This window comes from Salmo salar, chromosome 17, assembly GCF_965601325.2.
Source record: "Salmo salar chromosome 17, fSalSal1, whole genome shotgun sequence".
Lineage (NCBI taxonomy): Eukaryota > Metazoa > Chordata > Actinopteri > Salmoniformes > Salmonidae > Salmo > Salmo salar.
This window is the reverse complement of record NC_138307.1, coordinates 3712545-3835602: the sequence shown is the minus strand read 5'-3', so window position 1 is coordinate 3835602 and position 123058 is coordinate 3712545. Positions and strand designations below refer to the sequence as shown.

The 123058-nt window shown below is 42.6% G+C and overlaps 2 protein-coding genes across 6 annotated transcripts; both read right to left on the bottom strand.

Annotated features, from left to right (window-relative positions):
* Positions 1 to 2999: 2999 nt before the first annotated feature.
* Positions 3000 to 28679, bottom strand: adamts5 (ADAM metallopeptidase with thrombospondin type 1 motif, 5 (aggrecanase-2)). Its single transcript, XM_014151324.3, has 8 exons — positions 27213 to 28679; positions 19169 to 19301; positions 18353 to 18520; positions 17712 to 17995; positions 10704 to 10887; positions 10277 to 10452; positions 8121 to 8296; positions 3000 to 6337 (listed from the first exon to the last, which is right to left on the bottom strand). Exons 1-8 carry the CDS (start codon positions 28305 to 28307, stop codon positions 5683 to 5685), a joined length of 2871 nt encoding a protein of 956 aa, XP_014006799.1. The 5' UTR covers positions 28308 to 28679; the 3' UTR covers positions 3000 to 5682.
* A 14600-nt stretch (positions 28680 to 43279) lies between these two features.
* On the bottom strand, positions 43280 to 97533 carry LOC106575119 (sodium- and chloride-dependent GABA transporter 2). 5 transcript variants are annotated; one of them, XM_014151327.3, is made up of 15 exons: positions 97236 to 97533; positions 92687 to 92925; positions 89588 to 89722; positions 84429 to 84569; positions 79965 to 80052; positions 79475 to 79607; positions 72891 to 73025; positions 59755 to 59858; positions 58646 to 58770; positions 51168 to 51280; positions 50764 to 50901; positions 49935 to 50037; positions 46649 to 46749; positions 44600 to 44770; positions 43280 to 44240 (listed from the first exon to the last, which is right to left on the bottom strand). In XM_014151327.3, exons 1-15 carry the CDS (start codon positions 97370 to 97372, stop codon positions 44112 to 44114), a joined length of 1992 nt encoding a protein of 663 aa, XP_014006802.1. In that variant the 5' UTR covers positions 97373 to 97533; the 3' UTR covers positions 43280 to 44111. The 5 variants fall into 5 exon arrangements, 3 of the variants coding, with proteins under 3 accessions (XP_014006802.1, XP_014006801.1, XP_014006804.1); XM_014151326.3 differs by having other exon boundaries at positions 97230 to 97474; XM_014151329.3 differs by lacking the exon at positions 97236 to 97533 and adding an exon at positions 93149 to 93321.
* Between the last annotated feature and the right edge of the window lie 25525 nt (positions 97534 to 123058).

Here is a 123058-nt window from a genome sequence, read left to right as displayed (position 1 = left end):
GAAGATCATTTATTGGTGACAAAAGCCCTATAGCCTGCAGATGGCAGCACAACATCACATTTGACCTCAGTGTTCTCAGACTTCAGTACCACCGGACTGGAACTTCCATCAATTCATACACTCTACAGGCCACATAGGGACTTACAGTGTCTCCACAGCATTCTTACAAGTTCCTAGAAAGGAGCAATACACTAGAACATATCAATCTGGGATTGCTACATACATTTTACAACTTTTAAATGAGTGATCACTGAACCCCATATTGCCTCTGTAAAGGGAGCCAGGGCTATTATATAATGTCATATGCAGCTACACTCTGATTCTTGTACACATATCAGTTTCTTAAGGGAGTAACAGTTATTACGCTATCTTAGTGGACATGTCATAGGGAGAGATGGAGTCTACTATACCAGATTTAGCACACATATTCATTTATATGAGGGCGTGAAGGTTAATAAGTACACTCCATCCCCATTGGCTATAAAAAGGAGTGAATGTGACTACATTCTAGAGTGTGTGTGGGTGTGTGTAGGCGTGTGTGTGTGTGTCTAATGTGACGTCTGCACTTTGGCATATCACACTCCATCCGTCCCTTCTCATCATGGAGTAGTTCATACAGTATGCCCTATGCCCTTTTGATGTCTTTTTAAATAGCAACAGGGAAAACGCACGCCAGCACTGCACACACGCACACACTTCTACTGTCATCTGACCTGGGATTGTGGTAAAATGATCTATCATCATCGTCATCAATCTTGTAGTGAAAGACAACACCTTAGTAAATGCAGGTACAGGGGGAAGAAAAAGTATGTGAACCCTTTAGAATTACCTGGATTTCTGCATAAATTGGTCATAACATTTTATCTGATCTTCATCTAAGTCACAACAATAGACAAACACAGTCTGCTTAAACTAATAACACACAAACAATTCTAATTTTGTATGTCTTTATTGAACACACCGTGTAAACAATCACAGTGTAGGGTGGGAAAAGTATGTGAACACTTGGATTTAATAGCTGGTTGACCCTCCTTTGGCAGCAATAACCTCAACCAAACGTTTTCGTCAGGAAGAATTTTGGACCATTCATCTTTACAAAACTGCTTCAGTTCCACAATATTGTTGGGATGTCTGGTGTGAACTGCTCTCGAGGTCATGCCACAGCATCTCAATCGGGTTGAGGTCAGGACTGACTGGGTCACTCCAGAAGGCGTATTTTCTTCTGTTCAAGCCATTCTGTTGATGATTTAATTCTGTCCTTTGGGTCGTGGTCCTGTTGCATCACCTAACTTCTGTTGAGCTTCAATTGGCAGACAGATAGCCTTACATTCTCCTGCAAAATGCCTTGATAAACTTGGGAATTCATTTTTCCGTCGATGATAGCAAGCTGAGGCATCAAAGCAGCCCGTTGAGATGAGGTTTTGATGTTGGTGTGCTGTGCCTTTTTTTCTCCACACATAGTGTTGTGTGTTCCTTCCAAACAACTCAACTTTAGTTTAATCTGTCCACAGAATATTTTGCCAGAAGCGCCGTGGAACATCCAGGTGCTCTTTTGCGAACTTCAGAATGTTTTTTTTGGACAGCAGTGGCTTCTTCCGTGGTATCCTCCCGTGAACACCGTTCTTATTTAGTGTTTTACATATTGTAGACTCGTCAACAGAGATGTTAGAATCTTCCAGAGATTTCTGTAAATCTTTAGCTGAGACTCTAGGATTATTCTTAACTTCAATGAGCATTCTGCGCTGTGCTCTTGCAGTCATCTTTGCAGGACGGACACTCCTAGGGAGAATAGCAACAGTGCTGAAATTTATAGACAATTTGACTTACCATGGACTGACTTTTAGAGATACTTTTGTAACCCTTTCCAGCTTTATGCAAGGCAACAATTCTCAATCTTAGGTCTTCTGAGATCTCTTTTGTTCGAGGCATGGTTCACATCAGGCAATGCTTCTTGTGAATAGCAAACCAACATTTTGTGAGTGTTTTTTATAGGGCAGGGCAGCTCTAACCAAAATCTCCAATCTCGTCTCATTGATTCGACTCCAGGTTAGTTCTCTTGACTTCAATTAGCTTCTGGAGAAGTCATTAGACTAGGGGTTCACATACTTTTCCTAACCTACACTGTGAATGTTTAAATTATGTATTCAATATAGACAAGAAAAATACAATAATTTGTGTTATTAGTTTAAGCACACTGTGTTTGTCTAGTGTTGTGACTTAGATGAAGATCAGATCAAATTTATATCAAATTTATGCAGAAATCCAGGTAATTCCAAAGGGTTCACAGACCTTTTCTTGCCACTGTATATGCGGTCCAGCCATTGAATAAAGAGAAGGGAAGCGCAAGTGTATGGTCTTCCTTAAACTCCATGAGGAGAGGGTGACACTAAACAGCAGCCAACTAGGTTTTTATGTTGCCTTTCTTAACTGTGACTTATGCTGTGATTTATAATGGTTATACATTCATCACTTATCAGTTGTTTTCACTCTTCTTCATAAAGAGTGGAAATGGTCTTTGCGTTCTTCTCTCCTAGCTGTTATACTGTTGTAGATCGGCGTAGTCTGGCTGTCCGTCTCCATCGCGCTCTAAATTCCGATTCCCAAAATGTAGAACGCCATTCATTGTCAATAATGTTTTTTTAATGATTGAACTTGGGATTTTAAAATCAGTCCATGAAGGGACTGATCACCGTGCGTTCCATTTGACCTGAGTACATTGTCACGTGATCCAACAGGAGTAGTTCTGATCACATTGTGATGGGGCACAACTTTCACTGTAACCTCTGTATGCATGGTTGCATGACCATAGGCCATAATCTAACAAGATCTGGGAACAAGGCTTTAACCTCTTGTATGTAAGGTGAAAAGTCTGAATGAGAGCGAGAGAGAGGATACTTTGCTACTTTAGTTCAAGTCGCCCTTTCAAAAGAGGTCTTTCCGAGTAAAATCTAAAAAAAGTTCTGAATACATCCAATAAATGAATGAAACCGACACAGAGCTTTTAAATATATACATTTTATGTACATATATTCATGTAGATGACTAGAAAACACAATCTTCTTCATAATGAATTATTCTGCACAGCCATATTCTTAGTTAAATAGTAAATATGATACAACATTACCATAATAATAAATAAATTCATCACATGGTTTTTTCCACATACCAGTTGTACAAACAATAAATTACAAGTTCAGTGCTGTGTTTCTGCCGTTCAACGAAAGGGTCTTTTCCCATGGGAAGAGTCAAACAGTAATACATATACAGTATATTGGTGTGTGTGTGTGTGTGGTTTAATTTTCTTTACATATTTATGTGTGTGCAAAATGTATTCTGTACATATGTGATACTGGTGTTTCTATCTAAATGTGTATTGTAGTGTGCGAGTTAAAATGTGTGTATACATATGTGTGTATTATGCGTTAATGTGGGCCTAATACAGTGAAAATACTCTTAATTAAGTCATTTGGGGGTGTTGTGTATTCTTTATGTGAATGTGTGTCTGTGCCTGTGTATGACAAATAGTGAGTTGTGCCTATGTTGCAAGATCCCATATGTATCCAGTATATTGCATGTCTATCACCACCCTTCAAAAGGTGTGTGGTTTAGCATTACAAGCTCATGAGGGATAGAGGGATGACAGAGAATGGATGGTAGTGGATGTCAGAGTGAGAGAAAGACTGCGTGTGAGAAATGGATAGCTTAAACAAGAACGTGTCAATATGATGAATGAGAGATGGAGAGGGAGGGAGAGGGTGAGCGAGTGAGAGAGAGAGAGAGATGGAGAGAGAGAAAGAGCGAGTGAGCTGTAGAAGTGTATTTGGTCAGGTATGACTGGGTTAGTTTCCCTCTTGCTGTATTTGCGAGTATCCAGTGCACACATTGTCATACTAGCAAGAATTGCTTTTTTCCTAATCAGACAAACAGACAGAAAGACAGACAAACAGACGTGGAGAGCCAAATAAACAGTGACAAAATGGTAGCGACCCTCTAGCACCCGCATAGTGATACAAATGGAACTGAGGGTAAAAGTCCATTAAACGAGTTTAGGACACTGAGTATGACAAAAACACTATATGTTCACACTTGTATGTTCACAATATAGACAAACACACACACACCACACACACAAAGACAAACATTCAAATGTCAATCTTAGCCTCACACATTATGTAATCCTATATAATTACAACCTTTAACCTCCACAAAGGTCAGAGTTGAATGGTCACCATGGTCTCTTGGCCCAGTGTCACTCTATAGGGGTCACTGGGAATTGGCAGTTGGTAGTGCTGAGCGATTAGTGCTTTTTGAGGTCGGTTCGGTTTCGGTTTGATTATTCAAATCTAATCATGGTTTTCCATTTCAATCATTTTTGAAAACGTTAAATGCACTATGCATTATGTGGGTTGAATGCTGTAACAACACTGAATAAAACAAGGAATAATGGTAGTGACTGCCCATTACTGCTTATCACTTACTAACCATCATTTATTCACATTACTTAAAAAAAATATTTCAGTTGTGTATATTACATTTGTTTTCATTTGATGATTTAATTCCAAGGCATTTCTATAGAGCTGCTGCCTATGGGGTCTGACAAAATCAGTATTTTAGTAGTTCTTCAAAGTAAATAAGGCATACCTTTATGACTGCTGAACTGTCAACCACTTAGACTATGCATTTTCAGGTAGAGATACTCGGCAAAGTAACTGCTCTCTATTCCTCTCGAGCGCGCATTCTTCTGTACTAACCTGATGTAGCAGGAATAAAAGAAACACACAGACCGGACAAGGATGCACGCAATCTACTATGATCGTTGTAGTTAATTAACATGTTTTCTGCACTAAACTATTTAGAATATTGGACTGATGTAAACTGCAACTCCCAACTACCTCGCACAGTTAGGGCTTGATCTGATTTATTTCCAGAGAAACTGCCCAATGAGAGCATTGAGTTCACAGAAATAAAACATAACTACATGGAATCCAAATAATTGAAACAAAGTCTGTCAATTAGTTGTTTAAAAACCAAAATAATAAACAAAATGTAGGTTAATCGCTCAGCACTAGCTGTTGGGCACAACTCTGCCCTAATTCAGTCTATCACTGTATGTCCATTTTCTGACCTGGGATGTTTGCAGTGCGGTTCAACCCCATTTCTGAACTGTTTACAGTACGGATCGTTTGCTCTTGGTTGTGCCCCCAGCCTATTTCCTGGTCCGCAATCCAAACAGGAAGTTGGATAGACCAAACGTATGTGGAGAATTGGCCGTGGGGGGAGCAAGAAGAAAAAAGGGGACCCCGAAGGGAAGTGGAGAAAAAGTGCCCCGCAACAGACTAGTACGGAGGCCCATGGTCCGGAGGTGTGCAGTCACACAAGACAAAGAGACAAACCCATAGTAGCAAGAACATACAGAAAAGCAAACGCAAAACATGTCATTAACAGAGGAATACAAACAAAACCTTCAGATAGAGGAGGGATTTGACAAGTGGGTGGTTGTTGATTGGGCGGCTGCACTATTCGGAAGTGTCCACATGTATCCGTCGTATGTCTGTAGCTGTGCCAAGCAGGGCCTGGCATAGTAGGGCGGGGGGTAAGGAAGAGGAGGGGTTGACTGTCAATAGCCAGTGTCTCTGTCTGTGTGTACCTCCTACTTTCAGGGGAGTCTAGTATCTGGTCCTCTCAACACTTTTTCACTAGGCAATGTTTGAAGATGGAGGGGCGGTCACCCAGAGGGCAACCCTTGGCCAGCTTGGCCTGCGGGTCCTTGCACTGCACTGTGCGGCCCTGCCAGCCCGTGTCACAAGTCCTGGAGCAGATCATCCAGGGGCCAGTCACCCACTGGGGCCCAGAGGCCGCCGTCGATACCCCTGGGGCTGTAGAGAGAGCCAGGGCCGAAAACTGTGCCGATGTGGTTCTACTGCTTGATCTAGCAGAGGTGGTAGTAGTAGTAGTAGTGGTGGAGGTGTGCGGGCGAGGTGGCGGTGGTGGAGCCGAAACACGACGAGGCATGAAGAAGCTGTAGCGGATATCCAGGGGCCTCTTGGCGTCCGTGGCCAGAATCTGAACTGTAAGGGCCTCTCTGAGGGCCCCAGGGCCCATGCTGTGTAGCCACTCGTCCCGCTGGCTCCAGCCACTGTAGTTGAGCACCGAGCCGTTGAGGGGGATGACTGTCTCTGAGGTAGAGATCATAAACTTGCCGTTGAGAAGGTAGTCACCACTGGGACGACGCAGGGCCAGGTAGGCTGTGTAACGGGGCTGGTCCTTGGGCTTGTGCTGGCGGACCTTGATGTGGGTGGAGCCCGCTGGAATCTTCACGACGTCTGTGTAGCCCTTACTGCATGGGGGAGGGAGAGAGGGGAGAAAGCAGTTACATGACCAAAAGTATGTGGACACCTGCCTGTCAAACATCTCATTCCAAAATCATGGGCATTAATATGGAGTTGGTCTCCCCTTTGCTGCTATAACAGCCTCCACTCTTTTGTGAAAGCTTTCCACTAGATGTTGGAACATTGCTGCGTGATATTGCTTCCATTAAGTCACAAGAGCATTAGTGAGGTCGGGCACTGATGTTGGGCGATTAGGCCTGGCTTGCAATCGGCGTTCCAATTCATCCCAAAGGTGTTAGATGGGTTTGAGGTCAGGGCTCTTTGCAGGCCAGTCAAGTTCTTCCACACCAATCCCGACAAACCATTTCTGTATGGACCTCACTTTGCGCACGGGGAATTATCATGCTGAAACAGGAAAGGGCCTTCACCAAACTTGTTGGAAGCACAGAATTGTCTAGAATGTCATTGTATGCTGTAGTGTTAAGACTTCCATTCACTGGAACTAAGGGGCTTAGCCCGAACCATGAAAAACAGCCCCAGACCATGATTCTTCCTCCACCAAACTTTACAGTTGGCACTATGCATTGGGGCAGGTAGTGTTCTCCTGGCATCTGCCAAACCAAGATTTGTCCATCAGACTGCCAGATGGTGAAGCGTGATTCATCACTCTAGAGAACGCGTTTCCACTGCTCCAGAGTCCAATGGCAGCGAGCTTTACACCACTCCAGCCAACGCTTGACATTGCACATGGTGATCTTAGGCTTGTGTGCGGCTGCTCGGCCATAGAAACCCATTTCATGAAGCTCCCGACGAACAGTTCTTGTGCTGACGTTGCTTCCAGAGACAGTTTGGAACTCGGTGGTGAGTGTTGCAACCGAAGACAGACAATTTTTGCGTACTACGCACTTCAGCACTCGGCCGTCCCGTTCTGTGAGCTTGTGTGGACTACCACTTCGTGGCTGAGCTGTCGTTGCTCCTAGACGTTTCCACTTCACAATAACAGAACTTACAGTTGACCGGGGCAGCTCTAACAGGGGAGAAATTTGGCAAACTGACTTGTTGGAAAGGTGGCATCCTATGACAGTGCCACATTGAAAGTCACTGAACTCTTCAGTAAGGCCATTCTACAGCCAATGTTTGTCTATGGAGATTGCATGGCTGTGTGCTTGATTTGATACTTTTGTCAGCAACGGGTGTGGTTGAAATAGCAGAATCCAGTCATTTGAAGGGATGTATGTCTATCTTCACCATTATAAGGTGTGATTTAGAATTACAAACTCATGATGTATAGAGAGATGAGGGAGAAGGGTGGATGTTAGAAAGAGTGAAAGAGTGAGTGTGAGAAATTGATATCTTAAAGAAGAATGTGTCAATGTGTTGAATGAAAGATGGAGACGAAGACAATCTATAGACCATTCCTTCAAATGTACTCAAGATGTACAGATACGTGAAAATACAGCTTACTCGCACCCTTTCACTTTACAATCGAGTGCAACAGAGCAGCAGGTTCTGTTTTCATTTTTCAAAATAGTTTGAACGGCTATTTTTTCCATTTGGCACCTGCAACTACTACACGTGAGATAAATTACACAATAAACAAGAATCAGCCTCCAACCAAATATTTAGAATTTTTTATAATTAAGTGAAGACCATTTTTTGACTTTGAAGTGAAAAATCTCAATTTCAGTTTTGATTTGTCTTTTCTTGGTACTGTGCATCAGACAAATACACATGTAAACGCCAAATGTTTTTTCAATTTCAGTGTGTATATGTGTATGTGGGTTCCCTTACCTCTTCTTGGTGAAGTTGCCAATCACCCTGATGCAGCCAGTGCTGTCCCCTCCACAGATGCCACACTTGTCAAACTGCAGCTTGGAGCCAATGATGCCGTCACATCCGGTGCGCACACACTTGCCCTTCACACACACTGAGCTGCTGTACGGCCGACATTCTGTCCCGTCCACCACCTGGAGAAGGAGACATAAGGAGATATTATCATCTTTGTTGTTGTTGTAGTCTTCACCATCCTCAACATAGAGGCTATGCCTCGTAGGAGATTGTTGCTGATTACTGCCGAGGTGTGGTGGTCTCCCAGGCGCTTATAGCTGCAGAAGCATTACCCAGGTGGGTGCTACAGATTCGGTGGTAGATGTTCTGGCCTACCTACAAAGGAGAAGTAGCTGTGAACTTCAAAGACAGAGGTCCCTGATGAAGAGCTGACTGACTGCCTGACTGTCTGACTGTTATTTTTCCCTCGCTGGCTGTATGATGAACTATCGACGGCACCTGCACTCAACTCTACTTTACTGAACTGCATCATTATTTATCTGTGGAAGACCATCTCCCCGAAATATATATTTTTCAAGTGAATGTGAGATTCTGTATGAATAGCGGTATATAAACTAAATCTAATCATCATCATCATCCGTATTCTCACAGTCATCATGGGTATATTATCATGTACAGTGCCTTCAGAAAGTAGTCACACCGCTTGACTTTTTCAATTCTTTGTGTTACAGCCTGATCTACACACAATACCCCATAATGTCAAAGTGGAATTTTGTTTGTAGAAAATTTTAGAAATTAATAAAAAATAAAAGCTGAAATGTCTTGAGTCAATAAGTATTCAACCCCTTTTTTTATGGCATGCTTAAATAAGTTCAGGAGTAAACATTTGCTTAAAACACACAAGTTGCATGGACTCACTCTGTGTGCAATAATAGTGGTTAACATGATTTTTGAATGACTACCTCATCTCTGTACCCCACACATACAATTATCTGTTAAGGACCCTCAATCGAGTAATGAATTTCAAGCAAAAGAAAGGCACCGATTGGTAGATGTGTAACAAAACAAAAAAAAACAGATGTTGAATAGCCTTTTGAGCATGGTGAAGTTATTAATTACACTTTGGATGGTGTATCAATACACCCAGTCACTACAAACATACAGGCATCCTTCCTAACTCAGTTGTCCGGAGAGGAAGGATTTCACCATGCCTGTACATCAAGCATGTACAGAATAAAAAATATTCCAAAACATTCATCCTGTTTGTAACAAGGCACTTAAGTAAAACTGCAAAAAATGTGGCAAAGAAATGTACTTTTTGTCCTGAATACAAAGCGTTATGTATGGGGTAAATCCAACACAACACATCACTTAGTACCACTCTTCATATTTTCAAGCATGGTGGTGGCTGCATCATGTTATGGGTATGCTTGTAATCATTAAGGACTGGGGAGCTTTTGGGGGGATAAAAATAAACAGAATACAGCTAAGCACAGGCAAAATCCTAGAGGAAAACCTGGTTCAGTCTTCTTTCCAACAGACACTGGGAGACGAAGTCACAATTGAGCAGGACAATAACCTAAAACACAAGGTCAAATCTACACTGGAGTTGATTTCCAAGACAACATTGAATGTTCCTGTGCGGCCTACTGACAGAATAAGAAAAATTGGCAAATATTGTACAATTCAGGTGTGCAAAGCTCTTAGAGACTTACCCAAAAAGACTCACAGCTGTAAATGCGGCCAAAGGTGTTTCTAACATGTTTTGTCTCAAGGGGGTGAATACTTATCTAATCAAGATATATTAGTGTTTTTGTTTTATTGTTATATTTTATACATGCTCAAATTTTTCTTCCACTTTAACATTACTGACTATTTTGACTAAAAATTACAATTTAATCCATTTGAATCCCACTTTGTAACACAACAACATGTGGGAAAAGTCAAGGGGCGTGAATACTTTCTGAAGGCACTGTATATATCATTATCATGGGTATATCAATATCATCATCTTTATCATTATCATACTAGCAGAACGGACACTACAAGTCGTTCTAACCGAAGGTAGTGGACGAGTGGTAGTGGAAGACAGCACTCCAAAGTACTGTACCCTCACTCACACTCTTTCACTCCCCAGTGCCCTTCTCTTATTCACTCACCCTCTGTGAGAACACTACATAGTAGCCTGTGCCCTTGGCCCGGCAGGTCAGCTTGCACACATCTTTAGGTAGCACTCCTGCGAACTTGGGTACCCACTCCACAAAGGTCTTCACCCCCTTAGGGTCTGTCTGGGGGCCGTTCCGCACCTCACACTGCTCCTGGCGGAAACTCTTACCTAGAGGAGGAAAGTTCCACCACATGTTAGAGTGGGAACATTAGAATTTCAGACTGTGTGAGAGTGAGAGTGTGAGAGAGAGAGAGAGAGAGAGAGAGAGAAAGAGAGAGAGAGAGTGAGAGAGAGAGAAAGAGCGAGAGAGAGAGTCTGTGTATTTGCATGAGCAAATGTATACTTGTGTGTGCTTATGTGTGTCTATAGCACTATGTGATCACACGCATCAGCCAGTCAATCTGCAGTACTACACTCACTGGTTGAGGGGCACGGGGTGACACTGCAGGACTTGTAGATGGCTCTCTTGCCGGTGCAGTAGCGCCCATTGTTTCGGGGCGGTGGGTTGTTACACAGACGCTGGGCGAACTGCACCCCTCCACCACACGTCCTGGAACATGCCCCCCACGGACCCCACGAACTCCAACTACCATGGTTAGATGCCTTGGAGAGGAGAATGAGGAGAGGAGAGCGGGAAGATGAAAGAGAAAGAGGAGATAGGAGAGAGGGAGGCGATATGAAAGAGATTGAGAGAGAGATAGAGAGATAGAGAGAAGAGATCAGAGAAGGAGAGGGAGAGAGGAAGGGGAGAGATAAGAGAGTACTGTTAAAGTTGCCTAGTGAGCACGTTAAAAGTTGGATTGGCCGGCAGCCAAGCCACGTGTAAAATGTGTGTGTGTGTCTGTGTGTATTATTCATTTGTCTGTGCGTGTGTGATGCATGTGTTTATGTGTGTTTGATCAATTTGTGTATCTGCATGCACGTGATTGTCTGTGCAAGTGGAATACATTGCGAGGGGTGTGGGGCGGCATGATGATAGAAATGAAAGTAATGTTCAAAGGTGACCCAGTACATTAAGGCAAAGTTAAACTCTAGCAATGTCCTATGCTAGCTCACATGCTAGCCTACAACAAGTTGCCCCTAGATGCTGATCTTGGGTCATTTTAGCATTTTCCCAACTAATGGTTAAGGTTAGGATTGGGGGAGAGAAAGCTGATCTGAACTGTCTTGATTTTTTATGTATTGTCTCTATTCTTCTTTGTTTATTTGTTCTGTGTTTTTTTATTTTATATTTGTATTAATAGTTCCTCTTAATTACTGGGCCTACAAACATTATAGAGGCCACAGATGTTGATATCATTATTACATCATTTAGAATGTTGATATTTGCAATTCCAGAACTGTGATGACATCACAAAGATACATCTATCCTGATTTACCTCTATGACATGCCCATTTACCATGGCAACGGATGGTGTAAACATTCCAATGTTACGCCATCCAGGCACAAATCAGATTCCATTTATTTTTGGACTGCTACCAACACTATCTGCTACTAGCTGTAAACACCGGCGAAATATTGAACCTACTATTTAGCCTACTCTATTTCTATTTTATTGTACTCTATTTTTTGTACATTATATATTTCCTCATATTATTTGTTTTATTTGTTGCTTTGACTTTGTTGATTTCTTTCTTATTTCTATATATTGTTGGTATAGTATCTTGTATTGTTTTTGGTCTTGACGATGAAGGGGAGGTCACGGAGGCTGGCAGTCTCTAAAGTGAGTGTCAAGTTTCTGTATTTTACTTCATGTATTTTATGTACTTTGTGTATTTGACCGTTTATAAACATCCATGATATTATTAGACTAATGGTAACAAGTTCCTCATCATGGAAAGGTATAATGTTGTTTGTAGATCTGGGTTCAAATAGGCCTAGTATTTGAAATCTTCAAAGAAAATATATAACACTGAGTGTTTGCTTAAGCCTGTCTGAGGTGCCGGATGGGCAGGGTTCACACTTTTGGGAGTATTCCATTGGGTCCAATGCGCCAGGCATGCTCAATCATGCACAGATTTTAAACTCAGGTCTAGTTGTTAGATAGAATAAGAATGATTCATTCATTCTACAGGTTCTCTTCATTCTAATTCTGAATTATATCTTACTACAGCTATCAACCCATAGAATTAGAATGATTCATTCTATGGGTTCTATTCATTCTAATTCTATAACACTACAACTAACAACCTATATAACTACAATAATTCATTCTAATTCTATATTCTATCACACTACACTTCATTCTCTTGGTTTAATCTATGGGTTCTATTCATTCTAATTCTATAACACTACAACTAACAACCTATATAACTACAATAATTCATTCTAATTCTATATTCTATCACACTACACTTCATTCTCTTGGTTTATTCTATGGGTTCTACTCATTCTAAATCTATGGGTTGTTAGTTGCAGTGGGTTCAGACCTGGGTTCAGGACCTTGTGCTCGATTGAGCTTTCCTGGCTCAATAGACCAATAGAATAGTCCCAAAACGGTAAACCCAACCCATCTGGCACTCCAAGCAATATAGAGCAACACTCAAGGTATTTGAAAGATTTCAAATAGTATTTGAACTCAGGTCTGAGTGGGTCATCATGACCAGCGACTGACTGTTGGGCTGAGATAGGCTGTAAAATGAACATGTACTCTCTTACTGACTTACGGAGTGTCATTCTTACAGACTGTCCTTCAGCTCAAAGCCATGGAGGAGGATAAGAAGAGGGCGGAGTCCAACCAGAAGAAGGAGGAGGAGTTAAGGCGGATGGAGGAGGAGTTTAAGAGGAGGGAGGAGGTAATGGAGAAGAGGGAGGAGCAGGTGGAGAGGAAGGAGGTGGAGGTGGAGAAGAGGGAGCTGCAGGTGGAGAAGAAAGAGGAGCAGGTGTTGGTGGAAAGGAGGGAGGTAGCGGAGGAGAAAAAGGGGATGCTGGAGGAGAGGAAGAAGGTGGCGGAGGAGAGGAAGGAGGTGGCGGAGGAGAGGAAGGAGGTGGTGGAGGAGAGGAAGGAGGTGGAGGTGGCAAGGAGGGAAGTGGAGAAGAGGGAGATGCAGGTGGAGAAGATGGAGAAGACTGCAGGGAGAGAAGGGAAGATTCTGAGAAGAGAGAGGCGGCAGATCGTTCTGAAAAGCGAGTGGCTGATGGAAGAGAGGATGGCTGTCAGGGAGGAGAAGGAGAATGTTCAGAACTGGGCAGATGAAGTGAAGGTGAAGGTGGAGGAGGTGGAGGTGAAGGGAGAGGAGGTGGAGAGGGTGAGAGCGCAGCTGGCAAAAGAGAAAGAATTGACAGAGGGAAAGATAAGGAAGATGGAGAAGGAGAAGGAGAGGCTGAGGAAGGCGAGGAAAGAGGTGGAAAGAAACAGAGTGTGGATGGAGAGAGAGAGGATGGAAATTAATAGACTGGGGCAGGAGTCAATGTTGAAGAGATGGAGAGACGAGGACTCTCTGGCAAATCAAGCCAAACTCCTGGACATAAAGAACAGAGAGATAGAGAAGAGAGAAAAGGCCATTGCAGACAAGGAGTGGATGAGGAAGGAGTTGGAGAGGAGGAAGGAGGAGCGAGAGGCATTGGTGAATGAGAGACAGAGGCTGGTGAGTAGGATGGTCGAGAATGAAAGAGAGATGAAATCCTACAGGGGAAGTTGCTATGTAGCATTACGGTGAGGAGTAGAACATTGTATAGCCCTAACCCAACACATAACCAATAAACTAACAATGGATTGTAACCCCTCACCTTTGATCCTAGGATTAACCTAACCCCCTTATGTCTTGTTTTTATTTTGTTGCAGCTCTCAATGGGTCGTTGTACCCCCCTCCTCTTCACCTTTAGGCCCCCTAGGGGGACCCCCCTCCAGCAGGTGTGAAACCTCCTGTCCTCTCCTATGCTCTCCTCACCTATCCTCCCATCCCCTCCCCTCTCCTCCCATCCCCTCCCCTCTCCTCTTCCCATCCAAAATAAACATGCATATTTTCATTGAACATTTTGTTTGCGATTACTTTGAAATAGATTGTTGGTCTAGATAGATCTACTGTATATTGTAGTTAGATGTCTAGTAAGTTGGTCTAGATATACAATATAGACAGTGTTTGGGAATATATAGTTTACCAAGCCACCAAATACTGCACACTGGAATAAGTTAAGCTACCCTAAATCTACCCTTAATAAAAATATAGTTTACTTAACTCAAGTTACTAAATCTGAAATTGCAAGAACAGATCACTCTGGAGTCATACTTTAACAGGGTGTGTAATTTAGCCTATTAAACACAAAAACTATGTTTCAAGTGAGAATTAGGCAGGTCCGCTGCTGAAAAAAAAAAAAAAATCTTGCCAACAACCATATATTTTTTTAAGTAGAGTATATTTCCAGTAGTTAGCAACACCACTACATGGCAAAAAAAGTAATTAACTACTGAAAACACTAACAAGCTACTTTAAAGTGTGGTTAAATTACTAGTTGCACTACATGTAGTTCACTACTCCCCAACACTGAATATAGATGTCTAGTTGGTGTAGAACTATATTCTAGTTAGGTGACTATAGCCTGAAATATCATTTGTGTCAATAGCCACAAGTCAAAATATGAATAACCAAAACATATACAGTAGGCTTTGTATATTCTGTTGAGAGTGATTCTGGTGGGATGTCTCTTTTAATAACTCAAAAGTAAGTGACACTCTTACACTGTAACTCTAATAGAACAAACTTTTTTTTTTGTACGTAATGCTTCGACACAAAGACAACCGAAATGGTGGTGACGATTAAAGTATAGTGAGTTCTGTGACTGAAACAAAAGAGTTGAAAAGACTCAAACAGAAACAGCCTGTTAAGAGAACAGTCTGAGAGGAGGGTAAACACACAGGCACGCCCACATACAAAAGAAATATTCTTTCCCTCCATCTCCGACCTGCCAATAATACACACAGACACTCCTCTAGTAATCTTGTTTCGAATCCATTTCAATGGAATTAGAGTAATTGAGAGTTCTTTCCAACTCTCTCCTACCCTCCCTCTACCTCTACACGGAGTATACAAAACGTTAAGGACACCTTGTATATGTAAAGAAAATATTAAATCAAGAATAGTCTGATGAGTGACAATATTAGCCTACCACTATTATCACTTGTGAATGATGCCCAGCTTAAGGCAAGAAACAGTGCCTTCCTTTTATTTGCGACTTTTTAAAATCATAGTCACACACCTCATGTAGCCTAGACCATAGGCCTATATGTTTTGATAAGGTTTGTATCAAGACACTAAAGTGGCCAAATAACTTGTTAAAATGAAGCACATTAATCTGCTTTACAACGGGTGTAGAGCCTAACTTTTGTACTATGGGGGATAGTAGATTGACATAGGCTAGTGCTTTGCTGTTCATTAGGCATAATCATCTTGTTGGCTGACGAAAAGTAAATGTGGACAGGTCTTCCAATATCTTCAATATGCTCCTCGGAATTAGATAAGGATGTGTGCAGTTGCATCCTCGATGTGTCTGTCTTCACTTGTAGCCTGTGAGAAAGACACAATCACGTGACGGAGTGCCATGTAAGTAAGAGGTGCTTCGGCACGCAGCCGGGAGAAGGGAATTATGATTATTATATTCAGCCCAAGGGCACAATGGTCACTGGCCACAAAAGGCATTGACTTTTTTAGGGGGCATTACGGCCACACAAAAGGGATGCAGCTGGGAAATTCGGGGCACTATCAAGTGCTTGTTATATTGTGAATGAGAGACTGATGAAGTGTGTACAGCCTGCCCTAAAAAACAAAGCAGAGCTCATGCCTTTCATGCAACTTTTTTCAAATCATCATTAGAGTTGAATCATGAAGCCTTAGAATGTATTAAAAATCAAAACATATAGCCCAACATTTGTATCACAACTAAAGTTACATTAATAACTCTAAATTTAGCATATAGGAGTACCCGTTTCTTTGTTAACCACTCAACACAGAATAGCCGCATGTGCGCACTCCCTCAAATCTTTCGGGGGAGAAATATAATTTATATTTTATTCAGGTATTTTCAATTCTATTCTTCATACTATAAAAAGATATAAAATAATGCCACGGAATTCTAAGCAAATCTTGTCTACTAAATGAACTAGTGTAGCCCACAGCCATATGGCATAGACAGATCAGGGCCTAACATAAGGACAACTCAGAGTATGCTATTCTGTTCTTCTGAAATAGAAAACATTTTCTTCAAATCATGTTTCTTTAGACCTGTCTAAAATAAATAATGGATTTATTGTGATGGTGTAGGCTATATTACATGGATTTATTATACTTAAAATGTAGATGTTCCAAAGGTCTGCATCAGTGGCTTTTAGGCTGTGTGTGGAAGCTAGGAGATGCTAAATGTGGTAATTAACGGTCAATTACCATGAGACCGGCAGTTATTTGCTTGACAATTACCGGCTGACAAAATTTCATGACCACCACAGCCCTATGTCTGGCCAATACTAACATACCCCGTTCAAAGGCACTTAAATCTTTCGTCTTGCCCATTCACCCTCTGAATGACACATGTACACAATCCATGTCTCAATTGTCTCAAGGCTTAAAAATCCTCCTTTAACCTGTATCCTACTCTTCATCTACACTGATTGAAGTGGATTTAACAAGTGACATCAATAAGGGATCATAGCTTTCAACTGGATTCACCTGGTCAATCTATGTAATTGAAAGAGCAGGTGTCCTTAATGTTTTGTACACTCAGTATATATCTCCTGTGGCCCTTGTCCACACCTTCACCCAACTCCATCCCTGCCTCCCATTCTCTCTGTCCCTCTCTCTACACTCCCTCCCTCATTCCTTCTCTCCTTGTTTTATAGTGTCTCTCATTGCTGTTGTTGGCACTCTCACCCTACTCACCCTACTCCACAGTCCACCCGCCCCCCTCTACTACCTCTCTCCCACCATTCCTCTCACCAAGTAGTATAATTTGAGAGACTTTTCTATGTTGTCACCCTATTGGGCAGGAGGTAGCCTAGTGGTTATAGCGTTGGGTGAGTAATCGAAAGGTCGCTGGTTTGAGTACCTGAGCCGACAAAGTGAAAATCTGTCGATGTGCCCTTGAGCAAGCTACTTAACCCTAATGTGCTCCAGGGGTGCAGTACTACTATGGCTGAACACATTTCACTGCACCTATCCTGTGTTTGTGACAACACATTTTATTAATATTTATTGCATTGAGCCTCCCATTCCCTCTCTCAACACTCTTCCTCACCTTCCCATCCCCTCCTTTCCTCCCTCCTTCCCTCACTAGAGAATACATAATAATAATAATAAAGTAGCACTCTGTTCTTTCACTACCTTCCACTCTGTCTATGCTGTCAGCCTATTGCGTTGTTGCTTCCCCTCCCTCCCTCCCCTCCCTCCCTCCCTCCCTCCCTCCCTCCCTCCCCTCCCTCCCTCCGCCCTTTCCTTACCGAGTAGTGTCTCTTGCGGGTCTTGTCCACACACTTGCCCTGGAGGCAGATGCGACCCTTGCCACACGGCGTGCCCTCCACGGCGGGCAGCTTCTTGGTCAGGCACACCATCTGCCCCTGGCGTATCACTGCGCACCACAGGCGGGCGCACACGTCCATGCCTGGGCAGACCGTGTACTCAGGTCCAAACGCCAGGCGGCATTGGCGCACAGCGTCGTAGCTCTGGCCGGGCAGCTCCTCTGAGCCGAGCAGGGGCTGGCGAGGGGGGTCCAGGAGACACTCGGCTGTAGAGGGGTAGAGGGGTGGACATGGTCCAATGCCAAAGGCTGTTTGTCTGTCTGGTTTGTCAATCCTCCGATCATTCTAATCTGCCACTCGATAGGTGTGAAGGGACATTGGATTAAATTTATCAAAGACAACAGCACATTAACTATGTACAGTAGGTGAGCCCAACCCTCATTATTTAACCAAGTAAGTCATTGAGGTATTCTCCTGACTTTTACAATAAAGACTTGGTTACCTCCCTTACCGTTAGTTCAGGGCTAGTCAACTCCTCTCCGCTCTCCTCTTCTCATCCCCCTCTATCCTATCCTGACATTCTTCCCTGCTCTCCTCCCCTCATCCCCCTCTTCATTTCTTACCATTGCCATCGTCAAAGAAGTCAGTGATGGTAGCTGAGGTGCAGCGGCTCCAGGGTTTGGAGGCGTCGATGGAGGTCAGGATGGACGACATGAGACGCTTGTCCGCGCTGGCGCCAAAACGCTCTTCACAGAACTTGGAGTCGTCGTGGGACAGGCCCAGCAAGTGACCTTTGGTTCACAGACAGAAAGACGGACAGGCAGACAGAAATACAAATCATTTTTGGGGGGTGTTACACACTGAGCATTGTGTTCTTGAGAGTGTATATTTTGTATTTATGAAGAATCCCCATGAGCTGCTGCCAAGGCAGTAGCTACTCTTCCTGGAGTCCAAAAAGAAATAGAACAGTACAACACATTATTACACCACTACTCTACCACTACATATCTACAATACAAAACGTATAATACCACAATACAACAATATTACAACATTACAATGTACGCGTGTTAGCCCGTGTCTGCATTATGCGTGTGTGTCTCTGTTTGTGTCTCTTCAGTCAGCTTCGTTCCATAACCTGTAGTTGTATCTATTTTAAATCTGATTTTACTGCTTGCTTGAGTTACTTGATCTGGAATAGAGTTCCATGTAGTCATGGGTGGTATGTAGTACTGTGCGTTTTCCAGAGTCTGCTCTGGATTTGGGGACTATGAAGAGACCTCAGGTGACAGTGATAGCAATAGAGTTTGTATGTGTGTTTGCATGTGCTTACGTACATAAAACGAATGTGTGAGAATGTGAGTGTGTATGCATGTATTGGCAGGTAATTGAGTGTGTGTGTGTGTATGTTTGTAGGCAGGTGTGTGAACGGTGCCAACCTATCTCGTGTGCCACGGTGAAGGCAGCATGGAGTCCGTCGTCCTCTATGACGGCACAGCTCCTCTCTGGTGAACAGATGGTGCCAACGTCGGCCATGCCCAGTGTGTCACACGAGTGGTGCCCACACAGGTCCTATACAGGGGGCCCAAGCAAATGGGTTGGTGGAAAGGGTGAAATGACATAAAAAAAATACCTGCCTGCACTTTATAAATATTGCTTTACTTTGTCCATAGGGCACACACATATACTGTAGGAATCACACATACACACCAAAACACAGACAATGCAAGGACAAGCCGGATAGATTACAGATGAGAAATGAGAGATCAGATGTCAATAGACCTTATTTGACCCATACTTTGTTGATGCTATTGAGTTCTCTATTTCTGCTCTTTCTTTCCTCTGTTCTCTTTCTCTCTCCAATCCCTGTTTTCTCTCTCTCTCTCTCTCTCTCTCTCATCCCTGTTTTCTCTCTCTCTCTCTCTCTCATCCCTGTTTTCTCTCTCTCTCTCTCTCTCTCTCTCTCATCCCTGTTTTCTCTCTCTCTCTCTCTCTCTCTCTCTCTCATCCCTGTTTTCTCTCTCTCTCTCTCTCTCTCTCATCCCTGTTTTCTCTCTCTCTCTCTCTCTCTCTTCTCTCTCTCTCTCTCTCTCTCTCTCTCTCTCTCTCTCTCTCTCTCTCTCTCTCTCTCTCTCTCTCTCTCATCCCTGTTCTCTCTCTCTCTCTCTCTCTCATCCCTGTTCTCTCTCTCTCTCTCTCTCTCATCCCTGTTCTCTCTCTCTCTCTCTCTCTCATCCCTGTTTTCTCTCTCTCTCTCTCTCTCTCTCTCTCTCTCTCTCTCTCTCTCTCTCTCTCTCTCTCTCTCTCTCTCTCTCTCATCCCTGTTTTCTCTCTCTCTCTCTCTCTCATCCCTGTTTTCTCTCTCTCTCTCTCTCTCTCTCTCTCTCTCTCTCTCTCTCTCTCTCTCTCTCTCTCTCTCTCTCTCTCTCTCTCTCTCTCTCTCTCTCTCTCTCTCTCTCTCTCTCTCTCTCTCTCTCTCTCTCTCTCTCTCTCTCTCTCTCTCTCTCTGTGTGTGTGTGTGTGTGTGTGATAGGGCACTGTGTATTGACCAGTGTTCCAGCTCCCACACAGATCTATACAGATGATGCCCAGAGGGCTTGAAGCTACTCTGCTGTGTAGAGGAATCAATCAGTCAACCAAACACTGTGTCCCTATGCCATCGACTGTCTCGTTCTCCGAAACACACACACGGAGACACAAGCATGCATGCACACACAAACACACACACTCTCACAGTATACATACAGTGTGTACATTACTAACTGTAAAAGTGCACGCGTCATCTATGAATGAGATAAGGGCACATACACACACACTCCTCTCCACTCCACCCACCACCCCAGGCTCCCCTCCCACACACACCCTGGGGACAAGATGAATTCCCTGTTAAGTGATGTTGACAGGCCCACTGTGCCGTGTGTGAGAGACTCTCTGGGGTGTGTATTTACTCGTCTCGGATGAAACACTTTAGGAACAAACCCGTCTATGTTCTGGGCTCTCCAACACATGACCAACAGGGGGGAACGCCTCCTAGACTTACTCTAGACACAAACTCTGGCAATGTCCGAAATGACACCTTATTCCCTACATAGTGCACTACTTTTGACCAGGGTCCATAGGGCCATCAGTGCCATTTCGGCCGTAGCCCTAGTGTGGTACCCTATTTATCCTAATCCCTATATAGTGAACTGCTTAGGGCTCTGGTAAAAAGTAATGCACTATGTAGGGAATAGGGTGACATTTTGGACACACTTTTTAGACAGAGACTCTTCAAAAAGAAAGTCCCCTACATACTAAAGGAGAGATAAAAACTAAGTCAAATACAGTCCAGTCTGATTCCATTCCACTAAATGCGTTGTGTTTGTCATTGTTCAGATGTTGCCCACTGATGTGTGTGTAGATGGAGAGAATAGACATGACATGTTTTGAACTCCTTGTTGTCGCTATCAGATGAACTTGCCAATCGGGAGGGACATTGAAGAAAGGGTTCATCTCCCTAGCCAATCGGGAGGGACATTGTAGAAACCAACATGTTCACCATAGATGTGTTGGTTTTCCTATTTCTTACTTACTAGCTGTCCCTGTCTCTCTTTCTCTCTCACTTTCACTCTCTTTTGTTCACTTGAACGTGTTGTCCCTAACTCTCTCTGCCTCCCACTGCCCTTACACTCTGTCCCTGTCTCTCTCATGTCCCCTCTGTGTCTCTCTCACTTTCACTCTCTGTCTGTCTCTCTTTTTTCTCCTCTCCCTCCCGCTCTCCAGTGTGTTTCCAGCTTGGTATTTTCCTTTTATCCCAAGGGGCTTTCACAGACATATGAGAGGGTGAGCGAGAGAGAGAAAGAGGGCGGGTGAGAAAGAGGGAGCAAGAGAAATACAGTTATGGAATCAGACACCTGGGGAAAGGGATGGGAGGATGGAGGAAATGAAAAGAGAGGAGGAAAGAATGGAGGGAATGGGCCGTTATGGAAACGTTGAGAAAAACAACCTCAGCGCCGGTGGTAAGGTATTTAGGTCAGTAGACGATCATATAAGAAGACTGAGTGTGTGTGTGTGTCTGTGTGTGAGAAAGAGAGCCAGGGTGTGTGTGTGTGTGTGTTTGCGTGTACATGTACATGTGTACGTGTGTTTGTGTGTGAGTCTCGGGTCAACCGGGGAACACACCCTAGCTGCGTTGGAAAAACACACTGCCACTCTGAGTAAAGGAGAGCGTCAATCACAGACACGCACACACTGTCACTATGTGGCATTAGCGCGCATGCACACACACACACCCAAACACCGCTAATACTGTATCGTGGAGAGAATCCAGAGAGTCTAACCACAACACCTTGTCACTCAAAAATCAGTGTCAACAATGTAAGTGTCAACGAACCGTGAAATGAATGGCCTGCCAATCATCGGTGAGAGTGACATTAGCCTATTAAATGGCAATCGTACTAGGCTAGAGCCCACCCCTAAAAGTTTTCCTGGTCAGGCCCTGACAAAACTCCTGGCCCAGTGACCTATTTCACACATCTAAGAGGCTACCTTCATCCAATAACCTGGTAGTATCCTTCATATTCAACCACATCAGCTTATCAGAGAGACTGTGATCGTCATTCCAGAGGTAGGATTTAAAAAGGTTTAATCCTAGAGCAGCAATTCTACTCTGAGCTGCTTGGTGAATATCATCCCAGACCTTAACTGCTAGCTGATCATTTCAGTTCATGGCGTTGTTTTGTCTACTAAACGAATCAGACAGCAACAGACAGACCCCCTTCCAAAACGTCCATACTCTATCATTCCAACTCCAGTGCACATGTGCACATTCTATTGTGTGCCGTGTACAACTGAGTATGTACGCACATGTATTATTTGACTTGAACAGAGTATGTCGTATGTGCCCTCCTGTCGCTTCTTCTCCTCGCTCATGTTTGTTGTGTGAGTGTGTGTTTACAGTATGTGTGCGTGCGTGTCTGCTTACAGTGTGTGTGTGCTTTTCGATTGTGTGTGTGTACGGTGTGTGTCTGCTTAAAGAGTGTGTGTGTGTGTGTATGCATGTGTGCGAACATGCGCGCATGTGTTTAAGGTGTGTGTTTCCCGGTCCTCTCCTCCCATAGGTAGGCCTAATATCTCCTCTATTTGTTATAAGACTGGGGTATTTCACAGGTCCTATATTTCATGCCTATATAAACTCTGCCATTCAACTTTCGACCCATCACTCAGTCCACGTGACTGGTAAGGAACATCTTGTTACATGCCATAGCTGCCTAGTAAGAGTGTGTGATAGGCTATTCTGCCTCACAGATTATGAATTCACTTTTCAGACCCGGCAACTGCATAAGGTGATTGTGTGTTTTGTGTCTAAAAGTGACAATGACCGAGGTGTTATTGGTTTGAGCAAAGCCACTGGGCTGCGCACCACTGGGGTGACATGTCTGTTTGTCTGGTGAGACTAACAGGGACATCTGCAGGGTACTGTACTTTAACATAGAGACAACAATAATTGAACTTCTCATTATGAAAAAGAGGGACGGATCTGATCCTAGATCAGTAGTCCTACTTTGGGACGTTTGGCGAATACGTGCCCTTAACCTTCAACAGATACGGAGACCTAGTTTAACGTTTCTGCGCTTTCATTGCTCTCTGCAGTCACACTCTCTCGTTCTCAGAGTCCTCGCTCCGTCCCCCCCTCTCTCCCCGTCTCTTTCTCAGAGTAAACACACGCTCTTTGCTCCCTCTCTCTTTATGTCCTCTATCACTCTACCCCCCTCTATCTTTCTGTCTCTACCTCTCTCTCTGGCAACAAGAAAACCTTAAACACGTATGTCCTAGTGCATGAGAGAACGATCAAAGTAAGAGACTACAATGAACATGATCAACTCGAGGATGTAATATTTATGGTGAATATTTCCATGCTGCATATTCATGTAATTAATGATGTTTTCTTGGCTATTTCAAGTTGATTATTTCTGGGCTCTTTCTGTCAGGGTTCCTTAACTGGCGGCCCACGGGACAATTTATTCGGCCTCCCAAGTTTTCTGAGCAAAAAACTTGTTTGTTTTTAAATTACTTTTGTTATTGTATTCTCACACATAATAGAGAGATATATGTGATCGTTTACAAACGTAAGCAAGGTTTGAAATGATTATGTTTTAGTCAAATATTATATCTGTTTGGGCTTCTGGCGGTTAATTTGCAGTCTACAAATGATTTGTAATTATGTCCCGGCCCCCTGAACATCCGCTCCAGAAGAAAATAGGCCCGCGGCTGAAGCTAGTCGATGATCCCTGCTCTAGGTTCTGTCAGTAGAGAGCTCTTCTCCTCACAGTGAGGCTTTGTTTAATGTCCCGGTCCCTGGCGAGAGCAGTCATGCGTCCGGTCACACTGTGACGTAACACCTAATAATCACACACAGGCACGCACATACACAAGCGCATGCACGCACTCACAACTGCACACACATACAAATAACAAATGCATACACACACTGAGTCCCCTCAATGTGTCTCTTGTTCTGTCGCGGTGCGGCATGCACAGAGCCCGGTGACACTGGCACAAGGGTCTGCTCACTCAGGACACGGGGGTGTTGGGACCGGAGTAATTGGACCCATGCATGAATAACCCCATGTTCCAATAAACTCCCCCCCTCTACATCGCCAAAGAATGGATGGGTCTCGTCTCTGACTGTGAGAATGCAGTCTGCTGAGGGATTTGACTTCCACTTAATGAGTGTGACTCACCCAAGCTACGACATTAACTTCTTTGATGACAAGCTACAGCAATAAGAGACAAATGAATGGAAGGGTTGCGTTTTAAAGATACAGTGATCTGACACTACAGCCAATCATGGAATCAGAGTTCAAATCCTATCGGCTGAGGGGGTTCACTGACCTTTGACCTTTTGATAAGTCATGACCCACTCCAAACACCTTTCAGGTGTTATCATGTTGCTATGCTATGGAGTTGTTACCGTTGTTATGACCGGTCACTTGCCCCTGGGTAGTGCCAGCGCCAGGTATCTCCGTGCCCATTTTGCCAGCCACTGTGCCAACCACGCCACCCTACCCCCTGCAGGTGACACAGAGGGAATGCACTGCCAAGTGGGTGGGAAGTCCATGTCCATGCAGGTGGTGGTGGTAATAGTTGGCACACAGTTGCTCTGCCAACCTACCAAGCCCAGGTATGCTCACGTGGCACTGCCAACAGGATCCACCCGGGCGCCGGGGCCCAAAAAAAGTTACCTCGGTATTCCCTGGTATTGGGAGCCGTCTCCAGCACAAAAAAAACCTTGCATGACTTAGTTACACGCAGCCCAATCCTGAGGCAAGAATGATACCTGACACCTCAACCACAGCCGACGGACCAAGAAACCCCACCAGAGGGATGAAAAATGCAGAGATGTTAGTGGGATTGAGATGCGTGTGTGTGTTAAACGCAGGCAGATCACTCAAGATTGACTTAGAAATTGGAGGGCTGTCCATGTCCTGAGGACATCCGGAAATACCTTCACAACTGGCCACTAGGGGCAACATCATAATCCCATGATTTGGATCCGTAGGTCATATATTCAATCCCTGTGGTAGACACTAATGTTTTAATGTTTTATTTAATTTACTTTTAACCCTTAACCATTCAGAATAAAGGCCTAAACTTTATGTTGTAACCCTATCGAAAACCTTAACCCTTAACTTCAAATGTAATGTTTGCAGAAATGAAAAGATGCTGAGCAGGAGGAGTCAACACTGTGTGACAAAAACAATTCGAAATTTGACATTTGGAGCAACTTCGAAATGTGATGTTTGGAGAAATGTGAATATAGGTCAGAATCTGAAGTCAATTTGGCAAAACCATGAGATCTTGTATAAACGAGTGTGGTCTTGGTCAATGTAGGCTATTGGTTTTCAGAGGGGTAACATAAAATGTCGAGAAGATGGCGCCGCAGAAGATGGCTGACGTTTTACATTCTCCTAACCGATTATGTTTTTATGTTTGTTTTTTTGTGTTGTTTGTAACTTGTTTTTTTAAACTTATTTTGTACATAATGTTGCTGCAACCGTCTCATATGATCGAAAATAACTTCTGGACATCAGAACAGCAATTACTCACCACAAACTTTTTTTTCCCTTTAACGAGTCCGACGAGCCTGACGTGAGGTTGGGCTGCCTTCTGAGAATTCGTAGGTGATCGAATAAACACCCCCCTGCCTTCCGTTCTACTAGCTAAAGTGCAATCATTGGAAAATAAAATCGACAACCTACAAGGAAGATTAAACTCCCAACGGGACATTAAAAACTGTAATATCTTATGCTTCACGGAGTCGTGGCTGAACGACGACATTATAGAAAGTTCTTTGTTTCTGGACATTTGGAGCCTGTAATCGAAACCCACAAATGCTGATGCTCCAGATACTCAACTAGTCTAAAGAAGGACAGTTTTATTGCTTCTTTAACAGAACCACAGTTTTCAGCTGTGCTAACATAATTGCAAAATGGATTTCTAATGATCAATTAGCCTTTTAAAATGATAAACTTGGATTAGCTAACACAACGTGCCATTGGAACACAGGAGTGATGGTTGCTGATAATGGGCCTCTGTACGCCTATGTAGATATTCCATAAAAAAAATCTGCCATTTCCAGCTACAATAGTCATTTACAACATTAACAATGTCTGCAATGTATTTCTGATCAATTTGATGTTATTTGAATGGGCAAAAAAATGTGTTTTTCTTTAAAAAACAAGGACATTTCTAAGTGACCCCAAACTTTTGAATGGTAGTGTATGTGTTTGCTTTTTTGACAGTCCCAGCTCTGCTCAGAGAAAAAAAATGTAGGAGGAAAAAAGAAAAAGAAAACTGGAAGGAAAAAATGAAGGGAACATTTTTTTACGGCTGAAGGCTGGCTGCGGTTTCTGGTTGAGAGTAACATTCTGAACTCTAACCAGCAGCTGATTTCAACTACATCCCTTCAACCGTGGAAGAATGTGCGTGCGCAGCGTGTGCGATAGATCACACGGGCTCGAGACGTTGGTTGTCAGGGGACTGGGAGAGTCAGACAGAAGAGGCTGCCCATAAAAACACAAGCGGAGGAAACGCTCTTTTTTAGGGTTGATATAAGACACGCGCGAGAGCCCACACAGAGGAGGGAGGCTGTGCAAGACAGACAGAGAGAAATATAGAGAGAGTGACGCACAATCACTCAAATTGGAAACACTAAACCGAAGCAGATTTCTGCTTGATAACAACAATGTAATAAACATATTTAAGGCCAAATGACTCCCCCGAATAACAGGTACGAGCACAGAACCGGTCTGTCACGCAAGCAGTTCCATAACAACAACAAACACTGACGTCATGCTTGGCGTAACATCTCAGTGTAAAATGCGCTCTAGTCCAGTGAGTGGGAAGGGATGGACCTGGCGCGCAGTGGTATGTGTTTTGTCCGCCAGGTGATGGGGGTGGGGGGGTGAGAGTCGGACTCTGTGGTTTTGTTTATTTGTTTACCTGCCTGGTGAAGAGGATGGCGGCGTCGTGGTGGTGCTGGTTGTCGTCGTCCAGTGGGTTCTGCTGGTTCTGCCACTTGCAGAAGCTCTTGAGGGTGGTGGCTGCGTTCTTGGACACCTCCAGCCCCTTCTCCTTCTCCGTGACCATGGTCACCTTCACAACGGACAGACGGATGGGGTTCTCGATGCTGGCATGGCCGTACAACTTGGAAGCGATGGAGGCCAGCGTGAGCAGGTAGTGGTGCAGGTCCTTGCCATACTTCTTGGACATGGACTCATCTGCGACCAGCAGGAGCTCCACGTGCCTAGCGCGCGAAACCGACCTCTTGCGCCGACTTCCCAGTGAGGGTGGAGAGGCAGGTTTGGACAACTGTGTCCACAATCCTCTGCCATGCGCTCTGCTGCGCTCCTCGCCCCTGTCAAGGGTGACACCATGCCGGTCGCGTTTCCCGTTCCCTCGACCCTTACGCCGGTGTTTCCTCGATGCATCCATGCGCCCGCGCCCTTCCTTGGTCCCACAGCTCTCGCTCACAGGCATGGCTTCGAAGCTGAAGCTCTCCCGCGTGAAGTAGTGGAGCGCGCTCTCCGCATCCTTGTCATCCAGCGAACGCATGTCGTTATCGTGTCCCTTGGTTCGGATGAGAAGTGTGATTGTGTAGCGTGCGTGTTTCAAAGCAAAAAAACCCTGTAGACCCCCACCACAGACGCTGAACACCGCCAGGGACTCGGGGTTGGAGTCCACGGTTCCCCGGTAAACACACTCCCGGTGCAGAGGCGCGGCGTCTTCTCCCGCCCCCATCAGGGCCATCACATATTTCGGACTGAAGTGATGTGACAAAATTGACTCATCCCTCTCCATATCTAACTGAAACCTTCTCCCATCCATGTAGAGTAGGTAACCAACCTTCCCACCCCCATGGTAAATCCGATCGACGGTCCGCACAACACCCTCTTGTGCAGGTGGATCGAAAGCCCTGAAAGTGGTGAGACCGGCGGCGAGCACGGCATCGCAGCCAGTATGCAACTCCACGATGCACAGCAAAAGAATGCGAAACACCAACATGACTCCAGCAAAAGCACAAAAGACACGGGTCATCTTTACCCCAAAACAAGCAGTGCACGGCGAAACATTTATATTCCAACTAAAACAGTAATGGAAACGAAGAACAAACCATTTTCAGAACAAGTCCCGTTTGAATGCGCATGATCTCGATATCCAGAATTGCAATGAAAAGTGTAAAAACGCAGAAAAATGAAGGCATCGGAGCAAATGGAAGAAAATAGCGAAGATGAAAGAAAAGAGCAGCGGAGAACACGGCTTGAGGACCGAGCTGAACTTGGAGAACAAAACACAAAAGTTTCCTCTTAATAGAGGAGAGCGAAAAAGTCCTGCCCCTTTGCACTCACTCACTCGCCACTCCACCCCCCTCGTCTCTCTCCCTGCTGCGTTCTCGTGTCTGCCGAAATCAAAGCAAAGTCAAGTGCTGGAGGCTTCCGAGTCTGCCGCCCCACCCAACTCCACTTTTTGGTCCTATCCCCGGCGCCGAGACGCAAACAGGAGAGTAAAGGAGGACTAGAACAATGCATTTTTCAATAAAGTCACCCATATATTCAGCATTCCCACTAGTTGGGACAGAAAGAGCGTGGCAGTCTGCCTGTGCGCGTTAAGCGCGCGAGCGTGTGTGTAGTCTAAATATGAGCGCGCGCAAGGGTTCAATTCGAAGGGGTCATCCCTCAAAATATTCTTCCTTTGTGAGATAAAAAAAAAAAGACACTCGTGTTTTGGAAGGAGATATAACAAAACGCGGCGTCATTTACTGTCACGTGGAGTGCTATGTCATCTGCAGTCACTCTTATGGACTGTTATGGAAAACCAGCGCTGTGCTACAACGCTCCAGCTACCCCAGTCGCCCGCGGGTTTAGCCTACTCTACAGAATCACGGCTATTGTGTGATGGGAGCCGGGGCATTCACTCTGGTGATGTGTGGCTCTATTGGAGCTCATTTCACTCAAGCGTGACATCATCACTACTAGCAGCCACACAATGTCAACAATAACAACAACACCAGCCACCAACACAACTCATAAGCTTCCGCTCTTGTTATAGTTAAATCTAGTTTTTAATATAATTTTTATAGTAGGACAAATAGAAAACAGCACTCTTTATCTCAGCATTCGAATGGGTGTATTTAACGCTTGTCTGTTATTTTTAAACTTCCTAAGTGTGGCTCTTTCAATAATTGAAGGGGCAACTGTAACAGTGGGCTGGAGAGTGTCTGAAGTCTTAATTGTACATATGTAGAGATGGATAATTTATGGCATTTTCAGAATAGAAGTTCTCACAGTTCAATTGTCTCAAAAAGCGTGTGTGGTATGTCCTATATTCACAGTGCTGAGAACACGTCTTTCTCTTTGTGTGCGGGAGGAATTTCTTCAGCATCCTGATGTTGAATAGTCGCTGTCGTGTCTTCTTCACCACGGTGTCCATGTGGCTTGACCATTTCCACTCCTCTGAGATGTGTACACTGAGGAACTTGACGTTTTTGACCGCCTCCACGGCAGCCCCGTTGATGAGGATGGGGGCGTGCCCAACTTGATTCCTCAGTCCACAATCTGTTCGTTTGTTTTACTGATGTTGAGGGAGAGGTGCTTTACCTGGCACCACGCCATCAAAATGCTTACCTCCTCCCTGTAGGCCGTCTTGACGTTTTTGTTAATCTCTCGTGTCATCAGCGAACTTGATAATGGAGTGGGAACTGTGTGAGGCCACGCAGTTGTGTGTATACAAGGAGTACAGGAGGGGACTGAAGATGCACTCTTGCGGGGCACCCTTGTTGAGAATCAGAGTCCAAATCAAATCAAATGTTATTGGACACATACACGTGTTTAGCAGATGTTATTGCGGGTGTAGCGAAATGCTTGTGCTTCTAGTTCTGACAGTGTAGCAATATCTAACATGTAATATCTAGCAATTTCACAACATATACCCTATACACAAACAAATCTAAATGTAAGTAAAGGAATGGAATTAAGAATACATAAATATATGGACAGTAGACTAGTATAGAATACAGTATATACATATGAGATGAGTAATGCAAAATATGTAAACATTATTAAAGTGAAATTATTAAAGTGACTAGTGTTCCATTTATTAAAGTGTCCAGTGATTTCAAGTCTGTATATAGACAGCAGTCTCTCTGTGCTAGTGATGGCTGTTTAACAGTCTGATGGCCTTGAGAAGCTGTTTTTCAGTCTCTCGGGCCCAGCTTTGACGCACCTGTACTGACCTCGCCTTCTGAATGATAGCTGGGTGAACAGGCAGTGGCTCGGGTGGTTGTTGTCCTTGATGATCTTTTTGGCCTTCCTGTGACATCGGGTGCTGTAGATGTCATGGAGGGCAAGTAGTTTGCCCCCGGTGATGTGTTGTGCAGACCGCACCACCCTCTGGAGAGCCCTGCGGTTGCGGGCGGTGCAGTTGCCGTACCAGACAGTGATACAGCTCGACAGGATGCTCTCAATTGTGCATCTGTAAAAGTTTGTGAGGGTTTTAGATAATAAGCCAAATTTCTTCAACCTCCTGAGGTTGAAGACGGGCTGTTGTGCCTTCTTCACCACGCTGTCTGTGTGGGTGGACCATTTCAGTTTGTCAGTGATGTGTACACTGAGGAACTAAAACTTTCCACCTTCTCCACTGCTGTCCCAATGATGTGGATCGGGGGGGTGCTCCCTCTGCTGTTTCCTGAAGTCCACGATCATTTCCTTTGTTTTGTTGACGTTGAGTCAGAGGTTATTTTCCTGGCACCACACCCCCTGAGCCCTCACCTCCTCCCTGTGGGCTGTCTCGTCGTTGTTGGTAATCAAGTCTACTACTGTTGTGTCATCTGCAAACTTGATGATTGAGTTGGAGATGTGCGTGGCCACGCAGTCATGGGTGAACAGGGAGTACAGGAGGGGGCTGAGCACACACCCTTGTGGGGCCCAGGGGTTGAGGATCAGCGAAGTGGAGGTGTTGTTTCCTACCTTCACCATCTGGGGGCGGCACGTCAGGAAGTCCAGGACCCAGTTGCACAGGGCGGAGTTCAAACCCAGGGCCTCGAGCTTAATGATGAGCTTGGAGGGTACTATGGTGTTGAATGCTGAGCTACAGTTAATAAACAGCATCCTTACATAGGTATTCCTCTTGTCCAAATAGGATAGGGCAGTGTGATGGCGATTGCATCGTCTGTGGACCTATTGGTGCGGTAACCGAATTGAAGTGGGTCTAGGCCTGACAGGTAAGGAAAGGTTGAAGAGGTTATGTTGCTTACCTTCACCACCTGGGAGCGGCCCCTCTAGGACCCAGTTGCATAGGGAGGAGTTCAGTCCCAGGTCCGTGAGGAGGGACTGTTTTGGGACTGTCAAGTGTGTGTGTCTTGGCAATTGATTGTGTCTTCAGGGAAGTGTGTGTGCCAGGGGTGTCATGCCTGTGTGTTTGTAGAGAGCTGAGGCATACATAGCAGTCTAGGGCCAAACTCTCAAAGGGGAAGTGTGACTCTTCATGCGTCTCCAGCACTGTGTTTATTTGCTAGTTTACTGGTGGCTGAGTCACAGAACAGTGTTTTCCCATAGGAGCCATCAAAATACACATAGAGGGAGGGAGATATGGAAACTTCCTTCTGTTTAGCTGTAAACACCCACGCAAGCACGCACCCATACACACACACAGTGTTGTACAACTAACCTTGTGGGGACACACAATTCAGTCCCATTCAAAATCCTATTTCCCCTAACTCCTAACTGTAAACTTAAACTTAACCCTAACCTTAACCCTAATCCTAACCCTAGCTCCTGACCCTAAAATTAATGCTAGCTCCTAACACTGAACCTAATTCTAAAGTTAACATTAATTCTAACCTTAACCCTAAACCCCCTAGAAATAGCATTTGACCTTGTGGGCATTGGTGGAAAAAGTACTGGTTCAATAGGGTCTGGTTCGGCGGATGATTGGATGGCTTTTAAACGTCTTTGAAATATGGGAGTGATCCGGGCTATGAAATATGGACTTGATCCGAAAATTGAAATCTACTTCGGATAATTTAAATAATCCTTCCAAATTTTGGTAAGTAGTGAAAGGTTTGGAGTGCAAAGAAGATACACAGCTTCCCAAACAATTGTTGGTAGACACACAGATTGTAACTGAGAGAACCTCCATTCTGAAAGCCTTGAACCAGCATTTTAGATGCAGGCAGATCATTTGAAAAGGTCAAAGGTATAAATGAACCCCCTATGAATTTACCTGACACCCCTGTGCACTCATTCGCCAGGTTCTCCTGTTCAACCTTCTCTGTTTCAGAAGTGCTTAAAGCCCTGAAAGAAATGTATAGAAAAAAATCTCCTGGCCCTGATGAACTAGACCCCTGCTTCCTACACCTAGCTGCAGACATCATTGCTCCCCCCCGTAACATGTATTTTTAACCTTACGCTTGACGTTAAGGAAATCCACCAATTTATTGAAATCTGCTTTTGTACTGCCTCTCCTGAAAGGTGGAGATCCCTCGCTACTTGACAACTATTGTCCCATATCAAAATTGTCTGTACTATCAAAAGGTACTGTAGTCCTTAGATAGTTCGCAGCTGAAGGCCTACCTCCACGAAAACAACATCTTAAATGGAATTCAATCAGGCTTTAGGTCTGGCCACAGCACTGTTTCAGCAACATTGAATGTTTTAAATGTGTCTGTCTTTATTGATTTGTCGAAGGCATTTGACACCGTGGACCATGCTGTGTTGCTGCAAAGGTTAAAATGTTGTGGAATTACTCGTCATGCTCTAGATTGTGTTCGATTCAATAGGTCATTTATAAACCAATGTGTAATGGCGGATAGTTGGAAATCTGAGTCCATAGAGTTGTGCTCAGGTGTTCCGCAAGTTTTTATTTTGGGCCCACTGTTGTTCATTTTGTTTAACAACAACATTAGGGATCATATTGAAACAGTGGATGTTCATTTTTATGCAGATGATACTGTTCTTTATTCAAGTGGTAGTAGTTTATCTTTAGCTTTTGAAAATTCCCAAAGAGCATGTAACATCATACAACAGAATCTGTATGATTTGAAGCTGGTTCTGAATTTGGGTAAAATAAAATGCATGGTATTTTCAAATGCCAGGTATGTTACTAATCATGTCATTGCTACATTGGCTGGACATACTATAGAGCAAGTTAAAGTGTACACATATTTGGGTGTCAAGCTGAGCTTCACTGTTCATGTGGAGAACTTGATAAGGAAGCTCAAGCTGAGAATAGGTTTTTATTACCGGCATAAGGCTTGTTTTTCTCTGGAGGCCAGGAAGAAGCTGGTACGACGTACATTACTGGCAGTTTTAGATCTTAGTGATGTTATATACAGTTGAAGTCTGAAGTTTACACACACCTTAGCCAAATACATTTAAACTCAGTTTTTCACAATTCCTGACATTTAATCCTAGTAAAAATTCCCTGTCTTAGGTCAGTTAGGATCACTACTTTATTTTAATGTGAAATGTCAGAATATTAGTAGAGCAAATTATTTATTTCAGCTTTTATTTCCTTCATCACATTCCCAGTGGGTCAGAAGTTTACATACACTCAATTAGTATTTGGTAGAATTGCCCTTAATGGGGCTAGGTGGGACGCTAGCGTGCCACCCGTGGTGCACTCCATCAACAGCAGGTGCATTTCAAGAGCGGCAAATTTGAATCCAAATAAATGTCAAAATTCAAATTTTTCAAAAATACAACTATTTTACACCATTTGAAAGATAAACATCTCCTTAATCTAACCACGTTTTACGATTTCAAAAAGGTTTTACGGCGAAAGCATAAATTTAGAGTATGTTAGGACAGTACATTTACAAGAGTTGTGTGTAATGTTTTGTCAAGTCAAAGACAGGGTCACCAAAACCATAAAACCAGCTAAAATGATGCACTAACCTTTTACAATCTCCATCAGATGACACTCCTAGGACATTATGTTAGACAATGCATGCATTTTTAGTTCTATCAAGTTCATATTTATATCCAAAAACAGCGTTTTACTATGGCATTGATGTTGAGGAAATCGTTTCCCTCCAATAACCGGCAGTCAAGTCAGCGTCACAAATTAAATAATTAAAATTAGAAAACATTGGTAAAATATTATATTGTCATTTAAAGAATTATAGATTTACATCTCTTCAACTCAATCAACTTGCCAGATTTAAAAATAACCTTACTGGGAAATCACACTTTGCAATAATCTGAGCACTGCGCCCAGAAAAATACGCGTTGCGATACAGACTAGACGTCATGTTGGGGAGATCTAAAATCGAAAATACTATGTAAATAATCCATTACCTTTGATTCTCTTCATCAGATGTCACTTCCAGGTATCACAGGTCCATAACGAATGTAGTTTTGTTCAAAAAAGCTCATCATTTATGTCCAAAAATCTCCGTCTCGTTAGCACATGATGTAAGCCAGCCGGACTTCTCGTCATGAACGAGGGGAAAAAATATATTTCCGTTCGTTCAAACATGTCAAACGTTGTATAGCATAAATCATTAGGGCCTTTTTTAACCAGAACATGAATAATATTCAAGGTGGACGAATGCATACTCTTTTATAACGTATTGGAACGAGGGTACCCAACATGAACTCGCGCGCCAGGTGTCTAATGGGACATCATCGTTCCATGGCTCTTGTTCGGTCAGATCTCCCTCCAGAAGACTCAAAACACTTTGTAAAGGCTGGTGACATCTAGTGGAAGCAATAGGAAGTGCCAAAATATTCCTAAGCCCCTGTGTTTTTCAATGGGATAGGTTTAAAGTCAATACAACACATCAGGTATCCACTTCCTGTCAGAAAATGTCTCAGGGTTTTGCCTGCCAAATGAGTTCTGTTATACTCACAGACACCATTCAAACAGTTTTAGAAACTTTAGAGTGTTTTCTATCCATATATAATAAGTATATGCATATTCTAGTTACTGGGTAGGATTAGTAACCAGATTAAATCGGGTACATTTTTTTTATCCAGACGTGCAAATGCTGCCCCCTAGACCCAACAGGTTAAATTGTTTGACTTGGGTCAAACGTTTCGGGTAGCCTTCCACAAGCTTCCCACAATAAGTTGGGTGAATTTTGGCCCATTCCTCCTGACAGAGCTGGTGTAACTGTGTCAGGTTTGTAGGCCTCCTTGCTCGCACACACTTTTCCAGTTCTGCCCACAAATGTTCGAAATGATTGAAGTCAGGGCTTTGTGATGGCCACTCCAATACCTTGACCTTGTTGTCCTTAAGCCATTTTGCTACAACTTTGGAAGTATGCTTGGGGTCATTGTCCATTTGGAAGACCCATTTGCAACCAAGCTTTAACTTTCTGACTGGTGTCTTGAGATGTTGCTTCAATATATCCACATAATTTCCCTCCCTCATGATGTCATTTATTTTGTGAAGTGCACCAGCCCCTCCTGCAGCAAAGCACCCACACAACATGATGCTGCCACCCCTGAGCTTCACGGTTGTGATGGTGTTCTTCGGCTTGCAAGCCTCCCCCTTTTTCCTCCAAACATAACGATGGTCATTATGGCCAAACAGTTCTATTTTTGTTTCATCAGACCAGAGGGCATTTCCAAAAAGTGTGATCTTTGTCCCCATTTGCCGTTGCAAACCATAGTCTGGCTTTTTATGGCGGTTTTGGAGCGGTGGCTTCTTCCTTGCTGAGCGGCCTTTCAGGTTATGTTATATAGGACTCGTTTTACTGTGGATATAGATACTTTTGCGGATTCCTCCAGCATCTTCACAAGGTCCTTTGCTGTTGTTCTGGGATTGATTTGCACTTTTTGCACCAAAGTCCGTTCATCTCTAGAAGACAGAATGCGTCTCCTTCTTGAGCGGTATGACGGCTGCGTGGTCCCATGGTGTTTATACTTGCGTACTATTGTTTGTACAGATGAAAGTGGTACCTTCAGGCATTTGGAAATTCCCCCAAGGATGAACCAGACTTGTGGAGGTCTACAATTTTTTTTCTGAGATCTTGGCTGATTTCTTTTGATTTTCCCATGATGTCAAGCAAAGAGGGACTGAGTTTGAAGGTAGGTCTTGAAATACATCCACAGGTACACCTCCAATGGACTCAGGCTAATTGACATCATTTGTCAGAAGCTTCTAAAGCCATGACATAATTTTCAGGAATTTTCCAAGCTGTTTAAAGGCACAGTCAACTTAGTGTATTGAAATTTCTGACCCACTGGAATTATGATTCAGTGAATTATAAGTTAAATAATCTGTCTGTAAACAATTGCTAGAAAAATTACTTGTGTCATGTACAAAGTATATGTCCTAACCAACTTGCCAAAACTATAGTTTGTTAACAAGAAATTTGTGGAGTGGTTGAAAAACGAGTTTTAATGACTCCAACCTAAGTGTAGGTAAACTTCCGACTTCAACTATATATGCAGGCCTCAACCACTACCCCGAGAGCACTTGATTCAGTATATCACGAGGCCCTCCAATTCATTACCAATCAAAAATGTCTTTACAGCGCCGTTGGCTGGTCGTCATTGACCTTGTGTAGGCATACAACAAACACTGGTATACACTGATTTATAAGGCCATATTGGGTAAAATGCCACTCTTATTTACCAACCTGATTAAAAAAATATAAATTACGGTCCCATTCTCATTTGTTTTTAACAGTCACAAGAATTAGAACAGGTCATGTTAGAAATAGTTTTAGTTACTCAGCTCCGTGGTCCTGGATTTCTCTGCTGAACATTTACAAATTTGATGATCTCGTCACGATGGAGTTTAAACACTTAATCTATGTAAATATCATAGAAGAGTGTAATTGTCTTTAGGACAGCTGTTTTTTAGTCGTGACGTTCATGTTTTTTTTTTACGTAATATGTAATTGTTGTACTGTATGTGTGTTTATAGTTGTGTTTAATGTTGTGTTAGTGTATATAAATGTTTTGCCTGAAACGTTGTTCCCTCTGCTGCTATTGGACCAAGTCTCTCTTGAAAAACAGAGGTTATCTTAATGATAAAAAAAAAAAAAAAAAATTGTCATACTTGAGTAAAAGTAAAGATACCTTAATAATAGAAAATGACTCAAGTAAAAATGAAAGTCACCCAGTAAAATACTACTTGAGTAAAAGTCTAAAAGTATTTGGTTTTCAATATACTTAAGTATCAAAATTAAGTTAAATTGCTAAAATGTACTTAAGTATCGAAAGTAAAAGTATAAACCATTTCAAATTCCTTATATTAAAACAACCAGATGGCATAATTTTATTTTTGCCAGGGGCACACTCCAACACTCAGACATAATTTACAAACGAAGCATTTGTGTTAATTGAGTCCGCCAGATCAGAGGCAGTAGGGATGACCAGGGATGACCAGGGATGTTCTCTGTTTAGTGAGTGTACAGATCAGAGGCAGTAGGGATGACCAGGGATGTTCTCTGTTTAGTGAGTGTACAGATCAGAGGCAGTAGGGATGACCAGGGATGTTCTCTGTTTAGTGAGTGTACAGATCAGAGGCAGTAGGGATGACCAGGGATGTTCTCTGTTTAGTGAGTGTACAGATCAGAGGCAGTAGGGATGACCAGGGATGTTCTCTGTTTAGTGAGTGTACAGATCAGAGGCAGTAGGGATGACTAGGGATGTTCTCTTGATAAGTGTCTGAATTGGACCATTTTCCTGTCAAAACGTAACGAGTACTTTTGGGTGTCGGGGAAAATGTATGGAGTAAAAAGTACATTCTTTTCTTTAGGAACGTAATGAAGTAAAAGTAAAAGTTGGAAAAATAGAAATAGTAAAGTACAGATACCCCCCAAAACTACTTAAGTAGTACTTTAAAGTATTTTTACTTAAGTACTTTACACCACTGCTTATGGAGGCCAACAAAATATCCCGTTGGTCAAATTGTTGTTTGTCTCCTATTCTTGTGTGGACTTTTGTTCCCCACAAGTATAGTTAAACACGTCCACACACACACGCACACAACCACCCTCCTTCCAACCCATCAGTCCCCTTGAGAAATGCCTACCTAAAACATTAGGTTATCGATAAATGTGCATTTTTGTGTGGGTGAACCCTGCTCTCCTCTACCGAGCGCCCATCCTCCCCCTCTAAAATCCTGAGATGTCCCTTGTTGTAATAATCCAGTAATACTGTGGCCTAGTACGAGAGAGAGGGAGAGAGAGAGCGCGAAAGAGGGTGTGTGTGGGTGGACTTCTTAGCATGGCCAAAACATTAAACAGAACACCATGTGCTGATTGCCACCCTAAGACTCTCCACCCTCTCACAGCTCCACATGCATGACCCACACAACCAATGCCCCCCAAATTACAGCAGGTTAGTGGTTTTTCCTCATGAATATTGTTCTAGAGGCAGCTCTGCAGTGGTCACTAGCTGGCACAGTCACAAAGTCATACAATCTGATTTTAAACCTAACCCTAACCTTAACCACACTGCTAACCCTAATGCATAACCCTAACCTTAAATAAAAAGAAATTGTTTTCATGAATTTCTACAATTTAGCCAATTTTGACTTTGCAGCTGGCCCATCTAGTGGAAATTGCTCAGTTCTGCCTCAAGGTCAAGACCAATAAACGTCTACCTGCCACATTACACGGAAAATTAAAGGGTCCATTGTTTCATGATGCCCCCCTCGATGATAAGGTCACTTTTTTTTATATGAATTTGAATTCTATGAACAATACATTTCCTGAGTTAAACTTTCACCTCCCCTGATAGCTGAGGTTTGTGTCAGACCGAATGTGTACAAACCCTGGATTGCAGCAGGTACTCTAGCGGTTAAGAGCGTTGGGCAAGTAACATCGAAAGGTTGTTGGTTTGAATCCCAGAGCCGAGTAGGTGAAAAATCTGCCGATGTGCCCATCTGCCGATGTGCCCTTTCCCTAATTGCTCACTCTGGATAAGAGTGTCTGCTAAATGACTAAAATATTTCTGCCAATTTCACAAGCTACACATTTGACAAATGAATAAAAAAAAAGTATAAATACATTGTAAACCACTGAGGTGAATTCAGAATACATGTAAACCACTGAGGTGAATTCAGAATACATGTAAACCACTGAGGTGAATTCAGAAAACATTGTAAACCACTGAGGTGAATTCAGAATACATGCAAACCAACGACAGTCAACGCTACAGCCGGTAGTTTTTGTGTTTGCTTACACCAAATCATGCGATTTGCTACACAAAGAACAACTTATAAAGCAATTGATGATGGCAAAAATAACTATATGGAAGGGGAGAGAGGGTATGAAAGGGATAGAAAGAGTAGCCTAGATGGCATAGAAAGAGGAAAAGGAGGTGGGTGGGTTACAGACAACCTAAACAACTCTTGGGCATGGACAAACTGCATCTGCCACACATCCTCCAATATGTTTCTGTCTTTCATTCCCCGTATCTCTCACACACACACTGGATAATTTCTAATCCTGATCAGCTGAAACAGAGGGTGTATGCCAGGGAACCATATGGGCCTGAACTAACCACCCCCTCATCTCCACACACACACACACACACACACACACACACACACAGTACAATGATAGATCGCACGTTCTGCACAGGAGTCCCATATCTAAAATACTCAGACACGTGTGGAGACACAGACACGTGTGGAGCAGGGACAACCAACTTCTATAGTCACCTGCTGTGGGGGAATCCAATACAGCTAATTGACACCGTACCCTTTTACACAACCAACTGGCTAAGTGATGGTGGATGATTCCAGAATTCATCTCGATGACTTTCGGTCTATGTCCCAAATGGCACCCTATTCCCTATATAGTGCACTATGTAGGGAATAGGTCACCATTTGGGATGCACACACTCTCTTTTACTCACATGCTCTCCCTTTCTCATCCATAATAGGCTACTAATGCCCGCTGGGATAGAAATACATCCGATAAAGAAAGTTGGTATAAGAATGAGAATCACAACATTTGTTCTCGAGTGATGGATGACAAGTTGGCTTTGATCCTTTATAAAGGAGCCCCTCCCACTCTTCATCCATTGTCCGGACCTCTGGCAGTCTCTATGGGTGTGCCCCAGGGTTCAATTCTCGGGCCGACTCTTTTCTCTGTATACATCAATGATGTTGCTCTTGCTGCTGGTGATTCTCTGATCCACCTCTACGCAGACGACACCATTCTGTATACTTCTGGCCCCTCTTTGGACACTGTGTTAACTAACCTCCAGACAAGCTTCAATGCCATACAACTCTCCTTCCGTGGCCTCCAACTGCTCTTAAACGCAAGTAAAACTAAATGCATGCTATTCAATCGATCACTGCCCGCACCTGCTCGCCCATCCAGCATCACTACTCTGGACGGCTCTGACTTAGAATACGTGGACAACTACAAATACCTGGGTGTCTGGTTAGACTCTAAACTCTCCTTCCAGACTCACATTAAGCATCTCCAATCCAAAATTAAATCTAGAATCTTTCACAGTGCCATCCGTTTCGTCACCAAAGCCCCATACACTACCCACCATTGCGACCTGTGCGCTCTCGTTGGTTGGCCCTCGCTTCATACTCGTCGCCAAACCCACTGGCTACAGGTTATCTTCAAGTCTCTGCTAGGTAAAGCCCCGCCTTATCTCAGCTCACTGGTCACCATAGCAGCACCCACTCGTAGCACGCGGTCCAGCAGGTATATCTCACTGGTCACCCCCAAAGCCAATTCCTCCTTTGGTCGTCTTTCCTTCCAGTTCTCTGCTGCCAATGACTGGAACAAACTGCAAAAATCACTGAAGCTGGAGACTCATATCTCCCTCACTAACTTTAAGCACCAGCTGTCAGAGCAGCTCACAGATCACTGCACCTGTACATAGCCCATCTGTAAACAGCCCATCTAGCTACCTACCTCATCCCCATACTTTATTTATTTATCTTGCTCCTTTGCACCCCAGTATCTCTACTTGCACATTCATCTTCTGCACATCTACCATTCCATGGTTTAATTGCTATATTGTAATTACTCCACCACCATGGCCTATTTATTGCCTTACCTCCCTTATCTTACCTCATTTGCACTCACTGTATATAGACTTTTTGTTTTCTTTTGTTCTACTGTATTATTGACTGTATGTTTTGTTTATTCCATGTGTAACTCTGTGTTGTTGTATGTGTCGAATTGCTATGCTTTGTCTTGGCCAGGTCGCAGTTGCAAATGAGAACTTGTTCTCAACTAGCCTACCTGGTTAATTAAAGGAGAAATAAAAAAATAAAAAAATCCCTTCTCCATCCATCTCTATCTCTTGCTCTAAAGTGTGGTGTGCCTGTTCAGAGGCGCTCTCTCTTCTGTCATCCGTTGCCGTGGCAGCCAGGGGGGTAGGTAACAAGTACAGGGTGTCCCCTAGGACCTAGGTCACAGAGGTAACGTACCTACGTCAGTTAAATAGGACTCACTGGTGCCCTTGCTCACTGCCATCCAGGACCTCTATATCAGGTGGTGAGAACGGAAGGCCTGGAAAATCGTTAAAGACTCCAGCCACCCAAGCCATAGACAGTTCTCTCTGCTTCCGCATGGCAAGTGGAACCGGTGCATCAAGTCTGACACCAAGTCTTCTGAACAGCTTCTATCTCTCCATAACACTGCTAAATAGCTAACAAAATAATTACACACACTGAGTTGACCCTTTTTTGCAGTCTCTATACAAACTCACAGGGCCCTACACACTCACCGACACTCCAACACACACTTCATAATTTGCTCTTACACACACACACAATCATCATATACTCTGTTTATCATATCCTGATGCCTAGTCAACTGCTTATGGCAGCCTCCCGCACCTCTGATTCAGAGGGGTTGGGTTAAATGCGAAAGAGACATTTCAGTTGAATGCATTCAGTTGTACAACTGACTAGGTATCCCCCTTTCTCTTTCCCTATACATATCTACCCCTCCAGTATCCCTACACATTGTACAACACGTTACTGAAATATAAAAGAGTTATATCCATGGCTCACAATTTGTAAACCGAGATGACAGTGTACATTTCCAGCAGCTTTGAGAAGTAAAATAGAACACATTGGATCATGATTAGCCACAGTTGTCACATACTATAGAACAAGAAAATAGTTACAGGGATTTTCACATGATTGAAGACCTTACATTATGCCATTCGATTATATAAAGTAGAACCTCAAAGATACGAGCCTCAGAGTTACGGATTGACCAGTCAACCGAAAGGCCAATATGAAACTGGGAACTTCTGTAAAATGTAAATGTTGTTTACATGGTCTAAATAACTAATCAGATATTATTAAAGTATCTGGATAAATGATTAGAAAACACATGTAAAACATTAAGTTCCTACTATACACAGAGTACAAAACACCTTCCTAATATTGAGTTGCACCCCCTTTTCAACCCAGAACAGTCTCAATTCCTCAGGGCATGGACTCTACAAGGTGTCGAAAGCAGTCGGCTGGATGTCCTTTGGGTGGTGGACCATTCTTGATACACTCGAGAAACTATTGAGTGTGAAAAATCCAGCAGCGTTGCAGCTCTTGACAGACTCAAACCGGTGTGCCTGGCACCTACTACTACCCTACCCAGTACAAAGGCACTTAAATATTTTGTCTTGCCCACTCACCTTCTGAATGGCACAAATACACAATCCATGTCTCAATTGTCTCAAGGCTTAAAAATCCTTCTTTAACCTGTCTCCTCTCCTTCATCTACACTGACTGACGTGGATTTTTTGTTATTATTATACCTTTATTTCAACAAGGAACACAGACTGAGACCAAGGTCTCTTTTACAGCTGGGCCCTGCGTATACATGTTTACACATACAGTTTAGGTAAAATGACTTAACAAGTGACATCAATAAGGGAGCATAGCATTCACCTGGATTCACCTGGTCAGTCTATGTCATGGAAAGAGCAGGTGTTCCTAACGTTTCGTACACTCAGTGTATACTATGTCTCTCTGATTATTACTTATGTTTTCAACATGGTACTACTGCATTCCTTTTACTTGATTCATTATTCAACACAATAAATAGCAAAAAGGAGAAAATATATTTTACAGTATGATTTATTTCACTACTTCCACTTCAGATGAGATTTCTCATTTTCTGTAAACAGTTTCACTTAATGCCTTAACTCAATTAGCCAATTACAGACTCTGAAATGGCACAATATTTCCTACATAGTGCACTACTTTTGACCAGAGCCCTAGCGGCCCTGGTTAAAAGTAATAGTGTACTACATAGGGAGGGAATAGGGTACCATTTCAGACCCAATCAGTCTGATCAAAATAGTCCAGTCAGAAACCATTGGCTAGTCTGACTGAAATGATGAGGTAATGATCTGGGTCACACAGCAGCTCAGTAATGTCAGTCTCATGAGTGCAATATAAAAGTGTCTGTCTCGCTCTACTCTTCCCTCCCTCCCATCCCTACACAGTCAGCCAGTCCCAATTCGATCCCTAAACTTCCCATTGGCCCCAACGTTTGCAGATGTGTAAGGTGGAAGCAATATGGGGGAAGCTTTATTACTACACTGCTCACACCTATCCAGACCCTTCAGATGAGGGGTTAGGGCCAAGGTGGGGGGAATAGGGAGTGATTTGGGACTGGCTGAGTCTCTTTTATCCCTCCCTCCCTTTCCCCCTCTTTCACCCCTCCTTCATTCACAAAAATACACACAGATAGGGGCATGTCACTAAGCCCAGTCCACATATCCCAGGCTGGATTCCATCACAACTTAAACCACCATCCTGTCTCCATTTACTAGTGAGAACACAACAGAGGGGCAGAGGCCTTCCCATCTCCATAGAAACATCCCTTGACCCCCGATTCTGATCTGTCCCATTGGTGCGCAGAAACCGTATCATTGGCTAAACCCAAGATCAAGTCCGCGATTGGCTCATTGGATTTCCGGCAGTGAGAGCCAGACAGGGTTCAAAGGTGATAGAGGTGGTCCGGTGGTCCATGGCCAAATTGGAGTCGGGGGCAGGACGACACAGCCAGTGGAAACGCTAGGGGTCAACAGGAGAGATGGACGAGATGTTAGTCACACACACAACATATGCCTTAATGCACTGTACAGTATGTCTTATATGCTTAGTACAGTCTTGTGCACTGAATTACTGGCCAACCTATTCACTATAGCATGATGGGAAGGTACAAGTTATTTTCAAGACACACTAACGAATGTCTTGTGTAATCATGAGGGTAAGTCACAGGGGAGATGGAGGTAATTAAGTGTAGAGTCAGTCCACATAGTGCAGTGTTGGACGGTAGGGGCAAGAGTAACAGTTAATGTGGGAGTCAGGGTTATGGTAGGGCCAAGTGTAGTAGTTGGCTGTTGGTGTAAAAATGTTACTGTGTGACTGACCTGTGTTAGGCTGCCGGGGGTGGTGGCAAGGGCGTAAAGTGCACAGAGGGGCAGCAGGGAGACAGAGGAGAGGGTGAGGAGCCATCCCAGAGCTGTGGCCCACCCCGGGGCTACTATGCCCTTCCCCAGGGAAAGAGGGGACCAGCACACCAAGGAGAACACAAACGTCGCCTGGTGAGAGAGAGAGAAAGAGAGTTGCACACACACATTGCTTGTCTGAATATGACACACTGGTCCAAGACGAATCCATTGGGTCAGTCTGATCCATGTGTAGGGTAAGAAATGTACAGAGAAAAGTCACAACAACTAGATTCTGCAAAAAAGTTAACCAAATAATTCACACAATTACTCAAATGTGTACACAGATATACAATGACAGACACAATTGGGATGTACATTGAGGGAAAAAAAGTATTTGATCCCCTGCTGATTTTGTACATTTGCCCACTGACAAAGAAAGGATCAGTCTATCATTTTAACAGTAGGTTTATTTGAACAGTGAGAGACAGAAGAACAACAAAAAAATCCAGAAAACGCACGTCAAAAATGTTATAAAATGATTTGCATTTTAATGAGGGAAATAAGTATTTGACCCCTCTGCAAAACATGACTTAGTACTTGGTGACAAAACCCTTGTTGGCAATCACAGAGGTCAGACGTTTCTTGTAGTTGGCCACCAGGTTTGCACACATCTCAGGAGGGATTTTGTCCCACTCCTCTTTGCAGATCTTCTCCAAGTCATTAAGGTTTCGAGGCTGACGTATGGCAACTCGAACCTTCAGCTCCCTCCACAGATTTTCTATGGGATTAATGTCTGGAGACTGGCTAGGCCACTCCAGGACCTTAATGTGCGTCTTCCTGAGCCACTCCTTTGTTGCCTTGGCTGTGTGTTTTGGGTCATTGTCATGCTGGAATACCCATCCGCGACCCATTTTCAATGCCCTGGCTGAGGGAAGGAGGTTCTCACCCAAGATTTGACGGTACATGTCCCCATCCATCTTCCCTTTGATGCGGTGAAGTTGTCCTGTCCCCTTAGCAGAAAAACACCCCCAAAGCATAATGTTTCCACCTCCATTTTTGACGGTGGGGATGGTATTCTTGGGGTCATAGGCAGCATTCCTCCGCCTCCAAACACGGCAAGTTGAGTTGATGCCAAAGAGCTCCATTTTGGTCTCATCTGACCAGAACACTTTCACCAGTTGTCCTCTGAGTCATTCAGATGTTCATTGGCAAACTTCAGACGGGCATGTATATGTATTCTTGAGCAGGGGGACCTTGCGGGCGATGCAGGATTTCAGTCCTTCACGGCGTAGTGTTACCAATTGTTTTTTTGGTGACTATGGTCCCAGCTGCCTTGAGATCATTGACAAGATCCTCCCGTGTAGTTCTGGGCTGATTCCTCACCGTTCTCATGATCATTGCAACTCCACGAGGTGAGATCTTGCATGGAGCCCCAGGCCGAGGGATATTGACAGTTCTTTTGTGTTTCTTCCATTTGCGAATAATTGCACCAAATGTTGTCACCTTCTCACCAAGCTGCTTGGCGATGGTCTTGTAGCCCATTCCAGCCTTGTGTAGGTCTACAATCTTGTCCCTGACATCCTTGGAGAGCTCTTTGGTCTTGGCCATGGAGAGTTTGGAATCTGATTGATTGATTGCTTCTGTGGACAGGTGTCTTTTTTACAGGTAACAAGCTGCGGTTAGGAGCACTCCCTTTAAGAGTGTGCTCCTAATCTCAGCTCGTTACCTGTATGAAAGACACCTGGGAGCCAGAAGTCTTTCTGATTGAGAGGGGGTCAAATACTTATTTCCCTCATTAAAATGCCAATCAATTTATAACATTTTTGACATGCGTTTTTCTGGATATTTTTGTTGTTATTCTGTCTCTCACTGTTCAAATAAACCTACCATTAAAATGATAGACTGATCATTTCTTTGTCAGTGGGCAAACGTACAACATCAGCAGGGGATCAAATACTTTTTCCCTCACTGTATGAAGTTCACAGGACTCTTCCCACACACAGGGGTCAAGGGTTAAAGGTCACTCACTGTGCACATGGCTGGCGTCAGGTAGCGCCAGCACAGCTTGAAGAAGGGCAGCGGGCTGTAGCCAATCATGTGCTTAATGTTGTCATTGAACCTGTCAGGCCCTAAGGAACAGGGTGAGGGGTTATTACATGGTTCTGTGGTCAAGGCTGGGTTCTGACAACAACAGTGGTTTAACCATGGTTCTGAATTGTAAGGACCAAACAATGTCAATCTGAAGTCCAGGCACAATCGTAAAGACCAGTAATTGAAAACTAGAAAATGGTCCTAGAGGCCCCAGACCACTTAAATTGGAGACCCATATAAGACGGTAGAGCTATAGTACAGGATATTGTCCAAGGTCCTGAATAGACCACCTTTAAATCCCACGGTCGTAATGCCCATAGAAGAACTACTGAAGACCTGACCGCAGTCTAAACGACCATGGACAAATGCCATTTCCACAGCTCTCCACGAGGATGCTCAGAAAGTAGTAAAGCATGGCTACCTCAACTCTCCCAAGTGTATTCGGAAAGTATTCAGACCCCTTCCCCTTTTCCACATTTTGTTACATTACAGCCTAATTTTAAAATTGATTGACTTAACTTTGTTCCTCAATCTAAACACATTACACCATAACGACAAAGCAAAAACAGGTTCTTAGAAATGTTTGTACATTTACATAAGTATTCAGATCCTTTGCTATGAGACTCGAAATTGAGCTCAGTTGCATCCTGTTTCCATTGATCATCCTTGAGATGTTTCAACAACTTGATTGGAGCCCACCTGTGGTAAATTCAATTGATTGGACATGATTTGGAACAGCACACACCTGTCTATATAAGGTCCTACAGTTGACGGTGCATGTCAGAGCAAAAACCAAGCCATGAGGTCGAAGGAAATGTCCGTAGCGCTCAGAGACAGGATTGTGTCGAGGCACAGATCTGGGGAAGGGTACCAAAAAATGTCTGCAGCATTGAAGGTCCCCAAGAACACATTGGCCTCCATCATTCTTAAATGGAAGAAGCTTGGAACCACCAAGACTCTTCCTAGAGCTGGCCGCCCGGCCAAACTGAGCAATTGGGGGAGAAGGGCTTTGGTCAGGGAGGTGACCAACAACCCGATGGTCACTCTGACAGAGCTCCAGAGTTTGTCTGTAGAGATGGGAGAACCTTCTAGAAGGACAACCATCTCCGTAGCACTCCACCAATCAGGCCTTTATGGTAGAGTGGCCAGACGGAAGCCACTCCTCAGTAAAAAGGCACATGACAGCTCGCTTGGAGATTGCCAAAAGGCACCTAAAAGACTCTCAGACCATGAGAAACAAGATTCTTTGGTCTGATGAAACCAAGATTGAACTCTTTGGCCTGAATGCCAAGCTTCACGTCTGGAGGAAACCTGGCACCATCCCTACGGTGAAGCATGGTGGAGGCTGCATCATGCTGTAGGGATGTTTTTCAGCGGCAGGGACTGGAAGACTGGTCAGGATCAAGGGAAAGATGAACAGAGCAAAGTAGAGAGAGGTCCTTGATGAAAACCTGCTCCAGAACACTCAGGACCACAGACTAGGGTGAAGGTTCACCTTCCAACAGGACAACAACCCTAAGCACACAGCCAAGGCAACTCAGGAGTGGCTTCGGGACAAGTCGCTGAATGTCCTTGAGTGGCCCAGCCAGAGCCCGGACTTGAACCCCATCGAACACCTCTGGAGAGACCAGGCTCCCGAGTGTCACAGCGGTCTAACGCACTGCATTTCAGTGCTAGAGGCGTCACTACAGACCCTGGTTCGATCCTGGGCTGTATCACATCAGGCCGTGATTGGGAGTCCCATAGGGTGCTGCACAATTGGCCCAGCGTCGTCAGGGTTTGGCCGGGGTAGGCCGTCATTGTATGTAAGAATTTGTTCTTAATTGACTTGCCTACTTAAATAAAGGTTAAATAAAAATAAAATGTAAAATACCTGAAAATAGCTGTGCAGCGACGCTCCCCATCCAACCTGACAGAGCTTGAGAGGATCTGCAGAGAAGAATAGGAGAAACTCCCCAAATACAGGTGTGCCAAGCTTGTAGCGTCATACCCAAGAAGGCTCAAGGCTGTAATCACTGCCAAACAAAGTACTGAGTAAAGGGTCTGAATACTTAAATGTAATATTTCAGTTTAAAATGTTTTATACATTAGCAAAATGTTCTAAAAACCTGTTTTTACTTCGTCACTATGTGGTATTGTGTGGAGATAGATGTGGGATTTTTTTTTTTGGAATCCATTTTAGAATAAGGCTGTAACGTAACAAAAATAGTGAAGGGGTCTGAATACTTTCCGAATGCACTGTAAACACACATGTATGAAGCAAAATGCACACACACACACACACACACACACACTTCTGACTGCTTAGGAATCCACCAGAGCAGAGAGGTTGCCACCTCACACAGACTGCTCCAGTCCCCATCATGCTTCCTATCTACAGCCCGTGTCTCTACCTTCTGGCTAGGGCTCTTATCCTAAAACAACAATCCTCTCTTACACTCTCAACTTACATGAAAACAAATTAAAGTAGATCACCCAAAATCCCTCTAAAGTTCCACTGTAGACTCTGTAGATTTTCACTCTGGCTTTTCTGTGTCTGAGCTTGTCTATGTTAGAGACTTAGTGTGAGCATTTGAGGCAGATCTATGCCCAGGCTTTTCTGTGTCTGGAACTTTTGGGATGTTAGCGTTAGAATGTTAGCGTTCGAAGAAGATTTATGTTCAGATTTTTCTATCACCGGAGTTTTTCTGTGTTAGCGTTAGCATGTTATCATCTAAGGGAGATTCATGCCTGAGATTTTCTTTGCCTATGCTTTTTGTGTGTTAGTATCTGAGGCAGCTACTGTGGGTTCCCCAGGGCCCCATGGCTGAGACTGTGTGGCGACACATTTAGCGGGAAGATTTAGGGTCTGGGGAGACAGTGATTCATCAATAGATCTTGCGCTGGCTCGGTCTCCACTACACTACAGCTCACACGGAATGTCTTCTGCCCGCAATAGACTACTCCAGATTCATATACTGTTGACCTGAATAGGAATGTGGAAGGTAAGGGAAGAGGACATACACAAGACTTGTGCATAGTTAACACCACCGTTAGCTCACTTTGTGTGTGTTTGCACAATTGAGAGATATCTATATATCTTGCTATGGCTAACAGAAAGAAAGTACTGTGTTTTGAGGCACACGTGTGTTCAGTACAGGTGTACAGTGTAAAGTCTACATTAGGTTGAAAGATGTGTTAAGGTTGTGATAAGGTATTTATTGTACACAACCCCTGGACTCACCGTAAACCCAGCCCACGGCCACCGACTGGAAGATGGACAGGAGCAACAGACTGGCCCCACTACAGGAGTAGTGGTCATAGATCTGGAACACATAGAGACCACCCTATCCAAAGAGATTGAGAGAACTTTACATCACAGATGTATCACCAATTCATAGATCTGCACAATTGAAAAGATAGAGGGAGATAATTTAATTGGGAGAAGGCATTTGGATAATGTACTAATTGTAACAGTGTCTAGCAGTAAGTGGATATGTCAACTAGTCGGACATTAGTTCAAATAGACAGACAAACAGACAACCAATCATGTAGACAGACAGGCAAGCAGACTGAGACAGACAGACAGTCAGCTAGCCAGCCAGCCAGCCAGCCAGCCAGCCACATAACCAGTCACGTAGACAGCCCCCCAAGCTAACCAGCCAGTCATGTGGCCAGTAAAACAGACAACCATCCATCCACCTAGCCTGACAACTCACACTAAATTCTTCTGCTGCTCTGTGGTTCGCTACAGACTTTAGGGGCACTTTATAAAACAAAGTAATCAGCGATTGGATCATCTCTAACCAATCGGAGTATCAAAGCCAAAGATGAACTTTCAAACTGCCGCTTTACCCACGTGTGCTTTGGCTGTGGCCCAACCCATCAGTTTCTTGACCAATTAGACGGCCCTGAATGTGTTCGCATTTGGTGAAGGGTTGGGGAGGTACTCAAGATTCAGACTTCCAGAGAAGAAGCTAACGTCCAAGGGCGTGGGGGTAGCGCTTGACCGGAGCAAGGAGTCCGAGTAGCCAAGAAATCATCTACCCATGCATCCATCCAACCAGACTCACCGGGGTGACCATGACCAGGCCAACCAGGAAGCAGACGACACACACCATCAGCAGCAGCAGCTCTCGTCGATAACCCCGCCGGATCACCGTAGGGTAGAGGTCAGTCACAGAGGTCATCAGGGCCTCCAGGCTCACAAACTGGACAGGGGGTGGAAGGGGAACGGTTGGTGTGTGTAAGATGGCTGTTACATTGCAATGCTTGTCTGTTGCATACTGTGTGTGTGTGTGCATGTGGATTCGATGCTTGTTACATTGTAATTCTTATTTGTTATACACTGGATGCATGTGTGGAAGAGACCCTGTGTGTTTGTGCCACACACACACACACACACACACACACACACACACACACACACACACACACACACACACACACACACACACACACACACACACACACACACCTGTGTGTCCAGCCCCAGCATGATGATCATGAGGAAGAAGCACACAGCCCACAGCTGAGGGAAAGGCATCATGGCTACAGCCCGAGGGTACGCTATAAAGGCCAGCCCAGGGCCTGGAGAGAAACACACACAGTCAGACATACAGTCAGACAAACAAACACAACCGTACAACACCGAGTCAGACATATATAGAAAGTATTCACACCCCTCAACTTTTTTCACATTTTGTTCTTGTCACGATCACGGTCTTCAAACTCCCTGTCATAAAATGAGCCAAGGCGCAGCGTGCATGTAATTCCACATCTTAAATGGAAGTGAAACCTTTCACAAAAACCAGGTAAAACAGAAATCAAACGTGACGCAACTGCGGCGCACACAAACACTCACAGAAAATAATAATTACCCACAAACACAGGTGGGAAAACGGCTGCCTAAGTATGATCCCCAATCAGAGACAATGATAAACAGCTGCCTCTGATTGGGAACCATACTAGGCCAACAAAGAAATAGAAAAATAGATATGCCCACCCAAGTCACACCCTGACCTAACCAAATAGAGAATAAAAAAGTCTCTCTTAGGTCAGGGCGTGACAGTTCTGTTACAAAGTGGGATAAAAATGGATTTAATGGTACTTTTTGTCACAAAAATACTCTGTAATGTTAAAGTGGAAGAATTTAAAAAAACATTATAAAAAAAATATTAAAAATAAAACACTAATATATCTTGATTAGATAAGTATTCAACCCCCTGAGTCAATACATGTTAGAAACACCTTTGGTACAGCTGTGAGTCTTTCTGGGTAAGTCTCTAAGAGCTTTGCACACCTGGATTATACAATATTTGCCCATTATTCTTTTTAAAATGCTTCATGCTCTGTCAAGTTGGTTGTTGATCATTGCTAACCTGTTGGGTCTAGGGGGCAGCATTTGCACGTCTGGATAAAAAAAATGTACCCGATTTAATCTGGTTACTAATCCTACCCAGTAACTAGAATATGCATATACTTATTATATATGGATAGAAAACACTCTAAAGTTTCTAAAACTGTTTGAATGGTGTCTGTGAGTATAACAGAACTCATTTGGCAGGCAAAACCCTGAGACATTTTCTGACAGGAAGTGGATACCTGATGTGTTGTATTGACTTTAAACCTATCCCATTGAAAAACACAGGGGCTTAGGAATATTTTGGCACTTCCTATTGCTTCCACTAGATGTCACCAGCCTTTACAAAGTGTTTTGAGTCTTCTGGAGGGAGATCTGACCGAACAAGAGCCATGGAACGATGATGTCCCATTAGACACCTGGCGCGTGAGTTCATGTTGGGTACCCTCGTTCCAATACGTTATAAAAGAGTATGCATTCGTCCACCTTGAATATTATTCATGTTCTGGTTAAAAAAGGCCCTAATGATTTATGCTATACAACGTTTGACATGTTTGAACGAACGGAAATATATTTTTTCCCCTCGTTCATGACGAGAAGTCCGGCTGGCTTACATCATGTGCTAACGAGACGGAGATTTTTGGACATAAATGATGAGCTTTTTTGAACAAAACTACATTCGTTATGGACCTGTGATACCTGGAAGTGACATCTGATGAAGAGAATCAAAGGTAATGGATTATTTACATAGTATTTTCGATTTTAGATCTCCCCAACATGACGTCTAGTCTGTATCGCAACGCGTATTTTTCTGGGCGCAGTGCTCAGATTATTGCAAAGTGTGATTTCCCAGTAAGGTTATTTTTAAATCTGGCAAGTTGATTGCGTTCAAGAGATGTTAATCTATAATTCTTTAAATGACAATATAATATTTTACCAATGTTTTCTAATTTTAATTATTTAATTTGTGACGCTGACTTGACTGCCGGTTATTGGAGGGAAACGATTTCCTCAACATCAATGCCATAGTAAAATGCTGTTTTTGGATATAAATATGAACTTGATAGAACTAAAAATGCATGCATTGTCTAACATAATGTCCTAGGAGTGTCATCTGATGGAGATTGTAAAAGGTTAGTGCATCATTTTAGCTAGTTTTATGGTTTTGGTGACCCTGTCTTTGACTTGACAAAACATTACACACAACTCTTGTAAATGTACTGTCCTAACATACTCTAAATTTATGCTTTCGCCGTAAAACCTTTTTGAAATCGTAAAACGTGGTTAGATTAAGGAGATGTTTATCTTTCAAATGGTGTAAAATAGTTGTATTTTTGAAAAATTTGAATTTTGACATTTATTTGGATTCAAATTTGCCGCTCTTGAAATGCACCTGCTGTTGATGGAGTGCACCACGGGTGGCACGCTAGCGTCCCACCTAGCCCCAAGAGGCTAAACAACCACTTTCAAGTCTTGCAAAATATTTTCAAGCCGATTTAAGTCAAAACTGTAACTCGGCCACTCAGGAACATTCAATGTGATCTTGGTTAGCAACTCCAGTGAAAATTTGGTCTTGTGATTTAGGTTATTCTCCTGCTGAAAGGTGAAGTAATCTCCCAGTGTCTGTTGGAAATCAGAAAGAAACAGGTTTTCCTATAGGATTTTGCCTGTGCTTAGCTGTACTCCATTTCTTTTTATCCTAAAAAACTCCTTAGTCCTTGCCCATGACATGCATACCCATAACATGATGCAGCCACCACCACGCTTGCAAATTTGAAGAGTGGTACTCAGTGATGTTTTGGATTTTCCCCAAACATAATGCTTTGTATTCAGGACAAAAAGTTAATTTCTTTGCCACATTTTTTGCATTATTACTTAAGCGCCTTGTTGCAAACAGGATGCGTTCTTTGGAATATTTGTTATTCTGTACAGGCCTCCTTCACCCACACTGCCATTTAGGTTAGTATTGTGGGATAACTACAATGTTGTTGAACCATCCACAATTCTCATATCACAACTAGGGATGTTGAGGCGACTGTATTATCGCCCCACCGAAGGTCACGAGTCATGAAGGCAGTCAAATTCCACATGATCGTTTAGTCATGGTATTTACGCTTCTCCAAGCTCTGATGCTGCTGATGGTCATTAGTAGCCTACCAAACTTGCTAACTGTCTGGTACTCAGCACTCTATTGTCCCTCTAATCACTCTGACATCAACGCAAATGTAAATCGGAAATGTAGTCAAACACATCATGAGAGCCCATGAGCTCATGTTGCGCAACATTTCAATAGGCTAGGCAATTGCGGGAGAAAACAGAGTGATAGCCGCTAACAAAAAGAGGAGGATCCCATCATCTTTCTAATGGTTAGGCCTACTATTTATTTCTCAACTTTCCTAATATTAAGCACATTGCTTATATTTAAAGAAGGAGTATAGCCTACTTGGCTGGCATAAAAATAAACCACGGAGAAAAGCATCCTCCATTCGCTATTTAAGTGCACAGATCACATGTATTTTTTCCCCTGCCCCTGTTTCGAGACAGGTGCATGATAGTGGTCCGTTCTAAATCAAAACAAATTTCACACATTATTTAGTATACGGAAAGACAAGATTAAATCAAGAATAGTCTGATGGGTGAAAATATTAGCCTATCACTTGTGAATGATCCCCAGCATAAAAAACAGCCTTTCTTGTGACTTTTTCTTATCATAGTCTCACACCTCATGTAGCCTATCCCATAGGCCTATATATTTTAACCTCTCTTGGGTAGGGGGCAGTATTTTCACGGATGGACAAAAAAACGTACCCAAATTAAACGGCCTACTACTCGGGCCCAGGAACTAGAATATGCATATTATTAGTAGATTTGGATAGAAAACACTCCGAAGTTTCTAAAACTGTTTGAATGATGTCTGAGTATAACAGAACTCATATGGCAGGCAAAAACCTGAGAAAAATCTAACCAGGAAGTGGGAAATCTGGTGCTTGTAGTCCTTTCAAGTCATTGCCTATCAAACACACAGTGACTTAGGGTTCATTTTGCACTTCCTAAGGCTTCCACTAGATGTCAACAGTCTTTAGAAAGTTGTTTGAGGCGTCTATGGTGAACAGAGAGCGAACAGAGGAAGTTGGAATTTGTTGACTCAGGAACGCACATGAGTTCATTGGCGCGCATTCACGTGAGGGGTAGCTGTGTTCCAAAACGTTTTTCAAGACATTGGAATCATCCGGTTGTAATATTATTGAAGTTCTAAGTTAAAAAGGCCCTAAAGATTGATGCTATACAAGGTTTGACACGTTTGAACGAACGTAACTAGAACATTATTTGACTTTTCGTCGTGACATTTTGGCCGCGCTTCCTACACTTGGAGTAGCTTACTGAACGCGCAAACAATAAGGAGCTATTTGGACATAAATTATGGACTTTATCAAACAAAACAACATTTATTTTGGACCTGGGATTCCTGGAAGTGCCTTCTGATGAAGATCATCAAAGGTAAGTGAATATTTCTAATGCTATTTATGATTTTAGATGACTCCAAAATGGCGGGTATCTGTATTGCTTGATGTCTTTTTCTGAGCGCAGTACTCAGATTATTGCAAAGTGTGCTTTCCCCGTGACGCTAGCGTCCCACCTCCCCAAGAGAGGTTAATAAGGTTTGTATCACAACTAAAGAGGCCAAATAACTTCTTAAAATTAAGCACATTAACCCTTTACAAGGGGTGTAGAGCTTAACTGTCATATACAGTTGAAGTCGGAAGTTTACATACACTTAGGTTGGAATCATTGAAACTCGTTTTTCAACCACTCCACAAATTTCTTGTTAACAAACTATAGTTTTGGCAAGTCGGTTAGGACATCTACTTTGTGCATGACACAAGTAATTTTTCCAACAATTGTTTACAGACAGATACAGTGAATTATGAGTCAAATTATCACAATTCCAGTGGGTCAGAAGTTTACATACACTAAGTTGACTGTGCCTTTAATTCCAGAAAATGATGTCATGGCTTTAGAAGCTTCTGATAGGCTAATGGACATCATTTGAGTCAATTGGAGGTGTGCCTGTGGATGTATTTCAAGGCCTAACTTCAAACTCAATGCCTCTTTGCTTGACATCATGGAAAAATCTAAAGAAATCAGCCAAGAACTCAGATTTTTTTTGTAGACCTCCACAACTCTGGTTCATCCTTGGGAGCAATTTTCAAACGCCTGAAGGTACCACGTTCATGTGGACAAACAATAGTACGCAAGTATAAACACCATGGGACCATGCAGCCGTCATACCGCTCAAGAAGGAGATGCATTCTGTTTCCTAGAGATGAACGTACTTTGGTGCGAAAAGTGCAAATCAATCCCAGAACAACAGCAAAGGACCTTGTGAAGATGCTGGAGGAAACAGGTACAAAAGTATCTATATCCACAGTAAAATGAGTCCTATATCGACATAACCTGAAAGGCCGCTCAGCAAGGAAGAAGCCACTGCTCCAAAACTGCCATAAAAAAGCCAGACTACGATTTGCAATTGCACATGGGGACAAAGATCGTACTTTCTGAAGAAATGTCCAATGGTCTGATGAAACAAAAATAGAACTGTTTGGACATAATGGGTCTTAATAATCGTTATGTTTGGAGGAAAAAGGGGGAGGCTTGCAAGCCGAAGAACACTATCCCAACAGTGAAGCACAGGGGTGGCAGCATCATGTTGTGGGGGTGGATTGCTGCAGGAGGGACTGGTGCCCTTCACAAAATAAATGGCATCATGAGGGAGGAAAATGATGTGGATATATTGAAGCAACATCTCAAGACATCAGTCTGGAAGTTAAAGCTTTATCGCAAATGGGTCTTCCATTTGACAATGACCCCAAGCATACTTCCAAAGTTCTGGCAAAATGGCTTAAGGACAACAAAGTCAAGGTATTGGAGTGGCCATCACAAAGCCCTGACCTCAATCATATAGAACATTTGTGGGCAGAACTGAAAAAGCGTGTGCGAGCATGGAGGCCTACAAACCTGACTCAGTTACACCAGCTCTGTCAGAAGGAATGGGCCAAAATTCACCCAACTTATTGTGGGAAGCTTGTGGAAGGCTACCCGAAATGTTTGACCCAAGTTAAACAATTTAAAGGCAATGCTACTAAATAATATTTGAGTGTATGTAAACTTCTGACCCACTGGGAATGTGATGAAAGAAATAAAAGCTGAAATAAATCATTCTCTACTATTATTCTGACATTTCACATTCTAAAAATAAAGTGGTGATCCTAACTGACCTAAGACAGGGAATGTTTACTAGGATTAAAATGTCAGGAATTGTGAAAATGTTAGCCCAATGTTTGTAGAACAACTAAACTTACATGAATAACTCTAAATTAAGCATATAGGAGTACCTGTTTCTTTGTTAACCACTCAACACAGAATAGCCGCATGTGCGCACTCCCTCAAATCGTTTGGAGAAAATATCCTTTCTATTTTATTCAGCTGAGTTCAGTTGTATTCTTCATACTATAAAATAATATAAAATAATGCCATGGTATAATAAGAAAATCTTGCCTGCTAAATGAACTAGTGTAGCCCACAGCCATTTGGCATAGCCACATCAGGACAACTCAGAGTATGCTATTCTGTTCTTCTGAAATAGAAAACATTTTCTTCATATTATGTTTCTTTAGACCTGTCTAAAATAAATAATGGATTTATTGTGAAGGTGTAGGCTATATTACATGGATGTATTAGATGTTTTAAAATGGAAGCAAAGAGATGCTAAATGTGTTTATGCTAATTAACGGTCAATTACCGTGACACCGACAGTTATTTCGTGACCGCCACAGCCCTAATCACAACCATTAAACTCGGAAACTGTTTTCACCATCGATCTCATGGTGAAATCCCAGAGCGGTTTCCTTCCTCTCCAGCAACTGAGTCATGAAAGACGCCTGTATCTTTGTAGTGACTGGGCTCATTGATACACCATCCAAAGTGTAATTAATAACTTCACCATGCTCAAAGGGATATTCAGCATTTGCTTTTTTTTTTATATATTCTTTTACACATCTACCAATCGGTGTCCTTCTTTGCAAGGCATTGGAAAACCTCCCTGGTCTTTACGGTTGACTCTGTGCTTGAAATTCATTACTCGATTGAGGGACCTTACACATAATTGTATGTGTGGGGTACAGAGATGTGGCAGTCATTAAAAATCATGTTAACCACTATTATTGAACACAGAATGAGTCCATGCAACTTATGTAATTCGTTGAGCACATTTTTACTCCTGAACTTATTTAAGCTTGCATAACAAAAGTGTTGAATACGTATTGATTCAAGATCTCTTAGCTTTTCAGTTTTAATTAATTTGTGAAAAATTTCAAAAATCAAAATTCCACTGACATTATGGGGTATTGTGTGTAAATCAGTGGCAAAAAAAAATCTTAATTTAATACATTTTAAATTCAGGCTGTAACAACAGAATGTGGAAAAAGTAAAGAGGTGTGAATAATTTCTGAAGCCGCTATCTATACAACTGTACATGTTACACAGTCAGCAACATAGACACAAATACGTTTAAATAGTCAAAACCCGTAATGTACCTGACTGGGCCACATCTGCGATGTCCATGCCCTGCTCCTGAGCCATGAAGCCTAGCACAGTGAAGATGGCAAACCCTGCCAGGAAGCTGGTGCCACTGTTCAGCAGGCACAGGAAATAACAGTCCCTGGCAAACAGCACAGACAATCAATCACTGAGTAAATATAAGGAGCAGAATCTCAATGAATCACTGACTTCTAACTATGAACAAAAAATAACAATTAATCAATAAAACAATCAATAAATGAAACACAATCAGTCAGTTAATCAATGAATGAAATATCTGATCTGCTAAATAAATCGATAAATTGATTAACGAGACAATTTTAAAAAGCACACAATGGCAAGAAGACAGTCAGTCAATACATCTGAATAAATGTAATCTTTCGCAGCCCCATACAATTGATCAATCCAATCAATCAATGCAATCAAGACAGATCAATCAAAACAAGACGAATCATTCCATAGTGGCATAAAAAGAAGGGATCATGTTCAAAAGAGTAATCAATTATCTTTATGGTCCGGCGTCAGCTTCAACTTTCAAAGAGCTGTCCAGCTACAAAAGAAGCCTGGGTCATGTTTATTGTGCACCAAACAACCCCCCCCCCCCCCCCCCCACCCCACCCCCCCAAAAAAAGACAAACAGGGAGGTACTACCGGGACCTGTCCAATAAGAAACGCACACTTTTGTTTTTCCGTTGCAAAGTGCTTTAAAACGTTTTCCATTATGTTCCCTAATGAACACGGCCCTGGGTTTGTAATTGCCAGGACCTGCATGTCAGTGTGGGAAACAGACAGTGTGGGATTTTGTTCTAGGTGGGGTATGGTGTCAGTGTTTTCCCTGTCATTCCAAGCATTCCCTATTACCTATTCCCCGGGTCAAAAGTAGTGCACTACATAGGGAATTGGGTGCCATTTGGAACAAAGGCAGGGAGTACCTTCAAAAGCAAAAGTTCTACAGATAAATCTGTCAATTCATGAGTTGAAAATTGAAAGGTGAAATTATTCCTTTGCTTTATTTGTCTTGGTGAGCTAAGTTGATGAAATTAGTACCACTTTGTTTGTATTTGCTTTCTATCATCTACTGTGCGTGTGCATGTGTGAGGCTCACTTATTGCAGTCATTGTTGTATTTGTTGTAGCTTCCCAGGGCGGTAAGGCTCCCCAGACAGATGCCATAAGAGAAGAAGATCTGAGTCCCCGCATCCATCCATACCTTAACAAATAGAGATGGACGGAAGGAAGGATGGAAAGAGAAAAAGTACAAATATATGAGAGAGCGAGAGAGACAAAAGACAGAGATAGAGAGAGCATGGCTGCATAGATATATGCATAGACTAGGGTGTCGAATCAAAAATGCATATTTTTACCAATGGGTAATATGTTATTTCATTATTTAGGGAGAAGAGCAACTTTAATATTGCAGATAGATTGTAGCTTCCATAAATGTAATTGTCTGCATCATTTCCAATCCCCCATATATACTTTTTGTATACATACATATTTAGAAAAAGTGTGTGTGTCCCTCCTGAGATGTGTGCAAATCCCTGAGATGTGTCCCTCCTGAGATGTGTGCAAATCCCTCCTGAGATGTGTGCAAACCTGGTGGCCAACTACAAGAAACGTTTGACCTCTGTGATTGCCAACAAGGGTTTTGCCACCAAGTACTAAGTCATGTTTTGCAGGGGATCAAATACTCCCCCCCCCCCCACACACAGGCATTTTTTTCCCCCCTTGGCATTTTTCCTATTTTGTTGCCTTACAACCTGGAATTAATTTATTTTTGGGGGGGGGTTTTGTATCATTTGATTTACACAACATGCCTACCACTTTGAAGATGCAAAATATTTTTTATGGTGAAAAAAACAAGAAATAAGACTAAAAAACTTGAGCGTGCATAACTATTCACCACCCTCAAAGTCAATACAATGTAGAGCCACCTTTTGCAGCTGTAAGTCTATTCGGGTATGTCTCTATAAGCTTCGCACATCTAGCCACTGGGATTTCTTCCCATTCTTCAAGGCAAAACTGCTTCAGCTCCTTCAAGTTGGATGGGTTCTGCTGGTGTACAGCAATCTTTAAGTCATAGCACAGATTCTCAATTGGATTGAGGTCTGGGCTTTGACTAGGCCATTCCAAGATATTTAAATGTTTCCTCTTAAACCACTCGAGTGTTGCTTTAGCAGTATGCTTAGGGTCGTTGTCCTGCTGGAAGGTGAACCTCCGTCCCAGTCTCAAATCTCTGGAAGACTGAAACAGGTTTCCCCTCAAGAATTTCCCTGTATTTAGTGACATCCATCATTCCTTCAATTCTGACCAGTCTCCCAGTCCCTGCCGATGAAAACATCCCCACAGCATGATACTGCCACCATGCTTTACTGTGGGGATGGTGTTCTCAGGGTGATGAGAGGTGTTGGGTTTGCACCAGACATAGCATTTTCCTTGATGGCCAAAAAGCTCAATTTTAGTCTCATCTGACCAGAGTACCTTCTTCCATATGTTTGGAGAGTCTCCCACATGCCTTCTGGCGAACACCAAACACATTTGCTTATTTTATTCTGGCCACTCTTCCGTAAAGCCCAGCTCTGTGGAGTGTACGGCTTAAAGTGGTCTTATGGACAGCTCCATCAGGGTTATCTTTGGTCTCTTTGTTGCCTCTCTGATTAATGCCCTCTTTGCCTGGTCCATGAGTTTTGGTGGGCGGTTTGTTGTGGTGCCATATTCTTTACATTTTTTAGAATGGATTTAATGGTGCTCCGTGGGATGTTCAAAGTTACAGATCTTTTTTTATAACCCAACCTTGATCTGTACTTCTCCACAACTTTGTCCCTGACCTGTTTGGAGAGCTCCTTGGTCTTCGTAGTGCAGTTTGCTTGGTGGTGCCCCTTGCTTAGTGGTGTTGCAGACTCTGGGGCCTTTCAGAAAAGGTGTATATATATACACTGAGATCATGTGACAGATCATGTTTCCTGTTTCCGGTCACAACTTGCAGACTTGTTTACGCTGCTGATCTTACTTTGATACCTGACGGTTTTTTACTTTTTCATTACCATATATTTTTACTTTTTCCCTCACTCAACTTTTTTCATTCAACTTTTTCACCCCGGAGGTTTTATCTGGACATGGTTCGTCAGGACTTCAAACAGCCGAAGCTAAGTAACATTAACATGATGCCTTCTAATTGCAGTCGTTGTACTTATAATATACAGGAGAACGATCGCCTTACGGCAAGGATAGCTGTGCTGCAAGCCCAGCTTCAGACGCGATCGTTAGGCAAGGGTAATTTCAGTGTAGGAAAGGATGAAACAGCGTCTGTGCCACCAGTAAGTACAGATAGTAACGTTAGTATAAACCCCCTCGCACGGTCCCCGCAGCCGGACATCTTTCTCATGGCTTCTGGAGGGAAACGCTGTAGGAATGCTCAACCGGTGTCGCTTATTCAGCCGACAGAAACTTTCAACCGGTTCTCCCCATTAAGCGAGTCGGAGTCGGAGGCCGAGACTTCTCTGGTCTCTACTCCTCCCGTTGTGGGGTCTGAGACGCCGACGGCTCCCACCATTAGCTCTGACAAATTGAAAACCCTAGTCATTGGCGACTCCATTACCCGCGACTCCATTAGACTTAAAACTAATCATCCAGCGATCATACACTGTTTACCAGGGGGCAGGGCTACCGACGTTAAGGCTAATCTAAAGACGGTGCTGGCTAAAGCTAAAACTGGCGAGTGTAGAGAGTATAGAGATATTGTTATCCACATCGGCACCAACGATGTTAGGATGAAACAGTCAGAGGTCACCAAGCGCAACATAGCTTCAGCGTGTAAATCAGCTAGAAAGATGTGTCGGCATCGATTAATTGTCTCTGGCCCCCTCCCAGTTAGGGGGAGTGATGAGCTCTACAGCAGAGTCTCACAACTCAATCGCTGGTTGAAAACTGTTTTCTGCCCCTCCCAAAAGATAGAATTTGTAGATAATTGGCCCTCTTTCTGGGACTCACCCACAAACAGGACCAAGCCTGGCCTGTTGAGGAGTGACGGACTCCATCCTAGCTGGAGGGGTGCTCTCATCTTATCTACGAACATAGACAGGGCTCTAACTCCTCTAGCTCCACAATGAAATAGGGTGCAGGCCAGGCAGCAGGCTGTTAGCCAGCCTGCCAGCTTAGTGGAGTCTGCCACTAGCACAGTCAGCGTAGTCAGCTCAGCTTTCCCCATTGAGACCGTGTCTGTGCCTCGATCTAGGTTGGGCAAAATTAAAAATGGCGGTGTTCGCTTTAGCAATCTCACTAGTATAAAGACCTCCTCCATTCCTGCCATTATTGAAAGAGATTGTGATACCTCACATCTCAAAATTGGGTTACTTAATGTTAGATCCCTCACTTCCAAGGCAGTTATAGTCAATGAACTAATCACTGATAATAATCTTGATGTGATTGGCCTGACTGAAACATGGCTTAAGCCTGATGAATTTACTGTGTTAAATGAGGCCTCACCCCCTGGTTACATTAGTGACCATACCCCCCGTGCATCCGGCAAAGGCGGAGGTGTTGCTAACATTTACGATAGCAAATTTCAATTTACAAAAAAAAAAACAACAATGACGTTTTCGTCTTTTGAGCTTCTAGTCATGAAATCTATGCAGCCTACTCACTCACTTTTTATAGCTACTGTTTATAGGCCTCCTGGGCCATATGCAGTGTTCCTCACTGAGTTCCCTGAATTCCTATCGGATCTTGTAGTCATAGCAGATAATATTCAAATTTTTGGTGACTTTAACATTCACATGGAAAAGTCCACAGACCCACTCCAAAAGGCTTTCGGAGCCATCATCGACTCAGTGGGTTTTGTCCAACATGTCTCTGGACATACTCACTGCCACAGTCATACTCTGGACCTAGTTTTGTCCCATGGAATAAATGTTGTGGATCTAAATGTTTTTCGTCATAATCCTGGACTATCGGACCACCATTTTATTACGTTTGCAATTGCAACAAATAATCTGCTCAGACCCCAACCAAGGAGCATTAAAAGTCGTGCTATAAATTCTCAGACAACCCAAAGATTCCTTGATGCCCTTCCAGACTGCCTCTGCCTACCCAAGGACGTCAGAGGACAAAAATCAGTTAACCACCTAACCGAGGAACTCAATTTAACCTTGCGCAATACCCTAGATGCAGTTGCACCCCTAAAAACATCTGTCATAAGAAACTAGCTCCCTGGTATACAGAAAATACACGAGCTCTGAAGCAAGCTTCCAGAAAATTGGAACGGAAATGGCGCCACACCAAACTGGAAGTCTTCCGACTAGCTTGGAAAGACAGTACCGTACCGTGCAGTATCGAAGAGCCCTTACTGCTGCTCGATCATCCTATTTTTCCAACTTAATTGAGGAAAATAAGAACAATCCGAAATTTCTTTTTGATACTGTCGCAAAGCTAACTAAAAAGCAGCCTTCGCAAATGGAGGATGGCTTTCACTTCAGCAGTAATACATTTATGAACTTCTTTGAGGAAAAGATCATGATCATTAGAAAGCAAATTACAGACTCCTCTTTAAATCTGGGTATTCCTCCAAAGCTCCATTGTCCTGAGTCTGCACAACTCTGCCAGGACCTAGGATCAAGGGAGATACTAAAGTGTTTTAGTACTATATCTCTTGACGCAATGATGAAAATAATCATGGCCTCCAAACCCTCAAGCTGCATACTGGACCCTATTCCAACTAAACTACTGAAAGAGCTGCTTCCTGTGCTTGGCCCTCCTATGTTGAACATAATAAACGGCTCTCTATCCACCGGATGTGTACCAAGCTCACTAAAAGTGGCAGTAATAAAGCCTCTCTTGAAAAAGCCGAATCTTGATCCAGAAATTATAAAAAACTATCGGCCTATATCGAATCTTCCATTCCTCTCAAAAATTGTAGAAAAAGCTGTTGCACAGCAACTCACTGCCTTCCTGAAGACAAACAATGTATACGAAACGCTTCAGTCTGGTTTTAGACCCCATCATAGCACTGAGACTGCACTTGTGAAGGTGGTAAATTACCTTTTAATGACGTCAGACCGAGGCTCTGCATCTGTCCTCGTGCTCCTAGATCTTAGTGCCGCTTTTGATACCATCGATCACCACATTCTTTTGGAGAGATTGGAAACCCAAATTGGTCTACATGGACAAGTTCTGGCCTGGTTTAGATCTTATCTGTCGGAAAGATATCAGTTTGTCTCTGTGAATGGTTTGTCCTCTGACAAATCAATTGTACATTTCGGTGTTCCTCAAGGTTCCGTTTTAGGACCACTATTGTTTTCACTATATATTTTACCTCTTGGGGATGTCATTCGAAAACATAATGTTAAATTTCACTGCTATGCGGACGACACACAGCTGTACATTTCAATGAAACATGGTGAAGCCCCAAAATTGCCCTCGCTAGAAGCCTGTGTTTCAGACATAAAGAAGTGGATGGCTGCAAACTTTCTACTTTTAAACTCGGACAAAACAGAGATGCTTGTTCTAGGTCCCAAGAAACAAAGAGATCTTCTGTTGAATCTGACAATTAATCTGGATGGTTGTACAGTCGTCTCAAATAAAACTGTGAAGGACCTCGGTGTTACTCTGGACCCTGATCTCTCTTTTGAAGAACATATCAAGACTGTTTCAAGGACAGCTTTTTTCCATCTACGTAACATTGCAAAAATCAGAAATTTTCTGTCCAAAAATGACGCAGAAAAATTAATCCATGCTTTTGTTACTTCTAGGCTGGACTACTGCAATGCTCTACTTTCCGGCTACCCGGATAAAGCACTAAATAAACTTCAGTTAGTGCTAAATACGGCTGCTAGAATCCTGACTAGAACCAAAAAATTTGATCATATTACTCCAGTGCTAGCCTCCCTACACTGGCTTCCTGTTAAGGCAAGGGCTGATTTCAAGGTTTTACTGCTAACCTACAAAGCATTACATGGGCTTGCTCCTACCTATCTTTCCGATTTGGTCCTGCCGTACATACCTACACGTACGCTACGGTCACAGGAGTGTGAAGGTGAACGGAAAGGCTGGAGCAACGAACCGCCCTTGCTGTCTCTGCCTTGCCGGTTCCCCTCTTTCCACTGGGATTCTCTGCCTCTAACCCTTTTACAGGGGCTGAGTCACTGGCCTACTGATGTTCTTCCATGCCGTCCATGGGAGGGGTGCGTCACTTGAGTGGGTTGAGTCACTGACGGGGTCTTCCTGTCTGGGTTGGCGCCCCCCCCTTGGGTTGTGCCATGGCAGAGATCGTTGTGGGCTATACTTGGCCTTGTCTTAGGACGGTAAGTTGGTGGCTGGAGGCATCCCTCTAGTGGTGTGGGGGCTGTGCTTTGGCAAAGTGGGTGGGGTTATATCCTGCCTGTTTGGCCCTGTCCGGGGGTATCATCGGATGGGGCCACAGTGTCTTCTGATCCCTCCTGTCTCAGCCTCCAGTATTTATGCTGCAGTAGTTTATGTGTCGGGGGGCTAGGGTCAGTCTGTTACATCTGGAGTATTTCTCTTGTCTTATCCGGTGTCCTGTGTGTATTTAAATATGCTCTCTCTAATTCTCTCTTTCTGTCTTTCTCTCGGAGGACCTGAGCCCTAGGACCATGCCTCAGGACTACCTGGTATGATGACTCCTTGCTGTCCCCAGTCCACCTGGCCGTGCTCCTCCTCCAGTTTCAACTGTTCTGCCTGCGTCTATGGAACCCTGACCTGTTCACCGGACGTGCTTGTTGCACCCTCGACAACTACTATGATTATTATTATTTGACCATGCTGGTCATTTATGAACATTTTAACATTTTGACCATGTTCTGTTATAATATCCACCCTGCACAGCCAGAAGAGGACTGGCCACCCCTCATAGCCTGGTTCCTCTCTAGGTTTCTTCCTAGGTTTTTGGCCTTTCTAGGGAGTTTTTCCTAGGGAGTTTTTCCTAGCCACCGTGCTTCTTTCACATGCTTTGCTTGCTGTTTGGGGTTTTAGGCTGGGTTTCTGTACAGCACTTTGAGAATATCAGCTGATGTACGAAGGGCTATATAAATAAATTTGATTTGATTTTGATTTGATGTGACACAGCGTTCACACAGGTGGACTTTAACTAAATTATGTGACTTCTGAAGATAATTGGTTGCACCAGATCTTATTTAGGGGCTTATTTAAGGACAACAAAGTCAAGGTATTGGAGTGGCAATCACAAAGCCCTGACCTCAATCCTATAGAAAATGTGTGGGCAGAACTGAAAAAGCGTGTGCGAGCAAGGAGACTGTAACGATCATCTGAAAGAGGGGACCAAGATGCAGCGTGGTGAGTGTTCATATTGAATTTTAATAATACAAAACACTTGAACATAAGACAAACGAACACCAACAGTTCTGTCGGGGCAAACCACACAACAGAAACAACTACCCACAAAACCCCAAAGGAAAACAGGCTGCCTAAGTATGATTCCTAATCAGAGACAACGATAGACAGCTGCCTCTGATTAGGAACCCTACTCGGCCCAAAACAAAGAAATACAAAAACATAGAAAAAGGAACATAGAACGCCCACCCAATGTAACACCCTGGCCTAACCAAAATAAAGAACAAAAAACCCCTCTCTATGGCCAGGGCGTTACAGAGACCTACAAACCTGACTCAGTTATAGGAATGGTTATCTGTCAGGAGGAATGAGCCAAAATTCCCCCAACTTATTGTGGGAAGCTTGTGGAAGGCTACCCGAAACATTTGACCCAAGTTAAACAATTTAAAGGCAATGCTACCAAATACTAATTTAGTGTATGTAAACGTCTGACCCACTGGGAATGTGATGAAATAAATCAATCATTCTGACATTTCACATTCTTAAAATAAAGTGGTGATCCTAACTGACCTAAGACAGGGAATTTTTACTGGGATAAACATTTCAGGAATTGTGAAAAACTGAGTTTAAATGTATTTGGCTAAGGTGTATGTAAACTTCCGACTTCAACTGTATAGTACTAGTCAAAAGTTTGGACACACCTACTCATTCCAGGGTTTTTCTTTATTTTAACTATGTTCTACATTGTAGAATAATAGGGAAGACATCAAAACTATGAAATAACATATATGGAATCATGTAGTAAAAAAGTGTTAACCTGTTGGGGCTAGGGGGCAGTATTTTCACTGGTTACTAATCCTACCCAGTAACTAGAATATGCATATACTTATTATATATGGATAGAAAACACCCAAAAGTTTCTAAAACTGTTTGAATGGTGTCTGTGAGTATAACAGAACTCATTTGGCAGGCAAAACCCTGAGACAGATTCTGACAGGAAGTGGATACCTGATGTGTTGAATTACCTTTAAGCCTATGCCATTGAAACACACAGGGGCTTATTAATGTTTTGGCACTTCCTATTGCTTCCACTAGATGTCACCAGCCTTTACAAAGTGTTTTGAGTCTTCTACTGTGAGATCTGACCGAACAAGAGCCTTGGAACGGTGATGGCCGATTAGACTCTGGCGCGCGAGGTCATGTTGGGTACCCTCGTTCCAATACGTTTTAAAAGAGAATGCATTCGTCCACCTTGAATATTATTCATGTTCTGGTTAAAAAAGGCACTAATGATTTATGCTATACAACGTTTGACATGTTTGAACGAACGGAAATATATTTTTTCCCCTCGTTCATGAAGTGAAGTTCGGCGGGCTTAGATCATGTGCTAACAACACAGAGCTTTTTGGACATAAATGATGAGCTTTTTTGAACAAAACTACATTCGTTATGGACCTGGGATTCCTGGAAGTGACATCTGATGAAGAGAATCAAAGGTAATGGATTATTTACATAGTATTTTCGATTTTAGATCTCTCCAACATGGCGGTTAGTCTGTATCGCAAAGCGTATTTTTCTGGGCGCAGTGCTCAGATTATTGCAAAGTGTGATTTCCCAGTAAGGTTATTTTTAAATCTGGCAAGTCGATTGCGTTCAAGAGATGTAAATCTATAATTCTTTAAATGACAATATAATATTTTACCAATGTTTTGTAATATTAATTATTTAATTTGTTGTGCTGACTTGACTGCCGGTTATTGGAGGGAAACGATTTCCTGAACATCAACGCCATAGTAAAACGCTGTTTTTGGATATAAATATGAACTTGATAGAACTAAAAATGCATGTATTGTCTAACATAATGTCCTAGGAGTGTCATCTGATGGAGATTGTCAAAGGTTAGTGCATAACTTTAGCTGATTTTATGGTTTTGGTGACGCCTGTCTTTGAATTGACAAAACATTACACACAGCTATTGTCAATGTACTCTCCTAACATAATCTAACTTTATGCTTTCGCCGTAAAACCTTTTTGAAATCGGACAACGTGGTTAGATTAAGGAGATGTTTATCTTTCAAAGGGTGTAAGATAGTTGTATGTTTGAAAAATTTGAATTTTGACATTTATTTGGTTTCAAATTTGCCGCTCTTGAAATGCACCTGCTGTTGATAGGGTGCACCACGGGTGGCACGCTAGCGTCCCACATAGCCCCAAGAGGTTAAACAAATGAACATACACTATCGTTCAAAAGTTTGGGGTCACTTAGAAATGTCCTTGTTTTTTAAATTAAAGCACATTCTTTGTCCATTAAAATAACATCAAATTGATCAGAAATACAGTGTAGACATTGTTAATGTAGTAAATGACTATTGTAGCTGGAAACGGCATATTTTTTATGGAATACCTACATTGGTGCCAATTATCATCAACCATCACTCCTGTGCTCCAATGGCAGGTTGTGTTAGCTAATCAAAGTTTATGATCTTAAAATGCTAATTGATCATTAGAAAACCCTTTTGCAATAATGTTACCACAGCTGAAAACTGTTGTCTGATTAAAGAAGCAATAAAACTGTCCTTCTTTAGACTAGTTGAGTATCTGGAGTATCAGCATTTGTGGGTTTGATTACAGGCTCAAAATGGCCAGTAACAAAGACCTTTCTTGTGAAACTCGTCAGTCTATTCTTGTTCTGAGAAATGAAGGCTATTCCATTCGAGAAATTGCCAGGAAACTGAAGATCTCGTACAATGCTGTGTACTACTCCCTTCACAGAACATCGCAAACTGGCATTAACCAGAATAGAAAGAGGAGTGGGAGGCCCTGAGCAAGAGGACAAGTACAAGAGTTTCTAGTTTGAGAATCAGACGCCTCACAAGTCTTCAACTGGCAGCTTCATTAAATAGTACCCACAAAACACCAGTCTCAACGTCAGCAGTGAAGAGGCGACTCCGGGATGCTGGCCTTCTAGAGTTGCAAAGAAAAAGCTACATCTCAGACTGGCTAATAATTTTTTTTTTTTAATAAGGGTGGCAAAACAACAGACACTGGACAGACAAACTGGAAGATTGGAAAAAAGTGTTATGGACAGAAATCTAAGTTTGAGGTGTTCTGATCACAAGAAGAACATTTGTGAGACGCAGAAAAAATTAAAAGATGCTGGAGGAGTGCTTGACGCCATCTGTCAAGCATGGTGGAGGCAAAGTGATGGTCTGGGGTGCTTTGGTGGTGGTAAAGTGGGAGATTTGTACAGGGTAAAAGGGATCTTGAAGAAGTAAGGCTATCACTCCATTTTGCAACGCCATACCCCATGGACGGCACTTATTTGGATCCAATTTCCTCCTACAACAGGACAATGACCCAAAGCACAGATCCAAACTATGCAAGAACTATTTACGGAAGAAGCAGGTAGCTGGTATTCTGTATTTAATGAAATGGCTAGCACAAACCTACTGAGCTGTTGTGGGAGCAGCTTGACCGTATGGTACATAAGTGCCCATCAAGCCAATCCAACTTGTGGGAGGTGCTTCAGGAAGCATGGGGTGAAATCTCTTCAGATTACCTCAACAAATTGACAACTAGAATGCCTAAGGTCTGCAAGGCTGTAATTGCTGCAAATGGAGGATTCTTTGACGAAAGCAAAGTTTGAAGGACACAATTATTATTTCAATTAAAAATCATTATTTATAACCTCGTCAACATCTTGACTATATTTCCTATTCATTTTGCAACTAATTTCATGTATGCTTTCATGGAAAACAAGGACATTTCTAAGTGACCCCAAACTTTTGAATGGTAGTGTATGTCTTCACTACTTTTCTACAATGTAGAAAATAATACAAATAAAGAAAACTCTTGAATGAGTAGGTGTGTCCAAACTTTTGACTGGTACTGTATATATATATATATATATATATATATATATATATATATATATATATATATATATATATATATACACACACACACACACACATATCTTTTTAAAACATATTTTCCTTTATTATATTCCCCTAACCCTTACACCCCTCCCCTAATTGGAGTAAAATAATGGACAACACTACTTCCAGCTTATACATTCTATATGAATTTTACGGACACAATATATTTTACAATAGTTATTTGGTTTAATCCCATCCTTCAGCTACCCTCAACCCCTCCCATCTATCTCTTAACAGTCAATTACCGTGAGACCGACAATTAGTTTCTTGACATTCACCGGCTGACGAAATTTCGTGACCGCCACATCCATAATTATGACGACTTCCAGAGGACGTCCTTCAACTTATCAGAGCTCTTGCAGCATAAACTGACATGTTGTCCATCCACTTAAAGGATCAGAGAATGAATCTAGTACCGAAAGCATAAACTATAGCTAGCTCACACTGCCGTACATAGTGTGAGGTGAGTAGTTGACTCAAAGAGAACAACAATATTTTTACAGTTTTGAACAAACACATTTTTTCAAAATTTAAAGGAGAAGCAGCAGAAGGAGAGCTAGCTATATTTGTTGTATTGTTTTCTTCTGCTTAGTTTACCTTTCACTTACTTAGCTAGCTAATTTAGCATACTCAACAACCTGAATCAAACACTGAGACGAATGCAATTTATGTTAGCTAGCTGGCTAAGGCAATCCAACACTGCAACTCTTCCAAGTGAAAGTAAGCTTTTAGTCATATTAATTTATTGCCAACGGGGCTGGCCGGTGTAACTGCTAAACAGCTTGCTGTACACTGTACTGCGTGATTGTACATATGGATTGGATTGTGGGTTTACTAATGAGTCAGTTCTAGTAGCTATGTTGACTATGATGTTAGATAATATGGTGACAACGATGTCGGCAGTGTAGTGGTTAATGGTTATGGTATGAAGGTTTGGCTTGGAGAGGTTTTTTCAATTGGTCACAGATAGCTGTTGTGTTGTGCACTGAAGTCTACAAGCAAAGGGAAAAAGTGAGAGGAGGAGAGCGCATAGATGTCAGAGAAGGATTTATACAATGAGGAAAGTGATGATGCTGTATGTGGCTGCTAAGAAAGTGAACTGTTTGCGCGGGTGATCATGGGTATACCTATTCTGCAGATTCTGTTGCAAAATGTTTCCTAAATGGAAGCAAACGCAATGAAACAGGGATGAACTGAGCTGAATTTGTTTTAGTTGCAAAACGGAAGGTTTTGCAACTGTTTGGACAAATGATTACACACCAGATCAGCTAGATGCAGGCAAGAGGGTGCAAGATGGTATTGAATGTGTCACTGTCTGTCACCTTGATTACTCCAATTACTCTCGACCTGTGCACCTACGTTATAAACTTTCCCTTGTAGGCTAGGTTGTAGCAACCTTATGATGGTTATAGCGCAAATTTAAGTATCATGTAGTAGCCTAAACCTATGAAACATTGAGCTGGGTAAAAGGAATATCAGTCATCCAATATACTGTAATAGAAATAAGGCCATGCTCAAAGAAAACAAAATCGTCCTCCCTAATCTTAAACGGCACCGACCGCCACTGGTATTATATGGTATGTCGCCCAAGCCAAATAATCATATTTGTCTTCATAAAATGTGTTTATAACATAAGGAAGAGAAATGTCAACACCAAAGTGGTTTTCAACCACTCTGGGCAGAGTGGGTGGACACAATAGACTGATTCAGACTAGACCAACTCCAATAGAGGGGTGCTTGGGACTGGCTAAAAAGCAGCCAGTCAAATCAGTATCCTCTCAGAAATTAGGCATGTTTACCAGGGTCGTGTTTATTAGGGCACACATTGAAAAACGTTCTAAAAGGTTTCACAATGTAAGCGTTTCTTATTGGACAAGTTCTGGTAGTCTCTCCCTGTTTCAGTCAGTTTTCTTCAGTTTTGTGCCTAATGAAAAAAGACCCAGCATGTTGGGGGGTATGGTCGTGGGTAGTGGGCGGGTATGAGGGTGGGTCGCAGGTACCTGTGGGTCTGCCAAGCGGGTGATGTTGGGATTGAGGTAGTAGACGATGCCCTGGGCAGCTCCAGGCAGGGTGATGCCACGTACCAGCAGGATGGCCAGCATCACGTAGGGGAACGTGGCAGTAAGGTAGACCACCTGGAACAACAGTAGGATAGCTTCTAGATCAATAATATCTCAAATCCAACTGAAAATGGCATCTAGATTCTATATCAATCACATATGTAACTGTACATCTATGATACCTTCTATGTCAACCACATCTATACTGTACATCTCAAATCCATTCGAAAATGCTATAATACCTTCTAAACTCAGCAAAAAAAAGAAATGTCCCTTTTTCAGGACCCTGTCTTTCAAAGATAATTCGTAAAAATCTAAATAACTTCACAGATTTTCATTGTAAAGGGTTTAAACACCGTTTCCCAATGAACCATAAACAATTAATGAACATGCACCTGTGGAACGGTCATTAAGACACTAACAATTTAGACGGTAGGCAATTAAGGTAACACTTATGAAAACTTAGGACACTAAAAGAGGCCTTTCTACTGACTCTGAAAAACACCAAAAGAAAGACGCCCAGGGTCCCTGCTCATCTGCGTGAACGTGCCTTAGGCATGCTGCAAGGAGGCATGAGGACTGCAGACGTGGCCAGGGCAATAAATTGCATTGTCTGTACTGTGAGACGCCTAAGATAGGCTGGACAGCTGATCATCCTTGCAGTGGCAGACCACGTGTAACAACACCTGCACAGGATCGGTACATCCGAACATCACACCAGCGGGACAGGTACAGGATGGCAACAACTGCCTGAGTTACACCAGGAACGCACAATCCCTCCATCAGTGCTCATACTGTCTGCAATAGGCTGAGAGAGGCTGGACTAAGGGCTTGTAGGCCTGTTGTAAGGCAGGTCCTCACCAGACATCACTGGCAACAATGTCGCCTATGGGCACAAACCCACCGTCGCTGGACCAGACAGGACTGGCAAAAAATGCTCTTCACTGACGAGTCGTGGATTTGTCTCACCGGGGTGATGGCCAGATTCGTGTTTATCGTTGAAGGAATGAGCGTTACACCGAGGCCTGTACTGTGGAGCGGGATCGATTTGGAGGTGGAGGGTCTGTCATGATCTGGGGCGGTGTGTCACAGCATCATCGGACTGAGCTTGTTGTCATTGCAGGCAATCTCAACGCTGTGCGTTACAGGGAAGACATGCTCCTCCCTCTTGTGGTACCCTTCCTGCAGGCTCATCCTGACATGACCCTCCAGCATGACAATGCCACCAGCCATACTGCTCGTTCTGTGCGTGATTTCCTGCAAGACAGGAAGGTCAGTGTTCTGCCATGGCCAGCGAAGAGCCCAGAACTCAACCCCATTGAGCACATCTGGGACCTGTTGGATCGGAGGGTGAGGGCTAGGGCCATTCCCCTCAGAAATATCCGGGAACTTGCAGGTAGGTGCCTTGGTGGAAGAGTGGGGTAACATCTCACAGCAAGAACTGACAAATCTGGTGCAGTCCATGAGGAGATGCACTGCAGTTGGTGGCCACACCAGATACTGACTGTTACTTTTAATTTTGACCCCCCCCTTTGTTCAGGGACACATTATTCCATTTCTGTTAGTCACATGTCTGTGGAAGTTGTTCAGTTTATGTCTCAGTTGTTGAATCTTGTTATGTTCATACAAATATTAACACATGTTAAGTTTGCTGAAAATAAATGCAGTTGACAGTGAGAGGACATTTCTTTTTGACAGTGAGAGTTCATATTCTATATCAGGTATTCCCAAACTGGGGTACCCCCAGGGGTATGCACAATGCCGTCGGGGGTACGCCAAATATAAAATGTGAATCACATTTTTATAGAGATTTTTTCTTCTTCACATTTTCAAACAGTACATTTTTTCCAACGGGGCTATACATTTGGGAGAGGATTTTTTTCTCGCCTGAGTAGCCTCGTTGCACTGCCAAATATAAAATTAAACCATCTAGTGTTCAGCAAAATACCAACACAATGTCAAATACAGGTAGCCTAGTCAAATAATTAACATCCAATCACATTAACCATTACTCTCTCAAGGGAAACCTTCACTCTTGCGAAGACATTTAGAAATGAAACATGACAATTTTAAAAATAAGCCACGGGAGTTTTTTGAGCGAGAATAAAGACGACTTTCGAGTAGTAAGACATGTATAAAAGCAATAGATACCATTAATAAGAAGGGGCTAGAAGAGTCTTATAATGTTGAGCTAACGAGTGGCTAGGACAGGCAAGCCCTTTTGTGGAGGACTTAATTCTCTTCCTGCCGCGCGGATATGGCTGGGACAATGCTGCTATGAAAAGGGCAAAAAAAAATTATACAGACAATGACTTCATCAAACACTTTTTCACAACGCATCAGTAACATGGCAGGAGATGTTTTGAAAGAATTATTGCTTTGCATACAAGCCAGTGAATTCTATGCATTACAGCTGGATGAGTCAACAGACGTGGCGGGCCTGGCACAGATCCTGGTATATGTCCGTTACGTTTATGGGGGGTCAATTAAGGAAGACATCCTCTTCTGCAAACCACTGGAAACCAGGACAACAGAGGATATTTCTAAGTACTGGACAGCTTTGTGACATCAAATGGACTTCAGTGGTCAAGATATGTTGGTATCTGTACTGATGGCGCAAAAGCCATGACAGGGAGACATAGTGGAGTGGTAATGAGCATGCAAGCAGTTGCTCCCGACGCCACTTGGGTACACTGCAGCATCCACAAGAGGGTCTTGCTGCCAAGGGAATGCCTGACAGCTTGAAAGATGTTTTGGACACTACAGTAAAAATGTTTAACTTTGTTAAAGCAAGGCCCCTGAACTCTCGTGTATTTTCTGCATTATGCAATGATATGGGCAGCGACCATGTAATGCTTTTACAACATACAGAAGTGTGCTGGTTATCAAGGGGCAAAGTATTGACAAGTTTTTTTTAATTGAGAGACGAGCTTAAAGTTCTCTTTACTGACCATAATTTTCACTTGTCTGACTGCTTGCATGATGAGTTTCTCACACGACTGGCCTATCTGGGTGATGTTTTTTCTCGCCTGAATGATCTGAATCTAGGATCACATGGTCTCTCCGCAACTATATTCAAAATTGAGGCTATGATTAAGAAGTTGGAGCTCTTTTCTGTCTGCATTAACATGGACAATACACAGGTCTTTCCATCATTGTATGATTTTTTTGCATGCAAATTAACTCAGGCTTACGGACAATGTCAAATGTGATGTAGCGAAGCACCTGAGTGAGCTGGGTGTGCAATTACGCAGGTACTTTCCCGAAACGGACGACACAAACAACTGGATTCCTTATCCTTTTCATGCCCTGCCTCCAGTACACTTACCGATATCTGAACATGAGAGACTCATACAAATTGCAACAAGCAGTTCTGTGAAAATGTAATTTAATCAAAAGCCACTGCCAGATTTCTGGATAGGGCTGCGCTCAGAGTTTCTTGCCTTGGTAAATCACGCTGTTAAGACACTGATGCCCTTTGCAACCACGTACCTATGTGAGAGTGGATTCTAGGCCCTCACTAGCATGAAAACTAAATACAATCACAGACTGTGTGTGGAAAATGATTTAAGACAGACTCTCTCCAATACAACATTGTAGAGTTATGTGCATCCTTTCAAACACACCCTTCTCATTAACCTGTGGTGAGTTATTCACCATTTTTTATGAACAAATAAGGTTTTATATGTAAAATGGCTAAATAAAGACCAAAATTATTGATTATTATTATTTGTGCTCTGGTCCTTTAAGAGCTCTGTCACTTCCCACGAGCCGGGTTGTGACAAAAACTCACACTCATTCTTATGTTTAATGAATGTATTGTATAGTATAGTGTGTGTGCGGCAGACTTCAAATGATGGCAAAAAACTACATTTGAGAGTGCGCTGACCCTGGTGCTAGAGGGGGTATGCAACTGGAAGTTGAATGTTTGAAGGGGTACGGGACTATAAAAAGTTTGGGAACCACTGTTCTATATCAATCACATCTGTTCAACTGTACATCTATGATACCTTCTATATCAACCATATCTATACTGTCCATCTCCGATCCATTGGCCCTGAAGGTTTAAGTGGAATCCTTCATGTACAGTACTCCCACAGCAAAGGAGGTATGATTGCTGTTGGTTGATAGCAGGGTTGTTCAATTTCGGTCCTGGAGGGCTGAAACACTTCTAATTTTGGTTTCTACCTGGTAGTTAATTGCAATCACCAGGTGTTCCAGGTCTGAATCAGTCCCTGATTAGAAGGAGTGGATGAAAACCATACGATTTAGCCAGAATGGGTGTTGTGTGTGATGGCTTTAGGTCAAGCTCATTGGTGAGTGTTTTCTTGAGGTGGTTGCTGAAAATCAGATTGGTCAAGCCTTTCTATGTGTGGTATCTGAGTCTGGAATTGCTCAGGGGCATATGTATGTATGTATGTATGTATGCATGCATGCATGTATGTATGTATGTATATATTACAGTACCAGTCAAGTTTGGACACACCTACTCATTCAAGGGTTTTTCTTTATTTGTACTATTTTCTACACTGTAGAATAATAGTTAAGACGTCAAAACTATGAAATAACACACATAGAATCATGTAGTAACCAAAAAAAGTGTTAAACAAATCAAAATATATTTTATATTTGAGATTCTTCAAAGTAGCCACCTTTTGCCTTGATTATAGCTTTGCACAGTCTTGGCATTCTCTCAACCAGCTTTATGAGGTAGTCACCTGGAATGCATTTTAATTAACAGGTGTGCCTTCTTAAAAGTTAATTTGTGGAATTTCTTTCCTTCTTAATGCATTTGAGCCAATCAGTTGTGTTGTGACAAGGTAGGGGTGGTATACAGACGATAGCCCTATTTGGTAAAAGACCAAGTCCATATTATGGCAAGAACAGCTCCAAATAAGAAAAGAGAAGCGACAGTCCATCATTACTTTAAGACATGAAGGTCAGTCTATCCGGAAAATTTCAAGAACTTTGAAAGTTTCTTCAAGTGCAGTCACAAAAACCATCAAGCGCTATGATGAAGCTGGCTCTCATGAGGACCGCCACAGGAAATGAAGACCCAGAGTTACCTCTGCTGCAGAGGATAAGTTCATTAGAGTTAACTGCAGATTGCAGCCCAAATAAATGCTTCACAGAGTTCAAGTAACAGACACATCTTAACATCAACTGTTCAGAGGAGACTGCGTGAATCAGGCCTTCATGGTTGAATTGCTGCAAAGAAACCACTACTAAAGGACAGCAAAAAGAAGAAGAGACTTGCTTGGCCCAAGAAACACGAGCAATGGACATTAGACCGGTGGAAATCAGTCCTTTCGTCTGATGAGTCCAAATTTGAGATTTTTGGTTCCAACCGCTGTGTCTTTGTGAGTCACAGAGTAGTTGAACGGATGATCTCCGCATGTGTGGTTTCCACCGTGAAGCATGGAGGAGCAGGTGCGATGGTGTGGGGGTGCTTTGTTGGTGACACTGTCATTCATTTATTTTGAATTCAAGGGACACTTAACCAGCATGGCTACCACAGCATTCTGCAGCGATACGCCTTCCCATCTGGTTAACGCTTAGTAGGACTATCATTCCTTTTCAACAGGACAATGACCCAACACACCTCCAGGCTGTGTAAGGGCTATTTAACCAAGAAGGGAGAGTGATGGAGTGCTGCACAATCACCCAACCTCAACCCAATTGAGATGTTTAGGAATGAGTTGGACCACAGAGTGAAGGAAAAGCAGCCAACAAGTGCTCAGCATATGTGGGAACTCCTTCAAGACTGTTGGAATAGCAATCCAGGTCAAGCTGGTTGAGAGAATGCTAAGAGTGTGCAAAGCTGTCATCAAGGCAAAGGGTGGCTACTTTGAAGAATCTCAAATATATAATAAAACCCTTTTTGGGTTACTACATGATTCCATATGTGTTATTTCATAGTTTTGATGTCTTCACTATTATTCTACAATGAAGAAAATAGTACAAATAAAGAAAAACCCTTAAATGAGTAGGTGTGTCCAAACTTTTGACTGGTACTGTATATATAAGCACACATCAAGCACACATCAAAATCCACAAAGAAATGGTTCATTGACCACAAAATTAACATTTTGCCTTGGTCTCCGGACTTGAACACCATTGAAAACCTGTGGTTTCAATGGAAGATGGCAGTCAATAAGCACACAAAAAGGATATCAAAGATCTGGAAAGATTCTGTATGGAGGAATGGTCTAAGATTCCTCCCAATGTGTTCTCCATTCTCATAAAACATTTTAGAAAAAGGCCCAGTGGCATTATCCTCGCCAGGTGAGGTAGTGAAAGGTTTTGAAAGCAGGGGTTTCAATTTTGACCCCTACCTTTGAGGATTTTTTTTTTTTCTCTCAGCAATTGTATTAGTATAAAATAATATAATTTCCCCCCCCCAAAATGTAATACAATATAGCTCAGTATTTGAATTATTTATTCTATACAGCATTTTTTGCTAATCTCTGTCAAGGGTGTCAATAATTTCAGACCCCACTGTATGTATGTGTATTTGTGCTCACCTTGCCAGTGGATTTGACCCCCTTCCACACACAGAAGTAGCAGGCGACCCAGACTAGCAGCAGACACAGAGCCAGCCTCCAGCTGACTGGCCCCAGCTCATCTGGTCCACTGGACAGCTGCAGGACCTCCCGCCTGGACGGATGGACACACAGACACAATTAATAATACCCCCAATAGACACAAGACTAAGCATGAACCTGTTTAAAGCCACTGTAATGCCAAAGATAGACTATGATCACTCTACTCTTGGTAAAACTGAACCCCCTAAAACCAAACCCCTGTTGGAAATGTGACCCTACTTCGTCTACAATGTCCTTCTCTCCAGTCTTCTCTATGTCCCCTAATACGTACTTTGGCAAGTCACGGACACACCATTGTTAATACCTCACATTTTAAAATGCCAGCCCAAAGCTGCATATAATGCCCCTTTACTTAATTTCTAAGAAAACAAAATGCAGTAGTGTTGTAAGGAATGTGGGTGAGACTCACTCCCAGAACTCGATGACAGGTGAGGTGGCGTTCTCTGGTAGGCTGGTCCCAGAGGTTAGGTTCTGAGAGTCAAACAACACACAGGTATCTACAAGACAGACAGAACTTCAACACATGATCACCTTAACTAAACTCACCTTAGCTCAACTCAACATCCATAACATCCCATACCTCTTTCTCTTCCAAAGAAAAAAAAAAAAGTGGTTTACAGTTTCCCAATTGTTTACACACTAAAACTGGCCCATGAGGCACAACAACCCAAACATGTAACTAATTTAGCAGAACCATACACCAAATCTGCAATACTACTGGCACATGTTTTGCTTTACACTCAGATTGCAATTCTATAACAAACATCTGGCAAAACACACACACAATTCACTACCTTTGGCACAACCTTCACAACTAAAATCTTGTGTGCAAATGAAAAGCAACACTATTCAACAAGCTAAGCTCAATTACCAATTGATCACTTTCACTCTTCATATGTGCAAACACTAATTGAGTAAATGTTCACTTTGCAATCAGACTTTTGGTATGGATAAAAAGGCTACATGTGAGTACTTTGTTTGGAGAACAATGGAAGCAAACTTGTCAGGAAGAGGTAGAGATGGAGGAGGACAAGAACAAGGATAGTTCTCTCTGAAAGTCTGGCGACTGATGGACCATGTGGTCAACCATGCCTTGACCTTGAGAGAGGCTGTGCAGAGAGTGCTGCCCGAGCTGAACCGCTTCACCGTAACATCCATCATCCGGACGTTCCAAAATGAGAATAGGTACGTACTTGGACCTATCTACTACTTGACAGCAGTACAACAAAGCACAGTAAAGAATGTAGATTCCAGTACATACTGTAAGGGGAAACAAAGTAAATGTTTTATGTATTATTGTATGTATGAAATTGGGAGCTATACTACTTTGTAACATGTTTATCTTGTATACTGTACTACTAGTAGCTATTACTGTAGCGTTTACGGTACTGTATGCATTTTGTTTTTGTAGAACTGAAAGACGACCACCACGTGGTGGTAGAATCTGTCTATTTACAGACCAACAGGAGGCTGCCATTGCAAAATCCAACAACAGATTATTGAAAACACTGCCATCTTCCATAACATCAGAGTGAGCTTATCAACCATCTTTAAGAAACACCGTTGATGAAGCAGATCTACAGAGACCCATTTGAAAGGAATTCCCAAAGACTGAAGGATAAACGGTATGATATGTGCAAGTAGGTAATGTTCTAGTATTACACTCTTGAAACATTAGAAACTCATTGATGTTGCCAGTGAATTTTACTATACAGCAATTACACTATTTACTGTCATTTCAGAAAAGCATTGAGTTGAATGAAAGTCTCATCCCCTAGGAACTCATATGAGGCTGGATTCAATTTAGCGAAGACGAAGAGGAAAGGAAGGAACAACATCATTGGTCAACGCGCCATGATTGATGTACCTGGCCAGGGCAGGGGAAATGCCACCATATGCGCAGCTATGAGCCACAATGGGGTCCTCCACCGCCATGCCACCCATGGACCATACAACACTGCCCATCTCCTTCATTTCCTGAACACCTTTACATGACAATCATTTTCAGCCAGAGCAGAGAGGGCCAGGTGATCCTGAGCAGCAAATGCATGTTTTAATTTGGGACAACGTGACATTCCATCGGGCTGCCCAGGTCCGCAACAGGTTCCATGACCATCCCAGGTTTACAATTCTCTATCTCCCACCATATTCCCCATTTCTCAACCCCATTGAGGAGTTGTTTTTAGCATGGCGGTGGAAGGTGTATGATCACAAACCCCATGAACGTATGGCCCTTCTCCAGGCAATGGCCTGTGATGACATTCCAGCAGAGTCCTGTCAGGGGTGGATGCGTCATGCCAGAAGACATTTCCCCCGCTGTCTGACCAAGGAGAATATTGCCTGTAATGTTAATGAAAAACTGTGGCTGGACCAAAACAACAGACATGACAGATTGTTTTCGCAATGGAGTATTTGTTTCTTGATTTTACTGTATTTCGACAGTTTCTTTATCTATTCCGTACAATTGATCTAACATACAGTATTGGCCTATTTTTCTGCCTTTGCATATGCAAAATACAGTTGAAGTCGGAAGTTTACATACACGTAGGTTGGAGTCATAAAAGCTCGTTTTTCAACCACTCCTCAAATTTCTTGTTAACAAATTATAGGTTTGGCAAGTCGGTTAGGACATCTACTTTGTGCATGACACAAGTAATGTTTCCAACAATTGTTTACAGAGAGATTATTTCAATTATAATTCACTGTATCACAATTCCAGTGGGTCAGAAGTTTACATACACTAAGTTGACTGTGCCTTTAAACAGCTTGGAAAATTCCAGAAAATTACGTCATGGCTTTAGAAGCTTCTGATAGACTAATTGACATGATTTGAGTCATTTGGAGGTGTACCTGTGGATGTATTTCAAGGCCTACCTTCAAACTCAGTGCTTATTTGCTTGATGTCATGGGGAAATTAAAAGAAATTAGCTAAGATCTCAGAATTTTTTTTTGCTGACCTCCACAAGTCTGGTTCATCCTTGGGAGAAATTTCCAAACGCCTGAAGGTACCACCTTCATCTTTACAAACAATAGTACGCAAATAAACACCATGGAACCATGAATGTACTTTGGTGCAAAAAGTGCAAATGAATCCCAGAACAACAGCAAAGGACTTTGTGAAGATGCTGGAGGAAGCAGGTACAAAAGTATCTATATCCACAGTAAAACGAGTCCTATGGCGACATAACCTGACAGGCCGCTCAGCAAGGAAGAAGCTACTGCTCCAAAACCGCCATAAAAAAGCCAGACTACGGTTGGCAACTGCACATGGGGACAAAGACCGCACTTTTTGGAGAAATGTCCTCTGGTCTGATGAAACAAAAATAGAACTGTTTGGCCATAATGACCATTGTTATGATTGGAGGAAAAGGGGGAGGCTTGCAGCATCATCTTGTGGAGGTGCTTTGCTGCCCTTCACAAAATAGATGGCATCATGAGGACGGAAACTTGTGTGGATATATTGAAGCAACATCTCAAGACATCAGTCAGGAAGTTAAAGCTTGGTCGCAAATGGGGCTTCCAAATGGACAATGACCCCAAGCATACTTCCAAAGTTCTGGCAAAATGGCTGAAGGACAACAAAGTCAAGGTATTGGAGTGGCCATCACAAAGCCCTGACCTCAATCCTATAGAACATTTGTGGGCAGAACTGAAAAAGCGTGTGCGAGCAAGGAGGCCTACAAACATGACTCAGTTACACCAGCTCTGTCAGGAGGAATGGGCCAAAATTCACCCAACTTATTGTGGAAAGCTTGTGGAATGCTACCCGAAACATTTTACCCAAGTTAAACAATTTAAAGGCAATGCTACCAAATACTAATTGAGTGTATGCAAACTTCTGACCCACTGGGAATGTGATGAAAAAAATAAAAGCTGAAATAAATCCTTCTCTGCTATTATTCTGACATTTTACATTCTTAAAATAAAGTGGTGATCCTAACTGACCTAAAACAGGGGATTTTTACTCGGATTAAATGTCAGGAATTGTGAAAAACTCAGTTTAAATTTATTTGGCTAAGGTGCATGTAAACTTCCGACTTCAACTGTATATTTACTGTATTTTGCATATTTACTGTGTGCTTACAGTATGCTGTTTGACATGTATTGAGTCATGTTGAAATATAAAAACTTCAATTTTTGCATTTGTGTTCCTTTCTTGTTTGAGTACACACAAACAATATATAAACAAAATCTTAGTCTTTAGACTGAAATAGTTTCTGATTGTAGTGTTTTGAATATTAGTGTGATCTTGGTTGTTAGTTTCATTTGATGTGTATCTCATTTGTATTCAGAGTTTCATTTTGAGCAGGGAGTACATGATTTTGACATGAGTTTCATTTTGCAAGATGTCTGTGGTTTTTGGGGAAATTGGCTAACTGTTTTGTGTTTAGAGTTGAGTACCTACCTAGTTTCAGCAAACGTGTGTTAACAATTGGGAAAAACTGCAATAGCAACTGCCGAAAAATGCATGTAAACTGCATTTGGAAGATAAAGAGAAATATGTGAAATATTTCACAGACCTGGGTCAAATAGGTACATAGGCACCTGTAGGTCAAATACTTTCAAATACTTGGACCGGATAATTGAGCTGCACTTGATTTCGTTTTTCTGGTACAATGGAACCATTGGAATAGTCCCAAAAATGCAAACTCCTACCTAATCAAGCACACCTCCAATGCTTTCAAATATTTGACAGTAGTTGACATATGTAGGCCTATTTGATATTACCTCTTTGAAAATAAGATAACCCATCAATATCCCCAACTTCCAGTACAGTTCCAGCAAATACTTTGGATGCATAAACAGGCCAGCCAAGTACAGCTTGGCTCAGTTTGACTCAGTAGTGTGAAAATGGTATCAGTACATGGTGTACCTGTGTTCCAGGTGTTGTTGCAGTGGGCCCAGGGCAGCTCTGACTGGAAGCTGTGGACCAGGTAGAAGAGAGCCCAGGCCAGGACCACAATGTAATACACACACCCATGGAGGATCATCACCTGACTGGCAAAGCCCAGACCTGTGGAAACACATTCCAAATACTTTATTTAAATCGACAAATCACATTCCAGGTGCAGGTCTCTTTGAAACTAACCTGGTTAAATAAAGGTTAAATACAAAAATGAAACATTACAATCAAGGATTAAAACTTTTTTTTTTAAAGTCACATGGACTCTCATGGATACAAAAGTACCAAAAAAAGTGGCTAAAACTTTGTCAGACCTTTACTGCATGAAAAACTTTAGTTACACACCCACACACACACACTAAGACAACACACACACGCACGTGCGCGCATTTACACAAACACAGGCACAGACAAAACCCACACTCAAACACAGGCAGAGGCACACAGACAACAAACACGCAGGCACAGGGAAAAAAAAAAATACTGATACATTCTCATGGATACACAGCTATAATTCAAATAAAACAGTTAGTGTGCATTTCCTGTGCTATTTCGTGAACAATACACAGGTTGGCTTTTAACCCATCAACTTGAGTGGTCGTTACTAACCGTTTGATAAAAACGCTAAACAGACACACCCACAAACAAACTTGAACTCCCATGTAAATCATGGATTAACAAGGGTACAGTAAATGTGCACACACATTTGCATAGCTTTTAAGATACGATTTCACCCTTAAAACTTAGGACACACTAAAGAGCATGCACACGTGCACAGACAGACACGTCTAAAAATTACATTTTACATTTTAGTCATTTAGCAGACGCTCTTATCCAGAGCGACTTACAGTAGTGAATACAGTTCATACATTTAATTTCATACATTTTTTTTCTCCATACTGGCCCCCCGTGGGAATCGAACCCACAACCCTGGCGTTGCAAACACCATGCGTTGCAAACACCATGCTCTACCAACTGAGCTACAGGGAAGGCTAATCTACTAGTACTAAATGTACCAAAACACAGATGCAGCAGCAGTGTTTGTCCATCTGCTAACACATGGCTCTGTTGGCCATCACACAACTCGCTGTAAACATTCCACGCCTGCTGTCTTATCTGGGCTCTGTGTGTGTCTGTGCGAGCGTGTACAGTGCATTCGGAAAGTATTCAGACCCCATGACTTTTTCCACATTTTGTTACATTACAGCCTTATTCTAAAATTTGATTAACTGTTTTTTTCCCCCTCAATCTAAACACAAAACCCCAAAGCAGGTTTTAGCAAATGTATAATTTAAAACAAATATTACATTTACATAAGTATTTCGACCCTTTACTCAGTACTTTGTTGAAGCACCTTTGGCAGCGATTACAGCCTTGAGTCTTCTTGGGTCTGACGCCACAAACTTGGCATGGAGAGCATCACTGCACAGCATCTGGTTCTTGGTCACCTCCCTGACCAAGGCCCTTCTCCCCCGATTGTTCAGTTTGGCCAGGCGGCCAGCTCTAGGAAGAGTCTTGGTGGTTCCAAACTTCTACCATTTAAGAATGATGAAGGCCACGGTGTTCTTGGGGACCTTCAATGCTGCAGAAATGTTTTGGTACCCTTCCCCAGATCTTTTCCTTGACACAATCCTGTCTCTGAGCGCTACGGACAGTTGCTTCGACATCATGGCTTGGGTTTTGCTCTGACATGCACTGTCAACTGTGGGACCTTATATAGACAGGTGTGTGCCTTTCCAAATCATGTCCATTCAAATGTACCACAGGTGGACTCCAATCAAGTTGTAGAAACATCTCAAGGATGATCAATGGAAACAGGATGCACCTGGGCTCAATTTCGAGTCTCATAGCAAAGGGTCTGAATACTTTTGTAAATAAAGTATTCTTTTTTTTATACATTAGTAAAAATGTCTAAAAACCTGTTTTCGCTTCGTCATTACGAGGTATTGTGTGTAGATTGATGAGGATTTTTATTTAATACATTTTACAATAAGGCTGTAACGTAACAAAATGTGGAAAAAGGGAAGGGGTCTGAAAACTTTCCAAACGCACTGTATGTGTGTGTACGAGCATGTAAGTGTGTCTGTGCAGCTGTTGGCCATACGGACAGAGAACAGCAGCTGTCTGTATGAGGGGGAGAGGAGGAGGAGGAAGAGGCATGTTTACGTGAAACGGAAAGCTATCCAGAGGCAGAGAGTTGTAACACCAGCTTGTTTACAAGATAGACAACGTTTACAATGTGTCGACCAGGTGGCTTTGCTAAGGAGCTAGTCATCTGGCTGCACCTGTAGAAAGTACCACACCCAGGTTGTGTTCAGCAGGCAGAGCTGGGGTACCAGTCTATTTGAGCCATCATGCCACTCCTTGTCATGCCAAACATGTTTGGCATGACAAGGAGTGGCATGATGGCACAAACGGACTAGTACCCAGGTTATGAAATGGGACAGAACGGCACAAAAACAGAAAACGAGGCAATATCTGAACTTAATAAGATATGCTTGTTTTTGTTTTCTGTTGTAAAATGTTTCACTATGGTGTTCCCTCATGAACATGTCCCAGGTTGAACAGTTTAGACCAGTGTTAGTCACTAATATTTTAGAGGGAACAATTTCTGTAAAACAAAATCACTTGGTGAGCCGCCATACCCACTGGAGAACAGGGGTTGGAGGGGGTCACAAACTAAAATGTATTAATTGATGATATTAAATGAATTTATACATAATACTTACATTTATTAACATGGACCTATTTGATTACCTGATTCTCTACTTTACGACATTTGGGGATATCAGAAACAAATGTGATGAATTGTTAGAATTTGACCTTATTGCCATTATCTCAATAATATTATCTAGCACACGATATGTTAAATCAGGTAATGGCAAATTTCAGTCTGAAGGAAGCAGGCCTTGGAATGATTGAAATGCATCAGAAAGGTATTGTAATGTTCAGGAAAACATCAGGGATGGTCATCAAACAATCTTATATATCCTCGTTTATGGAGAATCAATTCATTTCCTTCAGTTATCCTGTGCAAGTTCATCACTCTCCCTTCTAAAAAGTCCTGCACAGCTTGTGTCTTAGATGGAAACAGAAGACACATACTTGTTCCTGAAAGTCTTAGCTTTCAGGGATGGTAATATCTCCAACCGTTGAAAATCTAGAGCCAAATTCGTAGGAAGAAAACTATTTCAAAATCCATTGGATTGCTTGAAATGAGTAACGCAATCTGATCATTTGTGGATTACTTCATTGGTTAGCCAGATGTAGACTATTCAAAGTTTGCAAAAACACGTGGATATTTCTGCAAAGATTTGAGAGTGCTTTTTCCCGCTGAAACAAACTTAGCGGAGTAAATTGATGACTTGTTATGTGTGTCATCCCAGTGCTTAGGAAGTGAACAGGAAGGAGCTGTGTTGACAAATCAAAAAACCTTTTGAAACAATGATCCTGATGAAATTTGGGATGATTCAAGTCTCATTAAGTAGGGGTCTGACTTCAGTTTTTTGGTTAAAAAGGTTTCTGACTGAAATGGAGTGAATAGAATGTTATCAAACACATGGAAACCACGTGTTTGATGTATTCCATACCATTCCATTTACTTCGTTCTATGAGCCAGTTCTCCCCAATTACAGTGCCACCGGCCGCCTGTGATTGCCACTGAAAGGTAAATACGATTAGCCAATGATCTTTATCACAGGCAACAAGTGAAGACGGACACATCGAGCTAATCCAATTCCGAGGCGCATATTGGAAGAACTGTCCATATTTACTTTTTGTCAGCCAACAAGATGAGTAGGCCTAACAAACAGCAAAAGCACTAGCCTATGTCAATCTACTATCCCCCATAGTACAAAAGTTGACCTTTCCTATTCTGTGCCAGAAACAAATATTCCAAACATAGTCTGGGACAGTTGTAAGCAATGAGGTTGACGCAACAGCAAAACATTTAGTAAGCAATGAGGTTGACGCAACAGATCAGAACGTTTAGCTTAAATTGTTGGTAAACTATTAGGCTATTTCTTCACATTATAAGCGCAGCAATGCGCACACAGCAGTAGGATATCAGCATGAATGTTCCAACATGCAATCAATTAGCTGGAAAACACCATTCTCAAAAATGCCCGCAAATGTGATTATGCATGTAATGCTTTTATTATAAAAAGGTGCATTTTTATGGTGAAAATTATCTTCCCCAAACTTGAAACTCACACGCTGCATACGTATGCCAGTTAGGCACTACACCCCTTGTAAATCGCATTAATGTGCTTAAATTGTAAGAAGTTATTTGGCCACTTTAGTTGTGATACAAACCTTATTAAAATATATAGGCCTATGGCATAGGCTACATGAGGTGTGCGACTATGATTTGAACAAAACGTCACAAAAAAAAGGAATGCGCCGTTTCTTGCCTCACTGCACACAAGCTGGGATTCATTCACAGGTGATAATACAGTATATCATTCACAAGTGATAGGCTAATATTGTCACCCATCAGACTATTCCTGATTTAATCTTGTCTTTACATATACTAAATAATATACGTTCTTTTATTTAGAATGCACCATTATCATGCACCGGTCTTGAAACAGGGGCAGGGGAAAAAAATACATGTGATCTATGCACTTAAATAGCGAATGGAGGATGCTTTTCCCATGGTTCATTTTTATGCCAGCCAAGTAGGCTATACTCCTGTTGTGAAGAGAAGCAATGTGCTCTATATTAGGAAAGTTGAGAAATAAATATAGTAGGCCTAGCGATTAGAAAGATGATGGGATCCTCTTTTTAATAGAGGTCGTCACTCTGTTTTCTCATGCAATTGCATAGCCTATTGAAATGCTGTGCAACATGAGCTCACATGAAGTATTTTATTCGATTTTAAATTACATTTGTCAGAGTGATTAGAGGGACAGTAGAGTGCTGAGTACCAGACAGTTAGCAAGTTTGGTAGGCTACTAATGACCATCAGCAGCATCATAGCTTGGAGAAACCTAATTATGGTGACTAAAAGGTCACGTGGAATTTGACTGCCGTCATGACTCGTGACCACCGGTGTGGCGGTAATACAGTCACCCTAACATTTGTGCGTGGATGTATACCTTGGGGGGTGTGCGTGTGTGCGTGTGTACCTCCGAACAGTGGGCAGATGCTACTCCAGGCGCTGACCCCTCCCAGGCTGGTATACTGACCCAGAGAGGTCTCCATCAGGAAGAGAGGAACACCACACAGAACCAGAAACAACAGGTAGGGCACAAAGAACACACCTGGGAGAGCGATAGAGAGATGGATGAACACAGATAAAGAGAGAAAGAGACATAAGTACAATATAGCACTTCAGCACTTTGACTTTGTCTCTTATTTATAGCCCAGAAACTATGCATGTATGTACTGTTTTTCCCCATGGGGATAATACTGCTATAGCTGTCTTTAAGCGATAGGAATCTGTTGTCCACAATCAGGTGTGTTAGAGCTGAGGGTGGACAGAGAGAGAAAGAGCGAGAAAGAGAGATAAAAAGAGAGAGAGAGAGAAGTAGACATACTGACAGAGAAAGAGAGACACACACAAAGATTGAGTTTGAATATCTACTACCCCCTATATCAACTCAGCTTCCTTTCTCAATGTACAGTGGGTGTTCACCCCCCTTGGATTTCCTCTCATGTTATTGTTCCAAACTGGGATTAAAATGGATTTCATTGTCATTGTGCAATATTTGCCCCCAATCCTTCAAGCTCTGTCAAGATATTGGGGGATCATGGCTAGACATCAATTTTCAAGTCTTGCCATAGATTTTCAATCAGACTTTCACTGTCTTGTTGGTAAGAAACTCCCAGTGTAGATTTGGCCTTGTGTTGTAGGTTATTGTCCTGCTAAAAGGTGAATTCCTCTTCCAGTGTCTGGTGTAAAGCAGACTGAAGCAGGATTTCCTCTCATTTCTTTTTATCCTGAAAAACTACCCAGTCTTTGTCGATGTCAAGCATACCCTACAAGGCTTCTTCTGGATCAAAATGGGGCTTAGGTGGTAGGCGTGGTGGGAGTGTGGCCATGACCAATGGTACAGTAACTGACTGAACATTTTAGAGGCCCTCTAAAGCAAATATTCTGCAATTCTACACATCTTTCCATGGGGCTAAAAGAAAATTTGCAGTTTTAAAGCTAATTTCATGGAATTCTACACATTTTGCCATTGCTAATGCTATCGGAGAGATTGGAACAGTATAACAATGACAAAACTACACCTGCATGCATACGTTTAGATTCTCTCTGCCTGTCTAGCTTTTATTTTGGTGATTGATAGTTCTCAAAGATTATCTTATTTAAAAATATATAGGTCCATTATCTTTTCTAAAAACTTTATATCTAGTTTTAGTCATTTAACTTTACACTAAAAACGTTTTTTTTACATCCCGAAAAGTATTTCCCAAAATAATGTTTTTGTGTTTGTTTGGAGGTAGGAGGTCCGAAAAAAAACAAAAACACCCAAGACTTTTCTACACAGAAGAAAACCTGCCATACCATGATACAGCCTCCACCATGCTTGAAAATAAGGAAGCAGTCACTCAGTGATGTGTTGAGTTGGATTTGCCCCAAGCATAAGGCTTTGTATTTAGGCTTAAAAGTGTATTCCTTTGCCCTGTTTTTTTTAGTATTACTTTAGTGCCTTGTATTCTATATATTGTTATTGTTCTTTTCACTCTGTCATTTACACTCTTAGAAAAAAAGGGTTATTTGGCTGTCCCCATAGGAGAACCCTTTTTGGTTCCATGCAGAACCCTCTATGGAAAAGGTTCAAACATTGAACCCAAAAGGGTTCTACCTGGAACCAAAAAGCGTTCTTCAAAGGGTTCTTCTATGGGGACAGCTGAATAACCCTTTTAAGGTTGTAGATATAACCTTTTTTCTAAGTGTAGGTCATTATTGTGGAGTTACTACAATGTTGTTGATCCACCCTCATTTTTCTCCCATCACTGCCATTGAACTCCGTAGCTATTTTATTAAAATCACCAATGGCCTGATGGTGACATCTCTGAGCAGTTTCCTTTCTTCTCCCCCGTCCTGCAGCTCAGAAGGACACCTGTATCTTTGATGTGTCTGTGTGGTTTCATACATTATCCACAGCATTATTATTATTAACTTGACCGTGCTTGAAGAGATATTCAATGTCTGATTTGTTATTGATACCCATCTACCAATCACTACCCTTCTTTATAAACCATTCTGTAGCGGCTGTCTGTGGAAGTAGACCAAGGTGCAGCGGAGTTAGTGTTCATCTTTGAATTTTAATAAACGTAAGAACACTATACACACAAAACAAGAAAACCGACAGCCAAACAGTCCTGTCAGGTGCTAAACACTAAACAGAAACAATCCCCCACAAAACCCAAAGGAAAAACAGGCTCCTTGTGTGTGACTCCCAATCAGCAACAACGAACTACAGCTGTGCCTGATTGGGAGCCACACACGGCCAAACCAAAGAAACAAACCAACATAGAAAAAAGAACATAGAACGCCCACCCATGTAACACCCTGGCCTAACCAAAATAGAGAACAAAAAAAAACCTCTCTCTGACCAGGGCGTTACACATTCAAAAAGCTCCCAGATCTGTGTAGTTCAATCTGTGCTTGAAATTCAATACTTGACTGAGGGGCCTTACATATGTTGTATATATGGGGGACAGAGGAACGGGTAGTCATAAAAACATCATGTGAACACCTATTATTTCACACAGAATGAGTCCATGTAACTTATTATGTGATTTCTTAAGCCAAATTCTACTCCTGAACTAATTTAGGCCTGCCTAAACAAAAGAGGGTGAATACTTATGCAACAACTATATTTTAGTTATTTAATTAGTATTCATTTGTAAAAAAATCGATGGAATTTTATTTTCACTAACATTGTGGAATATTTTGTGTAGATCAATTGCAAAAAATAAATCACAATGAAATCTATTTCCTTCCCACTTTGTGTCGCAACATAATGTGGGCCTACTTTAGTCTCGTGACAGACTCGTACCATAACATTTAATTCTGGGTTCCAAGATAAGGCCTACATATTGTTATGTCTGTACAGTTGGAAGTCATGTGAGATGTTATTCTTACAGTGGTTGACCCTAGGGTTATTTTACGGCGCCCACTTTCTGTATTGTTCCATTGATGTTATGATTAAAAAAGTACAGTTAGCTCTGACATCTGTGGTAGAGTCTTTCCTTCAAACTTAGTTTCTCACCTCCTCCATTCTTGTAGCACAGGTAGGGGAATCTCCACACGTTTCCCAGGCCTATGATCTGTCCCGCCACAGCCAGCAGGAACTCTGCCTTGCTGGCCCACTGGCCCCGGGCCTGCAGGCCTTCCACTTTCCCGGCCTCCAGCCTCTTCATGTGCAGGCCACTGATCAGCAACACACCTCCCTGCTCCGGAGCAGGCTGGGTCGACATGACGGGATCCGGTAGAGATACACACACACTCCTACAGATAGAGAGGGGATGGATGAGAACAAGGCAGCCATATGGGAAAAATATGAATTAGGCTAGAGTTAGTGAGATAGAGAGAGAGAGATGGCAGGGAGCTTGCATCTCTGTAACAGCGAAGATGAATGACCACTGAGGAGCCATTAGTGGGAAAAACAAAGGAAAAATACAAATTTGGCTACAGAATGGGAGAGAGAGAGCGAGTTTACATGAGTGCTTACATCTCTGCCGCCTGCGATGGAGTGACCAACAACCTTAGTAGGGTGCTTCTCTGACGGTTGGCCTGCCTGCGTAACATTTCTGTACCTCCCTTCTCATGGCCAGCCCTGTGTCGGGTGTGTCTGCTATCTGACTTCCTCAGGATACACAAGGTCTACGTTCCAAATGGCACCCTATTCAAAAGTAGTGCACTATGTAGGAAATAAGGTACCATTTGGGACGCAGCAAAGGTCTAGAAGGTGTTTGTATATGCGTGTTTGGTGTTTCGGGGGATGTCAACAACTAACTGTAAATCGTGATTTAAATACAAGTACAAGTCGTAGACTGGCACCACATATGCTCCTGTGCCACGCATCAATTCTGCAGTCTGTTTGTATGTAAACGTGAGCAACTTCATTCCTAAACCCCCCCTCCTCCTATCACATCCCACACCATAGAGCTCACCAGCTTGTAGTCCAAAAATGATTCAGCCATTTCTATGGGCAAAATGAATGGGGAAAGTAAAAGACACACAGAGACTGAATTTGAATATCTACTAACCCCTATAGCAACTCAGCTCAGCTTCCTTTCTCAATGTACAGTGGGTATCATAAGTACTCACCCCCCTTGGACCTGAAACCCAAAAATAAGTTGAGGTCCTTTGTAGCTCAGTTGGTAGAGTACAATGCTTGTAACGCTAGGGTAGTGGGTTTGATTCCTGGGATCACCCATGCATAAAATGTATGCACCTATGACTGTAAGTCCCTTTTTTGATAAAAGCGTCTGCTAAATGGCAAATAGTATAATATTAACACAGGCCTATAAGTTCTTATACGTTTTGCTCTATGAGAAAATATCAGTCAGAACATGATCTTTAATAATTATATAGCCTTTGTGCATTGTTTTTTTTATTACGTAAATGCTTCAAAATTCACAAAAAGTTGTTAGCTGATGAAGATAATCTCATAGAGCAAAATGTACACTGCTCAAAAAAATAAAGGGAACACTTAAACAACACAATGTAACTCCAAGTCAATCACACTTCTGTGAAATCAAACTGTCCACTTAGGAAGCAACACTGATTGACAATAAATTTCACATGCTGTTGTGCAAATGGAATAGACAACAGGTGGAAATTATAGGCAATTAGCAAGACACCCCCAATAAAGGAGTGGTTCTGCAGGTGGGGACCACAGACCACTTCTCAGTTCCTATGCTTCCTGGCTGATGTTTTGGTCACTTTTGAATGCTGGCGGTGCTTTCAATCTAGTGGTAGCATGAGACGGAGTCTACAACCCACACAAGTGGCTCAGGTAGTGCAGCTCATCCAGGATGGCACATCAATGCGAGCTGTTGCAAGAAGGTTTGCTGTGTCTGTCAGCGTAGTGTCCAGAGCATGGAGGCGCACCCAGGAGACAGGCCAGTACATCAGGAGACGTGGAGGAGGCCGTAGGAGGGCAACAACCCAGCAGCAGGACCGCTACATCCGCCTTTGTGCAAGGAGGAGCAGGAGAAGCACTGCCAGAGCCCTGCAAAATGACCTCCAGCAGGCCACAAATGTGCATGTGTCTGCTCAAACGGTCAGAAACAGACTCCATGAGGGTGGTATGAGGGCCTGACATCCACAGGTGGGGGTTGTGCTTACAGCCCAACACCGTGCAGGACGTTTGGCATTTGCCAGAGATTGGAAAATTCGCCACTGGCGCCCTGTGCTCTTCACAGATGAAAGCAGGTTCACACTGAGCATGTGACAGGCGTGACAGAGTCTGGAGACACCGTGGAGAACGTTCTGCTGCCTGCAACATCCTCCAGCATGACCGGTTTGGCGGTGGGTCAGTCATGGTGTGGGGTGGCATTTCTTTGAGGGGCCGCACAGCCCTCCATGTGCTCGCCAGAGGTAGCCTGACTGCCATTAGGTACCGAGATGAGACCCTCAGACCCCTTGTGAGACCATATGCTGGTGCGGTTGGCCCTGGGTTCCTCCTAATGCAAGACAATGCTAGACCTCATGTGGCTGGAGTGTGTCAGCAGTTCCTGCAAGAGGAAGGCATTGATGCTATGGACTGGCCCGCCCGTTCCCCAGACCTGAATCCAATTGAGCACATCTGGGACATCATGTCTCGCTCCATCCACCAACGCCACGTTGCACCACAGACTGTCCAGGAGTTGGCGGATGCTTTAGTCCAGGTCTGGGAGGAGATCCCTCAGGAGACCATCCGTCACCTCATCAGGAGCATGCCCAGATGTTGTAGGGAGGTCATACAGGCACGTGGAGGCCACACACACTACTGAGCCTCATTTTGACTTGTTTTAAGGACATTACATCAAAGTTGGATCAGCCTGTAGTGTGGTTTTCCACTTTAATTTTGAGTGTGACTCCAAATCCAGACCTCCATGGGTTGATAAATTGGATTTCCATTGATTATTTGTGTGATTTTGTTGTCAGCACATTCAACTATGTAAAGAAAAAAGTATTTAATACGATTATTTCTTTCATTCAGATCTAGGATGTGTTGTTTAAGTGTTCCCTTTATTTTTTTGAGCAGTATATATAATCTCCTAACCTGTGTTTACCACAGACCTTATTTTCTGCATTTATCCAAAAACCTTACAAAAACGCCATTCATTTTCCAATAGGCTTTGTCTAACGAACCATGGCATGCTTTTAAAAAAAATATTTATTTAACTAGGCAAGCCAGTTAAGAACAAATTATTATTTACAATGACAGCCTACTGGGGAACAGTGGGTTAACTGCCTTGTCCAGGGGCAGAACGACAGATTTGTACCTTGTCAGCAGTGTTGCCAACTTAGCGACTTTGTCGCTATATTTAGCGTGTATTCAGACTCCTCTAGTGACACATTTTCAAAAAAGCGACTAGCGACAAATCTAGCGACTTTTTTCTGGTGTTATTGGAGACTCTGACGTGAAAGCACATATAGTTCTTACTCTTCTCAACGAGCAGCGGGTGCTACCGTGGGCCCCACCCCAGTCCCAAAGGGCACCAGCCCTCCCAGCTGCAGTCAGAGCAGGAGATGTTCACCCCTCCACGTCCAGACCGCAAATGAATCGCGCATGCGGGAAGCCGCCGCTTGCTGATCCAGCCCTGGCTTACATTCAGGGCGGGATGTAAATGTAAAAAACTAAACTAAGAAACAAAAAAATGTAATAAAAAACGAAGTAACTCCGCCAGAGTGTCTCTTTTGGGTCACTTTTGCCGGTCCCAAGCCCGGATAATGGAGGAGGGTTGAAATTGTGACATAAAAAAACAAAACAAGAATCGACAGAAGAAAGTTCATTTGTAGTTCTAAACACATTTAGGGTGTTGTCTCTCCCACAATGACGTTATTCCTCTCTCCTACAGCATCCATCACAATTACACGCACATGGCCAATTATGCAAATTAGGCGATGACGTCATTTAGCGACTTCTAGCGACTTTTAGGACAGCCAATAGCTACTTTCCTTACTGTGGAGTTGGAAACACTGCTTGTCAGCTCGGGGATTCGATCCACTAGGCTATCTGCCGCCCCTATTTACTGCCTAGACTTAGTGCCTAGGAAAGACACCATTACTGTTGCTTTCTTTTGTCAGCTGGGTTACTCAAACTGCAACTGTCATGTGACTACTATGTTGTTACCACAGTCTTTGGTTTTACACGTGTCTAGTGAGATAGTGATGTCAGTCAAGTGCACCTATATAACCCTGCCTTTTACGGTCTCTGATATAACCTCTCCAGGATCCATATAGATTGAGGGACAGAGATAGCAAAAACACATGTTCAATCAACACTAGGAGGAATTTCACAGTTTAAAACGGATATGCAGTAGCCTAGTCAGAAGACAAAGGTCCCATTTTTGCATCCTTTTACAATCAAGACGCAGGACTAGATAGAGGCGTAGCTTGCAATGATTTTGGGCTGGTGTAGCCGCTGTAGCTACACAATTAGGCTAGAGGCGTAGTTTGCAATGATTTTGGACTACAGTGTGGCCGCTATTGCTACACTATCTGTAACAGTTCGCATTTGGCCATTAACGATACACAACGATGACATTTGCTTAGCTTTCCTATCAAGTGCAAAAGTAGTTAGTGGAAAGAAAACGTACCTGTACCTGGTATGATAGCCTACAATGAATGTAGAGACGGATCTCCACAACATGCCTTCCTTGTGCCTTTTATAACACACCTCACTGGCAACACAAATAGTTATGTGAGCATATGTGAACTTTGGAATTACTGGGTTAAACATTTATAATAATCAGGTTTCATTTGGTACGGTAAGCGAAAAGTTTTATACGGCATACAACAGAGCACAGCGCAAATGAAACCACACAAATAAATAGCCTAGAAACAATGCGTTTTTCATGGACAACATTTAGCATTTCACAAGGATTACGACAGGTGTAAAGTCCCCTTCGCCAAGTGTTCATGTATAACAACCGCGGTCATTTTAGCCTACCTAATTCCGAAGAGTACATTTGCCGTGTTCATGTGCTATTCGGAACTAGGAAACACTTAAATGTCCGACTTGCTAACTGGTTGTAGTTATACGCGTGCCGTGTTCAACCAGTAACAAGTCGGGGTTTGTCTGAGTTTTCAGGTTTCCGACTAGCACTTGAACGCAGCATTAGAAGCTGAAAGGCGTTCACGAGTAGCGGGTCCTACAGCACTTAGACCTCTGTCACAAAGAACAGTGGCCAATGCCCTTCAAGGCGATAGGCATGAGTGTTACACAAGGAATAATGCGTCTTGCTGGGGGTCCTTTTGCCTGCTATATTCCCGATGACGGTGCACAGCAGACATTTTAAATTCTCCCCTAAAAGAAAAAATCTTGTAGTTATGAAGTTACAGTAACAGAATATGACTACAGTATTATTGCAGTCTAACTGCAAAAATAACCACAGTTGACTTGCAAACGTACTGCAGTAGACAGCACAGGTGATCTTCTATGGACCATAAGTGAATACACAATGAGTCCGATACTATTATTGTAGACATTAACACACACACACACACACACACACACACACACACAATTAATAATACCCCCATTAGATACAAGACTAAGCATGAACCTGTTTAAAGCCACTGTAATGCCAAGAGTAGATTATGATCACTCTACTCTTGGTAAAACTGAACACAATACTATTGCAGGTATGGTTCTATTGTCTAAGAATTAAGATTATACATGCTTTGTATTAAGGACTGGTTATTATTTTATAAAATCAAACCCCTGTTGGAACTGGGACTCTACCTCTTCTTTAATGTCCTTCTCGTCTCCAGTCTTCTCTAAGTCCCCTAATATGTACTTGCAATTCACGATCCTCTTCGCAATCCAAATGAGGCATTGTTCCGTGAAAGAAGGGACTTGTATAGGGTATTGTTTTCCTAACTTTTCCCCCAAAAAATTACAGGGAAGAGGCAGGTAGCCTAGTGGTTAAAAGTATTCGGCCAGTAATCAAAATGAAAAAAAAAAATAACCAAATATTATTTTCAAATTTTCCCCCTTTTTTCTAGTTGTCATGCAATTGTCAATAGTGTTCACACTGCACTTAGCCCAGGGCTTAGCCCTCCTTAGCCCTTGACTAAGAGAGCTTTTAGCCCAGGGCTAAGCGACTGATTACACTTGCACATATTAAATGTAGGATAGCGCCAACCTTAACCCAGGGTGAGCCAATCACAGTCCCCTAATTTGAATATTCTACTCCAGAAAAGTGACAGTCGGTTTCAGTTAGCCCTGCTTATGTGAACACATGCTAAGCTAGCCCAGGGTCAGTCTTAGCCAAGGGCTAAGGCAAGCCAGGGGCTAAGAACAATGCAGTGTGAAAAGGCCTGAATAACTTTTCTGTATTTGCACTCCCTCCTCATTGCCCAAGCATGCAAAGCTTATAGCCTTGCAGGCTCTAAAATGCTTTGACCAGTTCATTGCCTACCCATATTATTCATCCAAGATGAAGATCTTGAATGGAATACTTAGTTTCTTGACTCAAAGTCCACATGTAATCTAGTGTGTTTATTCAATATTAAAGTAACCGTATATGACAACCTTTCTAATAATTCAGAATAAATCATCGCCAACCCAAAAGCCATCAAAAAAGTACAAGATTGTTGGTGGATGGATGTAGGTTGAGCAACAGCTGAACGAAGTGTTAAGGCTCAAAGGAAGTGAGGTCGCTGCCACCTGTAGCTTTATCCCATTTTTGCCACTTTGGGCACCTGCATAGGAAATGAACATAAGGTTCTGACTAGACTATAGTGTTGTAGGTTAGCTAGTGCGTCGACATTTTTAGTGTCAACGGCATTCCTCCAGGTGTCCCCAGTCTTGTGTAAGACACCCATTACCCATTTGAGTAGAACAAACAACTTTGTTTTTAACAACATAAATATCTGCCTTTCCAAGTTTACATTCATACATTCTCTACTGAATTTGTCAAGTGGTATTGGCTGATGATGATTCTAAGCTGAGTCATGTCTGGTGTTCAGTATACTAGCTTCAGTGTGATCTTACATTCCATCCCTAGTGCACCTAGCATAACATGCCACAGCTACATACAGGTGACCTTAGCGGCCTAGCTGCCACGGCCTCCTGCTACCGCCATTCCCAATGTCAACACTGGCCTTCTTCCTCCTGGGACTGAAAGAACATAAGAGAGAGTGAGAACCAATGTACCAAAATGCACTTCCATTTTCGACTGCAGTTGTTATTTCCATGTCAGTTGGTTTTGTTTTGGAAAAGCACACATAGCTTCATAAATTCCATCTGCCTGCTCTTACAAAGCGCAGGCCTGTGGACTTGCTTGTACTGTGAGGGTAGACTTGGTTGTAAACCACGCATGCACACACACGTACACATGCACCCACAGACAAGACACTGACCACCTTAGATGTGTTACACCGTCATTCTGTCATTAATGCATCACTATTCTGATCTGTCATCGGCTTCTTGGTACAAGTCTGTCATCTACTCTTTAATACTCGGTTAGATCATTGGCTGTTTACAACAGTGATCTGTCATATGGGACCCTCAACATTCTGAGCTGTTATCGTCTCACCATCCCAAGCTTTCAGTTTGCCTGGGATGCTAATTGCTTGCCTCAAGTGTTAAAACTGTCTCTATTCCTATTTATTTATGTATTTTTATTTAACTGGGCAAGTCAGTTATGAACAAATTCTTATTTACAATGATGGCCTACCCCAGCCAAACACTAACCTGGACGACGCTGGGCCGATTGTGCGCCGCCCTATGGGACTCCCAATCACGGCCGGTTGTTTGATACAGTCTGGAATCGAACCAGGGTATGTAGAGACACCTCTAGCACTAAGATGCAGTGCCTTAGACCGCTGCGCCACTCGGGAGCCCCAAAATTAACTTAAATTATTAAAAAGCAAAATAATAGGACAGGAGAGAAGTCAAATTGATGAGCGAGGAACACCATCTCCAATCTGATGGGTTGAGAATAAAGAGTCATCCATCTGTGAAGACAAAGCTAGCTATAAACTAACTATATATTGAGAAATTCTTAATAAGTTGCTCTTAGTTTTGGCTATTGTGGAGCCTGTCGTTCTATAAATGGCGTCTTTGCCATTTAGGCCATCCCAGGCAATTCTCAACAAGGTAACAAGCTGTGTCATTGTCTGTGCTCATTCAGCTTGCTTTTTATAGGCACTGTAAAACCAAGACTCCCGCCCATAATCTGCTCCAAGTCTCCAATCAGAAAATGACATTCCTGAGGTTGAGCTGGGCCAGGTTAGTTTACACTACATTCTTAGAAAAAAATCCTTGTAGAACCAGAAAGGGTTCTATCACTTGCAACTAGAGCAGTAAAAATTGTTTTGTCATACCCGTGATACGATCCAATATGCCACGGCTTTCAGCCAATCAGCATTCAGGGCTCAACCTACCCAGTTTTTAAAATGTCATCTTGGTAAGCAACTCTAGTGTAGATTTGGCCTTGTGTTTAAGGTTATTGTCCTGCTGAAAGGTGAATTTATCTCCCAGTGTCTGGTGGAAAGCAAACCGAAATAGGTTTTCCTCTAGAATTTTGCCCATGCTTAGCTTCATTCCATTTCTTTTTATCCCGAGAAACTCCCCAGTCCTTAACGATTACAAGCATGTCCATAACATGATGTTTGCAAAATATGCAGAGTGGTAGTGAGTAATGTGTTGTATTGGATTTGCCCCAAACATAACACCTTGTATTCAGGACAAAAAGTGAATTGCTTTGACAATTTTTTGCAGTGTTACTTTAGTATCTAGTTGCAACCAGGATGCATGTTTTGGAATATTTTTAAGGGGTTGAATACTCATTGACTCAAGACATTTCCACTTTTCATTTTTTATTGAAATTAGAAACAAATTAGAAAACCGTAATTCCACTTTGACGTTATTGGGTATTGTGTGTAGGCCAGTGACAAACCAATCTCAATTGAATCAATTTTAAGTTCAAGCTGTGACACAACAAAATGTGGGGCGGTGTGAATACTTTCTGAAGGCACTTTCTGATTAAAAAACCCCTCTTTTCTAAGAAGGTCGGTACAGTGCCTTCAGAAAGTATTCACACCCCTTGACTTTTTCTACATTTTGTTGCGTTACAGACTGAATTTAAAATGGATTAAATTGAAATATTGTGTCACTGGCCTACACACAATACCCCATATTGTCAAAGTGGAATTATATTAAAAAAACATTTTTACAAATTCATTCAAAATGAAAAGCTGAAATGCCTTGAGTCAATAAATATTCAACCCTTTTGTTATGGCAAGCCTAAATAAGCTCAGGAGTAAAAATGTGCTTAACAAGTCACATAAGAAAATGCATGGACTCACTCTGTGTGCAATAATAGTGTTTAACATGATGATGGAACGACTACCTCATCTCTGTATCCCACACACACAAATATCTGTAAGTTCCTTAAGTCGAGCAGTGAATTACAAAGACAGGTTCAACCACAAAGACCAGGGAGGTTTTCCAATGCCTTGCAAAGTAGGACACCTATTTGTAGATGGGTAAAAAAAAGCAGACATTGAATATCCCTTTGAGCATGGTGAAGTTATTAATTACACTTTGGATGGTGTATCAATACACCCAGTCACTACAACTCAGTTGCCGAAGAGGAAGGAAACCACTCAGGGATTTCATCATGAGGCCAATAGTGACTTTAAAACAGTTACAGAGTTTGATGGCTGTGATAGGCGAAAACGGAGGCTGGATCAACAACATTGTAGTTACTCCACAATACTAACCTAAATGACAGAGTGAAAAGAAGGAAGCTTGTACAGAATAAAAATATTCCAAAACATGCATCCTGTTTGCAACAAGGCACTAAAGTAAAACTGCAAAAAATATGGCAAAGAAATTAACTTTATTTCCTGAATACAAAGCGTTATGTTTGTGGCAAATCTAACACAAAATAAACGGAATAGAGCTCAGCACAGGCAAAATCCTAGAGGAAAACATGGCTCAGTCTGCTTTCCAACACACACTGGGAGACAAATTCACCTTTCAGCAGGACAATAACCTAAATCACAAGGCCAAATATACACTGGAGCTGCTTACCAAGACGACATTGAATGTTCCTGAGTTGCCTTTTTCTAGTTTTTACTTAAATCGGCTTGAAAATATATGTCAATACAGGAAAATGGCTGTCTCGCAATGATCAACAACGAACTTGACAGAGCTTGAAGAATTTTAAAAAATAATAATTGTACAATGCAGGTATGCAAAGCTCTTAGAGACTCACCCAGAAAGACTCACAGCTGTAATCCCTGGCAAAGGTTATTCTAACATGTATTGACTCAGGGGTGTGAATACTTATGTAAATGAGACCTTTCTGTATTTCATTTTCAATAAATTGTCAAAATTTTCACTTTGTCATTTTTGTGTCTTAGATAAAAATAAATAATTGAATCAATTTTAAATTCAGGTTGTAACAACAAAACTAGGGATAAGTCAAGGGGTATGAATACTTTCTGAAGGCATTGTAGATGCCTAAATCATGACCTAATACATGCAAAATCAAGAAAGAACATGAATGTCGTATATTACTGGTGCAAGAGCAAACACACATAGGGTGGCAAAATTCCTGGAATTTTCATAAAATTCCCTGGTTTTCACAAAATCGCGGCTGGATGTTTCCCGGAATCAGGAGGGAATAAGCAGGAAATCTGGAATCCTCAAACCTGTGCAGGATTTATTTTTGCCTGATATACAGTGCATTCGGAAAGTATCCAGATCTCTCCCTTTTTCCACATTTTGTTACGTTAGAGCCTTATAATAAAATGGATAAACCATTTTCCTCATAAATCTATACACAATACCCTATAATGACAAAGCAAAAACAGAAATACCTTATTTACATAAGTATTCAGACCCTTTGCTATGAGACTCGAAATTGAGCTCAGGTGCATGCTGTTTCCATTGATCATCCTTGAGATGTTTCTACAACTTGATTGGAGTCCACTTGTGGTAAATTCAATTGTTTGGACATGATTTGGAATGGCACACACCTGTCTATATAAGGTCTGACAGTTGACAGTGCATGTCAGAGCAAATACCAAGCCATGAGGTCGAAGGAATTGTCCGTAGAGCTCTGAGACAGGATTTTGTCGAGTCACAGATCTGGGGAAGGATACCAAAAAATGTCTGCAGCCTTGAAGGTCCCCAAGAACACAGTGGCCTCCATCATTCTTAAATGGAAGTTTGGAACCACCAAGACTCTAAACTGAGCAATCAAGGGAGAAGGGCCTTGGTCAGGGAGGTGACCAACAACCCGATGATCACTCTGACAGAGCTCCAGAGTTCATCTGTGGAGATGGGAGAACCTTCTAGAATGACTACCTTCTAGGCATTACTCCCCCAATCAGGCCTTTATGGTAGAGTGGCCAGATAGAAGCCACTCCTCAGTAGAAGGCACATGACAGCCCGCTTGGAGTTTGCCAAAAGGCCCCTAAAGGACTCTCAGACCATGAGAAACAATATTCTCTGGTCTGATGAAAGCAAGATTGAACTATTTGCCTGAATGTCAAGCGTCACGTCTGGAGGAAACCTGGCACCATCCCTACTGTGAAGCATGGTGGTGGCAGCATTATGCTGTAGGGAGGTTTTTCAGCGGCAGGGACTGGGAGACTAGTCAATATCGAGGGAAAGATGAACAGAGCAAAGTACAGAGAGATCCTTGATGAAAACTTGTTCCAGAGCGCTCAGAACCTCAGACTGGGGTGACGATTCACCTTCCAACAGGACAACGACCCTAAGCACTCAGCCAAGACAATGCAGGAGTGACTTCGGGACAAGTCTCTGAATGTCCTTGAGTGGCCCAGCCAGAGCCGGACTTGAACCTGATCAAACATCTCTGGAGAGATCTGAAAATAGCTGTGCAGCAATGCTCCCCATCCAACCTGACAGAGCTTGAGAGGATCTGCAGAGAAGAATGGGAGAAAATCCCCAAATACCAGTGTGTCAAGCGTGTAGTGTCATACCAAAGAAGACTCAAGGCTGTAAGTACCGATTAAAGGGTCTGAATACTTATGTAAATGTGATATTTAAGTTCAACTTTTTTATACATTTGCCCAAATTTCTAAAACCTGTTTTTGCTTTGTCATTTGATGAGCAAAAAACCACAATATAATACATTTTAGAATAAGGCTGTAACGTAACAAAATGTTGAAAAAGTCAAGGGGTCTGAATGCTTTAGAGAGACTATGTTTCTGCTTATAATTTCCAACATTTTGGTCGCTTATTTGTTAGTCAACTTGTCTATAATTAGATACATGCAGCTTTTCTCTTGTCATTACTGTATTTTCTGTGGTTGAAATAATATCAGCTTTTTTTCAGTGCAGTCTTTGATGTTATTGATCATAATTTGTTATTGAAAAAAATGAACATGTTATGATTTTACATCACCTGCCATCACATGGTTGCAGAGTTACTTATCCAATAGAACTCAGAGAGGATTCTTCAATGGAAGCTTCTCTACCATCAGATATGTACACTGCGGGATCCCTCAGGGCAGTTTCCTTGGGCCGTTACTTTTCTCTATTTTTACAAATGATTTGCACCTTGTCTTACAATAAGCTAAAATCACTATGTATGCTGATGATTGCACACTCTACACATCAGCACCTACAGCCACCGAGTCTTAGAAAAGACTTGGTTCAAAACATTCTCTTAGACCTAAACCTCAACTGGAAGTTTTGCATAAAGGGTGTGACCATTGAATGATTTGAAGAAACTGAACTCGTAGGATTATGATTGGATGGTCAGTTATCATGGTCAAGTCATTTTGAAAAAGTTATTGTGAAGATGGGGAGAGGTTTTTCTGTTATAAAAAGATCTTCTGCATTTTTTACACAAAAATGTTACTAAATGTTCAGGCTTTGATATTGTCTCATCTTGATTACTGTCCGGTAATATGGTCAGGTGCAGGAAAGAAAGACCTAGCAAAGCTGCAGCTGGCTCAAAACAGAGCAGCGCGCCTTACCGTTAACTGCACACACAGAACTAACATCAACAACATGCACGATAGTCTTTCATGGTTGAGGGTTGAGGAAAAATTCCCTACTTCTCTTCTAGTCTTTTTAAGAAACATTTGTGTGTTAAAAATGCCTAACCACTTGTATAATCTATTTGCATACACTTCAAACAGACATACATACCACACCAGACACACCACTATGGGTTTCTTCAGGGTACCCAAACCAAAAATAGATTCAATGCGTCGCTCAGTTATTTATACAGTCATGTCATGGTGGAATGCTCTGCCACCAGAGGTTACTCAGTCAAAAAGCAAGTTCAGCTTTAAAAAACATCTTGTATCGCAGAATCTCTCCTCTTTCTAAAGATACAATTTTACTGTACTGGATATAAGAATATGAATATGTATATATGAATAGTGTGTCAATAGTATTTTTGTTGTGTCTTAGTGTCTTTCCCATATACATACAACATTTGAATTTAATGTTATATCTTATGTTGTTCTTATCTATTACTGTTCTATACTTTGTCATATATTTGTACGTTTTATGTGGAACCCAGAAAGAGTAGCTGCTGCATGTGCAGTAGCTAACGGGGCTCCTAATAAACTAAACTAACATATTAGGCACTGTTATCATCCTCTTATTACCTCTTCACCAAATATTACTTTTCAGGCTCTTCTATCTCTTTATTTTCAACTCCATTTGGCAGCTTTTCTCTTATTGAACTCAACTTTGACAGTGTCCTTTTTGCCTCCATGGATACATTTTTCTGCCTGTTCCCCAAAGCATTTGGCGATCGCCGTGTAGGCTATTTGGTGCATGTACAGTTAGGCCCTGAAGCTTAGACTTATGCACTAATGCCAGATAGCTTAAAATAATGAAATAAAAACTTCAATGTAGCCTATAGATATAAATTGTACAAGAATTATACATTTATTTATTTTTATTGAGCCTTTATTTAACTAGGCAAGTCAGTTAAGAACAAATTCTTATTTACAAGACTTTGTAAGGTATTGTTTTCTCTTTATTCAACCCACCCGCCCTTCATCCCCACAATATTTAATGATCCTAAACCTGCCCGCTCCACAGATATAACGGTGGCGACTGCAGGTTGTGAGTCAACCCGCAAATCACAACAACACGTACTACCATAACACGACTCAGTGGTAATGCCATTCATCCACAGCAAAGCTAACTACTGACCTACACAGGCTGGTCTGCACTGGGCTGGTCACTGAGGGTCAAGAGTAAGGAAGTCTAAAAAAGAACACACACATGTTGGCAATTCAAGATCCTCTTCAGACTCCGTTGGTGAGTGAAAGAAGGGACTATGTATCATTTTTGTTAATAGTTGTGTACCTGTTAAACATTTTTGTTAGACAGAAAGACAAAACACACACACACACAGAACCCCCCCCCCCCCCCCAACAGACCTCACCCCACACACTTTTTCATATCCACATTCCAAACCCAACTCCAGACTCCATCCAGCTACTTGGGACAAATCAAATACCAGCGTAAGAGTCTTTTCACACAGTGGCCATTGTTCTGTGCAGAACAGACCTGGAGTCCCTGTAAATTAGTGGCAGAATTCAGCCCTGGCCCAATCGTAGGCCTCTACTAACATCCCACTGGGCAGAAACTGGTTGAATCAACGTTGTTTCCAAGTTATTTCAACCAATATACTCAATGTGATGATGTTGAATCAACGTGGAAAACTAATTGGATTTGCAAAAAGTTAACAAAGGAATGTTCTCTTTTTTTTCACACTGTTAACCTAAATCCAATGACATGATGAATTTATTTGTTGATTTTATGTTGAATTCACATTAGTTGACAACTCAACCAAATGTAAATCAAAATAGACGTTGAACTGACATCGGTGTCCAGTAGCATGCTTTATGGTGCCTTGAACTGATGTCTGGCAGGCAGGGCACTGGTTCACACATCACTCACTTATACACCACACACCACTCGCCTGGATTCAGCCCTATCACCACAGAGGTCTAGACATTGGGGTATTGCGGTATTTTGTGGTTGTTAGGGGTAGCTGTATGAGGGATTTTTGTGTTAATACTAGACCTGAAAAAATGTATCTGAAATCTTTGCGCGAACTGTAGCTGTGCTTGATTGAGTTTGCTTGGATGAATTGAACCAATGGAATAGTCCTAAAAGTGCAAAGCCTGCCCATCTGGTACTCCAGGCAGACTCAAGCAAACAAACAAAGTATAATAACAACAACAAAAATACTGAATACAGTTGGTCACAGCTGGACATAGTGTATTTGCTCTTTGTTGGTCCCGATTCAACATGTGATGCTAGCACTATGTTCTGTCCAACCCACTGAGCCACTGTATCTACTTAAGTTACGTTTGCTACATACAGTGCATACGGAACCTCTTGACTTTTTCCACATTCTATGTTACAGCCTAATACTAAAACATATTAAATTGTTTTTTTCCCCCTCGTCAATCTACACACAATACCCCATAATGACAGTGCAAAAAACATATTTTTTGCTAATTTATTGAAGCACCTTTGACAGTGATTATAGCCTCGAGGCTTCTTGGGTATGACGCAACAAGCTTGGCACACCTGTATTTGGGGAGTTTCTCCCATTCTTCTCTGCAGATCGTCTCAAGCTCTGTACGGTTGGATGGGGAGCGTTGCTGCACAGCTATTTTCAGGTCTCTCTAGAGATGTTCGATCGGGTTCAAATCCGAGCTCGGCTGGGCCACTCAAGGACATTCAGAGACTTGTACCGCAGCCACTCCTGCGTTGTCATGGCTGTGTCCTTAGGGTCGTTGTCCTGTTGGAAGGTGAACCTTCGCTCTGGAGCAGGTTTTCATCAAGGATCTCTCTGTACTTTGCTCCGTTAATCTTTCCCTCGATCCTGACTAGTCTCCTGGTCCCTGCCGCTGAAAAACATCCCCACAGCATATAGGCCTATGATCAATCCATAAATAATCTAGACCTACATGCAAAAGTATCTCCTGCACTTTTGACAATGATTTCACATTAGGCCCATTTCACATGATATACATGAATACATATAACCACTAGGTTAATAAATAAAAACATTTTTCTTTTGATGATTTAATTATCATGTTATTTGAAGTTATCCATTTGGAGCGCAACATCACGTTGTTAAAAACGATGTCTAAATTGGGCATGCCTATAAATTGGACAATTAAAAGGCATCTAGGGCTTATGTTAACTTTGATTGTGTTAAAATTATAGACCTTTCAACATAGCTGCAGGAAGATGTTTGGGGGTGGGGCTGATGCGATTTTTTTCACCGACAGGGTGAGGGCAACAAAAACTTTTTTTTCACGGGCCCAGTGCACTACCTTTGTGAAACAATAAAATATTTCAATATATTTTATTTTTTCAGATTTTTCAAGTGATGCTGCAGCACCCATGCTTCCCGCGGCTATGCCTTTCAAACATTGTATGCAAGGTTGTATGCAACATTATCGGCAAGTGACTTGATGCCTACTGTGTCAAAGCGATTTAGAGTTGTTAAAACGGGCGAGACGAGTGTGTCTAAATAATGATGATTATTGTAATAAAAGTGACATTCACCGTGGTTGTTTGAAGCGTGCTATAGAGTTCACAGCTGACGATGCTAGCTGGTTTATCCTCAATTTGCAACAATGTCAATGAGCGTCATCACTATCTTTCCTTTGCAGTATCTCAAACTGTTTTGATTACCAGCTGAGATAAACTATTATGAGTTGATTTCACTCCTGGCTCAGAGTTTGTCTGGGCAGTGTCTTAACATCACCCTAAAACATACTCGAGCTGGGAGTGTTTATAGTCTTAAAACAGGATTCCTAAGACCTTTTCTGAAATGCTTTGTGGATACAGGCCTGTGCTCTTCCCCTCACCACTGCTCCCCTGTCTACAACCCCTTCACACATTTCCTCTTTCTCGGATGTGGCCAGTACGGCTTACCCTCAACCCCTCTGCCCTCCATGTCAAACACACCAGGGGGAAAGCACTAATCTAATATTCCCTTCCAGCATTTTGCCCTAAAAGTTTGCCTTTGGGCAGGGCTCCCCTGAGGCGATCGAGGGAGGCCATTTAGTGTTGTATTTATTGTGAATGGCACTTTAATGCTAATAATCCTTCCTGGGGATTTTATGTGCTCTGGGCTGAGAAGGAGGGGGAATGACTACTATTCCCAGTCTGGAGTTCTTCTGAAACAATGGTCTCTCTCTCTCTCCTTGAATTAGAGTGGACAAACCCACTCCCACACCCCATCCTCCATCCAAGAGGGCTAATTGGGGTTAGGAGCTAGTTTAATGAGGTCAGACTAAGCAGGCTGGCCTATAGGCTGGAGACATGTGAGTAGGAAATAATGATGCAGTCTCTCTCTATGGAAGTACATAGGGTAGGGACAGAGAGATGACCAGATGTTAACTTAAAAAAAATCTGTGTGCATTATTCAAATGTCCATGCAAATCTTCCAATGACAAAAAAAGCATGATTTACAGTCTGAGTTATGAGTGTTGATCTCAAGTTAGGAGTTACAGGTGTTGATCTCAAGTTAGGAGTTATGGGTGTTGATCTCAAGTTAGGAGTTATGGGTGTTGATCTCAAGTTAGGAGTTATGGGTGTTGATCTCAAGTTAGGAGTTATGGGTGTTGATCTCAAGTTAGGAGTTATGGGTGTTGATCTCAAGTTAGGAGTTATGGGTGTTGATCTGAAGTTAGGAGTTATGGGTGTTGATCTGAAGTTAGGAGTTATGGGTGTTGATCTGAAGTTAGGAGTTATGGGTGTTGATCTCAAGTTAGGAGTTATGGGTGTTGATCTCAAGTTAGGAGTTATGGGTGTTGATCTCAAGTTAGGAGTTATGGGTGTTGATCTCAAGTTAGGAGTTATGGGTGTTGATCTCAAGTTAGGAGTTATGGGTGTTGATCTCAAGTTAGGAGTTATGGGTGTTGATCTCTTAGGTTCCAGTTGCTTCTAAGAGTCAAAGTAAGACCATGGTTCTTCTCAAGGAGTACAGTCCTGTCAACATCTCTTCTCATCTCTGCCACTCTCTTCTGTAGCACACTATGCCACAGCTTTCAGCAAGACCATACATTACACAGTGCAAATACTGACACAGTCAATGGGGCCATGGGGGCCATACACAAAACCATCAACATGGATGATGGAGGTATGTGTGTGTGTTTGTTTTAGTGTGTACATGTGTCTGTGTACATGTGTGTGTACGCCTGTGTACATGAGTGTAGTGTGTATTTGTGTATGTGTTTGTGTGTTTGTGTACATGTGTCTGTGTGTACATAAGTGTGTTTGTGTTGAATAAACACTTTGTGTTGACATACTGCACAAGCAAGATGGATGAGGACAAGAGTCAGCATTCCCAGTTCCCATTATTTGGAATCCTATAGGATTCTCAGGAACGCTAGTGATCAGGAAGACCATGGATGGGGCAACATGTACAGACCACAGACCCACCTGGTGGTCAAATTCCCATCCCATGCTCCAGTGATCCGAGCTGGGAAGAGACAGATCCAGACAAGCCAAACAAACACAGATTCCTACTGCTCACTGATCCTGGAGCCCAGGTCTACATGGTCTAACCACGAGACCAGGCTATGAACCGACACACACATATATGCGCGCACACACATACACATGCATGCATTTACATACAGGTATGCACGCAAGCACACACACAAGCACACATACACACACTAAGTTCCTTGGTGTCCACATCACTGAGGGATTAACATGGTCCTCTCCCACCTGCACAGTCGTGAAGAAGGCATGGCAGTGCCTTTTCTCCTTCAGGAGGCTGAAACAATTTTACTTTTACTTCACTACATTCCTAAAGAAAATAGTGTACTTTTTACTCCATACATTTTCCCTGACACCCAAAAACACTCGTTACATGTTGAGTGCTTAGCAGGACAGGAAAATGGTCCAATTCACACACTTATCAAGAGAACACGTGTTCATCCCTACTGCCTCTGGTCTGGCAGACTTACTGAACACTAATGCATTGTTTGCAAATTATGTCTGTTGGAGTGTACCCCTGGCCATCCGTACCTTCTAAAAACAAGACAATGATGCTGTCTAGTTTGCTTAATATAAGGAACTTGAAAATATTTATACTTTTACTTTTGATACTTAAGGCTTCAGGAATAGAAGTTATTGAATGCAACAACCATATCTCTATCACTAATAAACACAGTCATGGGTGTGTATCTCTTACATTCACTCAAAAGGCATGCTGGGAAATATGCAAATATGGCTTTACACCCTACAGTGTTAAAATGACACCCCCAGTGTTGTGTTTAAAATTTAAACACCTTGTGGAGAATAAACGTGTTCATAGGTTTAAAAAGTGTTACAGCAAATAAACATGTTCTGGTGTTTACAGTCTAAACACTATGACGCGTTTCCATTGAAAATTGAAATGCCTTGATCCATTTAAAAAGTGTTACAGAAAAGTGTTTAGTTGTGTGTTCAGATCCTAAACATTTGGTTTTACAGTGTAGGTGTGAGGGGGAGCAGTAGTTGTTAGCCATTTAAAAGTCTTATGGCCATGAGATGGAACCTGTTTAGGAGTCTGTTGGTCTGAGCCTTGACACACCGGTACCGCCTGCCAGACAGGAGCATGGCGAACAGTCCATGTCTTGGGTGGCTGGAGTCTTTGACAATTTTTGGGCCTTCCTCAGACACCGCCTGGCAATGGTGGAAAAAGTACCCAATTGTCATACTTGAGTAAAAGTATCGATACCATTAATAGAAAGTTACTCAAGTAAAAGTGAAAGTCACCCAGTAATATACTACTTGAGAAAAAGTATATTTTTGCCTAAAATGACATACCCAAATCTAACTGCCTGTAGCTCAGGACCTGAAGCAAGGATATGCATATGCTTGACACCATTTGAAAGGAAACACTTTGAAGTTTGTGGAAATGTGAAATTAATGTAGGAGAATATAAGACATTTCTGTGTTTTTTTTGTTCCGTCTTTGAAATGCAAGAGCAAGGTCATAATGTATTATTTCAGCCCAGGTGCAATTTAGATTTTGGCCACTAGATGACAGCAGTGTATGTGCAAAGTTTTAGTCTGATCCAATGAACCATTGCATTTCTGATCGAAATTTTGCATCAAGTGTTATCTGTGGTAATCCATGTTTCCGTCAGCGCCAGGAAGTCTAGGGACTGGAGGGTAGCATAGGCTGAGATGAACAAGGCTGAGTTCATCTCAGCCTATGCTACCCTCCAGTCCCTAGACTTCCTGGCGCTGACGGAAACATGGATTACCACAGATAACACTGCTACTCCTACTGCTCTCTCCTCGTCTGACTACGTGTTCTCGCATACCCCTAGAGCATCGAGCCAGCGGGGTGGTGGCACTGGAATCCTCATCTCTCCCAAGTGGACATTCTCTCTTTCTCCCCTGACCCATCTGTCCATCTCCTCATTTGAATTCCATGCTGTCACAGTTACCAGCCCTTTCAAGCTTAACATCCTTATCATTTATCGCCCTCCAGGTTCCCTTGGAGAGTTCATCAATGAGCTTGACGCCTTGATAAGTTCCTTTCCTGAGGATGGCTCACCTCTCACAGTTCTGGGTGACTTTAACCTCCCCACGTCTACCTTCGACTCATTCCTCTCTGCCTCCTTCTTTCCACTCCTCTCCTCTTTCGACCTCACCCTCTCACCTTCCCCCCTACTCACAAGGCAGGCAATACGCTTGACCTCATCTTTACTAGATGCTGTTCTTCCACTAATCTCATTGCAACTCCCCTCCAAGTCTCCGACCACTACCTTGTATCCTTTTCCCTCTCGCTCTCATCCAACACTTCTCACTCTGCCCCTACTCGGATGGTATTGCGCCGTCCCAACCTTCGCTCTCTCTCTCCCGCTACTCTCTCCTCTTCCATCCTATCATCTCTTCCCTCTGCTCAAACCTTCTCCAACCTATCTCCTGATTCTGCCTCCTCAACCCTCCTCTCCTCCTTCTCTGCATCCTTTGATTTCCTCTGTCCCCTATCCTCCAGGCCGGCTCGGTCCTCCACTCCTGCTCCGTGGCTCGACGACTCACTGCCAGCTCACAGAACAGGGCTCCTGGCAGCCGAGCGGAAATGGAGGAAAACTCGCCTCCCTGCGGACCTGGCATCCTTTCACTCCCTCCTCTCTACATTTTCCTCTTCTGTCTCTGCTGCTAAAGCCACTTTCTACCACTCTAAACTCCAAGCATCTGCCTCTAACCCTAGGAAGCTCTTTGCTACCTTCTCCTCCCTCCTGAATCCTCCTCCCCCTCCCCCCCCCCCTCCTCCCTCTCTGCGGATGACTTCGTCAACCATTTTGAAAAGAAGGTTGACGACATCCGATCCTCGTTTGCTAAGTCAAACGACACTGCTGGTCCTGCTCACACTGCCCTACCCTGTGCTTTGACCTCTTTCTCCCCTCTCTCTCCAGATGAAATCTCGCGTCTTGTGACGGCCGGCCGCCCAACAACCTGCCCACTTGACCCTATCCCCTCCTCTCTTCTCCAGACCATTTCCGGAGACCTTCTCCCCTACCTCACCTCGCTCATCAACTCATCCTTGACCGCTGGCTACGTCCCTTCCGTCTTCAAGAGAGCGAGAGTTGCACCCCTTCTGAAAAAACCTACACTCGATCCCTCCGATGTCAACAACTACAGACCAGTATCCCTTCTTTCCTTTCTCTCCAAAACTCTTGAACGTGCCGTCCTTGGCCAGCTCTCTTGCTATCTCTCTCAGAATGACCTTCTTGATCCTAATCAGTCAGGTTTCAAGACTGGGCATTCAACTGAGACTGCTCTTCTCTGTGTCACGGAGGCTCTCCGCACTGCTAAAGCTAACTCTCTCTCCTCTGCTTTCATCCTTCTAGACCTATCTGCTGCCTTTGATACCGTGAACCATCAGATCCTCCTCTCCACCCTCTCCGAGCTGGGCATCTCCGGCGCCGCCCACGCTTGGATTGCGTCCTACCTGACAGGTCGCTCCTACCAGGTGGCGTGGCGAGAATCTGTCTCCGCACCACGTGCTCTCACCACTGGTGTCCCCCAGGGCTCTGTTCTTGGCCCACTCCTATTCTCGCTATACACCAAGTCACTTGGCTCTGTCATATCCTCACATGGTCTCTCATATCAGTGCTATGCAGATGACACACAATTAATCTTCTCCTTTCCCCCTTCTGACAACCAGGTGGCGAATCGCATCTCTGCATGTCTGGCAGACATATCAGTGTGGATCGATGGATCACCACCTCAAGCTGAACCTCGGCAAGACGGAGCTGCTCTTCCTCCCGGGGAAGGACTGCCCGTTCCATGATCTCTCCATCACGGTTGACAACTCCCTTGTGTCCTCCTCCCAGAGTGCTAAGAGCCTTGGCGTGACCCTGGACAACACCCTGTCGTTCTCCACCAACATCAAGGCGGTGACCCGATCCTGTAGGTTCATGCTCTACAACATTCGCAGAGTACGACCCTGCCTCACACAGGAAGCGGCGCAGGTCCTAATCCAGGCACCTGCCTGTGCCATTAAACCCCTACAACTCATCCAGAACGCCGCAGCCCGTCTGGTGTTCAACCTTCCCAAGTTCTCTCATGTCACCCAGCTCCTCCGCTCTCTCCACTGGCTTCCAGTCGAAGCTCGCATCCGCTACAAGACCATGGTGCTTGCCTACGGAGCTGTGAGGGGAACGGCACCTCCGTACCTTCAGGCTCTGATCAGGCCCTACACCCAAACAAGGGCACTCCGTTCATCCACCTCTGGCCTGCTCGCCTCCCTACCTCTGAGGAAGCACAGTTCCCGCTCAGCCCAGTCAAAACTGTTCGCTGCTCTGGCACCCCAATGGTGGAACAAGCTCCCTCACGACGCCAGGACAGCGGAGTCAATCACCACCTTCCGGAGACACCTGAAACCCCACCTCTTCAAGGAATTCCTGGGATAGGATAAAGTAATCCTTCTAACCCCCCCCTTAAAAGATTTAGATGCACTATTGTAAAGTGGTTGTTCCACTGGATATTATAAGGTGAATGCACCAATTTGTAAGTCGCTCTGGATAAGAGCGTCTGCTAAATGACTTAAATGTAAAATGTAAATGTAAGACTGCCCAAATGTGCCTAACTGGTTTATTATAACTATGCACTCTCCTCAAACAATAGCATGGTATTCTTTCACTGTAATAGCTGGACAGTGCTTGTAAATTGGACAGTGCAGTTAGAATTTAAGCTTTCTGTCAATATCAGATAAGTCTATGTCCTGGGAAATGTTCTTGTTACTTACAACCTCATGCTAATCGCATAAGCCTACGTTAGCTCAACTGTCCCGTGGGGGACCTCCGATCCTGTAGAGGTTAACCAATTGACTGCCTAAGTGAATGTGTTTCAATTACCCTTTATGACCATATATATTATACATTTAATAAGGCCTTTAGTTATGGCCTAGTTATTTTCAACATTCTGGTCTGAAAAATCTGGTTCATGGGCCACATAAGACCTGCAAGTCACAATACGCTGGTTAGTGAAGTGATTAGTAATTCCTATCAGAATCCAGCCAGAGGGAAGATATCCATCAATGTTTAAATGTTATCACCCACAACCTGCACTCAGAATGACTGCTATGGTGAGGGACTTAACAACTAAGATTACCTAAACTGGAACAACCATCTCAGTAATGAGTGTAATAAATCCAACCCCTTACAGATTGGATTCATTTATAAAGTTATTTATCTGTATTTCTTTCTTTCTATAGGATACGATCAATTAATCAAAGTCAGAGGTGGAAAAAGTACTAAATTATCATACTTGAGTAAAAGTAAAGATACCTTAATAAAAAATAGAAAAAGTAAAAGTGAAAGTCTACTTGAGCAAAAGTCTAAAAGTATCTGGTTTTAAATTAACTTAAGTACAGTTGTGGAAAAAGTACCAAATTGTCTTACTTGAGTAAAAGTAAAAAAGTAAAAGCTATACATCAAATTTGTTATATTTAGCAAACCAGACGGCACGATTTCCTAATTATTATAATTTTTTGACAGCCAGTGGCACACTCCACCACTCAGACATAATTTACAAACTAAGCATTTGTGTTTAGTGAGTCTACCAGATCAGAGGCAGTAGGGATGACCAGGGACATTCTCTTGATAAGTCCGTGAATTGGACCATTTTCCTGTACTGCTAAGCATTCAAATTGTAACGAGTACTTTTGGGTGTCAAGGAAAATGTATAGAGTAAAAAGTACATCATTTTCTTTAGGAATGTAGTGAAGTAAAAGTTGTCAAAAATATAAATAGTAAAGTACAGATACCCCAAAAAACGACTTAAGTGGTACTTTAAAGTATTTGATCAAGGAGCATGAGGAAATATAGATACTGTATTATAACAAACTATTCTAAAAATCAACCTGCAACAAAGCATGCTGGGAAATATGATAATGTTCCCACTTCCTTTCCACTCTGAGTTAACAGAAATTAGTATTTTATTTTTATTGAACCTTTATTTAACTAGGCAAGTCAGTTAAGAACAAATTCTTATTTTACAATGACCCTCACCCAACCCGGATGATGCTGGATCAGCTGTGCACAGCCCTACGGGACTCCCGATGACAGCCAGTTGTGATACAGCCTGGGATTGAACCAAGGTCTGTAGTGAAACCTCTAGCACTGAGATGCAGTGCCTTAGACCGCTGTGCCACTCGGGAGCGACAACATCACTACACGATTGAAAATATTTCTTGAATCAAATGTCCTGTTCAGTTGTGCTGAAATGTTGGTAAGGTGACAGACATACCCAACACTGATCTGAATAAAAGGCATGGAAAGTCACATCCAGTTGTAGCGACTAAATACACTCTCAACAGGATGATGGGAAAGTCAACACTGGACTTAGGAGATATACAGTAGGTGCTCTCCTGCTTGGAAACTGACAGGAAAAAGCTGACTAGTATGTTCATTCTTACATTCTAAACACTGTGTTTAAGATGAGAACACTTATTGGCTAATCTAAATGCCAAATGTTTAAGTTTGAAAGACTAATGTTTAGCTTATAAATGTGTCACATGTTTCATGGTTTTACAGTGTACGATACTGCTAAAATAATGATTGATTAGATGTACTGCTAACACTGCGCTGCTGTTCGCTGATTATCTATCTATTTATCCTGGTACTGGTCACTACTGCTCCAGTTTACATGTAAAATCCTTCTTTAACCTGTCTCCTCCCCTTCATCTACACTGACTGAAGTGACATCAATAAGGGATCATAGCTTTCACCTGGATTCACCTGGTCAGTCTGTCATGGAAAGTGCAGGTGTTCTTAATGTTTTGTACACTCAGTGTATATTACCATTAATATATTACCATAAGTGTTCATACATTCCTGCTACCAGTCACTTTTCAACCCTGTTTACATGTTTACTGAAAAGAAATATATAAAATGCAACATTCAACAATTTTACAGTTCAGAAAAGGAAATCAGTCAATTTATTTAAATTCATTAGGCCCATTAGGTAGGGGCATGGATCAGAAAACCAGTCAGTATCTGGTATGAGCATCATTTTCCTCATGCAGCATGACACATCTCCAACACAGAGTTGATCAGGCTGTTGATTGTGGCCTATGGAATGTTGTCCCACTCCTCAACAATGGCTGTGCGAAGTTGCTGGATATTGGTGGGAACTGGAACACGTTGTCGTATACGTCGATGCAGAGCACCCCAAACAAGGTCAATGGGTGACATGTCTGGGGAGTATGCGGGCCATGAAAGAACTGGGACATTTATAGCTTCCAGGAATGGTGTACAGATCCTTGCGACATGGGCCTGTGCATTATCATGCTGAAACATGAGGTGATGGCGGCGGATGAATTGCACGACAATGTGAGTCCGGATCTCGTCACAGTATCTCTGTGCATTCAAATTGCCATTGATAAAAAGCAATTGTGTTCGTTGTCTGTAGCTTGTGCCTGCCCACAATATAACCCCACCACCACCATGGGACACTCTGTTGATAACATTGACATCAGCAAACCGCTCGCCCACACGACGCCATACACGTGGTCTGCGGTTGTGAGCCGTTGGACGTACTGCCAAATTCTCTAAAATGACGTTGGCGGTGGCTTATGGTAGAGAAATTAACATTCAATTCTCTGGCAACAGCTCTGGTAGACATTCCTGCAGTCAGCATTCCAATTGCACGTTCCCTCAAAACATGAGACATCTGTGACATTGTGTTGTGTGACAAAACTACACATTTTAGATTGGCCTTTTATTGTCCCCAGCACAAGGTGCACCTGTGTAATGATATTGCTGTTTAATTAGATTCTTGATATCCCACACCTGTCAGGTGGATGGATTATATTGGCAAAGGAGAAATGTTCACTAACAGGGATCTAAACCAGTCACATTCTGTTAAAGGTCCCCAAAGCACACACATCCATGGGTCGCTCATCTTTTCAGTTCGCTGCAGCTAGCGACTGGAACGAGCTGCAACAAACGCTCAAACTGGACAGTTTTATCTAACTTTCTTCATTCAAAGACTCATTCATGGACACTTACTGACAGTTGTGGCTGCTTTGCATGATGTATTGTTGCCTCTACCTTCTTGCCCTTTGTGCTGTTGTCTGTACGCAATAATGTTTGTACCATTTTTTGTGCTGCTACCATGTTGTGTTGCAACCATTTTGTTGCCATGTGTTTCTGCCATGCTATGTTGTTATCTTAAGTCTTTCTTTCTGTAGTGTTGTCTCTCTTGTCGTGATGTGTGTTTTGTCCTATATTTTTACTTAATTTATTTTTAATCCCAGCCCCCGTCCCCGCAGGAGGCCTTTTGACTTTTGGTAGGCCGTCATTGTAAATATGAATTTGTTCTTAACTGACTTGCCTAGTTAAATAAAAGGTTAAATAAATTAAATAAACAACTTTGAGAGACATAAGCTCTTCGTAATTATAGAACATTTCTGGGATCTTTTATTTCAGCTGATGAAAAATAGGACCAACACTTTACATGTTGAATTTATATTTTTGTTCAGTGTATATCCGCCTATCATACCTACACTGACACTGACACCCACACACTCACACCCACACACTCACACTAACACCCACACACTTACACTTACACTGACACACACTTACACCCACACACTCACTTCCACACACTTAGACTAACACCCACACACTTAGACTAACACCCACACACTTGCATACACACACACACACTCACCACCACCACCATACACCCACCCAACACTTATGCTCCTGCCATACTGTTTACTATACTATTATCCCCTGCGTACATGTACATATCTACCTCAAATTCTCCAGTATCCCTGCACACTGTGATTTTGGTACTTGCACTGACCCTGAATATAGCTTCCTCTCTAATTTCTTATTTCTCATGTTTTATTTTTATATTTTATTAGTTATACTATTTTGATATTGAATACTGCTTGCAAGTTAAGCATTTCACTGTACTTGACAAATACAACTTTGAATGAGGGCTGCTCTTTGTAAACCAAACACACACAGTCAAGTATCTTGGTTTAGCAATGCACAACTCCCCGTTGTTGACCACAAGACGAAGCAACAGGTGCATAAAACCACATAATCCCTTCACACAAATACAAATCAACCATGAACTAATACTACTTCACATGACCAGCCAATATCCTTTCACTGCACCAGTACACACTTACTGTTCAACGCAACCGACCACCAAATACATTGTGTCCTCAATAAAAACACATCACACGTATCCCAAGCCCATTTGCTAATGCTAATATGAATGTTTCACCCATATACATTTTGTATCCCTCTAGCAGTATTCACCCACAGCCTCAACAAAGCCCTCACTACAACCCCCCCCCAAACACCTGTTCAGAAATGGGTCAGAAGGTGTGGTGCAGGCCTGCTGGAGGTCTCTGGGGGTCTGGATGATGGTTTGTAAGAGATCTCGAGGTTAGGTCTGGAGGTATGGTAAGGAATGCCGAACTAGTCCTCCGAACGCAATTTGATTATCTCGAAAGATTAAACAACAATCCCTTTCTCGGCCAGCTTCCACCGCCGCCAGTGAATAGAAAGAGTTTGTTTGTCACTCATACTGGGTGAACAGGGAGAGTAGATAAAGCCTTCTGTTGTGCCAACACCGACGCCGTGAGAACCAGTGTTTGGGCAACCAAGGAGGACCATGGGAATTTGAGTCTACAATGTTCAACCAGACCAGCACCCCATTCTCAAAGATACGTTTGGGAACCTACATACTATTAACGTCCTTATTCTAATTCGGTAAGAACTATTATTGGCCCCGCGCGTTTCCATACTGTAAACATGTTGTGTGTGTGTATGTGTGTGTGTCTGTGTGTAGGGTGGGGTTCCTATATAATAAATAAATAGTTGAATTATCGTCACTTGGCTTTCATTAGAGTAGGTTATTTATTCGTTTTTTTTTCTTCGGGACCCAAATGAGAAATTGACCCAATGATCCCATGATCCAAATTGTCCTCCAACTACCCAAATTAAGAATAAATAGTGTGTAATTATAGATGTAACTCGTGACTCACCATTCCCAACCCATAGTTAAGAAACCCTGCATTCGTGTGTTATTGGATTATTGCATGACTATGGTCTCCGGCTCGCTTTGCAGGTTCGTCTTGGTTATAACATTCCACAGACAGAGCCTATTGATATGCCCGGATACCAGGACCTTAAATGAGGTTAAGCACCTCGGTCAAGGGGTTTTTGCGAGTCACCCCATTGAGTTATGGGGTTTTTAGTTTTTTTTGGGAGAGCCCCTGTGGCCTTGTTGACTAGGGGCTTAAACAATAACATTCTCTCATCAGAGGTTGAGAGGTTCACTGAGGTTGGGGCACTCAGACTGTTAAAAAAGCTAAAGGCTGAGTCATGGCCTCTCAGCAAATGAGTGTGTGTGTGTGCAACCCAGTCCAGTGTGCGTGTTGGGGGGTGTCCTTCATGTGATTTAGAGAGCAAACAAAACATCAGCATTGTGTGGCCATAAGCCTGCCAGCAGTATATGATCATACCTCCTGAGCTTCCACTATTATTGCCCATGTGATCACCACTATAGTACCCTCAAACTCAACTTTGGACCTCAAAGCCAGTTCCACTCTTTTCTTTCATTGTTCCCCTTTAATCAGGAACTGATTTAGACTTGGACACCAGGTAGGTGCAATTAAATATCAGGTAGAACAGAAAACCAGCAGGCTCCGGACCTCGCAGGGTAAGAGTTGAATACCCCTGCGTATAGTATATTACTTTTCTTGGAGGGTTAGGGTTAGGATTTCATGAGAGTCACACCTGGGTCTGACATAAAATGTCTTCACTCTCAGTTCCCCCTCCAGACAGAAAAACACGAACAAGATCTTGTTGTTGGGGCCAGGAAGTGGAGGTGAAGGGAGCAGCGTGCCAGGCCCGAGGCTTAAGGCCTGGGATAAAGGAACCAGGTAGGGGGATCATGGAAAGGCGGTGGGAGACTACAAGGAATTGGGCTTTGTCTGTTATTCCAAGCTGGGTTGGAAAACTTGGGTCTTGTTAGAAGATACCTTGGTGAGTGTTTCTTACTTGCCATACAATAACATGTCCTCCAGCCCGATGTACAAACAAAAACAAGGCAGGAGTGAAAGCAGAGCTGGCTTCAGAGCTGGAGCTGGGCCAGCAGCCTGGTGTCATAGGCTAGACGTAACATAGTAAATGTACATCCTGGACACTCAAATTAATATGATATGTTACGTTTGGTATGACAGATGGTTACTTAAGTCAAAAGCTAAAGTAGGGTAGTTGGTCGAGGTGAATGGGTTAGCCTTTAATGCAAACGTCTATCAACCCAAAAGGTAGAGAGTTTGAATCTCATCACGGACAACTTTAGCATTTTAGCTAATTAGAAACGTTTTAACTACTTAGTACTTTTCTAGCTACTTTGCAACTACTTAGCATGTTAGCTAACTGTTTCCCTAACCCTCACCTTAACCTAACTCCTAAACTTAACCCTAACCTTAACCCGAACATAAATATCTTGTCTAAAGCAATAAAACACAACCTCATAAACGTCCTCTCACTGTGAACTGTGTTAATTGTCAGCAAACTTAAAAGTAACAGTCAGTAACTGGTGTGGCCACCAGCTGCATTACGTTCTGCAGTGCATCCCCTCCTCATGGACTGCACCAGATTTGCCAGTTCTTTCTGTGAGATGTTACCTCACCCTTCCACCAAGGCATGTGCAAGTTCCCAGACATTTCTGGGGGGAATGGCCCTAGCCCTCACCCTCCGATTCAACAGGTCCCAGACGTGCTCAATCGGATTGAGATCCGGGCTCTTCGCTGGTCATGGCAGAACACTGACATTCCTGTCTTGCAGGAAATTACGCACAGAACGAGCAGTATGGCTGGTGGCATTGTCATGCTGGAGGGTCATGCCAGGATGAGCCTGCAGGAAGGGTACCACATGAGGGAGGAG

Excerpts from the sequence above, each read along its gene's own strand:
- adamts5 (XM_014151324.3), bottom strand. The coding sequence starts at position 28,307 with ATGACCCGTGTCTTTTGTGCTTTTGCTGGAGTCATGTTGGTGTTTCGC. Across the intron at positions 18,521-19,168 it reads CACCGTGGCACACGAGATAG|GTCACTTGCTGGGCCTGTCC; the intron begins GTTGGCACCGTT and ends TGTGAACCAAAG. Across the intron at positions 17,996-18,352 it reads CTTCTTTGACGATGGCAATG|CCGAGTGTCTCCTGGACCCC; the intron begins GTAAGAAATGAA and ends ACCCCTCTACAG.
- LOC106575119 (XM_014151326.3), bottom strand. The coding sequence starts at position 97,372 with ATGTTTAACCCAGTAATTCCAAAGTTCACATATGCTCACATAACTATT. Across the intron at positions 89,723-92,686 it reads GTGCTACAAGAATGGAGGAG|GTGTGTTCTTTGTGCCCTAC; the intron begins GTGAGAAACTAA and ends TCGCTCTCCCAG. Across the intron at positions 46,750-49,934 it reads GGCCGTGGGCTGGGTTTACG|GGCCTGACAGGTTCAATGAC; the intron begins GTGAGTCCAGGG and ends CCTGTTCCTTAG.